The sequence below is a fragment of the Crinia signifera genome, chromosome 2 (assembly GCF_055691185.1).
Source record: "Crinia signifera chromosome 2, ASM5569118v1, whole genome shotgun sequence".
In the NCBI taxonomy this organism is placed as follows: Eukaryota; Metazoa; Chordata; class Amphibia; order Anura; family Myobatrachidae; genus Crinia; species Crinia signifera.
Window position 1 is genome coordinate 355,129,707 of NC_139218.1, and position 107,367 is coordinate 355,237,073.

The 107,367-nt window shown below is 43.6% G+C and overlaps 1 protein-coding gene across 2 annotated transcripts; it reads left to right on the plus strand.

The window, feature by feature from the left end:
- The first annotated feature begins 1,726 nt into the window (after positions 1 to 1,726).
- PDS5B (PDS5 cohesin associated factor B) lies at positions 1,727 to 105,189 on the plus strand. Of its 2 annotated transcripts, none has more exons than XM_083169811.1 (34): positions 1,727 to 1,962; positions 35,416 to 35,544; positions 36,385 to 36,588; positions 37,513 to 37,599; positions 37,689 to 37,786; positions 39,377 to 39,503; positions 39,690 to 39,770; positions 41,453 to 41,593; positions 45,009 to 45,124; positions 52,012 to 52,106; positions 54,038 to 54,183; positions 61,843 to 61,994; positions 64,414 to 64,527; positions 64,619 to 64,700; positions 66,017 to 66,065; positions 69,150 to 69,289; positions 71,796 to 71,911; positions 72,727 to 72,832; positions 75,361 to 75,521; positions 76,689 to 76,812; positions 79,057 to 79,215; positions 80,110 to 80,178; positions 83,962 to 84,098; positions 87,725 to 87,848; positions 88,247 to 88,451; positions 89,629 to 89,743; positions 90,917 to 91,049; positions 91,137 to 91,256; positions 91,873 to 91,935; positions 92,734 to 92,879; positions 95,049 to 95,603; positions 95,697 to 95,795; positions 98,386 to 98,491; positions 103,492 to 105,189. In XM_083169811.1, exons 2-34 carry the CDS (start codon positions 35,437 to 35,439, stop codon positions 103,519 to 103,521), a joined length of 4,308 nt encoding a protein of 1,435 aa, XP_083025937.1. In that variant the 5' UTR covers positions 1,727 to 1,962; positions 35,416 to 35,436; the 3' UTR covers positions 103,522 to 105,189. The 2 variants fall into 2 exon arrangements, with proteins under 2 accessions (XP_083025937.1, XP_083025938.1); XM_083169812.1 differs by having other exon boundaries at positions 1,727 to 1,952.
- The last annotated feature ends 2,178 nt before the right edge of the window (positions 105,190 to 107,367 follow it).

Below are 107,367 nucleotides of genomic sequence, written 5' to 3' on the forward strand. Positions count from 1 at the left end.
AAATAAACCAGGGAGCTGCCAGGTGGTGAGGATCAGGGGGTGGGGGGGGGGGCGGGCACCGGCACCGGCGGTAGTGGGGGCTGGCAGCAGCATCTCTGGGTGCCGCGGGGGATGCCTGTGACAGTGGGGCGGGCGGCGTTGATAATCACCATGCTCTCACTGTGCAGCTTGCTGGCAGCAGCGTCTCTGGGTGCAGCGGGGGATGCCTGTGACAGTGGGGCAGGCGGCGTTGATAATCACCGTGCTCTGACTGTGCAGCTTGCTGGCAGCAGCATCTCTGGGTGCCGCGGGGGATGCCTGTGACAGTGGGGCAGGCGGCGTTGATAATCACCGTGCTCTCACTGTGCAGCTTGCTGGCAGCAGCGTCTCTGGGTGCAGCGGGGGATGCCGGTGACAGTGGGGCGGGCAGCAGTGATAATCCTCATGCTGTCACTCAGCAGGCGGGCAGCGGCGGCTATTACATCTTTAAAATAACATGTCAAATGACTATCCGCCTTCTGATTGGCTGAGATAGCGCACTCTCAGCCAATCAGCTGCACAGTGAGAGCACGATTATCACCGCCGCCCGCCCCACTGTCACCGGCATCCCCCGCTGGGCACTCATTCCCCCCCCCCCCCCCCAGCCCACTGCAGGAGGTCGGACGTGATCGTACCTGCTGAACGTCCGACCTCCTGATCCGGTCCGATGCGCACGGGACCGCGCATCGGATCGGATGTCAAACACATGCGATTTTGGGACGATTTCATGCAATTTATCAGCCCAAGTGCCGAAATCGCATGGAATCGGACCAAAATCGCATAGTGTATGGGGGCCTTAAGGGGCCATTAAGACCCTTAAACTGGGAGACTTATAGATGGAATAACAAGCCCGGGACGCTCACCAGTCTAGATGGTCATAGGATCAACTCAAGGTCTGAATATGAGTGGTAACAACACCGCACCGACGCGTTTCGACCCTGTAGGTCTTTTTCAAGGTGGTCTTTTATTTAATGTGAGGTACAGTCAGAATTAAGAAGATTAAAGAAACTGCTATGAGAATGCGTGGGTGAACTAATAAGTAAGTCTGGCGCCTTAACGGTGCTTATTGGATCACCTACAATCAACATTCATTGAAAGCGCTGAGTTTATATAATATTTAGTCAAAAGTTCATCGTAGTCGCCTCGGGTCAAGTTGAGCGGGACGTGGACCCAGGGTGGTGCGGGTTACTTCAATAGCGTAAGCGGTGGCCGCAAAAAAATAAGGAAATGATCGATGTCAAATGGTTTTTGCTATTGATGGGAGAGAAACAGATGGTTTCCCTCCATCGATGGAACTGAATAAATTAATGTTTTTTAATTCTTACTTTCAAGGTGCTGGGACACTGCACATAGCTCTCCCCTCAATAACCCCCTCCCACCCCAAAACCAAAGATCAGGGATGACCACCGATGTACGATGGGTGAAACCATTAATGGTCTCCCATAGCAGAGTCAATGACCATCGATAAACACTCATCGTTTTTACATCAATAACAACCATCGTATGTGAGGCCAGCCCTATGCCGTACAGGAGGTAGCGTACTAAAGTCAGCGGCAGCAGTCACACCCCCAGCAGCAGCCGCCGCCGCCACCGCGATTTTCCGACCGACTACCGTAGGTACCACCCGTCCCCATTGTCTCCTCCCTCCCTAGCCAGCCCGGAGGCTGGTCTCAAGCCGGAAGACCGGATACATCACGTAGAGGCGTGGCCTGGCCGGTTCCGCGCTCGGCCGCTGGGTGGCGCTGCTCTCCCGCTGAGTGCTGCCGCTGCCGGCCGCGCTCTTCCCACTGCCGCCGCTTCCATTGGAGCCGCTGGAGAGAAATTGGCGCCATTTTGAAGCTCGGGGAAGGCGACACGGTGCGGGTGATACGAACGGTAGAGAGGACGGAGAGGAGTCGGCGGGGGAGGCTGAGAACCAGTACAGGCGGCTGCAGGCAAGTGGAGGTGAGCGTAATGGCCGCTGGGCCGCAAAGAGAGAGAGAGAGAGACAGAGAGAGACGGCCGCCGGTGCAGGGAACCCGGGGCGCAGATGTAGGGATGCGGGGAGACCCAGGGAGCGGCCCCGTTGCCAGCGGTGTCTTTCCCGGTCTGGTGATCGGGGGGGCTGTAATGCCTAGGCCTGCACCTGGTGTGCTGCAATGGAGGGGGCACATCACAACCCAAGTGTGTAGGAGAGATGTGTGTACTTGTATGTCTGCATGCATGCCCACTCTCCCCTGCATGCCTGTACTGTGAGCTGGCACAGCATGCCCCTGGTGGGGAGGGCAGATGCCCCTGGAGGCGGTGGTGGGTGATGTGTGTACAGTGACTGTGCCCTGCCATGTGCTGATTCCCGTGTGTATGCCCGTACACTGTATGGTGGGCATAGTGCCCTCCCCTATGGCATGCATACTTGCTGTGTATATATGCTTTTACTGCATTATTTAATGATCTAATTACTATGGAGATGACCCCTCTTCCCCCGGTGTATTGCTCTCCTCATCCCTAGCAATGCATCCTCTGAGTTATTGTGGGAGCAGGCTTATTGCTGTGTAATGCTATGAATTGGGCATCCATGTATATATGTATTGTAGCCCAGCTCTGTCATTCTGCCACCTCTCTCTGGGGTGGGATGTCATGCCCGGCTGTCTGTGCATGGTAGCATAGTGGTTGTATAGTCCCCCCTTCTTATTGGCCAGGGGACTGTAAACATGAAAGGTTCATGTCATAGCAGAGCATTGCTGATCTCTGGCTGCCTGCTGCTCTGATCTCTCAATCATTATGACTGCTATGAGGATACATGGCATTAATACGTTTTGCACAGCTGCAAGGGCATATTTTGCATAAAAAGCTATGATTGCAGGTCCTTTTTTGTTACTTTCTTTTAGTTGGCCTTTTAATAAGTGGTCTGATTAAAAAATAAATAAAACTTGTGTTAAAACAAATGCCAATCTATTATTAACACACCATTGTATTTTTTTATCGCTGCAAGTGCTATATCACATTTTTTTCTTCTTTGTATTAATAAATGTTAACATGTGCATTTCTGGAAGGATTGTAAAACTGGTATGCTTTATTGTGGGATATAAATTGTCATTAAAATTTAGATTACTTTTCCAGCTATATGTTCATAACTGTTCAAATTTGCACAAAAAATGATTTTTAATGTGTGTGGTTTTTTTTTAGTCCCAGAGAGCCAGTGCTACATTCACTTGTCCTTTAGGAGGATATGCTACATAGCTCTCTCCTCCAGTGTTTTTGTTGCTCAAATCGGTTTAATGAGGGAGGAGTTCTAAGTAGTAAATTTTAATGGATTGTGCCTGGTTGCTATGGTGACAGTCTTGTATTATTTTACTTCATGCGTTCAAGACCTAATGAGTGAAATAGTGAATCCTTGTATAGATTGTTATTGTAAGAACTTTAGTTTCCTGAGGTTGGTGCATTATTCTTGGCCTTACTGCATCTAGTGCTGAGCAGCATGTCCCATTTCTCCACACACAGCCCTGCTCTTCTATCTCTGTCATCTCTAAAGAAAATATAGGTTTGGTCGTATTTACCGGAAAATCACATAATGAAGCTTTGAGAAAGTGAAGATCTCTGAAAAGGGTCCTGTGTATCCAAGAACAGTTAAATGACCACTAAATGCTTTTTTAATTTTATTTTTCCTTAAGGAAATGATGAAATGTGAGGGGGCACTTTCATTCATTTCTGTATTATGTTGTTTATTTCCTGTGCCTTGTCAGCGACATCCAGTCCGTCAGCTCTTCATGCAGATCCAACGGGCACCATTGCCAAATGAAGTAGCATGGTACCCATTATAACTATCCCCCCCCCCCCCTACTGCCCTTTACCCAGGGGCAGTGCCATCTACAATTACGGCACTGGTAGCCATACTGTACATCCCCGAACAGAGCAATATTGGAATAGCTCCACCTCTAGTGGCTGCTTGTGGAAAATATTTAGAATCCGCCCCTTAAAATGCCCATCCTGTCTGGCTAATCTTCTTGCACACTCCCACCTGCCCACTTTGCTCTACAAGTGAATGCCACCTCGCCTCTCAACTGATTACATCCTCCACCCCCTACCATCAAGATTCTGAACATGCTGCTCCCTCCCTACTTTTCATAAAGGTACTTGAGGTCGATCTGTTGCTTCATAGTACTGAAGACATGGGTTTGATTCTTACCATGGCCCCAACTGTGCAGAGTTTGTATATTCTCCCTGTGCTTCTGTAGGTTTACTCTGGGTACTAAGGTTTCCTCCCACACTCTAAAAATATACAGGTAGGTTAATTGGCTCCCAACAGAATTAACCCTATAATTTATTTTTGTGTCTATGGGGTAGATTGATTAAGCTTGATGAAGTGTCTGGTTTTTATCACCAGCCAATCAGCTCCTACCTGTAATTTTTCAAATCAAGCCTGTAACTTCACAGTTAGGAGCTGATTGGCCGGTGTTAAAAATCAGACACTTTATCACTTCACCGAGTTTAATAAATCTGCCCCATAGATTGTAAGCACCACTGGGGCAGGAACTAATGTGAATGTTCAACTATTCTCTGTAAAGTGCTGCAGAATTTGGGGGGTATTCAATGCGAATGTCACGGCGGTCGAGCTTGCTCGACCGCCGTGACCCAGTCCTGTTCTCGGTCAGCTTGACCGAGAACATGCAGGCAGGATACAATGTCCCGCCTGCAGCGGGACAAGAAGGGGGCGTGGCTGCGAGTTGCGGCCGGGAAGAGGCGAGCTGCAGCCGGCAGCTCATCACTTCCCGGCAGAACGAGCCTGACCAGCTTGTGATGTCGGGCTCATTCTGCCAAGATACCCTGCTCAATGCTGTCGGGGAAGACAGCATTGAATAGGGCCCGGCGGGCATCTCCCCGACGGGAGATGATCGCCGGCGATTGAATAGTGTGCACTATATAAATAACTGGTAGTAATAATAATCTGTTATATAACCATCAGTACATGTAACGTAATGCACCAGGCGCTTTTGTGGATTTTTTATTCTGAGACTGCATATTATTGAGACATTGACTGTATAATTAGTGGCTTTAAGAAACGTATATGAAAGCTCAATAATTGAACTAATCTGAATACAGTTTAACAATATTGTAGCTCAGAACTTTTCAAACTAGAAATCGTAGCTCTCATGAAATACCTTTGCAACAGCAATTCGTTATCACCTTTTCAGTCTTCCACTTCTGTAGTGTGTGGATAAAATAAGTAGCCTGCATGTGGCTGCGTGTGGAGTAAGATGGTTTGGAAGTTGACATGTTGCAGTGGAAGCTTTGGAAGGCTGACCTGTCCTATAGTTTCACATGTCAGGCCCAGAAATTCCATGGGTGTGGATCTGGTAGGTGGCATTAAATGTACCCATAATGCAAGTGAAGTAAAAGAAGCTGATGGGGGGGGGGGGGGGTGAATCAGCACTGGAAGAAAGGGCAAGCACATCCTATTCTACTAGGCAGGTAAAGAAGTAATCATAGTTACATCCAGAATGGTGTCAAAAGAAATAATCATTTGAATATGATCATAAAAATGAAGAAGGCAAAAGAGTTCTGCTCTTAAGCTTTAATATGGACTCGATGGCATGTCCTTACACTCTCTGATGTCCCTACATTTTTTTTTCCCCCTTACATGACTGGAGCCTCAATTGAATTTTTTTGTGATTACAGTTCGCATGTTGCTACAGGACCGGATAAAAAGGAAGGCATGCAGAAGATGGCCTTTCTGGGTGGGCAAAAAGACCTAGTTCCTGTATGCACAATGTACGTGATGTGCCCCTCTTAAGTGGCAAACGGGGGGGGGGGGATTCAGTAATTTTGGAGAGCTTATCTACTGCTCAATGGACAGGGAGCTTATTCAGTTGTTTAGTCCCGAGGCTGATCACTGATTTCGGTACTTGTTTCCTAGCACGGCCACAACGATCATGATCGTGGGCATCGTGAGGAAAAATCGGGGGCATCGCGGCCATCGCATGCACTAAAAAATCGGGTGCGATGGTACCGACGCGATGCCCGCGATTTCCCCATAGAGAACAATGTTAAATGCATCAATTTACCCGCGATGCCCCCGATTTCCCATAGGAATCAATGTTAAATGGCTAAATTAACCCAAATCATCATAGGGAACACTGGTAAATGGGCCAGAAACCCAAAAAAACACCACTGAACAGTAAAATGTCCCCCCAAAAGTAGTTGACGCCACCCCACGATCAACGCGAACCCGAAGCGTGGCGAGCGCAGCGGTACGCGTCCTCCGACCTTTTCATACCCCCACTATCCACGTCGGCGTGGAGTTGAGAATAGAATAGTGTGGCGAACGCACCGAGCCCGAAGCGTGGCGAGCGGACGCGGATACCTGTGAAGCCCGCGAAGGGACGCGTTTACCTGTGAAGGTATCCGCGTCCCCTCGCGGGGCTCGCTGCGCTCACCACGCTTCGGGCTCGGTGGCTCGCTGCGCTTGCCACACTATTCTATTCTCAACTCCACGCCGACGTGGATAGTGGGGGTATGAAAAGGTCGGAGGACGCGTACCGCAGCCCCTCGCGGGCTCGCTGCGCTCGCCACGCTTCGGGTTCGCGTTGATCGTGGGGTGGAGTCAACTACTTTTGGGGGGACATTTCACTGTTCAGGGGTGTTTTTGGGGTTTTCTGGCCCATTTACCATTTTTCCCTATGATGATTTGGGTCAATTGAGCCATTTAACATTGATTCCTATGGGAAATCGGGTGCATCACGAGTAAATTGAGGCATTTTACATTGTTCCCTATGGGGAAATCAGGGGCATCGCGTCTGGACCATTTAAGCATTTTTTAGCCGCATACGACGCGACCGACGCGATATTGACTTTTTTCAATGCATTTCAATGGGAAAATCGGGGGCATCGCGTCGGTCGTACACCACTAAAAATGACACCCGATGCCCACGATTGTGGCCGTGCTAGGAAACAAGTACCCTGATTTCTGCTTACACGCTATTGAGTAGGACTTTGGGGTGCGTAACTGCAGCGCTTGTGGCACTTGGCACAGGAGAAGCCGCTTAACTCCGGTAATCCCCGGTGAGAATGCAGCCATCCCGACTAATGACGGGCTAGACTTCGCTACTGGGAACATTAGGCGGGAGCTAATTTTCTCAAATTAATAAATTGTCACCATGGTGTCCATCAGCATCTAAAGCCTTGCAGTGCAAAGGAAAACGATACTTGTTTCCTAGCACGGCGCCCCCTATTTTGATCGTAGTACATCTTATACAATCGCATCGCATGCAATATAGCGGCATGTGATTCGATTCAATTTTTTTTATTGTACAAGCACCCTGATGGGTGCTTACAATGTTAAATGCACCCTCATTGTGAACGCCACCCCCACAATCAACGCCAACCCGAAGCGTGGCCAGCGCAGCGAGCCCGCGAGGGGCGGCAGTAAGCGTCCTCCGACCCTTTTTTATAACCCCACTATCCACGTCGGCGTGGAGTTTATTTTATATAGTGTGGCGAGCCACCGATCCCGAAGCGTGGCGAGCGGACATGGATTACTTTACATGTATTCCAAGTCCCCTTGCAGGGCTCGCTGTGCTCGCCACGCTTCGGGCTTGTATTCCGCGTCCCCTCGTGGGGCTCGCCACACTATCTAAAATAAACTCCACGCTGACGTGGATAGTGGGGGTATGAAAAGGTCGGAGGACGCGAATACACTGCGCTCGCCACGCTTCAGGTTGGCGTTGATAGTGGGGTTGGCGTTGACAATGGGGGTGCATTTAACATTGTAAGCACCCTGATGGGTGCTTGTACAATTAAAAATCGCATGCCATTTGCTGGCATGCAATGCTATTCAATATTTCATTGTACAAGCACTTTGTAATATCGCATCGTACACCACTAAGTACGGTATGCGATGGGCGCCGTACTAGGAAACAAGTACCGGGGAAAACAAGCAATTTATAGCCTAAAAGGTCCATTGCATTGAATTGGCTCCATAATTACGAGTGTGGTTCAAGAAGTAAGGTAATGGGGGGGAGGGGGGGTGTTCTGGTTCGATTGGAAAGGCACAATCCCTCTCTAAAGCTGTGTACCCACGGGGGCGATAGGGGCTGAAATCGCTGGAAATATGCCAGTGATGGGAGTGTGCCCCGGCGATAAATCGCCGGCTGCACGCTCCCGTTTTCAGCCCCATTCTAATCAAGCTCCTGCGACCAGCTGATAACTCTGCGGCACCGCCGGCAGAGGTTCCCTTTCATCAGCGACCATCTCTGGTCGCTGATGAAAAGGAGAAACTGTGCAATATAATGCTCAGCCATATATTGCTAGAAATATATGGCTGAGCAATATATCTCCCCCGTGTGTATGTGGCTTAATGGACAAAACCATATGCACTGCAGGTGGGGCTGACGTAACATGAGCAGCGAGAATTAGATTTGGGTGTTTTATTATTTCTCTGCAGGGTAAATACTGCCTGCGTTATTTTTATACTGCAATATAGATATCCGTTTGAAGTACACCCCCCACCCAAAACGAACTCTCTCTGCTCATGTTACATCAGCTTCACCTGCAGTGCACATTGTTTTGTCCATTACAGAGTGATTGTGCCTATCCGAGTGAATCAGAATAACCCTCAAGATCTCTTGTCTGTAATGTTCTCAATTGTATTGTAATTTACCTCCACAACAGAGCAGGTACACGATTGCTTTCACTCACGGCCATTTAATCTATTCCTCATATCAGTCTCTTAGCAATTTTGGCTTAATATCTCTCAGCAATATATTGCTCCACCATATTGCTCAGTGTACTGTATTCATCAGTGACCAGCGATTTTGGCTGAGAATTGCAAGCAATTTTTTTTTTTTTTTTAATTATTTTTAATTGTATTGTTTTTTAAACTCTATTCTATTTTGATTTTAAGCCATAATCGAAGGAGCATGCTCCTGTGACTATTAAGCAGCGCGCTCCTAGCGATTTATTGCCCACAACACACAAAAAACACAGGCGATATGATCGCTCAGTGACCATTTAGCCAGTGATACTGGCTAAAATCTCCCCTGTGTACAGAGCTTCACTGTTCCAACATCAGTTGTAAGATGGCAGGACTGGTGCAAGCATGGTCGCACACTGACGTGGGTAGTGTGATCAGATTTGTTGCTTCTAAAGGGCTCATCAGCATCTGAGATTCATCATCAACTTTGCAAATTGTATGGTGAAATGCTGTGGTGGACGTGCTTAGCTGGCTGTATTTTTTTCTTATCATAAGCGTGTCCTGCTGTTATTAATGTCCAAGCAACAAATCTGTCTTCTTGGTATGGTGTTATTATAACACACCTCAAGTCGGGGAAGAATTTCAGCTTCTGATGTTCCCTTTAGTTTTAGAAATCTGATCATGCTACATGCGCCATTGTGTGATCATGTTTACACTAGTCCTTCCATCTTACACATGATTTTGGGACATGACTGACAGGTTCTGGCAGGTGACAGGATCACCATTGTTGACCACTCATTTTGGGCCATCTTCAACCGCTGTCAAATAAAATATGAAGACTTTAAACTGCAGACACCTCCTCCTATTGGACAGGTGACTAGGTCATAAACTACCTTTATATTTTATGCAGGTCATGGTTTAACACAAACAGTGCATGTTTTTCTAAATAATAAAGCCTAATGCTGGCCATACATTAGACCAACATTCATTGGTCCAACTTGGAACTGCATGGAAGCAAATAACAATCAATCAACAATTCGCTCTCAAACCCTGGAAAATGGTCAAAAACATTCAGTCAAACTGTTTAAATCAAACAATCAACTACACAGTATCCTGTCTGAGCAACAGGTTTTCTCCAGTTCCAGATTTTGGGAGCAAACTGTGAGGTTTGGCAATGTGAGTACTAGAGAAATAATTGAGGCGGCAGTGAGGGGCTGCAGATGAAGAGAACACTAATCAGCTGCCGGGAATGGCTCTTTACTGTTTTTAACCCATCTGGCTGTGGAGCTTCACTACACAAAAAATATAGATCTAGCCTAGACACAAATTTTCATTGAGGAACGACTCATGACTGAGCCTGACCTAAGTTCTTTGTCTTGGTCCATCTACAACAGGGGTGGGCGATATGTGTCACTCCGGATGTTGATCTACACATCCCATTATGCCCTGCAGCCGTTTTAGCGTGGCTAAATCGCATAACTGACAGGGCATGCTGGGATATGTAATTCTACAACACCTGCTTTGATTTGGGTGTGTATTTACTGAAAATGTATAATTCCCAGAGGCATGTCCAGGGCTAATGCCTAACTTAACTGTTTTATTTATTTTTTGTGTTCTTAAAAAGTGATTTTTACCTTTTCCACTGGTATTTTATTATAACTAATAGGTAGGATTAACTTGATGTTCTTATTTTCATTGCCATATGATTAGTGTTGTTGTTGTTGTTGTTGTTGTTGTTGTCTACATGTATTCAGATGTAAAACAAAATAAGCCAGTGCTCGACATACCCCGGTCGCCACGGCGACCAGATTCTGCTTCCTGGCGACAAGATTTTTGGTGGGATGAAGCATAATCTGGTCAAGACCGGGTGCATGGCAGAGCAGGTCTGCCGTGGCTATATGTCAGCTAGAGCCGCCATCGCGGTACTTCAGCCGCAGCAGCCCGGCCTCCCCAGCATGCAGAAGCTGCGGCTGTTTCAGCCATGTACCCGGCAGCCAGCGCTGAGTCCGGTCTCCCCCCGCACACAGAAGTAGCAGCAGCAGCTCTGGCTCATCTTTCGACTGGTTCACCCATGTATCCAGCTGCCGGCGCTGTCAGAGCCCAGTCTCCCCGCACACAGAAGCAGCTCCAGCTCCACCTCCGGGTGGATATGCACCATATGTACCCAGCTGCCGCTGTCTGAGCTCGGCCTCCCCCGGACACAGCAGCAGCTCTGGGTGTAACTGGCCACCACCGCTGCCACTAACCCCCAGCTGCTGTCAGACTATAGCATGGCTATGAGCAGGTTAACCCCTGGGAGACCATGGTAACCCCATAGCAACAAGCATATTAACCCCTGGCAGACCATGGTAACCCCATAGCAACAAGCATATTGAACCCTGGCAGAGCATCTTAACCCCATTGGAAATGAGCATGTTAACCCCTGGCGTCAAGCATGAAACCAATAGCAACAAGCATGTAGGTATAAGCGGAACTTATGTGGCATAATATGTAATTACGGCATGTGGTATTATATGTAATGAGCATTACAATGTTTGGTGTAATGGTCATTACAGCCCGTGGTATAAATTACATATTTTTTGGGGGCGCGCACTTTCCCTATTAGTTTAAGTGGCTTCTACATTTTCATCCTGGCACCTAGATTTTAAAGAAATTTGTCAAGCCCTAGAATAAGCTGTAAAAATTGTTTCTGATGAAAGATTTGAAACAAATGAAAGCTTAATAACATAAACATGGTAGATTGAGGTTTATTCAGCTGATGCCCCTTTCCCACTGCAGCTAAAAAACGGTAAATTGCCGATTTTCAGCGCAATTTACCGTTTTAAGGCTGCAGTGGGAAAGTGACAGAGTTGAAATACCGTTTAAAGCTAAATGGTATTTCAACACGTTTTTAAAGCAGAGTCCTACATGTTAAAATAACGTTTAAGAGGCATTGGGAATGCCTCTTAAACGTTATTTAGCCTCCAGGCAGTCCCAGTGCCTGATGAGACCTAGTAGTTCTCACTTTGTGCATGTGTAATGTGTGCACGTGCATAATAATGAGCCGCTAATTACATATGCGCATATGTAATGAGTGGCTCATTAGTATGCACGTGCACTCATTACATATGCGCAAAGTGAGAACTACTAGGTCTCATCAGGCACTGGGACTGCCTGTATCCTGCATGGACCCCCGCTGCCTCCCCACTGCCCACAGGTAAGTACAAGGGGAGGTGGGGGCACAGGGCAGGTAGGGGGGGGGTTAGGCACTCTTTACAGGGGGGGGATTAGGCACTCTTTACACTGGGGGAAGGGGGGGGTTAGGCACTCTTTACACTGGGGGGGGGGGGGGGGTTGGCACTCTTTACACTGGGGGAAGGGGGGGGGGGGTTAGGCACTCTACATTTTACACGGTTCACTGCAATGGGAATGGTACTTTAATGGTATTTAAAACGGTAATCTGCTGCAGTGGGAATGCTAATACCGTTTTAAATACCATTTAAGATTACCAGTACTTTAAACTGGTCTGCAGTGGGAAAGCAGCATCAGTGAGCTGGGAATGTTTTCAGTTGCTTTGTTTGAAGACCTTTTACAGGGTTAGGGAAAATAAATAAATAAAATATATATTGGTACTTGTTTCCTAGCACGGCCACACCGATTCTAATCGGGGGCATCGCAGGTAAAAAATCTCATCGGTCGCATCGCATGCGTGCTAAAAAATCGCATGCGATGGTCCCGACGCGATGCCCCCGATTTCCCATAGGGAACAATGTTAAATGCCTCAATTTACACAAATGAACAGGGAACAATGTGAAATGGTCCAGAAACCCCCCAGAACAGTGAAATGGCCCCCCAAAATTAATTAACTACGAGCCCGAAGCGTGGCGAGCGGACGCGGATACCTTCACAGTTATACGCGTCCCCTCGCGGGCTTCACAGGTGTCCGTGGCGACGCGGAAACCTGTGAAGCCCGCGAGGGGACGCGTTTACTTGTAAAGGTATCCGCGTCCCCTCGCTGCGCTCTCCACGCTTCGGGCTCGGTGGCTCGCTGCGCTCGCCACACTATTCTATTCTCAACTCCACGCCGACGTGGATAGTGGGGGTATGAAAAGGTCGGAGGACGCGTACCGCCGCCCCTCGCGGGCTCGCTGCGCTCGCCGCGCTTCGGGTTCACGTTGATCGTGGGGTGGCGTTAACGAATTTTGGGGGGACATTTCACTGTACTGGGGTGTTTTGGGGGGTTTCTGGACCATTTCACATTGTTCCCTGTTGATTTGGGTAAATTGAGACATTTAACATTGTTCCCTATGGGAAATCGGGGCCATCGCGTCGGGACCATTTAATGCTTATTTAGCCGCATGCGACCCGACCAACGCGATTTTTTAACTTTTCAATGCATTTCAATGGGAATTCGGGTCCATCGCGTTGGGGGCCATCGCATACCACTATTAAGGGCACAAGATCAATGCGATTGTGGCCGTGCTAGGAAACAAGTACCTATATATTATTTAGAAAATAAAATATGAGTGCCAACAACTCTGTGTGGGATGTGCAAGATATCCGCTCAAAATACCAGCGTCACTCACATTTGTTACGTAAATTACAAAAAATGTTCTGTAACATAAAAGATAATATTTCCTGTAAAAGGAAAACCTTACAGGCCATTATGATAATAAAAATGTTTGCTTGGGCAATTTTTTCACCAATTTTGACAAATTCACTTGGCACTCAAAGGTTTAACCTATTTTTGTTTTCCTTTTGCGTTACATTTTTAAAAAAAAAATGTAATTCCCTTTTGTTATAATAATACTGTGAATCATTACTATGTATAGAAACCTTTATCAACCATGTTTTAACTTTAAGGGGAAAAATTTACGAATACTCCCTTTCTACACCAAAACGCCAGATCACACCCGGATGTGACCCAGCATTTAACCCCTTTTTACTTGGTGTCCCCACCTGACAATCAGCAGTGTTTGAAAAATGTCAGGAGATGATTGGCTGATTTTATCTCTTTACCAGGCTTAATGCATGTGCCTCTATGCCAGTGGTTTCCAAACTGTGTGCCTAGGCACCCTGGGGTGCCTCAGGACACTTGCAGGGGTGCCTTGGGTTGGTGGACCAGGATCAATTCAAATTATTTATGGTCAATGTACCAGGCAAAACCAGTGTTTGTGGCTGCCAATCATAATATATGTGGACAAACAGAAGCAAATCCTGCCCCACACCAGATAACTGTGACATATACACACAATGCACTTCATTTAATATTCTTTTTCTGAATTTATCGATAAGAAGTATTTGGCCTAAGGGTGCCTTGAAAATATTTTGATGCTCTAGGGTGCCGTGATTCAAAAAAGTGTGGGAACCACTGCTCTATGCACAGGAAAACCTCTACCTTTCCTGGATCTATCCTAATATACAATATCCGGATCTTCTGATGGATCTACAGTTTTCCTTCATGGTCTTAAGGTGCCCATACACGGTACAATTATTGTATACACTATGGACTAGATCGCATTGCATAGGTTTTGCAATGCGATGAGATCTAGTACAAATAGTATGTGCAGCACATACTTTTTGAGCTGTGTGATGGGAGGGTGCAGCTCATCGCAACCAGTAATTGTACCGTGTATGGGTACCTTTAAATGTTTATCATACACTCCACAAAACATCCTATCTTCTTATTTCACCTGATACTTCATTATAAACTTTATCTTCCAACAATTCTTATGATGAAGCTGCACCTTCATAATTCAATCCAGCCTGGGATATAGACCTTTTATAGCCCTGTAGGTCCATAGAGTCCTCTTTAGATACAAATTATATCTTAATCCTTTCCATTAATTGATGTAATTGAATAAATTGGTTAGTTGCAACTGCTGGTTGTTCCACACAGAAAGTCTTATCCTGACACCCAGAACTTTATCACAAGCTGTGTCACTATCAAACTAGGGGGAAAAAAAATGATGCTTTTTCAAAAAGGAACTTCCGGAATTAGTGGCGTTTTCAGGCTTATGGGGGAAGGCTGCTTGTCCATAAGCAGTATGCTCCGTACAGCGGACAGAACACTCCTGATAGGCCAATTGCGCATGCATGACACCCCCGCACATCCTTCTGGGTAGCACAAGACCCGATGTGCAGTTTGGGCATGTTGTGTCTACTGGAAGTTCTGGGGATCGTGTCTCCATGCTCCCGGTAAGACTGGTGGCAGCATGAATTGAGCAGGAATCTTAAGCGGCCACACTATAAGATAAGTGCTGCAGGAATTCAGATACAGTGGTATCTATGTATTTATCATTTATTAAGTTTCTTCTATAGCGCACAAATATTCTGCAGCGCTTTAAAGAGATAATTTGAACATTCACATCAGTCCCTGCCCCAGTGGAGCTTACAATCTATATTCTCTACCACATGTACATGCACACACACATTCTAGGGTTAGTTTTGTTCAGAGCCAATTAGCCTACCAGTATATATTTGGATTGTGGGAGGAAACCGGAGTACCTGGAGAAAAAACCACGCAAGTAAGGGGAGAATATACAAACGCAGCACAGTTAGAGCCATGGTGGGAATCAAAGCCATGACCTCAGTGCTTCTAGCACAGGTCTGGTCTGCATATTAGTGCTGAAATACAGACCAGTCTGTGCTAGAAGCAGCACACCCCAGACAGGAAAGAGGAACTACACAGATTTGAAAAGATACTGGGTGCTAGAATGAATACTATACCTGGAAACAAGCTGTGTCCTATTTTATTTTTTAATCTTGTGTTTTGATAATTAAGTAGGGTAAGGTTCTGTTCTAATCAAAGCTGTACATGTGTATGTATAGATAGATGGATATCTAGATATAGAAATGCACTGATCTCAATGAAATATTTTTATTAAATACATTGTTCTATACATGTGCTGAATGTGCTGACAACAAAATCATACACAAATGATCAATGGAAAGCAAATTTATTAACCCATGGAGGTCTGGATTTGGAGTCACACTCAAAATTAAAGTGGAAAAACACACTACAGGCTGATCAACTTTGATGTAATGTCCTTAAAACAAGTCAAAATGAGGCTCAGTAGTGTGTGTGGCCTCCACGTGTCTGTATGACCTCCCTACAACGCCTGGGTATGCTCCTGATGAGGTGGTGGATGGTCTCCTGAGGGATCTCCTCCCAGACCTGGATTTAAAGCATCTGCCAACTCCTGGACAGTCTGTGGTGCAACGAAGCATTGGTGGATGGAGCGAGACATGATGTCCCAGATGTGCTCAATTGGATTCAGGTCTGGGGAACGGGTGGGCCAGTCCATAGCATCAATGCCTTCATCTTGCAGGAACTGCTGACCCACTCCAGCCACATGAGGTCTAGCATTGTCTTGCATTAGGAGGAACCCAGGGCCAACCGCACCAGCATATGGTCTCACAAAGGGTATGAGGATCTCCTCTCTGTCGGCGGTCCGGCTACCTCTGGCAAGCACATGGAGGGCTATGTGGCTCTACAAAGAAATGCCACCCCACACCATTACTGACCCACTGCCAAACCGGTCATGCTGGAGGATGTTGCAGGCAGCAGAATGTTCTCCTTGGCGTCCTGTCACATCTGTTACATGTGCTCAGTGTGAACCTGCTTTTATCACACATATTTAGAGCACAGGGCGCCAGTGGCGAATTTGCCAATTATTGTTCTCTGGCAAATGCCAAACGTCCTTCACAGGGTGTTGGGCTGTAAGCACAACCCCCACCTGTGGATGTTGGACCCTCATAGAGTCTGTTTCTGACCGTTTGAGTAGACCCATGCACATTTGTTGCCTGCTGGAGGTCATTTTGCAGGGCTCTGGCAGTGCTCCTCCTGTTCCTCCTTGCACAAAGGTGGAGGTAGCGGTCCTGCTGCTGGGTTGATGCCCTCCTACGGTCTCCTGATGTACTGGCCTGTCTCCTAGCGCCTCCATGTTCTGGACACTACGCTGACAGACACGTCAAAACACTTTGCCACCGCACGCATTGATGTTCCATCCTGGATGATCTGCCCTACCTGAGCCACTTGTGTGGGTTGTAGACTCCTTCTCATGCACCACTAGAGTGAAAGCACCGACCGCTTTCAAAAATGGTCAAAACATCAGCCAGAAAGCATAGGAGCTGACAAGTGGTCTGTGGTCACCACCTGCAGAACTCCTCCTTTATCGGGGGTGTCTTGCTAATTGGCTATAATTTCCATTTGTAGTCTATTCCATTTGCACAACAGCATGCAAAACTAATTGTCAATCAGTGTTGCTTCCTAAGCGGACAGTCTGATTTCACAGAAGTGTGATTGACTTGGAGTTACACTGTGTTGTTTAAGTGTTCCCTTTATTTTAAGCAGTGTATATCGATATATTTAGAGATATAGATAGATATATAATATTTTTCTAGCGTCTGTGAGACTCCGAAAAATCTGCCTGCTGAGAGTGAAACTACATCACAAACATAGAAGGTAGCAGACTAGGTTTTGACGCTTTAGCTTTGAGCAGGCTTGCTAGTCATATATAAAGTTACATTGGCAGTACTATTGTAACCATCGGTCTGTAGGCTGCCGCAAGGGGCTTCATTGCGCTCCCCCTGCTGTGCAGTCGGGATTCCGACGTCTGACTAATGACTGTCGGAATCCCGACCGTCGGGGATTTATACCACACCCCAGAACACAGCCTGGCTATCCCATATTGGTAGCAGTCTAATGGTGTGTACACACAGCAGGATATGCCGTGAGATGCGAGTCCTGATGCGATCCGATTGCATCGGGACACTCATCACACGGCATGCATGCAGAGGGACAATTTAGACTATATAGTGCAGATCTGCACTATATAGTCTTGACTGCCCTCTCTATTTCACTGCTGATTTGCGCTCACACGGGAGCGTGCATCGGCAGTGCATCGGGCTCGGAAGCCCTAAAAAAGCATTTGTTCGGCATGCGATATGGCTTCCGATGTTCACTATATCGGCAACATCGGAAGCCATATCTTACCGTCTGTACACAGTATAACATATTTATGCAAATTAGAGTGGTTTGGGTTATGTCAGATTATTAGCGAGAAATGGTTTTTGACCTTTTGCCTCTTCCCAGCAGTAATTCTTGTACACAGAGGTCATTCAATGTTAACCTACAGTATGAAGTGAATGCAAAGGTTATTGCAAATTGTGACTGGACTTCTTGATACGTTTTATAGGCTTGGACACATATGTGAAGTGACTAACTGTACCTAGGTAGCAGCTGTGATTTCCTCATACATGGAATGCTTTTTTAATAGAAGCAGCATGAATAAACCTATTGGAGGAAATTAAATCGTCTGCGCGATTTCAGTGTTTCCCGTGTGGTTGTGGCAATTTCTACAGCAAAACCAACCTGGCTTTTTAATTGATGCCTGCATCTCAGAGACTTCTTCATTTCGGTCTATGTGCCCCCTCCAGACCCCAACCTAGTCTTGTTATAGATGTACCCAAAAAAGGTGAGCATCGTGATAAGCTGAAATCGCCCCATAAGACTTACATACATACACATGGGGCAATTTTAAGTCCTGTTTCTAAGTGATTTGTGTAGATCTCTTAGAAATGAAGCACCGATCTCTTCGTATGTACATCCTATATGGCCGTGTGTCACCATCGCTCGCAAAGCTAAACCATGCATGCACTGTCTATCCTGCTTAAATCGCCTATCCGCATAGGCAAAACCCGCGCAGCACACATCGCAGGTGCATTGTGTTTGTGCAGTGATGTGAGCAACCTGTGCTCAAGCACCTCGCTCAGCACGGCACTCAAGTCGCCCCACTCAAGGTAAGGTAAGCTTGTTGGCAATGTGACAGTCAAAGGCAGTGATTCGCAAATAACCTCATGCCACTGGGATTAGTTTGAGGCGGCTTGCTTGGCATCAATATGGAAGCGCAATAGTTAAAGGTCATGGGAAATCTGCTTTAGCCTGATTCAGACCTGCTCTCGGGCCTGCGAGTTTCCAGAATCCATAGATCAGGTAGGCGCCGCCCTGCGGAATGCACGCCACCCCGTGCTTTCCCTCCCCTGTGCGCGGCTGTGAGCATGTACGCAGCCATGCTCCTGGGGAAAATCGTTCAACATCTAATAATTTTCCCCTGCTCGCAGTGCTGAGCGAGCCAGGACTCACTCGGTGCTGCAAAGGCCGTGGGGAGAGGGAGGCTGCTGATGACAACGGCGGCCCTCCCGACTGCTAGGGAACGCATGCCCCTAAACTTTGGCAGGGTGTCAACCACCCTGCAAGCAGCAAACAAAGCTTCATGCGCACTGTGTACCATGTGCATGCGCTCGATAAACGGATGGGCTGCGAATTACCGAGTCTGAATCGGGTTCCATGGTTTTCTTTCAGGGTCCGTTCTGCAGACATGCCTGGACCACTTTTTTTTTTTTTAAACCTGTTTTATTGAGGAAAACAGAGAAAAAAAATCCTGTGAGAGAGACATAACATAACAGCTTAACAAACTGTCAAAAATTGTATAATGCGTGTAACACCTCCTTGCGTTAAATGACCTATGAGGCGAACTGTGGGAGTTTCCATATCGCTTTCCCGCCATCGATAAAAGCTTTATATGGGCATGCTGCAGGGAGTTGGTGTCATTTTAGATGTGGTTATGTCGTTAAGCTGTTGTCTCCCTGAAATCTCAGAGATAGGAGAGATGAATCATGGGTAAAAAAAAATCACATGATGCTCCTTAAATAAAATAAATTGCTTTAAAAAAAAAAAAAAAAAAAAAAAAAAAAAAAAAAAATATATATATATATATATATATATATATATATATATATATATTAACTGTTACAGATATAATAAAGAATTTAATTTATTAGGGGGATAAAAACAAATGGTACTTGTTTCCTAGCACGGCCACACCGATCATGATCGTGGGCATCGTTAGTAAAAATCGGGGGCATCGCGATTTCCCATAGGGAACAATGTTAAATGCCTCAATTTACCCGCGATGCCCCCGATTTCCCATAGGAAACAATGTTAAATGCCTCAATTTACCCAAATCATCATAGGGAACAATGATAAATGGGCCAGAAACACCCCTGAACAGGGAAATGTCCCCCCAAAAGTAGTTTACGCCACCCCACGATCAACATGAATCCGAAGCGTGGCGAGCGCAGCGGTACGCGTCCTCCGACCTTTTTATACCCCCACTATCCACGTCGGCGTGGAGTTGAGAATAGAATAGTGTGGCGAGCGCAGCGAGCCACCGAGCCCGAAGCGTGGCGAGCGCACGCGAATACCTGTGAAGCCCACGAAGGGACACGTTTACCTGTGAAGGTATTCGCGTCCCCTCGCGGGGCTCGCTGCGCTCGCCACACTATTCTCAACTCCACGCCGACGTGGATAGTGGGGTCCTCTGGCACAGGGAAAGGGCACAGAAATCAGCAGAAAGGCACCCGTAGGGTAGAGCTCTCCCCCAAAGATCTCCACCTCGCTAGGTGACCACCCCACCCCCATTTCTTTTAATCAACACAAGACCATTTTTCCCATGATTTTTTTTTCTCTTATAGTGTCCTTTTTAATCTTGCACTTTTTAGCTGCTAAATTACTTTTATCACTGTTACAAAAGGTTTATTGAGTTTCTGCAGCTAGTGCTCATACATCTGAAGAGTTCACTTCATTATTCTACCTTCTTTTTATTTTTTTTATTTAGTCTTTTCTTTCGTGTAATTATCAGATTACAGACTTGTTCACACGTGTGCTCTTGGCAAATGTGTAAAAATAGGAGTTGATATGTAGGCATGCTTTAATGCAGGGGTAGGCAAGTAGTCCAGAAGTTTGAAATGATTTTGGTCGAGGTCCAAAAAATGCTGGCAATGCAGGCACAATGCTGGCCATGCGGGCACAATGCTGGCCATTTGGGGGCAATGCTGGCCATGCGGGGGCAATGCTGGCAATACACTGTATTGGCAGCATTGTCCCCGCATGGCCAGCATTGTCCCCGCATGGCCAGCATTGACAGGGACAATGAAGACACATTCTGCTCACCTTTTTAAAAATGAACTCTGCATACTTTTAAAAGGGGACGGGCAGGCCGCAACCCGCAGATGCACTTAAAAGTGCCTCCCGGCTCCGCTGCCTGCACCTCTCTCTGGATTCTCTCTCCAGCAGTGGACGGGGATCCCTGTGACATCCCCTGCTCAGGCGTGGGCTGGGGTGCAGCGTCAGCTCCTTTACTCGGCAGGCGGGTATGGCACGTGCGGCGTCTCCCCCTGATCACGCTGGACGCGTCTTCAGCCCCCGCCCACGTGAGGCGCCGCGATAGCACGGCACATTTACACAATAACTGTGCAGTCCGGAGATCTGGCTTCTGCGGTCCGCCAGTTGCCAGTCCCTGCTTTAAGGCATGCTATATTTATTTATTTATTAACTATTTCTTATATAGCGCACACATTCCGCAGCGCTTTACAGAGAATATTTGACCATTCACATCAATCAGCCCCAGTGGAGCTTACAATCTATATTCCCTACCACATGTACATGCACACACAGACATTCTAGGGTTAATTTTTTGCGGGGAGCCAATTAACCTACCAGTATATTTTTGGATTGTGGGAGGAAACCGGAGTACCCAGAGGAAACCCACACAAGTACGGGGAGAATATACAAACTCCACACAGTTAGGGCCATGGTGGGAATTGAACCCATGACCTCAGTGCTGTGAGGCAGTAATGCTAACCATTACACCATCCGTACTGCCCCATATAATACATACCGTGTCCGATGCTCTGAAAACAATGGTGCGGACAGCGTCTACTATTTTATTTTTATGTGGTTAAAGTCTAATATTTTTAACTAGTATATTCTTTCTAGATAAATATTTAACTGCTTGTTATGTAGCACAGCAAATTCCAATGTGCTTTAAGTATATCAATTTACATTATTACATGAGATTATAGATTAATAGTGTGTTAGTGGAGAGTCCTAATGGAATGCATGTGCAAATACTTTTGATAAAAATATCAAACTGGGTTAATGGTGGGTCGAGCAGTGTCAACAGATACCGCAGAATGGTTTAATGTATACATATAATAACCGTAAGGTGTGTGTGTGTGTGTACATATGCCGTTTTTTTTTTTTTTTTGGTGAAATATACCTAGTATTCACTCTAGCACCCTGCAACTGTCAATTCCCCTCCCCCGTGAAGTTCCTCTTCCCTGCCTGGGGTGTCGCTCTATGCTGTGGTGCTTCTAGCACAGGTCTTGAGCACCACAGCAGGGAACAGGAACTGCACGGGTTTTAAAAGATGCAGGATGCTAGAATGAATACTACCTAGGGACTGATTATGAACTGTGGAGTCATCAGGGAGAGCATTAGTAAAGTTACAATTTAAGTTAAGATGCTTTTTACTGGCAGTGTGTTAAACCGGGTATGCACTAGACCAGGACTCGACAAATACCGGGCGCCAGGTCACCACGGCGACCAGATTCTGCTTCCTGGCGACCAGATTTTTTGCAGGGAGGGAGAAAGCAGAATCTGGTCGTCGGCAGCCCGATCACACGTCTCCCCCTCCTTTCAGGCCAGCGGCAGCGTGGTCCCCGCCCCCCCCCCCCCCGCCCAGCCTGTCAGGCACAGGCAGGTATAGGAAATGCGCTCTCCCTGCTGCCTGTGTATGGGACAAGCATGCTGCTGTTTCCTTTTTCTAAATTAAATGAAGGGAGGTCCTGCTTACTGCCAGCAGCTTCCTCCCTGCCTCTGCCCGGCTGCAGGAGATCTGTGACCGCCCCCTCTGCCCGGCTGCAGGAGTTCCGTCCCCCTTCCGACCAGCTACAGGAGGTCCATGGACACCCCCTGCTGCTGAAGCTCCATCCCCCTTCCACGTGGAAGCAGCCTGCAGGAGCTCTGTGACAACCCCGTCCTCCACCCGGCCATGTGAGCTCCGCGACATGACCTCACTCCCCTCCGCCCAGCCACGGGAGCTCAGTCCCCCCTTTGCCCAGCCACTACAGGAGGCATTATGGTTGTGTCACTACTTGGGGGAATTTTGGATGTGGCAATGTGGAGGGGCATTACCTGGGGCATGTGTGTGGCAAGGAAAGGTAAGGGTGCTTAGTGTCTTATTAGGAGGAGGGAGAGTTTGGCTGTAAATGAGTTTTCACCAGCTGTACCTGCTTGTTATCCCTGGGATTCGCATGGCAGTAAACTCCACAGTTGCATACAGCGGCCAGCACATCCAGCAGCCTTGGTGGCTTCTGTGTCTACACTCACTGAGGGGGTGATTCAATTGTTTTTTTTCACAATTAAAATGTTTTTATCTGATTGCATCCAAACAGACTAGTTTTAGTGGCGTTAAACAACTACACCAGTCTAACGTGCTGGGCAAAATGCAAGAAATGTTGGGGCATCGATCACTTTTGTGTGCCAGCAAGCAAAAATGCTAGTGCTTGGGTCTGTTCTTACCCAGAACAATTCAATTGTTGCTCTGTATGGGTGGGATCTAGCGGCAGCCTGAGCGAAATACCTCCCCGGTGAGGCTACATGGCCCTGCGCAAAACTAGAAATTTTGTTTGACTTACCCCTATTTAGTGGGTGCTATGGTATACTGCATGGTGTGTGTAATGGGCATTACAGTGTGGCTTAATGTGTAATGGGCATGCCGGTGTTTGGTAGAATGTGTAATGGGCATTACGGTGTGTTGCATAACGTGTAATGGGCATTATGGCATGTGGAATAACATGTAATGGGTGTGTGACATGTCGAATAGGCCTTGCATTGTAAATTTTTTCCACACCTTCGGCGTGCACTGTCCCTATTTTTAGTTTGTCTGGCTCCTACACATTAATCCTGGCTCCCAGATTTTAAAAACATTTGTCAAGCCCTGCACTAGACAATATTTTCTATGAAGAATAATGTCAGTGACTTTCCTCTGAACTCCTGGAGCAGTGGCATAACTATAGCAGGGGGGGGGGGGGGGGCTGCAGTGCTATAGTTACGCCCCGCCGGCATCCCCCGCAGTCTTTACCTGTCTTCAGTACGCGGCGCTGGTCCCGGCTCCCTTCTTCTGCTATGAGGACCACCACAAAATGTCCGCCCCCATTTAGCAGACCGTTCTCTGAAACTGTCTGCTGTATGGGGGCGGACATTTTGTGGTAGTCCTCATAGCAGAAGAAGGGGGCCGGGACCAGCGCCACGTACTGAACGTAGGTACTGTGGGGAATGGTGGGGTTGGTGCGGCGGGGTGAGCGGGCACCCTCCCTTTAACGGCGGGGGGCGCCCAAAATGTAGTTACGCCCCTGTCCCGGAGGAACAATTTCGTTCAGCGATGTCACCAGACCCCTACTCCGTACATAGTCGCTGACTATCTAGTCAAATTAAGCTCCATGTACAGACAAAGGAATACATTGTTAATGACCCTTGGCAGCGCGCATCGTTAACTATATTGAGCATGCACACTAGCCAATATTACAGACGATATCCGATACCAAAATGAGCGATTTCGTATGTAATATTGCTTAGTGTATATTGGGCTTTAGTTCTGCTCAGCAGTAACAGACATCCACGCAAGCAAAGCCACAAGCAAATGCTAGTATAGAGTAAGAAGTCCTGTAATTGTTAAATAAGCATCAGCGAATTGATGCTGTAGTTGATTGGTGAATATTTGACAAAAGATTATCGAAAATGTCTATCACTCAAATTATAGCTCCACACCACACACACCTGCAAAAGTTCTGCTGCTAGGCAACAGGAGCCGCTTGCAGATTAAATCTTAAAGCTTAATAATGTGTATTCATCTATTAGCACTGGACAGGGACTGCAGGCCAGAACATATGTCCTGTTGGCACTAATCATTTTTTTTTGAGTGAATGAGTAAAGTAGCCGAGAAAGGAGGGGCCCATAGATCTAGCTTAACTAGACATTTAGTAAGGCTTTTGACACTGTCCCACATCGCAGACTGCTAATTAAACTCGACAGCAGGGTATTGGAGATGGTTGAACGGATAAGGTTGGTTGCAGGATAGGAAAAAGATGGTTTTATTAAATGGAGTGCATTTACATGAGGGCGATGTTACCAGTGGAGTACCACAAAGATCTGTACTTGGACCGGTGCTTTTTAATATGTTTATTGGTGACCTTGCAAATAGTACTGATGGGCAAGTATACATTTTTTTACCACTGACACAAAGGTTTGCAACAGTGTAGACCTACCAGGAGGGGTAAAACAATTGATCTAGGTAGACTAGAGGAATGGACAGGAAGCATGACAACTACAGTTTAATGCCAAAAAAATTAAAATCATGCATGAAATCTAAAGGCTCAATTTTGTATTAATGACACTATGTTGAAAACTACTAAGGAAGCAGCAGGAAGAAAGGAAAAATGCCACTGTATAGGTCATTGCTACGACTTCATCTAGAATACTGTGTCCAGTTCTGGAGGCCATATCTCCTAAAGCAGGGATGGGGGATCCTTTGGCCCTCCAGCAGTTGCTGAACTACACATTCCGGCATGCCCTGCTACAGTTTTGCTCTTTGTCCATGCTAAAATGGTTGCAGGGCATGCTGGGATGTGTAGTTTGACAACAGCTGGAGGGCCAAAGGTTTCCCATCCCTGACCTAAAGGATAAAAATACATTAGAGACCGTACAAGAGGGGCAACTAAGGGTTGTGACCTACATCACAGAACTTATCCGGAAAGTCTAAAAATCTGTATAATTTGGAGCAGAGAAGGGAAAGTGGGGTCATGATAACTTTAAAATGTATCAAGGGTTTTAACAAGTTCCAGGAGGGAAAACTTCAAATGAAGAGAAGTATTAGAACAGAGGACATGCATTGAAATTGGAGGGAGGAAGATTCAAGGGAAATCTCAGGAAAAATTACTTCACAGAAAGGGGAGTGGACAAGTGGAATAGCCTCCCATTAGAGGTGGTAGAGACTAAATACAGTTGAGCAATTTAAAACAGCATGTGGTAGACATTTCTTTGAAACAATATCCTTTTATAAGGATCAATTTGGGTTTGAGGTAGCAATATGGTTAAAGGATCAGACTAGATGGGCCAAAGGTTATTATCTGCTGTCAAATGCTCTGCTTGGTTCCTAGTTACTGCTGCCATTTACTGGCAAGTCCTTTGATGGCAAGTAACATTGGGTTTATAATACACTATAAGGAGGCGCGGGTGCAGAGTATGTTGTAGTTTATGGCGGGCGCTGCATCTGGGCGACGTGTGTGCCCTGTAAATAGAGCACACTGTATGGAGGTGCAGTGCGTATAAGGGGAACGTCTATATGTTGGGGGTGCTGTGTAAATAAGGGGGTTTGTTTCACGGTTCAAAACAGAGTTCTGTAGGGTGGCCACCAGTGCCCAGCTGCGGGTATGGTCTTAGTCTTGTGACAGTGTTAATCCTTATATATAGAGGTGGATAAATAGAATTAGATCCCGAATGCAGTCCAATGCATCTATTTGCAAATGTTTCTCTGGTATGATTCTTCGATTCTGCTTCAAGTATATGTGAGTAACTTAATTTCAAATGCAGCGACTCCTGAAAAGATCTGGGATTTAAATAAGGTATCCGCTTCCCAATCATAGCGGCTATTTTTATTCGATGGTCCTTATTTGCCTATTTGCTATTATAGAAATGCTGTTTTCTCTTATGGAATGGTTTTGTAAGATTAAGGATTTTCTTATGTTTTAAGTATTTGGTTTGTCAGTGTTTTTCTTTTAAATCTAATGCTGCACGTTCTCATTCTGCCATTATGCATTTTATAAAGAATAAAAAATGTCCCATTGTTTACCAGGGAGTTTGTTCTTAGTGTGGAGTTTTATAGATTGTGGAACATGCCTGCAGGGATTTACATCATTCAGCCACAATAGCATTGGTGAGCACTGATTTGTATGATGGGGCCTGGCTCGCAGTTTGAATTCTAATTGTATGCTTGCAACACGAGTTATCCTTGTTCTGGAACAAAGGGGTTCAAGTCAAACCAAGGAAAATAGCCATAGAACATTGGAAGTGCGCATTGTGGCATGGATTACCCTCCTGGCACCTGACAAATATAACATGACTTTTCCACTGCTTCAGTGGTAAATTGCAGGAGGCTTTTTCATTGCTTCAAATGATGTGTGGCACGGTGGTTAGAGGCTTGTATTCCACTGCTCTGCCATGGAAACCCAGTTTCTGACACTTCCTTCAAACTGTTCTTATGCTGATGCTTCTAGAGCAAATATTCTCTACTACTTGCTCTGGGACCCAGTTACACAATACAAATGATTACAGGTACTGCAGAATGGTTATGAGAGGGAAGAACCTTGTGTTTTTTAGGACTGCAGAATGGTTGCCACATAGTTATGTTTGGGATATGGTCATTAGGTCTACAACAACTGGGTCAACATGGGCTTGGTCGACAGTCAAAAGGTTGACATGGGGTTTTTCACAGTTTTTTGAGCTGACGTTCTGACAGGCGGTATTCCTTGCCCTACCTTCCACTAGGGCTTGGTGGGAGAATAAAATAGTGTGCCGAGCGTAGCGAGGGGGATGCGCTGCACTTCAAACTGTGTCTGTGTCGACATTCGGGTACAATTCAGTTTAGTTTTATAACCCTTTGAGTGCCAAAATTGCTTTGAGAGATGTGCAAATTATCCACTAAAATTATTGCTGGCAAATGATCTGAAGTCCATTAATAAAAGTTTTGTTAAACATTGCAGCAAAAAAAGAGGTCGCTGTGAGCGACTCTGGCATTTTTAGTGGTAATTTTGCACGTCTCTTACAGCAACGTTTGCACTCAAGGTTAATGGCACCAAGAAGAAAGTCCTGGAGCTATTCAATTGTCAGCATTGCTCCCAGCACTCAGGATATGCTAGTTTTAGCACATTAAACAGGGGGTATAGACCTGGTAATCCACATTCAATCAAGTGCCTGCCATAATGCTGTTTGTGTGAAACTAAATACTGAAAACCGCATTGTGGCACTAGTTTAGTTCGATGTTTGCTTGCATTGCCATAGGAATGCAAAAAGGAATCTTCTGGTTGGGGTTAACATTGCGGTCAATTGAATAGCACTAGGACGTACTTCCTGGCGCTGTTAACATCACTCTTAAGCAGCCCAACACGTTGCGATCCTGGCGGGTCCGATGTGTGCTTTGAGGTGCGCGCTCCCGCGGCACCTCATCGCACAGTACAAAAAGTATGTGCTGCACATACTTTTTGTACTTGATATTCATCACATCACATCGCATTGCATGCACAAGGCATGCAATGCGATGTGATGGATGCTATTGTAGCCCAGAATGCACGCCGGGATCACAGCGTGTATGGGCAGCATTAACTGAAGAGGTCAATGAGTTACAGGATAACAATTAGTATAACACTGATATTGCTATAAAGGTATTGATTTACTGATATGGTGCACCTTTAAAGAAATTTCCACATAGGTAAACAAGAAGTTGAGATGAAGTCACCAATTTGTACTACTTTTTGTAGAGTTATTGTACCAAAGATATAAGGAATTTGGTACTCACCGATAATTCCCTTTCTCCAAGGCAGCAGGGGACACTGCAGTCTTCACGTATGGGATAGAGTTGGTGTACTGGAGGAGTCGGCACTTTAAGAAAGTTTAATTGTGGCTGGCTCCTCCCCCCTCTATCCCCACCAGACCTCAGTCTTAGAAAAACTGTGACCGTGAGGACGAGGTAATAGGGCAGAAAGACCGATAGGAGGAGGAGAATGCTAAAAGCTATAGACAGGTAACACAAGTTAGCCATCAAACAGACAAAGAAACAAAAACAATATTAATATAGATATACAATTCAAACACACTATTATTGTGTATAACTGGCATGACCCAAAACCTTACATGCCTTAATATGATAACGTTAAGTGAAAACTAACGTAAAGTGTAACATGGCAGGAAGACTAGTGCTGGGAGGGCGTGCAGTGTCCCCTGCTGCCTTGGAGAAAGGGAATTATCGGTGAGTACCAAATTCCTTATTTCTCCCTCGGCCAGCAGGGGACACTGCAGTCTTCACGTATGGGAATAATACCAAAGCACTACTCCCGGGTGGGAGAGCGCTGGGATTCCTGCAGAACTGCTCTGCCAAAGGACGCCTCTGACCTGGCAAAGGTGTCAAATTTATAGAATCGGGCAAAGGTAGGCTGCTTTAATGGTCAGACAAATCCAGCGCGCCAAAGTCTGCTTGGACGCAGGCCACCCCTTGCGATCAGCAGCATAGAGGATGAAAAGACTGTCTGTTTTCCTAAAAGGCGCAGTCTTGGCTAGGTAAATACGTAAAGCCCTCACTGCATCCAAAGATGCAGAGTCTTCTTTGAAAACAGGGATAACAATAGGCTGGTTTAGATGAAAGGTGGAAACCACCTTGGGGAGAAAAGACCGATTGGTCCTCAATTCAGCTCTGTCGTTATGAATGATAAGAAAAGGGGAACAACAGGATAAGGCCCCTAATTCTGAAACCCTTCGAGCAGAGGCCAATGCTAGAAGCATAAGTGTTTTCCATGTGATGTGTTTTAGATCTACTGAATCCAGAGGTTCAAAAACGTCTGACTGCAGAAAACTGAGAACCAAAGACAAGTCCCAAGGTTCAGTGGGCGATACAAAAGGAGGTTGAAGTCTCAACACCCCTTTTAGGAAGGTTTGTACTTCCGGTATGACAGCTAACCGGCGGTGGAAGAAAACCGATAGTGCTGATAATTGTACCTTTAGCGAGGCCAAACGCAATCCTTTTTCCAGACCTACTTGGAGGAATTCTAACAATCTGGACAACTTAAAAACTGCTTTAGGAAAACTGTTTTTCGCACCAGCATATGTAACTCTTCAAAATTCTGTGTTAATGGGCTGCAGTTACACTTTTCTGAGCATGGAGCATCGTTGGTATAACCTTTGAAGGAATGCCCCTCTTTAGCAATTCGGCTTCAACAGCCAAGCCGTTAAATGTAGATGACGTAAGCTTGGGTAGACGAATGGTCCCTGCTGGAGTAGGTCTGGTCGTTGTAGTAGAGGCCAAGGGGGTTCTACCAGCAGGCGCCTGAGGTCGGAGTACCACGACCTCCTTGGCCAGTCCGGGGCTATTAAGATTACATATGTGTTTTCCCTCTTTATCTTTTTTAGAACTCGTGGAAGAAGCGGGAATGGTGGAAATACGTACACCAGGCTGTAGTTCCACGGTATCGACATGGCGTCTACTGCCACTGCTGCTGGGTCCAGGGACCTGGCACAGTAAATCAGAATCTGATGATTCAGTCTGGAGGCCATTAAGTCTATTTGGGGACTCCCCCATCGCAGGGTCAGCTGGTGGAAGACCTCCGGATGGAGAGCCCACTCCCCCGGGTGAAAGTCTTGGCGACTGAGGTAGTCTGCTTGCCAGTTTTCTACCCCCGGTATGAAGATTGCCGAGAAGTTTGAGGCATGAGCTTCCGCCCATTCCAGAATTGGGCGGACCTCCCGCATGGCAGCTCTGCTCCTGGTGCCTCCCTGGTGATTTATATAAGCGACTGCTGTCGCATTGTCCGACTGAATCCTGATTTGACGCCCCCGCAGAATGCTGTGGGCCTGTAACAGAGCCAGTCTGATGGCCCTCAATTCTAAGATGTTGATGGGGAGCCTCGCCTCTTGCGGCGACCACCTTCCCTGGAAGGTGTGGTCTAAAGTTAACGCCCCCCAGCCCCGGAGACTGGCATCTGTTGCACAAAGACTGAAGCTGCGCCCTTGAAGTAGATGAGGTGTGTGGAGCCACCACAGAAGAGACGAGCGAGCCTTCTGAGAGAGAGTAATTCTCTAGTGAATGTGAAGGTGTGATCCCGACCACTGTAATAACAGATTCTCTTGAAAAGTTCGAGAGTGGAATCGGCCGTAGGGCAGAGCTTCGAACGAAGCCACCATTAGTCTTAACAGCCGGGTACACAGGTGGGCCGAGACCCTCCTGGCCTGTAAGACCTGTCTCACTCTTGTTTGTAACGTCCTTATTTTATCCATTGGTAAAAAGACTCTTTCCTCGACTGTGTCTAGGATAAGACCGAGAAATTGCAGCCTCTGTGACGGATTGAGTTGTGAATTTTTGAAGTTCACTATCCACCCATTTTTACCAGAAAACTGCAAGTTTGGATAGCGTCCGCTACCAACTGTTCTTGACTTTGCGATTTCAGGAGAAGATCGTCCAGGTATGGGATGATGGTTATACCCTGGAGACGAAGAGCTGTTATCATGCATGCCATTACTTTTGTAAACACCCGAGGGGTGGAAGAAAGGCCGAAGGGGAGTCCTCTGAATTGGAAATGGCGGTCTTGTATCGCGAATCTGAGGAACCTCTGATGTGGTTCCCAAATTGGGATATGAAGGTACGCGTCCTTTATGTCTAAGGAAAGGAGAAATTCTCCTTTTTCCAAAGACGCCACTACGAAACGGATTGACTCCATTTTGAATTTGTGGTAATACACAAATTTGTTTAAGTGTTTTAAGTTTAGGATTGGGCGGACAGAACCATCCGGTTTTGGCACTACAAAAATGCTTGAGTAATACCCCATGCCTTGCTGTTGAGGTGGAACAGGGATTATTACTCCTGACGAGTGAAGGGTCTGGATGGCTCCGCATAGAGCCAAGCTTGCCTCTGCGGAAGATGGGAGTCCTATTGGGAAGAATGTTTTTGCAGGCGGAGTGGTAAACTCCAGCTTGTAACCCTGCGAGACTATCTGAAGTACCCATGCATCCTTGCAATGTGTTTTCCACGTCTCTGCAAAAAGTAACAGTCTGGCGCCCACCTTGGGATCCCCCAAGTGAGCGGGAAGCCAGTCATGCCACTGACTTGTCAGTGGGCTTGGGGTCTCTATGAGAGGTGGTGGCAGTGGCCTGTGCAGGTCTGCCTCGACCTCTGCGGCCCCTGAAGGAGGAGAAACCACCTCTTGAACGGCCCCTGAATCCTGAACTACCTTGAAAGGAACGAAAAGTAGGGTTAACAAACTGCCTTTTTGGCGCAGGAGCCGAGGAGGGGAGGAATGCAGATTTCCCCCCAGTGGCCTGAGAAATAAGCTTGTCAAGTTCCGGGCCAAACAGGGTATCTCCCAAGTATGGGAGCGCCTCTACAGCTTTTTTGATCTCGGGCTCCGCCTGCCAAGATCTAAGTCAAACAGTGCGTCTGGCCAGGACGGCTGACGCTGAGGCCTTTGCCGCTAGGATAGACACATCAGATGCTGCTTCACCTACATACGTGGAAGCGTCTCTGATGCACTCTGCTAAAACTAATAGCTCATCTCTAGGTGTATTTTGCTCCAGACCCCTAATTAGATCGCCCAATTTTCCATCACTCTGGCCACCCAAGCGGAGGCGAGGGCTGGGCGCAAAATCGCCCCTACTGTAGTGTAAATGTTCTTTAAAGAACCGTCCAGGCGCCTGTCTGGCGCTTCTTTCAGAGATACAGCCCCCGGAATGGGAAAAGTAGTCTTCTTTGAGAGGCGGGACAAAGATACATCAGGGGTGGGAGGAGTCTCCCATTTTGCCCTGGATTCCGCCGAAAAGGGGTATAAAGAGTTGAATCTTTTTGACATCTGAAATTTTTTGGCAGGGGTTTTCCAGACTTTAAAAAGAGGATTGTCCAATTCCTCTGAGTCTGGAAAAGTTATAGTTTGCCTCTGCACCCGTCCAAAAATAGATACTTGTGAGGGTACCGATGTATCGGCTATGTTAAGGGTAGAACGAATCTCCCTTATAAGCCCCTCCACGCCCTGATCATCTGCTACAGGGTCCTGATAAGGATCGTCAGCATTAACATCAATATCATCTAAATGTGCCTGTGCATCGTCATCAGAGACAAATAAAACAGAGGCAACCTTTCTTTTTACCGGTCCCGGTGAAGAGGGCCTTGCCTGTGTGTAGGGTAATATAGCCTGCTGTATAGAATCAACAGTAGAAGAGAGTTGTGTCAATTGAGATTGAAAAACCTCTCTTTCCCTCTTAGATGCTGCTAATTCAGCTGTGAGGTTAGTTAGAACAGTCTGCCTTGTATCAGGTATCTGATTTGGAGACTGAGGCACAGGTGGCTGTATGAGCACAGGGGGCTGAGACCCAGGTGATTGTATGAGCACAGGCACCTGTGTAACAGCGTAGCATGTCTCACAAAGGGATACTCCCTTTTTGTGTTGAGTATACAGATCCCTGCAGTTTTTGCAGGTGTATACCCTTAGAGCTGCCTTGGAAGAGGTAGCCTTTCCTGCCATAGTACACTGTAGTATTAAACAGACAGTAATGCAGATATAGACACACAAACACACCTGGCAGACAAACTATCACCCACAGGACAGGATGAAGAAGTCTGAGGCCTGGCTTCAACAGGGAGAGAGGAGCCACTACCCTCAATTGATATTTCAGATAACTGAAATAACAAACAGTAATAACCCCCTTATGACTCACAGTACCCCTGTGATCTCCGGGGAGAGCGCTGAGCTGTGCAAGCAGGGACTGGTGAACCAGGTCTGCAGGCGTAGTATTGGAGAGATGCTGGAGCTGAGTAGCGGTGTGAGCAATGGCGCCCACCGTGAGGAGAGAGATAAGCTCTGCCCCCCACACGCGCGTGTTTTTTCGCGCCGCTCCCGGGCGTACATTTGAAAAGCCTCAGCCCTCCTTGTCAGCGCTGCGAGCACTGCGTGCTGCAGCCTGACACACTCTCTCTCGGCCAGCACGCTCCGACTGGCCGCCCCCTTGAATGGCGCACAGCGCCGCTTACCCAAAGGTAGCCTTCCTGGAGTGCGGGGGGAGAGCCCTGGACCCGTAACGCTAAGCCGCGTGCAGCTGCGGCGGGTCCCCTGAGCGGCTGCTCAGGTGGCTTGGGTACCGGAGGAAGCACTGCGTGCAGTGTCGACCGGACCCCTCCAGGATCCCACGTAGCAGGCATTCGTGCCTGTGTCGTTTTCTAGTAAAAAGAAATAAATAAAAAATTAATAATAAAAAAGTAAACTTGGGTCTCCCTAGGGAGACCCTGCCCAGGAGACCGACTCCTCCGGGCACTTTTTCTAAGACTGAGGTCTGGTGGGGATAGAGGGGGGAGGAGCCAGCCACAATTAAACTTTCTTAAAGTGCCGACTCCTCCAGTACACCAACTCTATCCCATACGTGAAGACTGCAGTGTCCCCTGCTGGCCGAGGGAGAAATTATATTGCCAATCGTCCTTTATTGAGTATGCATGTGAGATCTGATTATTAACCCCAATGTCTCAAACTGCTTTAATTGAATACATTCTGCACACCAGAAAGCAAATAGATAATGGTCTATAATCCCATACACCTACAGTATTAATAGCGATCCTCTTCAAACGTTTCGGCATGTAACAGTATTTTATAGGATACATGGGCAGTGGCACGATATAATACTACGCCCTCTGCACCTGCTGCCGCTGTGGCCTTTCACATGCATCTTTTTACCTGTCAAGGCTCCCATACACTAATGCAAAATATGGAATGTGAATTGTGAGGAAGACACATAATTGCTAAGCTTAAATGTGCAGAAAGTGAGCCGCTTAGCCCAAAGCAGCACTTTTATGGTTGTCCAGCCCTTTGGCTGGGCTTAGCTATTTTATGCTGCTAAACCTAACCTGTCTTGGCGTAATAAGCGTGATGTGAATAAACTAATATAATAATATTGTCGCCCCCATCTCCTGTCAGTCTAGATTGCAGATCAGACATGATAAACGATTTACTCGAGCCTACTGTGCTCTTCATTGCAACCTATGAAGTTAGAAAAATCAGCCACATTCACTGTTAACAAGTCGAGTCTGCAGTTATTGAAACACCAGTTTGAAAGTTGGACAAGCATAATTGAAGTCTGCTTTGTAATTTATGTGTATATAGTCTCCCTCGCCCATAATACACCTTATTTTCCATTTAGCTATGTATAGTAATTGTGGGGGGAATTCAGTTGTTTCTGCTCCATTAACCAGAAGTTGGCGCCCAACGGAGCTATTCTATTGTTGCTCTGTTTAAGCATAATCAGCTGGCGGCACCTGCACTTCAGCTTGTACCCTGCAGGGATTAGCTGAAGTGAGGGAAAGGGGACACATTTGAGCACTTTATGTGGCTGAACCTGAGCCTAATAAGTGATATAAAATGCATCAATTGAATATATTCCTGCAATCTACCGTCACCGTAGAGCGAGTTCCAATAGGGGATTCCCTCTTACCATCAGAAACCATTTGTTATTGACTCTACCCTCTGTGCAGGTATAATGCTGCCTCCACCAGACTCCTACCAAGTGGTGTCTGGAACCACGGTTATTGGTCAGGCTGCTACCGACGGCACCTGAATACAGCTTTCTGCTGTGTATATGTCAACATGCTTCTGACACACCTTACTGGTATTGCCCGGTTACTTATTGGTCACTGACCACAGACCAGGCCTTTGCAAGAGTAGACGGAGTCTCTGGTATTTGAAAAAAAGTTCTAATATCAGACTTGTTTACTTGCGCATCTCTAGCAAATGTGCAGGAGTCTTATGATGTCTGCATATGTAGAAGAGCATGTTTAAAAAGGATATTTTTTTTGTTTGTTTGTTATATTTAACACCCCAGACCTGAAATGTGTTTTTATTTTTTTGTCTACTTAGATATTTGTACTGCTGTCTCTTGCTTGCATTTCTCTGTGGAGTGTATAATGTATTCCGTTCTCTCACCACTCTGATAGAGTAAGAAAAAGAAACTGACTCTCCTTGTAATCTTCTCCTGTCTAGTTTCTGAGAAATATATTTTAACATTGTGACAATTTGTATCTAATACTTTCTGTATTTGTTTCATGTTTTAGCAATAAGAACGCTCTGCCACCATGGCTCATACAAAGTCAAAAGTCAATGATGGGAAAATTACATATCCACCGGGAGTCAAAGAAATCTCTGACAAAATTTCTAAAGAGGAAATGGTCAGACGGCTAAAGGTGAGATTGTTCCTATTCACACCTAACCATTTATGTTCCCAAACATTCTACGTATTCTTGGGAACAATTCAATTGTTTTATCGGGCCCCATCTCTCCTCTAAAGTTATGGGAGATTTTTTAAATACACCTTGCTCCCAATCTGCCTGGGTTCAGTCGCATAACGTGATAAAAATATGCGTGGTGCTAAAAGGGCCATTTGGGTGCCCATACAGGTCACTGCGCACATTTCAGTTTACCTCCCCTGGTGGTAAGCTGAAATGGGTTTCCCTGCTGACCTGAGCAAAAATGTAATTGCGCCATCTATTGGTGGCTACTTACATGTAATACTGAATTCATTCAGGAATCGTTTTGTGAGCACCTATATCACGTGTTTTTTTTTTTTCCATTTACCTTAACTCATAAGTAATAATAGTGTAGATGAGGTCAGAGTTACAGTAAGATGATCTTCCAATCACTGTGCAAGGTGTGCAGCAGGAAACCTTTACTAAATGCCACTTGGCTGCAGCAGTAGGTTAGACCAGTGAAAGGCATCTTGGTACGCTGTGTGCACTATGCTGCCCTTCAATCATTAGAAGGGTGGCACATGACCCTTATTCTCGGTATGTTAAATGAGGGCATTCAGTCATTAAGCGACACTTCTATCAGAAGGCCTTTTTATAACATCATGCTAGGAAAGAGCCGGGGGCTGAATGTGGCCTATAGGAGCTACCTGTTGCTCTACATTGAGTTCAATTGTTAAAGATTCTGAAGTACAGGTGACTGGGAAATCAATTTATATCATGCTGTACTGTTTTATTTGACGTGCTTTTATATCGACTTCTTTGTCTTTCCTTTTTAAGATGGTTGTAAAAACCTTCATGGATATGGACCAAGACTCCGAGGAAGAGAAGGAGCACTATTTAAACCTCGCTCTCCATCTAGCATCTGACTTTTTTCTAAAGCACCCAGATAAGGATGTCCGATTGCTTGTAGCGTGTTGCCTTGCAGATATTTTTAGGATTTATGCCCCCGAAGCTCCTTACACCTCTCCAGACAAACTGAAGGTAATTTACATACTTCACCAGATACCCTGGTTGGAAGTTGGAAATAAAGATCATATAGTTTGGTATGCAGTCATTAGGTCTACAGTGTCTACGTCCACATTCAACAGGATGATCACTATTGGCTGACACTTCGAAGTTTTTTTATTTATTTTTTAGACCTACGTCTTTATACTTTACAATCCACATGGGCATAAAATTAGATTCTAATAGTGTGCCGAGCGCACACTTCTAAGGTGACCTATGTCGACATAGACCCCAAAAGAACATGAAAACTCATGTCTTCATGTTGACCTTTTTGCCCTAGGCAACCTTTTTGTCCATGATGACCTTCTGACTGGCCACCAATAGTGGTGGACCTTTTGACAGTTGATCCTGATACTGCAGAAATAGGCAGGTATTCAATGCTGTTTGCGAGTGGTGACAGCGAGCAGGGCTTCCTGCTCGCTGTCACCACTCACCCTGACAGCATTCAACACAGCCTCCGCATCCGCCAATTCCCCCTCGCTCCGTTTTTTGAGCGAGGGGGAATTGGCGGATGCGGCTCCAGAAGCAGCGAGACCCGCGGCTAAAAACTGCGGGTCTCGCTGTTTTGGGGAATTCTCGCTGTGACGGCGAGGATTTCCCCAGAACGTTGAATAGAGCGAGCGGCCGGCGCGGGGGTTAAACAGCGAGGATCGCTGGTTTTCAGCAATCCTCGCTTTTTAACCCCCTCGCCGGCCGCTCGCTGCGGCATTGAATACCCCCCATAGTATACCGTAACCATATCATTTCTTAAATGGTTCTTAGCCTTTCTTACTGTATTGTCCAGCAATAAAAGTTCTGACAAGTTCAATAAAGGAAAATCTAAGCTTTTAGCTTCAGCCATAGATCTTTAATTTTCTCCTTGTGCTCATGGAATGATGCTAACATCTTGTATTTCCATAGGATATATTTATGTTCATAACCCGACAGCTGAAGGGGCTGGAAGATACCAAGAGCCCTCAGTTTAATAGATACTTCTATTTACTAGAGGTAAGTATGTCATGGTGTATGATCAACTTGTAGTTAAGGGGTTTACTGCCTAAATAGATGTCCGGTTTTAATGATTCTTTCTTTAACAGAATATTGCCTGGGTGAAATCTTACAATATATGTTTTGAGCTGGAGGACAGCAATGAAATATTCACACAACTGTATCGGACACTATTTTCGGTCATCAAGTAAGTGCAGATATTTTGGGGCTTACTTAATTATTCCAAAGTGTTTTTGTTGATATGTCATCTGTGTGCAAAGCAAACCAAGTAAGCAGTCGCTAGTCACAATTTGAATATATTCATGTAAATGACACAATCAAGAATAAAGAATAATAAAAAAGCATATGAAAATTTAATGTAGCTGCACTAGATCATCCTGCTAATAATTAAAGAAATCTGGAGCATTCGATCCTATAAATGCCCCTTAGCAGTCCAAAACCGTATAAGCATAAGCTGGTATGATGGATGGGAGATGGCGTTACCAAACCTTGGTGTAATGAATGGTGAATTGGTCTGAAGATTTCCTCAAGACTTTCTTTCTATTTGATTTTCACTACACAGGAGCGCGTGTTGGGGTCGAATCTGCATTGAATGATTTTGATTAGATTTTGCTTCCATAAGCAAAATGAAATAGAAAAATAGAGCATATCTCATTGTGTGTACCTTCTATTAGTTTGAGAAAGGATGTGGTTTTTTTTTTTGGGGCCTATTAATGTAAGCAGTCCTTATACTTTTTTCATCAGGGGTGTTTGTTTCTGTTTCGCCAGATAGAAATAAAGGGAATTCTGTTAACTTTTTTGGAGGGCAAGAAGGCATAGAGATTTTTCTGGCCCGTCATCAACTTGATGTGTCGCCACCTGAGGATGTAGACATTGAAGTTGGGTTATATGCATATACACTGGACATTTTTGCCCAGCGTGTATGAACAGCTATGACTGGGAAAATGGCTGGGCTGAAAACCGCTAGAAGATGGCTGCTAGAAGAGTTGTTTGACTTTAAAATGATGAGGTAGAGAATGGGATTCAACCCCCTTTTTTGATGTTGCTCAGATGTTCTCCGATGCACACTTTAAGGGCTATTTCACACACTCCGGCTCCTGCCGGACGGCCAGGAAGCCGTGCCGCACACAGTAGTTTACAATGGAGGGGATGGCCACAGCCTGGCAGCCGTCACTTCCAGTGGTGGGACCCGGCTGTGGCCGGGCTGTGGCCATCCCGTGTGATTGGACACAATTGTGTTCATTATTAACTACAGTGTGCAGCACGGCTTTTCGCTGTCCGGCAGGAGCCGAAGCTTCGGAAATAGCCCTAAGGGGTCTTGAACTACGTCCTTTGTAGAACTAATGACAGGAGCATTCGATAAGCATAAATAACGTTTATGCTATTGCAGGTGATAAACTGGTCAATAGCAAAATTGGGGAACATCTGCTATGGAAAGTTGTCCACCCCTTAGAAAAGTGGAGTGATTTTTCAGTCCAGTGATTTCTTCATGTACGCTGAGCAAAATCGCCTTTAGTCCTTTAGTCTTTGCGAGCATTATGGCATACAAAGTTATAGCTGTTCCACCCTTCAAGATGTCACAGAAGATTACCGTGACCAGGGCTCAGAGGCCCCATTTTATCTCACGCTGACATTACTTCTTTTTACAGCTTTCTATATAGAGCGGTAGTTTTATATACTAGTATTTGGACGTATCAAATGTGAAAGTGTCATGCGTACTTTGGGTTCCCGTTTAAGTGACCCTTTACATTTCTTTTTGGTGATTTGTTTACTGCAGCAATGGCCATAATCAGAAGGTTCATATGCATATGGTGGATTTAATGAGCTCAATCATATGTGAAGGAGACACGGTATCGCAGGAACTGCTGGATACTGTCCTGGTGAATCTGGTTCCAGCACACAAGGTATTTTTGTTTCTGTGTGTGTGTTTTGTCTCCCACTATGCCTTTGTATAATGTAATTACCAAGTGTAGAGCATTCTGCGTCAGTTTCCACATATTGATTTTAATGATTTTTGTTTGTTACAGCCACCTACACATTCAGCACATTTATCGTTCTGTCTTGTGATTTTTTTTATTTTTGCATTTTAGAATTTAAACAAACAGGCTTATGACTTGGCCAAAGCTCTGCTGAAGAGAACTGCTCAAGCTATAGAACCATACATTACAAATGTAAGTAGAAAGTTTCTTCTAGCCCAAATGTGCTCAAGATTTTTTTTGTTTTGTACTACAGTGGAAGGAGGAGAGGAGGCGATTGTGCATATTGAAATCGAAATGCTTTTCTCTGATATTTAGTTACGATTTTTACCATGTAAATTGGTTTGAGTGGCGCTACTGACCTGCCCACGTGCCAACCAATCAAACAATTCCTCCTATGCTACCAAAGGATTTGCTGTAGAATATTTATAGCAGGCCTAGAACAGTAACCTTGAGAGAATTTTGAGCATAACAAAATCTCTGCTGGATTAAGGGAAGCATAACTGAAAAAATACATATTTGACCCGATAGGGGAATTTTTTTCCCCCTCATTTTAATTAGAATTATAATTATATAAGTATTGAGGTTTAAATTTATGGACATCTCGAATGCTGGGGACATACAATGCATACAGACAAACTATGTCTCATAAGTACAGCGCATGCATGTATACCTGATATTTATATGGATGACATCCTTTGCACACACATCCCGTCGACCCTGCGGCACAGCCATTGAAAATTATACTTATCATTTTTCTATGAATTATATTTTTTAATAGATGTGTCGGTACTTGTGTAGTTTCACGGCGCCCGATATAACGGATGCGATATTGGTGTGATGACTGTGCTTACCACACACTATATACAATCAACTCCATGCGTAGTGAATAGTGAGGTTATGAACAGGTCAAAAATAGTTTTGGATCGCATCGATATATCGGCCGATATCGCATCCGATATATCGGATGCCGTGAAACTAAACAAGTACCGATGGGTCTACTGTCAACTATGTAGTTGCTGTTTTCCACTGAACGATGTTCACTTTGCCGTATCTGTAGGCATCTAGATGACTGACAGACAATGTCTAGGTCGATATGCAAAAAGTTGACACATGAAAAGGTCGACGTGAGTTTTGGGATATTTTTTTTTACGTTTTTCATACTTTAGCTGATCGCTTTTCATGTGGATAGGAAAGTAGGCTTGGCAGATGATGCGGTGCACCAGTTAGGGGTCCATGTGCTCAGGTGCCATCATTGATACAAAAATAAAAAGCAAAACGAATATCGACCTTTTCCATGTAGACTTTTTTTTTTTTGTGTATGCCTTTTCTGTCCATGTCAATCTTTTGCTGTGGAACTAGACATTGTCTATGAGTTATACCACACCCTGAACTGCATACATGTGTTCCTGAAATATTCAGACAGGAGCGCTGGTTTTTATTTGGTGTGTTCAATGGCTGTTGGGGAACAGGCTGCTGGACCCAGGCAAGTAGCAGGATTTCAAACCCACATACTGCATTCCACCAACTACTTTTAGGGATACAGATTAATATTTTCCCTCCAGTTTTTAGGCCACAAAAAAAAGGGAATTGTAGCAATTTATCAAATCATGTGTTTTGGGGCTGTGAGCCATAACCCATGCAAACACACTGGGAGCACATCTAATAGTTCTTAGAACATATGTACAAATATTTTGACGCCAGTATATGTCTGTGTCATATACAGTGTTTTTTTGGCTTTACTGGAGTAATACACAGAGCGAACCCACCTACTGCCTTCCGTATACTCTAAGCAGGCCTAACATTTGTAGGAGATGCTGATTACTTTGCAATATATGTTCACACTTTCCTATTCCCCTTCTACATTTGTTTTGCAGTTCTTTAACCAGGTCCTCATGCTTGGCAAAACCTCCATCAGTGACTTGTCTGAGCACGTCTTCGATCTGATCCTGGAGTTGTATAATATTGATGGCCACTTGCTCCTTTCTGTCTTACCTCAGCTGGAGTTCAAGCTCAAGGTAAATTCAAATCCACTTGTTTTTGTTTGCTTTGTTCGCTAAATATGGAAAGGCTTGTAAACATTTTATTTCGCCATTTTAAAAAAATATATTTTTTCTTTGTATAGAAACATTGTAAAGTATGGATTTGTATGAAATTAGTGCTAACATTGTCATTTGAAGAACAGTTGACAAATAGGAGGTAGTAAAAAACAACATGGAACAAACTTGTACAATATTGTTGCTTTTTTTTTTTTTTACATTTCTAAATACTCATCAAATACGATACGAGTCAATCTTTGATTTCAACCTTTAATGGTAGAGCTAAAGTACAGTTAAATATTGAGCTTCATAATACAAACTAGTTATTAATGTCGAATAGAATGTGACACTGAAACAATCACGCAAAAAGCATGTGAGCAGCGCTACTGTAAATTAATACCACAGGTGTTAAATTATATATAAACTTTACTCGGTGTCACATGAAATACACAATAAATGCATACAATAATAATAAAAGCAATAGAACCATAAAATTGATAAAGATCACTTGCTCACCTCAGAGGGTGGGGAAGAGAATGCGGATAATTAGCTTTTTGTAAGCCCTTGTGGAACGGAGTCATAGGTAAGTGCACTTTACCAGATGGTGTTTGTCGCCATAGACGGTAAGCTCCAGCATCCGTAATATCACAAGTTTAAAAATCGGGCATAAAATAATTCAAATTTAAAATAATCGCTTCAAACCACAATGCCTATGGAAGCAGCCAGGTACCAGGAAGGGTTAGGTGCTTTATGTGCTGCACTTGTATTACACTAGAGGTCATAGGTCACTGTGCACATTTACATAGAGCCATTCTTCATTTAATAAAGACACATTTTTTATTTATTTAATGAAACTTATGCCTTCTGTCAACACTAGTGTCTTCTAGTATTAATGTAATGGTGTGTACACACTGGCAGATATGGCTTCCGATGTTGACATCGGAAGCCATATCGCATGCTTTTTTAGGGCTTGCGAGCCCGATGCGCTGCCGATGCGCGCTCCTGTGTGAGCGCAAATCGGCAGCTAAATAGAGAGGGCAGCCAAGACTATATAGTGCAGATCTGCACTATATAGTCTAAATTGTGCCACTGCATGCCGTGCGATGTGAGTCCCGATGCGATCTGATCACATCTGGACTCGTAAAGCACGGCATATCGCCCCCGTGTGTACACACCATAACTCTATTTGAATTGTTTTTGTATTGACGAGAAGCCATGTGTAGGGGATGTAATTTTATATCTGGCTGGTTCCCTGTTTAGCAGCAGCTGACTGTTCCACAATGTATATACTGCACCAATTTGCAAGTATACCGATTTTGGGTACTTGTTTCCTAGAACGGCCACACCGATTTACATCGGGGTGGTCGTGTCGGAAAAATCGGGTCGATCGCATCGCATGCGATTTGGTCGCATGCGATGCGATCGACGCGACCGACCGATTTTGGACCAGATTTTTTTTTTAATGAAATGTAAATCGGGTCCCTGGGACCCGATTTTACATTGAATTCAATGTAAAATATTGCCAACCCCCCCAAATTTAACGTCGTACACCCCACCCCACGATAGACGCCAACCCGAAGCGTGGCGAGCGCAGCGAGCCCGCGAGGGGCGGCGGTGCGCGTCCTCCGACCTTTTCATTCCCCTACTATCCACTAGGGCGTGGAGTGAGAATAGAATAGTGTGGCGAGCGCAGCGAGCCACCGAGCCCGAAGCGTGGCGAGCGGACGCGGATACCTTCACAGGTAAACGCGTCCCTTCGCGGACTTCACAGGTGTCCTCGTCGCCACGGACACCTGTGAAGCCCGCGAGGGGACGCGTATAACTGTGAAGGTATCCGCGTCCCCTCGCGGGGCTCGCCACGCTTCGGGCTCGCTGCGCTCGCCACACTATTCTATTCTCACTCCACGCCCTAGTGGATAGTAGGGGAATGAAAAGGTCGGAGGACGCGCACCGCCGCCCCTCGTGGGCTCGCTGCGCTCGCCACGCTTCGGGTTGGCGTCTATCGTGGGGTGACGACGGGGACATCTATAATGTGAAATGGGTCATATTGGCCCATTTCACATTTTTCACATTTTTTCACTATTTCAATGTAAAAAAATATTTTAACATTGAACCCGATGGAAAAATCGGGGGCATCGCGTCGTGACCATTGTTAATGGTCCCGACCGACACGATGCCCCCGATATTTTACCTTTCCCGACACGATTTCAATGTTAAAATATTTTTTAACATTGAAGCCTATGGGGAAATCGCGGGCATCGCGTCGGTCGCGTCGGGACCATTGTTAACGGTCCCGACCGACGCGATGCCCCCGATATTTTATCCTAGCCGGCCAAATGGACCTGATTTCAAAGGAAATCGGGTCCATCGGGGGTAATCGTGTACCTTAAGTTAAGGTACACGATTACTCCCGATTGTGGCCGTGCTAGGAAACAAGTACCCGATTTTGTAATAAGACACCACATTATTTATGCTGGCTTGTACATGGTACATCTATGTTGCATCATCTATCTAGAGAACAAAGCTATGCTGCACATATTAACATACAAATAGCTGTTGCTTTTTTACTCCTGTACGGCGTTCTAAACTCATGCTGTGAGGTGTTCTGGGATGGAGCCTATAATATCGCGAACGACAACTTGTGTTGACTTGCTGTTACATCCATATGTAAGAAAAAGGAGACCAAAATATGCTTGTGCCTTAGATGCCTCATTTGTCTATTCCTGTGCTTGAATTCCAGACGGAGGCATTGTATGTACTGAATGCCTGAGTATCCTATATTCGTCTTCATGCCATTTTATGTATTCCTCTCCTCGCATACAGAATTACTTTTCAGGGATGCAATTTATGCCCTGTAAAGGCTATAAAATATGTTCCTCAGTTTAAACGCTCAGCGATATGGTTGTCACCATATGATGATGTCACCGGGACCCTGCCAAACATGCATATATCATCAGATTTGACTGCATGCTCGTTAACATTCCAAGGGAGCGTGCATCGTTAACGATATAGTGGGTACACACTGAATGGTATGGAATATTATATTGATATCGCTGTTGTGCATACATTCTTGGCAATCTATACAATTATTTTATCTGTACAAGATGAGCTTGGTCTCAAGAATGCATTCCATACATACTCCCTCCCAATGTCCTTCTATTATGAGGGAAAGAATACGTAACTTTGCTGTTTTTAACGGGTTTGTTTCTGTTAAAGAAGAAAGTGTTTTTTTTTTTTTTTTTTTTTACATAGTGGTATTTAGTAAAATTATGCTGTGAATATGTATGTTCATCTATTTGCATAAAGATGTTTTCGGCCTGTAAATCTGCAGGATTTCTCTATTGGCTGTTTTTAATTTGCATGTATCAAATATTTCTGTTTCTTAACAATATAGAGTAATGACAATGAGGAACGACTGCAGGTGGTAAAGCTTCTTGCAAAAATGTTTGGAGCAAAAGATTCAGAGCTCGCTTCTCAAAACAAGCCGCTTTGGCAGTGCTACTTGGGACGGTGAGTTTATTGCTACACTCCATTATTATCATTATAGGATCTTGCTTTATATGGCGTTAGCGGTTGTGTGTCTTTTTTAATACAGTACCTGTAAAGAGAATTTATTTAGGCACCGAATAAGAACAAGAATGGACAAACTCACGCAGGGGATGACCATAAATTTTATACAATTTTTTTTTTCTAATAGTTTTATTTGAATAGACAGGAAATACAGCAAAATAGTAAAAAGCAGATTTAACATAAAAATGAGTTAAAAAAATCTGAACTCAATAATTATGATAAGACGTATGTAAGAGGTAATAAAACAAGGGGTGATTAGCAGTGTGTTAGCATGTAAAAAATTTCTACACAAGGGTTAGCAGTGGTGTTATGTCAGTAAGGGCAAGCCGGGGCTGTCAGGGAGGGGTAGAAAAATTTTATACAAATTTATAGAAAATATTTGTAAATGGGTATATTAACCCCTTCCCGACATTTGACGTATATATAAGTCATGGCCGGGATGTACTTCCCGACACATGACGTATATATACGTCATGACTTTAAACTGTCACCGCGTCTATAGACGCGGTGACAGTTTAAACATGTCTGCTGTCCCTGACAGCAGACATGTCCCAGCATGCCCAGGGGGGGCGGCGATGCCTCCCCCCGTAGGCGATCGCTGCGATTGGCTGTTCAATGTGAACAGCCAATCGCAGCGTTTTCCTGTGTTACCGGCGAATCAGACGCTCGGTAACACAGGGATCAATCACCGCCGGGTGTGAGGGGGTCACCGGTGGTCACCGGTGATGACCACACCTCACCCCACCTGCCCCCAAGGCTGTGATTGGTCCGACGGATCAATCACAGCCATGGCGCATGATTTAAACTAACGGTGACTGCGCTGCAGACGCCATTCCGGTCTGGAATTGCGTGCAGAGCGGTCACCGTGCCAATCTGTCGTGATATACTGACCTGATCCTTGCCTGATACTTACCTGATCACCGCTGGTAGCGTGCTGCCAGCAGCTGGATGCTTCCTGGATCTTGTGACTTCCTGTGTGCTGCTGCTGCAGTGTCATAGTGACAGATAGTGACAGAGAGTGCTATATTTTGTGTCTGCTGCCCCCCCTTTTGTGCTGATCAGTATAACTGTGCTGATCAGCAACTTTTTGGGGGTGCAGGTTTTTTTTTTTAATATATATATACCTGTCAGTTGCACCAAAGGTTGTGCTGCCTGTGCAACTGACTGCTGCCCCCCCTTTTGTGCTGATCAGTATAAATTAACTGATCAGCAACTTTTTGGGGGTGCAGGGTTTTTTTTTTTATATATATACCTGTCAGTTGCACCAAAGGTTGTGCACCTGCTGCCCCTCACAGGTAATCAGTGTCGCATCACTGATCACCTTTTTTTTTTTTTTTTTTTTTTGAGGGTGCTGTGGGGTCTTTTTTTTTTTTTTTTTTTTACACACACTGTGATTTTGTGGGTGTCCTGTGGCCACTGTGCGCTGATCAGTGACGTACATCACTGATCAGCATTTTCGGCACAGGGTTGATCTATTTTTTTTTTTTTGGATCAAATTCCTGTTGCCTTTGAGCGCTGTTCAGTGACGGACGTTACTGACCAACATCTGTGCTCAATTTTTGGCGCAGGACCTTTTTTTTTTTTTTTTAACCCCTTCAAGGTTGTACCAAAAGCTGCCTTGAAGTTGCTGAGTGACGTACATCACAGATCAGCATTTTTGCCACAGGGTTGATCTAATTTTTTTTTTTTTTTTATTGGGATCAAATTCCTGTATAAAGTATTTTTTTTCTGCACTACATACACACTACACACTACATACCCCCCGTGTTGAAATAAAGTTTGTACCCCCCCTACACTATACACATGTTGAAACATTACACTTACAGAAACACAAAAATAAAAATGTCATCCCAAATGTCATCCCAGTCATCCAAAAGAATGTATTCAGCGGAGGAGGCATATGCCATGCTTGCCTCTGACTCTGACACAGCCAGTGATGCAAGCGGGGAATTTGAAGGATTCGTCTTAAGCTCCTCTTCCTCCTCTGGTGATGAGGGACCCCCTCAAAGACGCCCCCGTAGAGCAGCTGAGACCCCCCCCCAAATGATTGATCCCGTATGGACCCCACCACCAGACAATTTTGAGCCCCAGGTTCCTGAGTTTTTGGCCATCCCAGGAATCCAATTTGATTCAACAGGTCTCAGAGAAATTGACTTTTTTTCAAATTATTTTTCTTTGATGATTTTATAAATTTAATGGTGGACCAAAGTAATTTATATGCCCAGCAGTTTATTGCTCAAAACCCCACGTCATCATTTGCTAGGTGGACCCCTGTAGATGCAGTAGAGATGATGACGTTTTGAGGTCTGGTGTTACATATGGGCATAGTAAAAAAGCCAGAAATTAGGCAATATTGGAGTACAGATGTTCTGTACAGCACCCCACTTTACCGTATGGCCATGACTCGGACTCGTTTTGAGACAATCCTTAAATTTTTACATTACACCGATAATGCACAGTGCCCACCCAGAGATGATCCCACCTTTGACCGGCTATTCAAAGTCAGGCCGGTCATTGATCATTTCAGTGCCAAATTTGCAGAGATGTACATCCCTGAAAAATGTATTTGTATCGACGAGTCCCTTATACATTTTAAAGGAAGGTTTAAATTCCGCCAGTACCTTCCCAGTAAGAGGGCAAGGTATGGCATAAAAATGTATAAACTGTGTGAAAGCACCTCAGGGTACACCCACAGGTTTAGGGTATATGAAGGGAAGGATTCAAGAATTGAACCGCCAGAATGCCCCCCCTCCCTCGTAGGTGTTAGTGGAAAAATTGTCTGGGATTTAGTGCACCCCTTCCTGGATAAAGGTTATCACCTCTATGTGGATAACTTTTACACTATCATCCCCCTGTTTAAGGCCCTTGGTTCAAGAGGTACAGCAGCTTGCGGTACTGTGCGCAAGAACCAAAGAGGCCTCCCAAAAACGCACATTGCCCAAGTACTGAGAAGGGGTGAAAGCAGGGCACAATCCACCGAAAATATGTTGTTGGTCAAATATAAGGACAAGAGGGATGTCCTTATACTGACAACAATTCATGGAGACAGTACCACCTCCGTCCCTGTACGAGGTACCAGTACCCACACCTCAAAACCTAATTGTATCCTAGATTACAATAAGTACATGGGCGGAGTGGATCTTTCAGCTCAGGTACTGAAGACGTACAGTGCCCTGCGGAAAACAAAAATCTGGTACAAGAAGCTGGCCGTGTATATCATCCAGATGGCACTGTATAACGCTTACGTGCTATTCCGTTCTACCAGCCAGAGGGGGACATTTATGCACTTTCAAGAGGAAGTCATAAAGGGCCTAATATTTGGGAACCAGCAGGCAGAGGGCCCCAGTACTTCTAGTACTGGCCCCCGTATTGTACCAGGGCAGCATTTTCCTAACGAAATCCCCTCCACTGCAAAAAAGGGCAGGACACAAAAAAGGTGCAAAGTTTGATATAAAAAGGGAATAAGAAAGGATACTATTTTCCACTGTGAAACTTGCCCCGACAAACCCGGCCTATGTATAAAGGAGTGTTTTAAAATATACCACACATCTATGGATTATTAGGTTCATCATTTCACCGTGCTTCGGGGGTCTTGCTAATGCCACATAGCACCCACCATTCATTCCACCAGAATCTGAGCTGCAAAATCCAAAAATCACTCCTTCCCTTCTGAGTCCTGCCATGCACCCAACTGGTATTTTTTGGTCACATGTGAGGCATTGCCATACTCGGGAGAAATTGGGGCACAGATTTTGGGGTGCTTTTTCTCCTTCATACCTTATGAAAATGAAAAATTGAGCCAGAACTGCATTTTTGTGTAAAAAAATGTAATTTTTCATTTGCACAGCCCAGTTGTATCAAAATTGGTGAAACCCCTGGGGGTTTGAAATGTACACTATACCCCTAGATGAATTCCCTGAGGGGTGTAGTTTGCAAAATGGGGTCAATTGTGGGGGGGTTCCACTGTATTGGTGCTTTGGGGGTCTTGCAAATGCGACATAGCACCCACCATTCATTCCACAGAATCTGTGTTTCAAAATCCAAATATCACTCCTTCCCTTCTGAGTCCTGCCATGCACCCAACTGGTATTTTTTGGTCACATATGAGGCATTGCCATACTCGGGAGAAATTGGGGCACAGATTTTGGGGTGCTTTTTCTCCTTCATTCCTTATGAAAATGAAAAATTTTGAGCCAGAACTGCATTTTTGTGTAAAAAATGTAATTTTTCATTTGCACAGCCCAGTTGTATCAAAATTGGTGAAACCCTTGGGGGTTTGAAATGTACACTATACCCCTAGATGAATTCCCTGAAGGGTGTAGTTTGCAAAATGGGGTCACTTGTGGGGGAGGTTCCTAACTTTTAGCATCTTATGCTGCCTAGAACCCTACATGGTGCCTAAAAATTAATCTCATAAAAAGGAGGCTCCAAAATCAAGTAGGTGCTCCTTCTATTATGAAGCCTGTGGTTTGGTCAACGTGCACACTAGGGCCACATATAGGATATTTATGAAAACAAAAGAATTGGGGGAATCAATTTTTAGTCACATTTCTCTAGTAAAATCTTCTGTGTTCCTTAGAAAAATCTATTAAAATTGGAAATCTGCAAAAAAAATTAAATTTTGAAATTTCACCTACACTTTGTTTTAATTCCTGTGAAACACCTAAAGGGTTAACAAACTTCCAAAATGCTGTTTTGAATACTGTGAGGGGTGCAGTTTTTGAAATTGCATCATTTATGGGGGTGTCTCACATACAAGTCCCTCAAAGTCACATCAGGACTGAACTGGTCCCTAAAAAAATCAGTGTTTGAAATTTTCTTGAAAATTTGAGAATTTGCTATTCATATTTTCAGCCTCCCAGTGTCCAAAAAAATGAAAAGGAGGTTGAAATAATGATGGCAACATAAAGTAGACATATGGTCTTTGTTAGTTATTAACTATTTTGAGTGGTAGGATTATTTGTCTCACAAGCAGAAAATTGAACATTTTGCAAATCGCAAAATTTTCCATTTTTTTTACGACATTTTGGTATTTTTCACAAATAAACACAGACTGTATCGACCATAATTTACCACTAACTTAAAGTACAATGTGTCACGAGAAAACAATCTCAAAATCACTGGGATAAGTAAAAGCAATAAAAAGTTATCCCCACATAAAGTGATACATGTCAGATTTGAAAAAAAGGGCTCTGTCAGGAAGGCAAAAACAGGCTGCGGCGGTAAGGGGTTAAGGGAGAAGAGGGAATAGAAGAAAACCTATCTGGTGGGTACTGGTCACATTATATATGTTGGGTGAATTAATATCTTGCAGATTCAGAAATAAGAATTTTTTTTTTAATGGAAGAGCAGAGACCCCAATAGGGTGGTCCATATGTTCTAATAATAACCTCTTGGAATATTGTTTAATGCCCTCCATCATATGCTGCCATTTTGCTAATAATGTATATTGTATGTGATCCCATTCACTGCCCCAGGTGTACCCTTGTGGTGCCCTGACTATGGATGTGCACAGGACTGCGTATCAAATTGGAAGTAAATGACATACGATATTGCTCTTTTCACATGACTTATAGTCCCAATGGGTCGGACTGTATGAAGGCCAGATCATACTGCTGTATGAAGGCCTTTGGACTGCAGCTGGGGATAGTTAGGGTTGTATTTTGGGCTTAAAGTCAGCCATTTTCACTTTGATCTTTTTACCTGTCGATCATTCATCTCTACCTTTTTATCTGCCTTCTACCTCCTTCATGTTGAATATGTGGTGTCATCCTAGTCATGGTCTACCAAGACCTTGGGGGAGATTCTCTAAGAATCTTCGCCGCCCATCGCATTTATAATTATCACATATGCGATAATTATAGCAAAGGACAGCTCTTGCGTTAAGAGCTGTCCTTTGCGGTGAGAGTCGCCGGGTCCCAGCAGGTCCCGGCGGCTCCCCCTCCCTCACACACCCGGCGCTGCTGCTGCTGCTGCGCCGGGCTCTCCTCCTCCCTGCACCCGGAAGAGGATCAGTGCAGGGAGGAGGTCACAGGTCCGGGCAGCACAGCTCTGCTGCCCGGACACAGGTGAGAGGGGAGGGGGCGATGCGGGGGGGGGGGGGGGGGGGTCGTTGCGGGGCGCCGGTGGGATGCGGTAGAAGCCCATTGGCTTCTATGGGGCATCGCCAGATTTTTCTGGCAATGCCCCCCCCCCCCCCCCCCCCCCCCGCGTTAACCCGGCGGGGGATCCAAAAATGCGGTAAAACCCCCGATAACGGGTTTTTTACCGCATTTCTTGCTTAGAGAATCTCCCCCCTTGTCTATTACTCCACACTGCACAGGGAGGAAATCAAGAGGATTTTTTTGTGGAGCAAAGTCTGTTATTTTAGTGACATTTTAACTCCATTTGTAAGCGTTCTTGATGCCATCAAAGATGAATTATTTAGAGGTCCCAGGTCATATATATGACTGGGCCTTCGCATTTAAAGACTTGCACCCAACATTCATCATGTAGATGTTCTAGTACTATTTGCACAAAGGTCCACACTGCCAGCCTGAGATTATCCATCTTCACAAAACCTAATGCTAGAATGTAAAATTGTCCCATAAGCTAAACCAAGTGGGACAATGTCATTATTATTATTTTTTTTTTTTGTGCTGCAACATTGTTTTAGAATTCAAATTAATTAGTATTTGTTAATCTGTGTTAATCCAAAATATACTCAAGTGTACTCATACACCACTGCTTTTTTATTTGTTTTATAAGTATGTGGGGAACAGTTTCATGATTCTGTGTCTTGTATTCAGAAACCATGCATAAATGCTTTATTTTTTATTTTTTGACAGATTTAATGACATACATGTACCTATTCGATTGGAATGTGTGAAGTTTGCAAGCCACTGCCTAATGAATCATCCTGACTTGGCAAAGGACCTTACAGGTATTTGGGGGTGGGGGTATATTCACCTGCTTTGGGCTCCTATTAGATTCACTGTGTTTTTACAACAGTGTTTCTTCCCTAAATTGTATGACGGCACCAGTGTTCGCAAAAACCACCCAAAAAAGTGGGTCCCGGGGACCCTTCACTTCTAAAAATTGGGGTCCTACCGGACCTTTTCTGGGTCCCAACGGAATAAAGCCTCCTCTCCCCTTCCCCCCAGCATGGCTCATGTGGGGGGGGGGGGGGGGGGGGGGGGGGGAAGTATCATTTGGCACACTCGCATAAAGATACATATATACTGGAAACGATATAAACATGAAAACAGGGACACTGCGCGCCGTAGGTGCGAGCTAAAATTTTAGGGCATGTTTTTTGGGGGGAAGTGGTGTTGTCACATAGTAGTACACATTACAGCACATACAGTAATGTCCAGTACACTTTACAGCACACACCGTAATGCCCAGTACACATTATAGCACACAACGTTATGCCCAGTACACATTATAGCACACACCGTTATGCCCAGTACACATTACAGCACACATCGTAATGCCCAGTACACTTTACAGCACACACCGTAATGCCCAGTACACATTATAGCACACACCGTTATGCCCAGTACACATTACAGTACACACCGTAATGCCCAGTACACATTACAGCACACACCGTAATGCCCAGTACACATTACAGCACACACCGATATGCCCAGTACACATTACAGCACACACCGTTATGCCCAGTACACATTACAGCACACACCGTTATGCCCAGTACACATTACAGCGCACACCGTTATGCCCAGTACACATAGCACACACCGTTATGCCCAGTACACATTATAGCACACACTGTTATGCCCAGTACACATTACAGCACTCACCGTTATGCCCAGTACACATTATAGCGCACACAGTTATGCCCAGTACACATTACAGCGCACACCGTTATGCCCAGTACACATTATAGCGCACACCGTTATGCCCAGTACACATTATAGCACACACCGTTATGCCCAGTACACATTATAGCGCACACCGTTATGCCCAGTACACATTATTGCACACACCGTTATGCCCAGTATACATTATAGTACACATCGTAATGCCCAGTACACATTATAGTACAGTGATTTTTATTTACAGTATTTATTATAGCACATAAGTGCTGCTTACCTACATGCTTGTTGCTAGGCGTTATATGCTCCTTGCAGGGGTTATATGCTGGTTACCACAGGGGAGGGGGCGTTTTATGCTGATTGCCCCATGAGGTGGGGAGGCATTTTAGGTTCGTTGCCACAGTGGAGGGGGGGGGGGGGGGGGGGGGGGCGGCGGCGGCATTTTTTGCTTGTTGGGGAGGGGGTTGTCGTTTCCCAAAGGCTGGAAAACATGTCGACATGCTGCTCAGCAGAGTTGGTGAGCGGGCTATCAGCGCAGCGGGGGACTGGATGTGGCTGGAATAGCTGACACCCTGCTCTGAGTTGCTTTAGCCACATCCAGTCCCCCACCACCCTGACAACCCGCTCATCTACTCTGCTGAGAGCGGCTGTTACATCTGCATCCCATCCTGTCCCCCCCCTCTCAGCAGTGTAATGAACTTACATGGCGGGAGGGGGACGCACAGTGACTCGGTAACCTGCTCTCAAAATGCAGGGCGCGCGGCTTTAGGGTGCACAGCAAAACCTACAGTGATTGGCTGTCGGGTGGCCTCTATTCAATGATTGGGTCCCGGCGGCCGCTGCTGTGATTGGCTCGCAGTGGCTCACATGTTTAGTACAGCGCGTCCTCGGGGACCCCTTTAGTTTTAAAATCTGAGTCCCCGGGGACCGTTTTCGGGTAAAATACGCGATATACGCGTTTTTGCGAACCCTGCGGCACTTAATATTTTTCTCACTGGATGGACCGTTGTTAACTTCATTACTTTTGTTTCAGAATATCTTAAAGTGAGATCCCATGACCCAGAAGAAGCCATTAGACACGATGTGATTGTGTCTATAGTAACTGCAGCTAAGAAAGATCTTCTGCTGGTCAATGACCATCTTCTTAATTTTGTCCGTGAAAGAACTCTGGACAAGCGGGTAAGTGTGAATCATGGATGTTTGGACTGTTCTGCTAATATATTACTAGCATTTATGTTGTTTTTATTAAAGTGCATGTAGGGAAAAATAGCTCTAAATTGCACACCCTCAGTAATGAAAGGTGCCATCTGCTGAGAATGAAATGGTTTATACACAGAGAGAGAGAGGGTGCAAATGCGCTATGCGATCATTACATTACAATATATTATATAATAAGAGGTTGTTAGTATATCATTGGCCAGTGATGTTGGCCTGCCCACCAATCGTCCAGGTCACCTCTTGTTGAGCAGGTCCCTAACACTATGGGGTCTAGCATTTATGTTGTGTTTATTAAAGTGCATGTAGCCAACTTAAATGACACACAGTATTAAAGTGAGTTCTGCATGTGAAGGCAATTGGTGCATCCACAATAGGTTATATTAAAGTTCCAATCCACAACCATTCATCAGAATTGTGCATTGTCAGTGGCCTGAAGAAGTTTGTAGTTCACTTTATTTTTTGTTATAGTTTAGTCTTTGTTTATATTTTTAAGAAACTCCTGTGCTGCTCTTTTATGCTAAGAGTAAGTACAATGATGTTACTGGAAATACACAGCTGGTAATGATGATCAGCATGGGAAATGCGGATGTTAGAGCTCATTTAGGGGCATGCCAGCGAGATAGAGATATATCTGTATATTTACACTACCGTTCAAAAGTTTGGGGTCAGCCAGACAATTTCGTGTTTTACATGGAAACTGACTTATTTATCAAATGAGTTGCAAAATGAATAGAGCATAGTCAAGACATTGGCAAGGTTAGACTAAGGAATTTTTTTTGTTATAAGTAATCATATTCTTCAAACTTTGCTTTCGGCAAAGAATCCCCCTTTTTCAGCAATTACAGCATAGCAGACCTTAGGTGTTCTAGCTGTGAATTTGTTGAGGTAATATGAAGAAATTTCACCAGACGCTTCCTGAAGCATCTCCTACAAGATTAAATTGGCTTGGTGGGCACTTTTTGCATACCATACGGTCAAGCTGTTCCAACAACCGCTCAATGGGGTTGAGATCTAGTAACTGCACTGGCCACTCCATTACAGACCATACCAGCTGCCTGCTTCTTCCCTAAATAGTTTCTGCATAAGTTGGAGGTGTGCTTTGGCTCATTGTTCTGTTGAAGGTGGAAAGTTGCTCCAATCAAGAGCTGTTCACCGGGTATGGCGTGGCATTGCAAAATGTTATAGCCTTCCTTATTTAAAATCCCTTTTACCTTGTACAAAACTCCCAATTTTACCAGCACCAAAGCACCATCACATTACCTCCACCATGCTTGACAGATGGCATCATGCACTCCTCCAGCATCCTTTCACTTGTTCAGCGTCTAAGAAATGTTCTTCTGTGTTATCCAAACACCTCAAACTTTGATTTGTCTGTCCATAACCCTTTTTTTGCAATCTTTCTTTGTCCAATATCTGTTCTTTTGCCCATATTAACCCCTTCCTGACAGAGCCAGTTTTTGCGTTCCTGACAGAGCCCTTTTTTTCAAATCTGACATGTATCACTTAAGTGGGTATAACTTTTTTTTGCTTTTACTTATCCCAGTGATTTTGAGATTGTTTTCTCGTGACACATTGTACTTCAAGTTAGTGGTAAATTTTGGTCGATACAGTCTGTGGTTTTTTGTGAAAAATACCAAAATGTCGTAAAAAAATGGAAAATTTTGCGATTTGCTAAATGTTAAATTTTCTGCTTGTGAGACAAATAATCTTACCACTCAAAATAGTTAATAACTAACATAGACCATATGTATACTTTATGTTGCCATCATTATTTCAACCTCATTTTCATTTTTTTGGACACTAGGAGGCTTAAAATATGAATAGCAAATTCTGAAATTTTCAAGAAAATTTCAAACACTGATTTTTTTAGGGACCAGTTCAGTTCTGATGTGACTTTGAGGGACTTGTATGTGAGACACCCCCATAAATGATGCCATTTCAAAAACTGCACCCCTCACAGTATTCAAAACAGCATTTTGGAAGTTTGTTAACCCTTTAGGTGTTTCACAGGAATTAAAACAAAGTGTAGGTGAAATTTCAAAATTTCATTTTTTTTGCAGATTTTCATACATTTTTCTAAGGAACACAGCAGATTTTACTAGAGAAATGTGACTAAAAATTGATTCCCCCAATTCTTTGGTTTTCATAAATATCCTATATGTGGCCCTAGTGTGCACGGTGACCAAACCACAGGCTTCATAATAGAAGGAGCACCTACTTGATTTTGGAGCCTCCTTTTTATGAGATTATTTTTTAGGCACCATGTAGGTTTCTAGGCACCATAAGATGCTAAAAGTTAGGAACCCCCCCACAAGTGACCCCATTTTGCAAACTACACCCTTCAGGGAATTCATCTAGGGGTATAGTGTACATTTCAAACCCCCAGGGGTTTCACCAATTGTGGTACAACTGGGCAGTGAAAATGAAAAAAATTAATTTTTCATTTTCACAGCTCAGTTGTATCAAAATTGGTGAAACCCCTGGGGGTTTGAAATGTACACTATACCCCTTGATGAATTCCCTGAAGGGTGTAGTTTGCAAAATGGGGTCACTTGTGGGGGGGTTCCACTGTATGGGTGTTTCGGGGGTCATTCAACCAGAATCTGTGCTGCAAAATCCAAATATCACTCCTTCCCTTCTGAGTCCTGCCATGCACCCAACTGGTATTTTTTGGTCACATGTGAGGCATTGCCGTACTCGGGAGAAATTGGGGCACAGATTTTGGGGTGCTTTGTCTCCTTCATTCCTTGTGAAAATGAAAAATTTTGAGCCAGATCTGCATTTTTGTGTAAAAAAAATGTAATTTTTTACAGAAAAATGCAGTTCTGGCTCAAAATTTTTCATTTTCACAAGGAATGAAGGAGACAAAGCACCCCAAAATCTGTGCCCCAATTTCTCCCGAGTACGGCAATGCCTCACATGTGACCAAAAAATACCAGTTGGGTGCATGGCAGGACTCAGAAGGGAAGGAGTGATATTTGGTGGTGGAATGAATGGTGGGTGCTATGTCGCATTAGCAAGACCCCCGAAGCACCAATACAGTGGAACCCCCCCACAAGTGACCCCATTTTGGTCACCAGCTTTGGGAGGGGGGCTGGCGCTGCGGGGGGGGGGGGGGGTGGGAGGGGTACGTGTACTCTCTGGACTCCAGAGAGTACACATCCGGTGATCCTGACCCATATGGGCGATTTTTTATTGTGGAATTAAACCCTTTATTCTGACCGTATCAGTTTTGGGCAGAGTCTCATCCCCGCCAACCGGGTCCGACCGTATAGGTCTGTGCTATTAAATTTCTGAATAGTATATATGTACTTTAACGGTACACATCCAGAGAGTATACATCCTGTTGTCCTGTTTTATATGGGCAAATATTGTTGCGGAGCCTAAATCTTTTATTGAGATCTTATTCGGGTCTGGGGCAGTTCCTTATCCCCACTGATCTGGTCGGATCATTTCCACCTATGTAAATTTATATGTATTGTAATGGTATGCACTACTGAAGTACCTCAGAGAACCTGTAAAACTCTTTTAGCCTACATAAAGTGCCATTTGGTTGTTAAAGTTCTCTGCTTATAAGCCCCTGATGAAGTCACTTTTCTGACGAAACGCGTTGGGCCTGCTTCACCAAAAGAACAACACAAATAACTGAGAACTAATCATTATATGCTGTAAAAAGTGCTTTTGTTTTATATGTCGCCTTGAATTAGGCACCTTTTATTAAATTGTATGTAATTTACAAATTGTCTATTAATTTCTGATAGCGCACTCTGAACCTCTTTTCCTTATCTCTAAACTAACCGGGGTCCTGTCTAACAGGGGACCCTCAGAGTTTCTGCTACACTATTACTGGGCGCGGTTTGGGTATTCTGTATTTCTATATATATATATATATATATATATATATATATATATATATATATATATATATATATATATATATATATATATATATATATATATATATATAATTTCAGTACATTTTTTTTTTTAACCCATTGCTGCTGCGGCTTGCGGGGGGGTGGGGTGGGAGGGGGGATGCGCTGCGTGCTCTGAGGCTGCCTACTGCTGCTGCTGCCGGGTGAGTGCCGGGTGGGTGGGAGGGGGGTGCTGCTCATCGGTGGTGATCGGTGCTGTACTTAACAGCACCGATCACCACCGATCCCTGTGTTACCGAGCGGCTTAGCCGCCGGTAACACAGGAAACGCTGTGAATGGCTGTTCAGATTTGAACAGCCAATCACAGCGATCGCCGACCGGGGGGGGGGGGGCACCCCTGCCCCCCCTGGGCGGCGAGGGGGGATGTCTGCTGTCAGGGACAGCAGACATCTCCTAACTGTCACCGCGTCTATAGACGCAGTGACAGTTAGAAGCCATGACGTACATGTACGTCAAATGTCGGGAAGTACTTCCCGACCATGACGTACATGTACGTCAAATGTCGGGAAGGGGTTAATCTTTTCCTTTTATTGGACAGTCTCGGCTATGGCTTTTACCTTGCCACCCTGCCTAGAAGGCCAGTATCCCGAAGTCGCCTCTTCAGTTTAAATGTTGGTACTGGTGTTTTGAGGGTACCATTTAATTAAGCTACCATTTGAGGACCTGAGAGGTGTCTATTTTTCAAACTAATGACTCTAATGTACTTGTAGTCTTGCTCACTTGTACACTGTGGTCTCCCACCTCTTTCTACTCTGGTTAGAGCCTGTTTGTGCTGTGCTCAGCATGGAGTCGTACACACTCGCATGGAATTGCTTTCATTTCGAAGAACAAGAATAGACTGTCAAGTTTCACATGCAAATTTTCTTATTCTATCTGTTATGAGAGTATAATCAAACCCACAAATGTGATCCAGATACCCAACAAGCTCAAAGTAAAGCCAGTTTTATAGCTTCTCTAATGTGCAAACCTGTTTTCAGCTGTGCTAACATAATTGCACAAGGGTTTTTTTAATCATCCATTAGTCTTCTAACACTATTAGCAAATACAATGTACCATTTGAACACTGGAGTAATAGTTTCTGGAAATGGGCCTCTATATACCTATGTAAAATAAGGACATTTGAAGTGATCCCAACTTTTGAACAGTAGTATAATTCTTTAAATCTATTTTATTATATTACTGCAGTTATTGCACTCTTCTGTAAGCTATGATCCATATTAGAATACAGAAAATATCTATTTTAAAATCTGTCCACTCCAGGTGCCAGAATAAAATAAAATGGTAATGATCAAAGGAATAGGCTGTAATTCTGGAGATTGCAATAAACATATGTTTAGTTGCAGAAAGTACATTTTAAGTGTTCTCCTTTCTGATCCAAATATCCTATTAGGGGGCTCCTGTCTGGATACTCCATATCGGGATGTAACCTTTAAGCTGTAATAACATTTAGTAGGAAAAAATAATGAAGAAACATCTTTTGGGTACGGCACTGCTCACTCCCCCAATGTGTTATGCCGACTGTGTCTGCACTGGTAGTTAGTCAAGTCTTGTGTTATCTTGCCCGCTGACAGAGCATTGTCTTTTTGGGCAAGCAGCATACACACATCTGACAAAGGGAGCAACTGCACCACTCACTTGTGATCCCTGAGACAGACTACAGGCCGCCATGTTAATAACCATATGCAACACGTGGCTTAGAATTTGTGACCTGGCAGAGTTTATTGGAGTTGCTATTCTTAATGGGCCTTCTTTTTATATTGCACTTTGTTGGTGGGATAGTAGTAGCTATTATCTGATTGTAAGTAGTTTATACATGTAAAAAGTAATAACCACATACCTGACTATTTTTCTTCAAAATTGCGCAAATTGTGTTTTTTTATTTTTTTATTTAATGATTTCTGCACCTCATCCCATATGTCCATAAGCCCCCATTATATGATCAACTCCCTAACACACCCCTCTCCGCTCTTGGCCCGTGTAACATTTTTATTTTATTTTGTCCCACCCTTCCTCTCCCATAGGGCTTAGCTCCTTCCCCCAAATGTAGATCGCAGTGAGTGGTTTGTGTATCAAGGGACACTGATGATCAGTTCCTCATGCTTCCTTGGTGCATGCTGCAATCTTCAACCGCCCGGTGTCTACACAGGGGAACCTGGCACCGTCAGTTCTCTGCAGCAGCCGTATTTGGACATGCCCGTCTGTCTGCTGCCAAATAAGAGCAGCTGCCGTGGGTACCTGATCATTGCCGGCCACAATTATCAGGACACATTGGGGACGAGCCGTGTGTGCAGAAGGTCCATTTGATTTTGGTGGCAGTATCTGTCTGGTCGAATCCCATACAACAATGTCTAGTTATGGCCTTCCTGGCAATTGGTTAAGGGAGATGTTTTACATTGCTAAAGGCCCTAGGCAAAGCAATGCATCTACCCACCCGTTCACATGAATATATTAGATAAGAAAAAAAAACGTATCCCTCCTGTGGTACTGGATTGTCTCTCCATATGACTCGATACAGTGCACAGTTTTCAGCACTCTGATTGCTGGATAGCTCCAACCTTCCACCAATAAGCAAGCTGACAGCAAGTTGCTGGTTGGAGGTAGGTGGAGAATGCTGCACTCTAGTGGATGGCTGAAACTGTCCACTAATCAACAAACTGACAGCCATTCAGTGTCTAGATTGCAGCCTGTGCGCCAGGTAGAGAATGCGATCTGTCCACTTTTTGTTATTTACAATCCGAACAGCCCTTCCTCGCAGCTATCCATAGCAAAGCCTTTTACCAAGCGGTTCTCCGTCTAACAATATTCTGGTGTCAGATGAATAGGTCCTGAAAGAATACAATGGAAGTATTTTCTCTTTTTTAAATGTCTTGGAACGATACAATTACACAGTTTGCAATGGAGATGATACATATTCTGGTGTTTATGCTGTTCACATTTCTTAATAAAGATTGTAGAGCATTATCCCTTCAAGTCTGAGCCTGCTAGAACTACCAAATGTATTTTCTACAGAGTAGACTACATGCTGATGTATAGATCTCAGGGATGCACATTGGTTTGTTCCTATGCAGCCCATAACTACAACCTCAAGGCATTTTGTATTTCTGGAATGAAAACCAGTTTGGATATGCCCTTAACAATATTAATGACCACAAAGGAGTCACTGTGCCCATGTGTTGTTGCACTTAAGGTGGAAGTCTTTACTCGGGTGTTTGGGATGCTTATTCGGAAGTATCATTACTTATCATTATGTATTATTATCATACATATATTATCATTATAAATACTTATTAAGTATTCATTCACAAAATAATGTGTAAATGGGCCTTAGGGTGGGACTTAAGAATCTGATCACTGGTTTGCGGGGCGGAGCTGCATAGATCTCTTAGCCAGTTATCCAAGTAGTCTAAAATATACCCTTTATTCACACAACTTGCATCACTGGCTCAGAAATCTGAGTAGTCATCCGATTTCATGCGACCATGCTTAGATGGGCACGACCCACTTTACGGTCCCAACTGCATTTGAGGATCTGTTTAGCAAAAAATTAGGATGCTCATAAATGCATGATAACAATTAATTTTGGTATGGTATAATAAAACAAATATTTATATATTGATTAGCGTTCTAAAATCATGCTGTGAAATGGGTTTGATATTTCCTTCCTGTGTTTTTTTCTTCTCTACAGTGGAGAGTCAGAAAGGAAGCTATGATGGGTCTTGCTCAGATCTATAAAAAGTACGCCTTGCAGGCAGAGGCTGGAAAAGAGTCTTCCAAACAGATTTCCTGGATAAAAGATAAGCTACTGCATATATATTACCAGAACAGTATTGATGATCGGTAAGTGGCTTGTCTCTGTGTTCTTGTTTTGTTTTTCTTTTAAGTCTATGTGAACACTAACTATGGGGTATGATGACTTCTTAGACCCAGGGAACCAAAGAGTTGCAATTTCTTGAGAGCGTAGCAGCGGCTCCCCTCTGTACCTTACCTACTCAGAGCGGGCCAGTTTATTTTTTGGTGCCAAACAAGGAAGGGTACTTTTTAGTAGGCAATCTTTTTTTTTTTTCTATATTGAACAGTCAGAGCGGTCTTCTGACAAGCGGTCGAGGAGCAGCAATGTGATAGTGGTTTTCCCTATATCACATCTGATGACAAAGGGCTACATATCGCATCATCCTGCTGATTTTTATGTCCTCTGTGTGCTTAGGCTATGTGTGTACAGCCGACAGTACTGTTATATTCAACAATTTTGTGATGCTGGTTACTAGTTTTTCCCTGATGATGTTTAATCCGGTCACTTCAGAGCGGTTTGCCTTCTGTAGTTGTGAACAGAAAGGACACCGGTATTAGGGCTAATGGGCTAGACCTTGTAAACCTATTAGCAGCATTTAAGGTACCGCTGCTAACAGTATATCCCGCAATGAGTTCTAAAACTGATAGTGACGTACCGGTGCCTCATGTGAGCATGTGCCATTGTCTGCAGCACTCCACACAGCTTTCCCACTGCAGAAACTGGTAAAGACCCGGTATTGTTAAATTGGACTTTAAAACGGGTCTGAGCCTGAAACTCCTTTCCGACTGCATGTTGTAAATGGTATATTACTGGTTAATTACCGTTTTTGTACCTTTCACATTGAACCCGTTTTGAAAGGTACAAAAACGGTAATATACTACCTGTCCCCTGGTACCTGGACAAACCCCCCCACCCCTGGTACCTGGCAGTGCAGTAGGCAGCGGGGTGCCAGGGCTCCTAGTCGTCAGGTCCCCCACTGATGCATGAAAGCATCATGCACGAGTTTGATGCAGGAGGAGGCTGCAGCTGGTGCACAGACAGCGGGGGCACATGGGATCCAGGCAGGTCTGTGCTCAGGAGGAGGAAGCAGAGAAAACTGGTCCATTAGGAGATTGTAATTTCATCGGCGGTGATCCCTGCCGCGAATGGGAACTAGCGGGCCTGATCATTACATATGCACATATGTAACTAGCCGCTAATTAAATATGCACATATTTGATAAGCGGCTCAGCTACTTCCCATTCACGGCAGGGACCCCTGCAGATGCAATGACAATCTCCTAATGGAACCGCTTCCTCCTACTGAGCACGCACCTGCCTGGATCCCCAGGGTTGACGGGGGTACCAGCTGCAAGGTACGAGGGGGGGGGGGGGTGGGGGCGGCGGGGGTACCAGGGGAGGGGGGTGGAACGGGGGTACCAGCTGCAAGGGGGGGGGGGTTTACCAGCTGCTGGGTCCCGGGGCGGCAGGACAGATACCAGGGGGAGGGGGAAGACTATTGTGGGATCTTAAATACCGTTAAAGACCCTTTCACACTGCCAAAAAAATGGGTCCTAAACGTGTAGGACACTGCTTTTTACCCGTTTAACAAATACCGGTATTTGTTAAACGGGTAAAGCACCCTGGAGCTTTCCCACTGCAGCTCTACCCGTTTAAAAAGGCTAAAAAAACGTCAATTTACCATTTAAGAGCTGCAGTGGGAAATGGGTATTACTAAAGCAACATACACACAGGGCGATGCACAGATCGCTCAGCATACAGTACATTGCCTCATACACACATAGGGATGTGTGCTGAGCTATCTGTTCTAACCCAGTGTTTAATAATGCACATGCAGGCGATTTAACTAGATCTTGACTGCATGTGCTTAATATCTGCAATGGCGATGCATGCAATGGGCCATCTCTATGGGTCATACACACAGAGATCTGTGCTTCATTTCTAAGCGATCTAGACGGCTTAGTTATTATTGCTACGTGTATATGACTCCCCTAAGAATCACGATTCCTTATTTACAAGGCTTCATGCAACTTTGCAGTATCAGTTGGTTTAACACAAGAAGGAATACACAAACAAGTCCTATTTGGAAACCAAAGAAGGAAATTATAAGGCTGGAGTGTGAAGAAATCTGTGCAACTGCTATGTACAAGGAAACACTGAACTGTATAAGAGCCACTGATCTAGAGCAGGGATAGCCAACTCCAGTCCTTGAGAGCTACCAACAGTTAACGTTTTCCATGTCTCCTCACAGAATCACAAGTGAAGACATTAGCTCTACCTGTGGATCATTTATAATGTGTCAGTGAGTAATGAACACACCTGTGCCCCAGCTAGGTGATCTAGAAAACGTGATCGGTTGGTAGCTCTCGAGGACTGGAGTTGGCTACCACTGATCTAGAGGATAAGAATTATGGATCGCTCATTTCAGCAGTTTAAAATGAAATATTAAAATATACTTATTTTTCAGGTTGCTGGTAGAACGAATCTTTGCTCAGTACATGGTTCCTCACAACTTAGGAACTACAGAACGAATGAAGTGTTTATATTATCTGTATGCAACATTGGACCAAAATGCTGTGAAGTAGGTATTTCAGGTCGCTATGACTACCTTTTTTTTTTTTACTCCTGTGATTTTGGCAATAAACATTGGCAACATTTTCTCACTTTGGCAGAGCATTGAATGAGATGTGGAAATGTCAGAACATGCTGAGACATCATGTAAAGGATTTGTTGGACTTGATCAAACAGCCAAAAGTAAGTGATTCTCCTCTAGATATGCAAGTATGAGGCAACGGTAGAGATTTTATTTTTAGCCTATATATAAACATTGCGGCAACTACTACGATTTATTTTTAAGTCTAACTGTGGCATTTATATTTAGACTTTCATTCAAATATTCTTTGGCAAGCAGTGATCTGTCAGACCGGTAATTTCTTCGTATTGCCTACATAAATCCACCAGACAAGGTTGTCCAGGTCTGCCCTTCGAATATCAGGGACTAAGGATTATGAAAATAGGTCCCAAGTTCCTCCTACCAAATTAAGACCCTTTTCATCGCAGAGAGTTCCAGTAATAATTCTTCTGAGGCAAAAGGTCCCCCTTTTTCCATCCACAGCCGCTTTTGTCAAGTTTTGTCTGATACCCCCAAAGTGGAAAGGCACTGGTTCCTAAATTGGGTTGGTAGACTTCAGGGGGTGCTACACGGTTGGTGGTCCATTGTCCATATTTTATATACTGAGCAATATTGTTCACCAGCATGTAGGTCTTTAACAATGCCTGTACAGATGGGGGACTGGATTTTAATCAGGGCCATCCTCACCCCCACCTACAGTACATAACTGACGTTGGCAAGTGTAAATGCACTTGCCAATGCTATGTCACCGTGGCTGCCGATATCAGCAGCTACAGGGACAGCAGTGTGTGTAAGCACCTTTTTAAAAGGATGAAGAGTACATCGGTATACTTGTTTATTTCCTTGCTCAGAAATACAGTTCTGAATTCAGTGACGGGTTAGCATTTATGCGAGTCATTGGCTTCTTGTCTTTATCTGGGAAGGAATTCCTCCTAGGTTTAGACTTTTATTAGCAATGGCATGTCTGGGCTAGTATTCGAAGCTAAGCGTAAGCAGAGTCACGTGTTGGCGTAATTTGGTTTGGGATTGCTTTACAATAACTGCAAATTAATTTTCATGGCTATACTTCCCCATCCTGAATTCTGTTGGTTTTATTAATTAGCTGAGTTTTTTTTTTTTAATTATTGGTTAGATTGTGGGAAGAGAACCATCTCTCCCCTGAATAGATTTGTGACTGAATCCTACACGTCTCTATTTATTTATTTATTTATTTATTTATTTATTTATTTATAGCTTTCTTTTTTTGTTCCTTTTTGTTTTTTGCCATGTGTATCAACTTTAATTAAAATAGTGTTCACATTTGACAGACAGGCCTTGTAGGAAATGAGGTGAAAATCAAATGTTTGTCCTAGGTTTTTTTTTCAGCCCTGAATTGTTGGTTTTATGTTTTTATTCTTCATTATAAATTTAAAGTCTCATACTAATATTTATTTTTCAGTCAGAATCTGGGAGTAAAGCAATATTTTCAAAAATGATGGTTATTACACGTAAGTCCTAGTTTTTTTTTTAACTTTTATATGAAAATAGTTTTCTGCCAAACTGTTCTGACAGTCATCTTAAGTCATACCTACTCCAGGAGGGGAGACTCTCAGCTGCACTTCAGGGGAGGGGGCAGAGCTTGATGGTTTCAAGCCCCCCCCCCCCCCTCCCCCCCCATTACAGGAAATTCAGTGATTTGCAGGGCCTACGCAGAGGAGGCGAGGCTGAAATTACGATTTGCACTATTTTAGCCCCACCCCCGAAGAGCCGCGAATGACCGTAATTGACTATCGGAGAAGGAAGCTTCTGGTTGTGTGGGCGCATGCGCAAAGTTTGCCCATACTTCTGGGGTTTTCTGAAGCCTCCCTGCCATTCCAGGATTGGAGGCAAGTGTTCATTAATTTGCGTCTCAAAGTGCATGTATTTAGTGATAGTATGAAGTAGGATACAACCAATGCTTTTTACTTTGCTTCCTTCTCCACTTTGCAGACTGCTCTTCAGTTAGGTTCTCTGCAACAAACAGCCATCATACTCAGCCTAGAGCAGTGGTTCCCTAACTGTGCCTAGGCAGCCTGGGGTACATCAGAGCACTTGCATGGGTGCTCCGAGTTGGCAGTCCCGGGCTAATTTAACATTATTTATGGTAATAGGCAAAACCTGTGCTTGTGGATTCCATTCATAAAATATGTGGACAAACAGAAGTAAATCCTATCCCTCGATACATAATGGAACCTAATTGTGACATCTAAACACAATTCACTTAATTTTTATATGCTTTTATGAATTTGAAACTAATTTTGGACTAGGATTGCTGTGAAAAATATTCTGATACTGCATCGTGATTTAAAAAAAAAGTTTGCAACCACTGCTGTAGAGCCATGTAGATGTGGAGGCGGAAGCATTGTTGCTGCTATAGTAACAAAGCTGGTTTCCCTCTCACCCTACTGCTACGATTTGTTAGAGGGGCGAGAATGTGAAAGCAGCCTCGATCCAAGTGCTGATTACAATGACAGATTGAAGATGCAAGTTGAAGTGGCTGTGATTTTAATTTGCAGCTTCAGAGGTGTTTAATTGAGGGATTGTGAGAAGCCTAACGGAATAAACAAATGTGAGAGAGGGTGAACATGAAATAAATGGTTAGAAATAAAAGATAACTGGAAGAGCGATGTCATGGGCTGAGAAAAAGAAAGACTGGGGATGGTGTAACTCCACCCAAAGGTTTGAGAGTAATGTGCATGTACTTCAGTGTGCTTATATTACTTTTCCTATGGATGGTAAGATTGGGAGTAGTCTTCCGGTTAATGCTACAGCTTTAGTTTCATTACTTCGCTGGTCTTCAGTTCTATGAATATACAGCATTCTCTGCGGTATTTCTTTCATCAATAGGGGACACTGGTGAGTCAATACAGTTGGGTATAGGCAGATATTCAATGGAGCCTTGCTTTAAATTTTAAATGTGTGAGCTGCTCCTCCCCCACTATACCTCCTCCTCAGACCAGTTTTAAAAAATGTGCCCGGGAGAGCCGATCACTTTGGAGTTCCAGAGTTCTTTTAACTTTTATTTATTTAACCATTTTTGAAGACCGTACAGACAGACCGTTTGCTCTGAATTTGCATTTTCCTGAATCCTGTGTTAAAATTAAATATGAAATCGCCAAACAAGGCGGAACACTAAACAGAGCAGCCATGCTAGAGGTCACTGATCCTTCTCTGGGCCTGAAAACACAATTATTGAAGCTGCTGAGATCTGCATCCGGGAGAATGGACTCTCCATCCTCAAGTGTTCAGGCAACTGATTGATCAACCATTCACTGGTTGATATCATGGTATCTCAACACAACAAACAGCTCCCTTTGTACTACTCCACGACATGGGATCCAGGTGCAATGGCAGTAGATGCTCTCACAGCTCTATGGCTGCCCGAGTGGTATTTCTGTTCCTGCAGTTCCCTCTTTACCACAGATTCTCAAAAGTATCAGACTGGAGAACACCTTGGTCCTTTTCGTCAAACTAGATTGGCATTGCAGTATGTGATACACAGATCTCCTCCAGTTCCTACTGGTGGACGACCTGTGGCAGATTCCTCTCCAGAGGGATCTCTTACAACAAGGTCCATTTTTGTCTATCCAGACTTATGATGGCTTTGATGGCATAGCTATTGAGAGGTTGCTGTTGCGGAAACAAGGGATCCCGAGCATGGTGATTCCAACTATGATTTGTGCCCAGACTAATATGTCTGGGAAGGGCAATTCTGCGGTTTTCAACTTGTGCTGTGGAGGCTCTGCAGTGCCTGCGAAGGACCAGCTTGGGTAGCAATTCTGACTGGGGCTCGGTTTGAGTTGTCACAACAGCAGTTGTATGCTGATGGGACCTTAAAGAGGTCTATCTTTTAGAGGTTGTCTGACAGTCCATCCGCTTTCAGCTTTCTCAGTCTGAGCGAGCCAAACCCTCACCTCCAGGTAACTCGGCCTTCTCTTGGCGGAGGGTTTGAAGTTGATCGCGGCAGAAAGTATTTATGCCCATCTGGGCAATCTTCAACGTATTGTCAGACATTTCAACTGCGCATCTAAAGGAGCGTCCGGAGAAGGTCCAGTCGGACAATGCAACTGCTGTAGTCGACATCCATCACTTTGGCCGTTATGGAAAACTGATGAGATTCTGCTAACCTAAGAATGTGTGCAGCCATAGCAGTCTTGTTCATTCCCGGGGTCCAAATATTGAAGCAGATTACATCTGTCTTCGGTATTGATTTTGGGGGAGGTACATAGTTTTACACAGGAGCGCTGATTTTCAATATTGGTGGTGGATTTCTATTGAGCCAGTGTAGCCAAGGTTCCAATGTCCCTATACAGACTTGAACAAAATAATAAAAACTCCTTTTAACATTATTTATATCTAATGATTATCTCTAGAAGGTACATGTGCCATTTCTCCTTATGTTTTAAACCTCGATTCATATTGTTCAATACCAATACCGGTATAGAGGCGGTCAATACAACTCCGATTCTATTTGATGTAACAGTTCAGTGTAAGTTTTTGGTTTTATCACGAGTTGATCTGTATAGTAGTTGAATTTTAGATGTCGTTCTCAGGAAACTTGCCAGATCCTGGCAAAGGTCAAGACTTTTTGAAGAAATTTACACAAGTTTTAGAAGAAGATGAGAAAATAAGAGGCCAGCTGGAGAAACTTGTAAGCCCAACCTGTTCATGCAAGCAGGCGGAAGTGTGCGTGGTAAGCATTTTACAACACATTTATTACAGCGCCCCCTAAAATTCATTACCTCTAGCAAGAAAAACTGTTAATGGAAAGGGTTTTTCCGGTGATCCCTGCAGTTTGCACTTTTTGTCGTTTTTGAAATGTCCTCAGATCTGTGAGCAATACATAATAAAATTGTATGATTAGGTTACATTCCAACACTAGTGCGGTCACTTATAAAGACATGTAATTAATGAGGTTCCCTATAAAATATTTGTCCTTTTTGTAAATATTTTGGAATTAGTTGATCTGTGTACAGATGGGCATTTAACTGTTGGGATGGGTTGAGCCAGTGGCTGTCATATCAGCTTCCAGCAGCTGCAGTCGAGCTTCTGACAGTCGCATGAAATGTAATCCTGTGGAAAGTTTAATGTGGCATTGCATGTTGTATCTAATTAGTTGTTTTTGTTTTTTTCTTAATATTGCTATAATTAGGCCTGGATTACACTGTCCTTTCCTTGATCCAGTCTTCATAGATGTCTCCCTATTATCTCTTGGCTGCAGTGCTATTGTTATTGCTGCCTCTTTACCTCTCATTGGTTTTCACTATCTAGTTTACACAGAAATGGATCATTCTTTTCATTTGTTGTTGTTACTTTTTAATACAAAATGGAATGTGAGAACATTAATTAAAGTATCTAAGCATTAAATGTTTTTTTTTTCTCTTTAAATGAACCAGATTTATTTTGCTATCTTTTTTGGAATAATGCGAATATCAAACACTGAGATGAGAACTAAATTAATTTTAGTAAAAGCAAAATACATGCCATTGTAAAAACTAACGAATCTCAAACTGCTGGGATGACTTTGTTGTTAAGTGACTGAATACAAAGGGCAGCATTCAATGACAATATTCACGGTGTGCAGCAAATCCTGTTTAGGATTCGCTGCACAGTCGCCGTGTTCCGGAGCCTCGCGGTCCCCGGTATTCAATGAGGCAGGGGCTCGCTGCCCCTGACCGCGAATTTGAACTCCTGCGGCGGACGCCGCAGGGAGCATGAGGACTGTGGCAGGCATGAGGATGTAAGTCTCCCTGCCTGCTCCAGAACGTATGTGGGGGGTAGGTGGGCTCCCCGGGAGCCAGGCAGCACAGGCTGCCCCCCTGGAGAGCCAGCAGTGGACCAGGTATTCACTGCACCTGATCGTGCATATGTAATGATCGGGTGCAGTGAATATATGAATATCTAATGAGCGGCTCTCCGCCCCTTGCTGGCTGCTATGTGTAAAAAAATATATCTATATATTTTTTTTAATTAAATATATATTCATGTGCTGTAAGCACATGAATAAAAATAGCATGCCCCTTCTCAGAATAAAATTCCTGATTTTTTTTTTTTTTTTACACCAAATGTAAAAAAAAAACAAAAAACTTTAATTTAAAAGTTCACATTCCACTTCACCATAAAAAGATAGCGATTGCTACACAGTGAAGCATGGCGATAATAACTCAAAAAATCGCCTTACAGCACGGAAATAGCACAAAATCGCCGTAGAACATGGCAAATCAGCCTCATTGAATACTGCCCAAAGCTGAAGCGCCACTGTAATCCCTGTGTTAAAGCTCGCAGCAGGGTATCTTAGTGAAGTTTGTGTAGAAGCACCCGGTTCATCAGTGGTGTGTATCCAACAAGTAATGCCCCATTACTTTTAGGAGATGCACCACTGATGAACCTGGGTGCTTCTACACAAACTCCACCAAGATACCCTACTGCGAGCTACATACATAGCTATTTTAGCCATTTTATAAGCAATCTGACTAGATTCCATCGACAATAACCCTACATCGCTGTGTGTGTGTGTGGGCCATAGCGATACACGTCGATATCGCCGGCAGAATGAGCAGGGCCCATAAATCGCATCACCGCCAGTGTTCTCTCAACAGAGAACACTGGTGCTGGCAGCTCGCTCAGCACACAGTGCTACACATTCCTGTGTGTGTGTGTGCGCGCTGAGCAGCACTGTGTACTGAGCAATCTGCATGATTTAGCATCGGTCAGATCACTCTGCAAACTCGCTATGTGTGTAGGCCCCATGTGGTTTGCAGCCTGAATCCCTGGCCATTTTATCCCTGCACACATCACAAATCTTATTAATTTGTTTTTTTGGCTGATGTATTTGTAGAAAATGAAAAGAATACTGGATATCTAAATCGGAACATGGTCATTTCATATGTGAAGCTTAGAGGTGAAATAAAACCATAGATTTTTTCGTAGACACACTGCAAAAAGCATATTGCTTAATAAGGGAGACTGATTAGGTGCAGACAGCTTGATGGTAATCCTTGCAATGAGAAGAGACGGCAGCCTGACCATATATAGATAAATATGAACTCTAGTTTTCTTTTGGCCGGATTATGTAACAATTGTATTTAACGTTCTAAGAGGGAGTTCATCGCTGTACATCTGATCTAATGGATTGTTGTGAAAGACTTAATAGTAAATCTTTTTTTTTTTTTTTTTCTCCCATTATCACAACAATAAAGCGTGATATTACAAAGAAATTGGGCAATCCGAAGCAGCCAACAAACCCTTTCCTTGAGATGATGAAATTTCTGCTTGAGCGAATAGCACCTGTGCACATAGACACAGAGTCCATAAGGTAAGAATCTTTCTATTTGTATTGGTAGCAAGGCTAGACTAAGGGGTCGATCCTATTAAATGCAACGAGTGCGAGGTGCTGTTGCCAGTGTTTAAATGCTGCGTCAACCAATCTCACCCCCTTTTTAGGCTTACAACTTATCTCTACCCTATGTGGCACTTTTGTGTGAATTCCGACCGCCGTAAAGCCGCGATAATTTGCATCCGCAAATTAATAGTCTAATTAGATCAACCCCAAAGATTTATGTAGTGGTTTAGAGTTGCAGTAAGTAGAGAACAGAGTGTGGTTATCTATGGTAGTGTTGTACAAGGATATCCATGAGGAGCGCAGTAATTAGGTTGAAGCTGATACTCCGCTCCCCTCTAACTCCTTCCAACTGCATTTTTTTTCTTTAGTGCCTGCAGGAGAGGCACATAGAACTTCATATTTAATTTTATAGCTGCCTAAATTCCCTTATGGGATAAGGCTCTGATAAAGCAGGTGTTAGGATAGCATACTAAAGTGCCAAAGGTCATGGGATAGGTGCCTATTGTATTGCAGCAATAAGACGAGACCTCCATTCCACAAGTGGACCTACTGTATAGTATTTTACCCAGTGTAAGCAACCGTGTCCCCTAGATTAATTAAGAGAAAAAAGGATTTTTTGGTAAGTACAAAAAAAACAAAAACCTGCTTCAGATTTTTAATGAAACCTTTATCATTTTATGTGGAACATGTTTGGCATATTGCTAGTTTGTTTCCCACTTTAAACTGATTATTGTATTTGGTTCAATTTAAGGTGCACTATTAAACTTTTTTTTTTTTTTACTTTTAAGTTCCCTAATAAAGTTGGTGAACAAATCAATAGATGGCACAGCAGATGATGAAGATGAAGGTGTACCCACAGATCAAGCCATCCGAGCAGGCCTGGAATTGCTCAAGGTAAAAATTTCAAACGGGCAAAATTGAGTTGAATTACAATTAATAAAAAACTACACACGTGATCTGAGCACAGCATACGATGGGCATAGCCTTCGCTAGTGGCAGCATTTGTAATTCTATTGGTCTATAGCAGTGGTAGCCAACTCGGTAGTTATGTATTATCTGGGCTCCCATGTTAAATGCACCCCATTTTTTCATACCCCTACTATCCAACTACGCATGGAGTTGATTTTATATAGTGTGGCGAGCGCAGCGAGCCACCGTGCCCGAAGCGTGGCGAGCGCACGCGGTCTCATAAGAAAAACGGAGCCCAGATATTAAATAAGTACCGCCAACTCCAGTCCTCGAGAGCTACCAACAGTTCACATTTTCCAGACAACCTAGCTTCTGCACGGATGCACTTATTACTCACTAACACATTTTAAAAGATCCACAGGTGGAGCTAATTACTTCACTTGTAATTCTGTGAGGAGAGCTGGAAAACATTAACTGTTGGTAGCTCTCGAGGACTGGTCTTGGCTACCCCAGGTCTATAGTGTCCCTCCAGACAGATGAAGGAGAAGATCAGATTTTTGGTGGGGTCCATCTGGGGACAGTATGTGCTATTCCTTTTTTGATTGGGAGAAGGATGTAATTCCGTCATTATTTTTATTCAACCGATTTATGTACAAAATGAAGAAGGGGTTGGCTTGGAGGAACTTGTATACGACAAAAATGTTAACCAATTAAGTGTTTGCTTTTTCAACCCTTCACTTTTCAATTCAAATTTTTAAGAGTGTCTCACAGATGGCGAATTAAGGATTTTTTTATTTATTTTATTGAAGCAATAGCACTGAATTGTACACATACAAAGTATACATCAAAAGAGATGAGCATTTCAATAGTTACATGTGATATCAATAAAGTATTGCTAAATAAAACTGGTCACAATAACATGTCTTATCATCTCTTATTTACCAATTTGAATATGTCAATGATACATGAGTATATAGAATGTACACATTATATGTAAGCATTAGTATACAGAAATTACGGTTCTTGTGTAGTTTCACGGCGCCGTGCTACTTCCGGGTTCTACGCTCGCCACAACTATCTAAAATAAAGTAACTTAACTCCATGCCAACGTGGATAGTTCATACCCCCACTATCCACATTGGCATGGAGTTGGCATGCTGGTGCCGTGAAACTACACAAGTACCGAAATTACAATGAGGGGTAGAACAATAACCGTGTATATTTGTCGCTCACCCACCAGGCAGCTCAATAGGGGGATCACCCATTAAAATGCGGTTCTCATACCATTGAGTTAGGCGCATGGTATTATGGATCTGGGATTGTGTTGAATTAGGTAGGTTAGCAATAAAGCTTTCCCAGCTAATAAAGGAATTTATAATAAAAAAAACAAAAAAAAACCCTCTCATCTAAACTCCACTCTGTCTATATCCCCTAGCCAAGACTGCAGGACACTAGTTATTTATAAAAAAAATAAAAAGCAAAGCATGAGAGAGTAAAGGGGTATAAACGGAGTGATTTCAGCCTCATTTCTAAGCAATCTGACTAGATCGCTTAGAAATGAAGCAGGGATCGCTCAGTGTGTGTGTGCCCCCCAGAGGAACAGCGCACTCCGCCTGCAGGGAAAGACAGTGCTTGTGCTATCTTTCCTGCTAAGTTTGCAGGGTTTTGCCTATAAGCATAGGCAAAACCCAGCTCAGCGCAGATTGCTCAGCAAACATACTGGGTGCGCCACATGTGTGCTGAGCAATCCTTCTAAAGCACCTATGGCTCCCGTCGCCCCATGTGTACGCGGCTTAACAGAGAGGAAGACACTATCCCCCCAGCACAGACCACATAAGGATAGACTATTTCTCCAGTAGATTAGTAGAAAATCATATAGGGCAGATCACTGTCAATAATAATTTAGATTTAGGCAAGCACACTGCAAAGAAAATTGCAAAGGCAATATCACATTGTTTTTTTAAAAGCCGTTTTCCAGAATTTTACTTTCGTTAATTCTGCCTAGTGCTTTTATCTCTATAGTTTTTTTGTTGTTACTGTCATTTTGTAGAGGCTTTATAATAAAATATTAAGCATTTGCGACAGTTATATTTTTTTCACATTGTATATAGCATTTCCTTTTCAAATCTGACCTTCCTTCCTTTGTGTAAAATCAGCATGGCTGTGTACTTGACAACTGAGCACAACTCATCGGCATCAAATGCGGCTGAAAACCGTTCAAATTCAATTTTAACTGTAGTCCGAATCGAATCAAAAGTGACCCTGAATCTCCATGTGTACGGGGCATTAGTGTAGCTCTGATGTGAGAGCCTATTTATTTGGAACATTTTTATACTTATAATATCCATCAATTATGCTTAAATACTGGCGTGGCATCACTGCACCAAATAGCAGGATCTGTGCATTTACTGCATAATGTGACTGCAGATCCTCCATGAAATAAGCACGCTTAGTTGCTTTTCCATTGATGTTTGTATTCCAGCTGGCCTCACGGACTGATTTTATTTTCCTAGGTGCTGTCATTCACACATCCCATCTCCTTTCATTCAGCTGAAACCTTTGAATCGCTTTTGGCGTGTCTAAAGATGGATGATGAAAAAGTGGCTGAGGCTGCACTGCAAATTTTCAAAAATACCGGAAACAAAATTGAAGATGATTTCCCAAACATTAGATCGTAAGTGTATCAGTTTTGTTTTATATTTAATTGTGACTTACAATATGGGTGAAATGTAATAGGGTGAGAGTATCAGAAGTAAAAGATTTGGGAAGAAATCTCCAGGTTTTTTTTTTTTAAAGTGGCAATCATTTTTAACTGCAAAATCATTGCAGTGTAAATGATTGCCGCTTTAAAAAAAAAAAAACCTGTAGCTTTTTTACTAAATCTCTTTTGGATTCTCTCACCCTATATTTCTGTCAAGATACAGTATTTGTGAATGTACATACATAGTAATGTGTCTTTGTTGAGATGACAATCTATTCTTTGAACACACAGTGGGGTGAATTCAATTGGTTGTGAGGTTTAGACTGCAAAAAAGACCTCGTGGCTCATGCTTTAATTTTGGATAACCAAAGATGTGCATGCATGCAATACAAGTAGTATCCAATTTAAAAGTGGGGGAGGGGGGGAGAGACCTATGGGGAGTGAAAGATGTGAGAGATGGAAATTGGGAGCAGAGGTGCAGGTGTGAGATGGAAATTGGGAGCAGGTATGAGAGGTGGAAGCAAAGTGCAGGTGTGAGAGATGGAAGGTGGGTGCAGGTGTGAGAGATGGAAGGTGGGAGCAGGGGTGCAGGTGTGAGAGATGGAAGCTGGGAGCAGAGGTGCAGGTGTGAGATGGAAGCTGGGAGCAGAGGTGCAGGTGTGAGATGGAAGCTGGGAGCAGAGGTGCAGGTGGGAGCGAGGTGGCCTTCTGGCTTTGTTGAAGTTTTAAATGTGGCACACACTGTCTTAAAGGTTGAAGACCCCTGTTATAGATACTTAAAATAAATTAATTGTATTTTGTCAGTAGCATATACAGCTGTGCCATCTGTCATTTATACTGCCACTTGCGAATGCATTGTGGGTGCGACTATATACGCACATGAGAAACCACTGTGCACAGTGGATTTGGAACTTTGGCTTCCGGGTCCATATGGTATGAAGCGCTATGGCATGCAGTGGACACCCTAATCTCAACAAACGACCAAATAAATGCTGCCTCGGGTATGACAAAGGATGCATCTGTAGGTTTTGTAGATGTGTTGCATTTAGTGTGAGCGATGTAGTACATTCTGTAGTCCTCTAATAGGTGCGTGGGTCTAATGCATATTCTAATCACATGATTGCTTGTGTTTTATTTAAGGGCTTTACTTCCTGTTCTACAGCAGAAGGCTAAAAAGGGTCCCCTCCGCCAAGCAAAGTATGCTATCCACTGTATACACTCCATATTTTCTAGCAAAGAGACACAGTTTGCCCAAATATTTGAGGTAAGAATGTTGCCTAGACTGAAATGTGTTCTCTTGGATTTTTCCGTTTTTATTCCACCTGCCTGCAAATTTCCGCCTCTATTGTGGGATATGTATGTGCATAGTCTTCTACATAGTGTGAACGATATCCAGTTTACCTGTTCACACTGCAGAAAGGTGCAGCCTTGGCGGAATGCCAGGTTGCTGTACCCAGTAAATTTAAAATGGTGCTTTCATACAACACCATCAGGTGTTGGCAATAACCCAGGTCGAAGATGTGGTGTGAAAGGCTGATCACCCCTATGCTGTGGTCTGTTTCATATATGCAGTACATAATTTGGTACTTGTTTCCTAGCACGGCCACAATCTTATGGATCGTGTACCTTTAAGTTAAGGTACACGATCCACACGATGGACCCGATTTCCTTTGAAATCAGGTCCATTTTGCCGGCTAGGACACAATATCGGGGGCATCGCGTCGGTCGGGACCATTAACATTGGTCCCGACGCGACTGACGCGATGCCCCCGATTTTTCCATAGGCTTCAATGTGAAAAAATATTTTAACATTGAAATCGTGTCGGGAAAGGTAAAATATCGGGGGCATCGCGTCGGTCGGGACCATTAACATTGGTCCCGACGCGATGCCCCCGATTTTTCCATAGGCTTCAATGTTAAAATATTTTTTAACATTGAAATCGTGAGAAAATGTGAAATGGGCCAATATGACCCATTTCACATTATAGATGTCCCCGTCGTCACCCCACGATAGACGCCAACCCGAAGCGTGGCGAGCGCAGCGAGCCCGCGAGGGGCGGCGGTGCGCGTCCTCCGACCTTTTCATTCCCCTACTATCCACGTCGGCGTGGAGTTGAGAATAGAATAGTGTGGCGAGCGCAGCGAGCCACCGAGCCCGAAGCGTGGCGAGCGCAGTGCGCCCCGCGAGGGGACGCGTATACCTGTGAAGTTAAGGTCGGAGGACGCGCACCGCCGCCCCTCGCGGGCTCGCTGCGCTCGCCACGCTTCGGGTTGGCGTCTATCGTGGGGTGGGGTTTACGCCGTTAAATTTGGGGGGGTTGGGAATATTTTACATTGAATCCAAAGTAAAATCGGGTCCCAGGGACCAGATTTACATTTCATTCAATCAAAAAATCGGGTCGAAAATCGGTCAGTCGCGTCGATCGCATCGCATGCGACCAAATCGCATGCGATGCGATCGACCCGATTTTTCCGACACGACCACCCCGATGTAAATCGGTGTGGCCGTGCTAGGAAACAAGTACCCATAATTTTATTTTCCCCATGGTTTGTGGTTCTCTGTGAGGATTCCTCTGACAAAGTAGATGCAGAACATAATAAGCAACCATTACAGCGATGCAAAGGAAATCTAGACAAATCATGCAACTTATAGTGTTTGTTAATTCTTATAACAAGTATGTTTAGAGCACAGTTAGGACTGTTTAGTGTTAATTCCCGTACACACGTGGCGATGCGGGCCTCCATGCTGTGCAACAGGCTTAATTGCGCAGCACTAGCGATGCACCCCATGATGCTGTGTGCTGAGTGGGGTCTTGCCTATTATTTATATGCCAGCCCCGCAATCTAGCAGGGAAGACCGTGCAGACACTATGCAAAAACACTGTTATCTGTAAATACTAATATTGGCTATTGGGGGGTTGCTCACCTAGCATAACTTCTTGTATACACATCCGGGTTTATATTGTGAATGTACCTGATTGTCACTTATGCTTGGGCTTATTGTCTTCAATTTTGATTTGTTTATCATTACATTGTATAAAAAAAATTGTTGAATACTTTTGAAACATTTAAAACTTGAACACTGTTCCACTGCTTGACGATATATAGAATATTTCTCTCATTTACTTCAATAATTCAGTGTCTCAATTCTTTTATATCATTGTCCTATCCAATTAGGGACAATTATTGATATTTGTCATAATTTTTAGACAAATACTGACATTTCTGAGAATTTTGCAGGCCAATAACATGCACTTGTTCTTTTGTGTGATATATCTCAGCGATATTATATTTTTTATTTTTGTGTGTGGTGTATTTGGATAATTTACCTTTTTATTAGCAATCATATTAAACGTTAAGTCATGCCCCCAACAATAGAGAGTAATTTTCTTCTATAACTGCCTGTGTAACCTGGTTATCTTGAGAAAATTGTGGCTGATTTTTTTCCCCTTCAGACTCGCCAGCTCTGTATAATGGATTTCTGACTTCATTTTTTTTTTCCATTTAGCCTCTACACAAAAGTCTGGATCCCAGTAACCCTGAGCAGCTCATTGTATCCCTCATCTCCATTGGGCACATAGCACAACTGGCACCTGATCAGTTTGCTTCTCCTTTAAAGTCGATGGTGGCAACTTTTGTAGTTAAGGATTTGCTAATGACTGATAGAGTAAGTTCTGTTCATTAGATAAAACAGTAGAATATTTGTATTCATTGATAGACGTAGTTTTCACTCTAGGATTTCTTTAAGGCAGGGTGCTGACCACCGAGCAGGGCACATTTTTCAATCAGCAGGGCACATTTTACATTAAAAATTTACATTAGAAACAAAATAAAAGATGTATATAAAGCCTAGATGTAGGCTGACTACATTTACCACAATCCATTGGGATTCGGACTATCTGGACCTTGAATGACTGGTTTCATGCCCAACCTGTTAATGATTTGATTTTACAATGCAGCACAACCTATTGATCATACATGAACGTGCATGTAGAGTTTCTACTAATTATTCAGCAGGGGTACAGGTCTTGTAGACAAGCCGTAAGTGGACTCGTAAACACACTGTGAGGTCATCCGAATACTTAAAAGCATTTCACACACGCTTGCAGCACCACTGGTACCTGTTTACAATTGTACTGCCAGTATGTGTGAAAGATTCTCCACCGTTGGCCTAATTTCAAAGCCCACGAAACATATAAATTTTATAATGACAGTTATGTAAAGTAAGGGACCTGTACACAAGTGTTTGTGTTACTTGTGATACTGCCTACAGCATTCAGAAGTGTTATTGTTCTGTAATGTAAATGGCTTCTGTGAAAAGCTCATTAAGTGCACTACTCTGCAGTGAAGCTGAGACTGCGTAAGCAGTACTTTATTACGGTGCACACAATGTATGGTAGGTCTGATATGTAAATATGGCAAGCTTGGAGACTTTCTATTCCTTTATGTATAGATTTAGTATTCTGTCCATGGTTTAATGGATATGTTTATGCAAAGTCTTAACTTATATTTTGTTGCAGATTTAATTTGTTCTTTTTAATCAAGGGTGTATTTGTTTTAGTGTCCAGGAAGAAAGACCACCAAACTATGGGTACCTGATGATGAAGTTTCACAAGAAACATTAGTTAAGGTAAGTAAGAATCAATTGCGTTTTCCAGGAAATTATATTTAGTGTTTTATAGCATAGACCCAGAGGTTCCCATGCGCTGTCCTACTGTGTTTTGGGAAACTCTGGTATAGTCAATTCCTACTAAGTAGAAATAAAAATACTGTACGGAATTTATATGTACTTGCGTTTCTTTGCTTTGGTTTCATCCAGGTTCTCTGCTGATCTCCCACGCTCTTATTGCTTGGTTAATTGGATTCTGACCTTGCTGACCTAAAATTAACTGAGTGTGTGTTTTGTGTCGGGGACCAATGTGAATAACTAATAACCCTTTCAGACATACGGCAAAATCCCAGGATTTTTTCAAGTGGAAGTGCACAATCCCGGGACTAGGGTATGTCTGAAAGGCTCTACCCGGGATTTTAGTCCTCTAAAATCCCCGGTCCTGCGCACCTACAATGAACCCGGGATTTTTAAAAATGAACCGGGTCTAAAATCCCGTGTAGTATGTCTGAAAGGGGTACAAATATCCTCTGTAGGGTGCTCTATGGATGCTACTTTTATACACTGCCATGGCCAAACGGTTTGAGTGGCACAACTATTGGTTTTCGCAAACTTTGCTGCTTCTGTGTTTTTAGACCTTTTTGTCAGATGTTACGATGGTATACGGAAGTAAAATTTAAAAGCATTTTAAAATAGTTCAGGCTTTTATTGACTTTTGCACTGCGTTTATTCAGAGTGTCAATATTTGCAGTGTTGACCCTTCTTTTTCAAGACCTCTGCAATTCGCCCTGGCATGCGGTCAATGAACTTCTGGGCCACATACTGACTGATGGCCGCCCATTCTTGCCTAATCGATGCATGGAGTTTGTCAGGATTTTTGTTTGTTCACCCTCCTGTTGAGGATGGACCACAAGTTCTCAATGGGATTAAAGTCTGGGGATTTTTGTGGCCATTGACCCCAAATTTTGTTCCCTGAGCCACTTAGTTATCACTTTTGCCTTACGGCAAGGTTCTCCATCATGCTGGAAAACACATTGTTTTTCACCAAACTGTTCATGGGTGGTTGGGTGAATTTGCTCTTGGAGGATATTTTGTTACCATTCTTTATTCATGGCTGTGTTCTAAGGCAAAATTGTAAGTTAGTCCACTCCCATGTCTTTGAATCAACCACACACATTAATGGTCTTAGGGTGCTTTACTGGGGGGAGGGGGGGTTGCTAGGCACAGGGAAGATGTCATCCCTCCGTGCTAGATCCTTAGGAGGAGTGGTTAACCCTATCCAACATCTCTTCCTTGGCAGGATTCCCTCTCTGTTCCAATCTGGCTGAATAATACATCAGCTTGTTTTCCTCTTATCTTCATCTGCACTGAAGTAGTTGGTGAGCAGTTTGGGGTCTGGGAGAATCTTTGCTTCACATATGGGAGACACTATTATTCTTTCCCTTTGGCCTCCTGACCAACATCTTATTTGCCATCCACTGCATCAGCCATGAAGCCAGCTAGGAATTAATGCCTTAAAGAGTTGGAGTAGTCCCTATAGCATTGTTCATGGAAAAGTTCGTGGAATCCACCCCTACTTCTTGATCAAGGAAATGCAAGATATCTGCTTTTTACTGGTTTTCAAATATTCCTACTGAGAGGAAGGTGGGAGGATAATTTGCCTAAAGTTGGTAATGCTTTTACTTGAAAAATGAGATGATAGTAAGTTGCAGGTCTCTTCCTAGTGTGGCCATAGATTAAACTGGAATTTTCCCAAAGCACACCAGTCCAGTTCAACACTTTTTCAGTTCAGAATGCTGACTTTGTTATAGCATATCCATGGGGTGTCCAATGTCTGGGTTACGGTTTTTGAAGAAAAGGTTATTTAACTTGGTAGTCTTTGCTTTAGGTCTGGAAGGCAAATGCATAATTTAACAGGTCTATTTTGTTCGCTAACTTTTTCTGGGCTGTGTTATTCGTCCTTGGCCACAAAATTCATCCTTGGCCTTGTAAATAAGCGCAAGACCACCTAAGTACAGGCTACTTCACCTTGTGCAGTCCAGCATTAAGGAAAGCGGGCATGGTCAGCTAAGCATCCAGCTCAAAAACCTTTAGAAATACAGTTTTCATGACATGCAGGTCACCTACTTGTGAATTCACCTTAATCAAGTCTGTTTGATTGCGTTGATTATCTATTGTGATGTGAGAGACACCAGACGATCTGAAGTGTAGCACCAGACCAGTCAAAAGGAGCCTCACAAAAAAGGAAATGGAATCTATTTGATATATTGCGGCGACCTAGAAAATGCCTACAAAAGACTTTAGAAGACCCCAGGAGCGTTTTAGCTCCTGTAGTTTGGTTTTGATAGAAAACCAGTAAGGGTCCCTGGGGGTGGATGGGCATAGAGGGCGGGCCCCATCCACAAAGGCCAGTCCAGGTCTTGTGGGTTCTGCAGCCAGGATGGCTGAGGAATTGTGCACCTAAAGGTTTCACAGGAGCAGCACCTCTGATGCAGACTAGCAGCCAGAAGCTAGGGCCTGGAAGGAGAGCTAAGGGCTAGGGTCAGGGATCTGGAAGACTGTGTATCCCAAAGGGAATTCTGTATCAGTGGTTCCTGGAAGGACACATTCCCACTGAAGCGGACCCTGCACGCACTGGTGACTATAACCCAAGACACTGAATTGCGATGGTTTATTTGTAGTACTGTTGGCCCCAAAGGGAAAAACATTACACTGCTTGATTCATTGTATGTAGACTGTATGCTTTGTCTGTAACCACCTGACGCCTGTGTGATGACCAGCCAGGGAGTTTGTTGTTACTCCAAGTTGTGGTGTGAACAACATTGGTCTTTATGTGGAAAAGAACCTGTGATTTAGTAAAACTGTTTTGCTTTCACGATATACCTTGGTGTCTGTATTGTTGTTTTATGATGATCCCAACAATAGTCTAACACTACATAAACAATCTGTTCCATGCTGGCTTCCAAGTTGGCTGCAGCCACATTTATTTACAGTATCTTATATAGCACAGCATGGGGGATGCAAACTTCTCAGTTTTGTAATATGGAAAATTCCAACCTGGACCCTTTTGTGTCACCTATCATCAGACTGTTCTCATCTCCCTCCTGTCCCTCCTGCAACCGAATGTCATGTATGGTCCTGGTACACCAGACAGGCAAAGAAAGTTGTTGTTGTTGTTCCACTGATGTGTTCCGTGACAGAGGCGCAATTGTGTTTCCCTCTAAAAGTAGATCTGCTAAGTCTGGTTCCTTTCCTTCACCAATGTCCAATTTTGCTGCTTTTATGTTGTGGCTTATGAAACCTTGGTCATTTAGAGCAAAGTATAAGCGAAGTACCGCCTTTTACAAATACGATTTGATTGACAAGATAATTGTACAAGTACGTACGCAGGAGCGTTGGCCAGTAAACTCCTGCAAATGATCAGATGCTTTGAAATGAATCTGCCTGATTCTCACCCCACCATAAAAAAAATTCGGTAAAAAGATGCTAGCATGAAATCGGGGGATTTGTTCCTCTTTAACGTCATGCAGGTAGATTAGACAGAAAATTGTGATTTTCTGAAAGGCCTGTTTTCCTACCTATGTTGACCTGTTGAAGTGTGTATTGGGAGGGAGTTTCCGTAGATAAATACATAAATTCTTCTGTTCACCCTGGGTAGTTTTCTCTTATTCATTTTATACTATTTCAGTGTCTGTTTTTTGTGAATTTCTATAACAAAGCATTTTTTTTGTTGCTGCTTGTAATAAGTGTATTTGATATTCTTTGAAGAACATTTATCATGTAATCCTCTTTGTGTTCATTTAGATTCAAGCTATCAAAATGATGGTGCGTTGGTTAGTAGGTATGAAGAATAACCATAGTAAATCTGGAAATTCTACATTACGGCTCTTAACAGCAATATTACATGCTGATGGAGACTTAACAGAGCATGGAAAGTTAAGGTAAATATGTGCAAGGTAGTGCATACCCCCCTTTTCTTCCTAAAACTAATTGTAATGCAAGGTTGTGTAACAATCTCTACACCTGAGGATTTCCTCAGGTGTAGAAAGAAGAAAGTAATAATGCCTCTGTATTGATCATTGGTACGACCTCACCTAGAGTACTGTGCTCAGTTCTGGAGGCCATATCTCCAGAAGGATATAAATACATTAGAGACTGTACAAAGAAGAGCAACTAAAATGGTGCATGGCCTACATCACAAAACGTACCAGGAAAGACTAAAAGATCTTAATATGTATACTTTAGAGCAGAGAAGGGAAAGGGGGGGACATGATAGAAACTTTCAAATATATCAAGGGTTTTAACAAGGTACAGGTGGGAGACATTCTTCACAGGAAGAGGAACAACAGAACACGAGGACATGCACTGACACTAGAGGGAGGGAGGTGCAGGTGGGAGACATTCTTCACAGGAAGAGGAGCAACAGAACACGAGGACATGCACTGAAACTAGAGGGAGGAAGATTCAGGGGAAATGTGAGGAAGAATTACTTCACAGAAAGAGTAGTAGATAAGTGGAATAGCCTCCCATCAGAGGTGGTAGAGGCAAATACAGTAGTACAATGTAAACATGCTTGGGATAGGCATATTGATATCCTTACAAAAAAATAAGGATCAAATATGGTTTGAGGTAACATGTTTAAAAAAGGGACAGACTAGATGGGCCAAGTGGTTCTTATCTGCTTTCACATTCTATGTTTCTATGATTGGGAAAGTGGAGTTTTTTTGTGACATTTTTTATTTGTTTACCGATTTTGATATTACATCCGTGGAGGGAACACAGCACTTGGGGATATAGGGCCCTGTTCAGTCCTACTCTTTGGGCTGTGTGTGTTCGGAGCCCAGCGAGCAGGTACTAAGTCAATGTAATGTCACTGCAAACATTAAAAATGCATCAGAAGTGAGTCCATTATGAGTCTCTTAGGAAATCCATGAATACGAATATATTACAGGTAAACTAAAAACCAGAGCAGTTATAATATAGCTAGCCTAGGAAAATCACTTTACTAAAAGCCTTACTTTAAAATCCTTCATATATGTGTGTGCCTGCTGTATGTCCTGGCACAGAGCTTTATCATAGTGGGTTACATACAGAGGACAGTCGGTCAGGATGCTGCCGTTCAGACTATAGACTCCTGCATCCCCCACCCCATAGCCTGAACCTAACGCTCCCCACTAGTGCCTTACCTGACCCCCTCAGCCTGCCACCCAATCCTAACCATAACCTACCAACCCCTGCAGCCTTCCCCTCGACACAGCCTAATACTAACTTACACCCCCTTTCCCAGCATTACCCTAATTTGGCTTGCATACACACAGATTGGAGGGGTGGATATTGGTATACCAGCATCTGCTTGCTGATCCTTTACCGAGATCCAGCACTGGTCTTTTGAAGGAAGTCTGATGCTGAACTTGGTACACTGTATGCCGGCATTCTGACTGCTGACTGCATCCCCTTGGAGCCTACCTCCTGTACGTCATGGCACAAAAAGCTCAGCTGAGACCTCTGTTGAACAACCACCGTGGTTCTTGGAGAATAACATTCATTTTATCTTCTTTTTTTTCTTTTTCACTTTCATTTTGTTTATGTACAACAATGCTAATTTTGGGCAGAAGCCATATTGGCATAATGGACTATAACCCAGGAACTGCTGCTCTCTATAGGATGAAGGAGAAATCATGCGTTTTGGTTAGGATTTTAGCTTTAGGTTCATTGATACGATTGGGAAACATTGCGCTACCACATTTACTTAACTATGGGACATATAGGTTCTCCACCTTTTTGTTCCTCTTGTGTTCCTTGGGGCTTGATTAGAAAGAGTTATGGCATTCCCTTCAGGTTGAGGCAATAGGAAAGAAAAGCCATTCAAGCACGTTGTTAGATTGATTGCTAACCTCCTTAATGAAACTCTAAGGATGATTGTCCCACCAGAGGAAAGAAAATATTCACTAGGAATAATCAGGCGCTCAACAGTGAGCTGTTTCTGCAGTTTAAGCAGCTGCTTTAGTGTGAGGGCAGTCACTCCCCACTTGAAGAAACAAAAAAAAGAACTCGCACAAGGCGAGTTGAGCAGCGCTTGTAACAATGAATGAGACTCAATGGTATAAAAAAGTAACAAATTTTACTAAAAATGGTATACACAGTAAAGCATTACATATATAATAAAACAATAAAGAAACACAATAATGGAAAAGGTGGGTAATAAAAGTAAATTGGAATTAATGAGATAAAATGGTGAATGTCCCCGCCTCAATGGACAAATCTGGAAGGATTAATTTTAATCCCTTGTTTAGAAGTGTAGGTAAGTGCACATTACCGATGGAAGACTCTAGATCCTTTTGGTGAACCCAGGTGTACTTTTCCCCACCTCTGGTCATTGCTGCTACACACTATCGATTGTGGACATTTTCACTTTTTCACCTTCCCTTGTTTGGACACGACTCGCTGGCGGACACCGTGCTCTAGATACCGCTGGTAAACAACATCTACACCAGTGTGGTTCTTCTCTGGGCACGGAAGCCATAATAGATCCTTGCTGGTACTTCCATCTGGGCGCATCATCGCAGAATTACCTCCGGTGTTCGAGACCACCCACATCAGCTCTCACACCCCAAAAAGAGGACTGGAATACATTGAGCGACCCTCTACACCTCCAGCGGTAATCATCCACACACCGCATACATTGTGAGGATTTCCCAGCTCCACACTTCTTCCAAAAGGATCTAGAGTCTTCCATCGGTAATGTGCACTTACCTACCCTTCAAAACAAGGGATTAAAATTAATCCTTCCAGATTTGTCCATTGAGGCGGGGACATTCACCATTTTATCTCATTAATTCCAATTTACTTTTATTACCCACCTTTTCCATTATTGTGTTTCTTTATTGTTTTATTATATATGTAATGCTTTACTGTGTATACCATTTTTAGTAAATTTGTTACTTTTTTATACCATTGAGTCTCATTCATTGTTACAAGCGCTGCTCAACTCGCCTTGTGCGAGTTCTTTTTTTTTGATTGTCCCACCAATGGGTTCCGTGAAAGGATTTACATTGTGTATAATTGTAAAATATATAGATTTAACAAATTGCTGTACAGGTTGAGTATCCCGTATCCAAAATGCTCGGGACCAGGAGAATTTTGGATAACGGATTATTCCGTATTTCGGAATATTTTAATATTTCAATGATGTATTTTGAAGTATCTTGCATTTATGCTGTTTAAACACATAATATACACACAAATATATTTTATTACCACATAAAATACACACAAACATATTTTAATTGTTCAAAAAACAAGGTTTCAAAACGTGAAACAAAATGTGTGTACTATCTCAGCACTGAATTTGAATGCCAAGCAATCATTGTCTTGCACATATATAGTGCCAGTTACATATCATGTCCCCAGTGATGCTGTTACATATGTCCCCAGTGAGTTTTTAGCAAAAAAAATTTTTTTTTTCACTTTCTGGAATGTCCGTATTTCGGAATAATTCGGATAACGGATATTCGGATACGGGATACTCGACCTGTATTAATATATTTTGATTTTCTGTTCTGTTCAGTAAACCAGACATGTCTCGGCTTCGGCTGGCGGCCGGCTCTGCAATTGTAAAGTTGGCGCAGGAGCCATGTTACCATGAAATCATTACCTTGGAGCAGTACCAGCTATGTGCATTAGTAGTCAACGTAAGTACAATGTAGCACTGTATTCATGTATCTTCCTATGCTTTGCATTGTACATTTTATTCAGTGTATTATATTTTGTATAAAATTAAAGGCCTATCTAATTAGTTTTTTTTTTTTTTTTTTTATCTTGTTATAATCCTGTTTGGATTTTTTATGCTAATAATGGAATCCATGGTTCCCCTGAGCTAGGATATTGAAGATGGCAAAAGCCAAAGCCACCTTTTTTTAATTTCATTGTGTAGAATTGAGAGGTGACATCAGATGTTGGTGAAGCCTTCAGCATACCCCTATGCTGAATTTTAGGTTATTGATCTGCAGGTATTTGTGGAAATCCGATTTCATTTCATGAGTGTGCTTGGATAGCTACGAGTATTACATGTGTTTTCTGTTTGCAATAGGATGAGTGTTACCAGGTCAGACAGTTGTTTGCACAAAAACTACACAAAGGCCTTGCTCGATTACGGCTTCCTCTGGAATACATGGCCATCTGTGCCCTCTGCGCAAAAGACCCTGTGAAGGAGAGGCGGGCACATGCCAGGCAATGTCTGGTGAAAAATATCAATGTTAGAAGAGAGTATCTGAAGCAGCACGCTGCAGTAAGTGGTAAGTAGGAATACGAATTCAGAGGTTTGGGTCACATCTGCTGCGTGAGGGTCTGATACAGAACGGCATACAAGTTTATGTTGCGAAGGATCTTTGCACATGGGAGATTCGGTCTGCTGCTGCAGGGGAACGGGGCTGGATGGAGCACATGGGAGATGCTGCACTTTTTTAACCGCTATGTGTGCTTGAGCAGTGAAGATAACTTTTTGAAAAAATATTTTACAAAATAAATCAACCATTTTTCAATGCTAACTTGTCATGTCTTTTAATTTTTATTTTAAATCAGCGAGGGAAGGTTGGCTGGTAGTTTATCAGTCCTAAAATGGACATTTTTAATGTCATCCATAGGGAAAAGCAGGGCTGACCCGGGTTCAGTGTAAACTGCGCAGACCCGGGTCACAGTGCTGTGTAAATGGGGTATGATCCTCCCATGTTGAAACAAGCTAGTCTCCACATAGAGCTGTCTGGATAGATTATCTGTAAAAAAATTAAGAAACATGTATTTATCAGGATAAAGGAAAATAGACTGAGGATACATAAAAATCATCTTGGTATATAGGGAGGGGTACACAAAGCATTTTCGTCTTAAGTGGCTTCATCCAAGGGGTAGGCACTTGTGAATCCAGGTCTTGTATTTATACCTGTGGGGTATTAAAGCAATGAACTACCTCACTTCTTGTTGCAGAGCAGTGTGCTGGTAGAGGCATAAAGAAGACCAGTGTGTTTTTAGTGGTGAGTGAAAGAACATAATGGGCAGGCAGAATGGGTGTTATACAAAGTAAAAAAAAAAAAAAACTAAAATCAATGGAATTGTATTAAAACATAAAAACAAGCATCATATGCAGACTTCTGGTATCGGCGGGTGGGGAGTGTCAGTTCCGCCTCCTTTCCGCTGTCCAGAGTGGCTGTTTGCGCATGCGTGGACTTCTTGAGTGCCGCATACGGTAGGGGAGAGCCACACTTATCACTTCCCATGCCGCTCTCCCCTACTATATGCGGCACTCAGGAAGTCCATGCGTGCTTGTTCTTACGTTTTGATACAATGTCATTGATTCTTTATGTAATTTTTAGCTTTGCGTAGCCAGATATGTAGATATTTAAGTAATATTGCCTAGTGTGTATGGGGCTTTATTGTGTGATGACTATCTTACTAATGTATCTGTTCATTTCATTGCAGAAAAGCTGCTTTCTCTCCTACCAGAGTATGTTGTTCCATACACCATTCATCTGCTCGCACATGATCCAGACTATGTGAAGATCCAAGATATAGAACAACTGAAGGATATTAAAGAGTATGTCTTTTCTTTCTACTATGTAAAGTGGTTTCTTCCAATCGGACCTTCTATCAATCTTGTCATTGCTCTAGCACATGCAACAGTGTTGGTATATACAGGTGCAGCTGCGCTTATTCAACTTCCCGGCATGTTAGTGTCTTCGGTCTCGGCGCGCCGTAAGCTTAAAATAGAACAAGCATGCAGGTCCCTATTGCTATATCTAGGTCCCGGTGCCGCACCCCCAATAAATCAGCGTGAGTCAGAAAGCTCAGAGCAGCACACCAGTAAAAAAACGAAAGAAACTAGAACTATGTAAAAAAAAAAAAAAAGTGATTGTTGTAATTAAGATATTAAAGGAATAGTTTTAATGATATTATTCGTAAAAGAAAAGTTTTAGATGTAATTGTGTGGGGTGTGGTACAGGGGTCCGACAGTCGGGATCCCGACAGTCATTAGCCCGACGTCAGGGTCCTGACTGGCCGGACCCAAACAGCATGGTGAGGGCAACTAAGCCCCTTGCGTGGACCCCCACGAGGGAAAATAGCAGGTGGCCGTCGGGAGCCCGGCTGTCAGTGTTTTGACAGACGGGATCCCGACGTAGGGTAAATGCCTGTCGGGATCCCGACTGTCAGGATCCCGTCCGGCACCCATTGTGTGCCATCTCCGAGCCACCCAGCCGTACCAATCCAGGGTCACCGCACCCCAAACCCATGTTATCCCCAATCTGGTTCTTATATTTAACTAGTATGTGGTGATGGCTCTTACTTAAATATTCCTAAACTAAGAGCAGCTTACCTAGAGCAACCCCATAGTGCTCCATATGGAATGTCAGGACCAGCACCAACTCTATCTGTTAGATTTAATCTCGGAAATTGTACCATTTGTTTGTCAACCTATCCGGTCTCCTCAAATAACAATTTGAATGGCTCCGCATTATGCTTGTATTTTCTGCTTAGTGCCGTGTATATTATAGAGCTGAGTAGCAATCCGTTATTGAGAACATGAAACACATACAGTGGAAACGTCTTAAGCTATTGTACGTATAACCATTAACCACGTTTTAGAAACTCCTTCAGTTTTCTGGTCTAGCTGGCCTTTTCTGTTACTGCATGTGAGCACCTTACATCAATATCTGATATATTTTTGGAACGTTCATATTCAGACAAACAATCAGTGTATCTCTTCCCACAGGTGTTTGTGGTTTATCCTGGAGATTTTAATGTCAAAAAATGAAAATAACAGCCATGCATTTATCAGAAAAATGGTAGAAAATATTAAGCAGACTAAAGATGCTCAATCTCCGGATGACCCCAAAATGAACGAGGTACGTGTTGTGCTAGGACCCCAGTCGGGTTTTGAGATGGATATAAAATGTGATAACTTGTGATCTGTTGGTTTTATTTTTCTGCAGAAATTATACACAGTTTGCGATGTGGCAATGAATATAATTATTTCAAAGAGTACAACCTATAGTTTAGAGTCTCCGAAAGATCCAGTATTACCGGCACGTTACTTCACACAGCCTGACAAGGTATGTTCTGGAAAGTGCTTCGTTTTGTCTAGCTTATTATTGAGCATTCCAGTCACGTGCGCTTAATAGTGGCAGCCATTTTGGTTTCAGCATATCTGGTCTATAGACTATGGCTATACCATTTTATTTTTCCCACTGACCTCTGTAACTTGCTGTTTCTATTTACAATTAATATAGACTCTTGATGAAACCTGAAATAATGCCCGGAATAGGTTGTTACCTTCTTGGACCTTGAAGACATAATTTGGCCATAACAAACTTTACATTTATTACAGGGTAATTGAAATGCTAAATTGTGGCTGTCCCTTAAATATTGACAACAGTGCCTCATGTCTCAGTGATGTCACTTATTTCTACTAATTTTGATTAACTAACTTTAGTAATTTGTCCTGCAAAATGGCTGCTCCCACACAGTAGATGACTGGTACATCTACAGTAGTTCAGTTTGTGTCTCTGGCAGTCTGCCATTATTACCACCAAGCTCATATACTGTTAACTCTGCAAGAGAGATGTATATTGAATTAGCAGGATTATTACGTATGTTTTAAGTTTGCGGGTGTGATACTCTCTATACTGGGATCTTCTCATGACTTGTGCATCCTTCTTTGCTTCACAGAATTTTAGCAACGTCAAAAATTATCTACCTGCTGACATGAAATCTTTTTTCACTCCAGGAAAGGTGAGCGAAGGGAAAAATAAGATCAGGTTTTTCTCATGTATCTCCTGTAAAATGTTTTTTTCTGTGTGAAGAGTTAATAAATACTGATGGATTTCAATGCACAACTCCAGCAGTATGTATGAAAGCCAGGGTGCTAATGTTCTTTGTAAACAATTCAATAAAATAGGTTATTGTGCACAGTGTCAGGCTGAAGGTTTATCCAATAAAGAGATTTTCTTTTTCATGTTGTTATTGAGGCTGCATCTTTATTTCCTCTGCCTTCCATGTCCACACCTTGTTTAGAGAATAATGGCGTCTACACGGTCAACACCCGTGCTATTCGATGGGATCGAATCGCACGGGAAGCCATGAGGCATGCATGCAAGTTTGACTATATAGTACAGATCTGTACTATATAGTCAATGCAGCCCTGGCTGATTTCAGTCTGCAAAAGTATGGACGATCTTGGCCTTTACCTGAATGGATGTTTCAGGCTAAAGTCCTGTTAAAGGCTGTTTATCCATTGCTTAGAGGAGATACACAACGGCCCTATAGGAGAATTTTATTTGTAAGGCCGACACTATTCCCAGGCGATACGTAGATCTATATACAAATACCTGTGGGCAACCTCTTTTGCTTCCCATTGAAGATGGTGGTTAAGCATTGAAGTATGATGTTATTGGGGTGGGTACATATTTCTGGAACGTGTAGTTTTTATACAGTTTTGTCGCATATTCTACGGACTTTTGTAAATCACTATGGAACATGCTAGCGCTATATAAGTGAATGCTAATAAATGTTGCTGTTTTCGCATTTCAGCCTAAATCTACCAATGTTCTCGGAGCAGTGAACAAGCCGCTGTCCACAGCTGGGAAACAGATGCAGTCAAAAACATCCAGAATGGAGACTGTAAGCAATGCCAGTAGCGGGTCTAACCCAAGCTCTCCGGGGAGGATTAAGGGAAGGTAGGAAATCTATCTGCTCCCTTGTTAAATACGTTACTTATAACCACCAGACTTACATGAGTACATGTATACATCAGTCTAGTGATGGAGTCACGCAGAGCATATAGTTATGGGAAAAGTATTAAGTCTTTTCTCTCTCAACTTTAATGGTGTGTGTACAGGGTTGGCTAGGCTTGCTATACGATCCCGATGTAATGAGATCTCGTCAGGGTCGAATCGCATGGCAAGCCACCTGACATGCATGCGATTTTGACTATATAGGTGCAGATCTGTACATTAACATAAATCTCATATTATTAAGCTGGCAGCTTTTTAGTAAACGTGCCCTGCTCCTGAGATGTATCCTGCAAAGTCATTCAGACTCTGCATGCTTGTGCCAGTATGGGAAGTGCGTGTTCAGTGTAATGTTTGGGGATTTCTAGATGTATCTAGTGTACACATATACAGCAAAACAAAATTCTTCAAGATAAGCGCCTATAGTGTTAAATTAATAACAAGCTGCTGGAGGAGAATCCTCAGAGACCATCCACCTCTGAAAGCATAGAATACTAGACACACAAAGATTTTGGATAATCCCAGCGCTTAAATAGATTTTGATTGCAGGTGATCTGATAAGCTGCACCCTTAAGGAGCCGATCTTACTTATTAGTTCACCCACGCGTGAACATAACCGTTTCTTTATATCCACTTAAAATGACCTTGGACCCCTCATAGGGACTTACTTAAAAATTCTAACCCGCATACATGAAAAGGTATCTTTTATTGTAGAATCACTCAATCGACATGGTAAATCAGGGAAGATTAAAAGTTACTTTAATTTTCTCACCCGCATGCATGTAATGGGATCTTTAAAAGGTCCACTCCGGTATGGATAAAACCAGGTTTAATAGGACATCCACGGATAAAAACACAATGTGAAAAGAGGATAGCCGCGTTCCAGTTTCAAAGTCTATGTGACGGTGGTGCGAGATGCGCTGCAGATGCACCAAGCGGGCAGTTCACAATCTGCCGTGATTGCACGCCCGTTCATTCGGTCAGTGTTCGGGAACAGGAGAGGAGACCAGCATCACACACCATCGCCGGCTTTGTGAACTGCCAGCTTGGTGCGTCTGCAGCGCATCTCGCACCGCCGTCACATAGACTTTGAAACTGGAACGCTGCTATCCTCTTTTCATTTGTTTCACATTGATGTCCTATTAAACCTGGTTTTATCCATACCGGAGTGGACCTTTTAAAGATCCCATTACATGCATGCGGGTGAGAAATGTAAAGTAAGTTTTAATCTTCCCTGATTTACCATGTCGATTGAGTGATTCTACAATAAAAGATACCTTTTCATGAATGCGGGTCAGAATTTTTAAGTAAGTCCCTATGAGGGGTCCAAGGTCATTTTATGTGGATATAAAGAAACGGTTATGTGCACGCGTGGGTGAACTAAGTAAGTTCGGCTCCTTAAGGGTGCAGCTTATCAGATCACCTGCAATCAATATCTATTTAAGCGCTGGGATTATCCAAAATCTTTTTGTGTCTAGTGTACACATGTTTGTCCAGTTACTGTTTAATTCAATGGTTCCCAAACTGTGTGCCTGTGCACCCTTGCATGGGTGCCTCGAGTTGGTGGTTCAGGACCAATGCAAATTAGTTATGGTCATTGTGATCGGCAAAACCAATGCGGGTGGCTGCCAATCATAAACTATGTGAACAAACAGAAGTAAGTCACCACATAACTGAACCTACAGTATAAAACACAATTTACTTAATTGGAAAAAAAAATACTACATTTCCCAATAATTAATTTTTATACCAGGGGTGCCGTGATTCAAAAAGTTTGGTAACCACTGGGTTAAATTATAGGTTACAGATGTACTCCAAAGCTTCAGGATGGCCAGGAACTATTTACAATGCATTCTTATATTTTCCAGTTCTAATCCTATCGGAGAAATTGCAGTACTAATGGAGTCTCCTATACAAATGGGGATCTGTATTGTTCACTTGCCTCTGTGCAGGCTGAGGCCTTCTATATGCTGTAGTGCAATACTTGTAGTTGCTTTATTTTATGCTCAACTTGGTTACTAGATGCCATAAACCATGTATGTACTGTCAACTATAATTTAATATTTTATGGTAATTTAGTGTGTTTTGATCTTTCTCTACCCTTACCATGGGAAGAATTGACAGCACGGAACTAGATCATAGTGAGAATGAGGACTATTCTATGATGTCATCTCCGCTGTCTGGGAAAAAGGGGGATAAAAGAGATGACTCGGACATAGAAAAGCCAAGAGGCCGAAAAAAACAGTCTCTTCTAGACCAAGACGATTCTTTGAGCATGGAAGATTTGTCCAGATCTGTACCAGAACCAAAACCCACCAGTGGCCTGCGTGGCAGGAAAAGAGCAGCGGCTGCTTCAGAGTCAGAGGAGCAGTCATGGCCAGAGAAGAGGTTAAAGGAAGACTTGCTGGAGTTTGAGGATGAACAGAATAGTCCTCCTAAAAAGGCCAGACGAGGAAGACCGCCCAAGGCAGCCAAGGCGGCTGCAGCAGCAAAAGAAGAGCCAGCAGTGAAGACCCCTAGGAGAGGCAGAAAAAAGGCAGTCGCAGTAGAAATTCCCCAAGAGGAAGAAGCGGAGTCACTAGATATTAATGAAGAACAAGATTCTGAGAACGTAGAACAGAAAAGAGGGAGAGGCAGGGGCTCAAGGACTCCCAGAAAGACAGCACAAAAGTAAGCTGGGTTTGTTTTGACAGTGATGGTAATTTTGTCTTTATTCAAGAAAATATCTAGATTAGCTATTGTTAATTATAATTGTTTTAACAGGTCTGACCAGTCAGAATCCGTTTTAGAGTCTCCACCAGTTGTACCACAGAAAAGAAGAGGAAGGCCTCCGAAAACACCCCAAGTACAGGAAAAGAAAAGGTACCATTGAAAACATACAATAATCTCAGACCATTACATTTTACTTCTACGTTCCAGCGTTAGATAATTTTGAAAATCTTTGAGCTGTTACACATTACGGTTCCTAATTGGACTCCACGTGGATGGTATAGTGTGCCGATCTCAGCGGTAGTGGAGCGCGGCATATTGAGTGATGTGATATGCTAATTGGTCCGGTATCGACAATTGCCAGCAATTTACCTGAAAAACTCATGTCAAACTTTTCCCTGTCTATCTTTGCTTGTGTTGACTTTTTCCAGTGTCGATCTTGTACATGTCCCCCTTTTGGTGTAAGCCTATTATACAACACCCGACCTAATGCTGCTCTACCTGTTACATTATTAGACCATGTGCATTAATCTACTTTCCCCCCCTGATCATATATGTAGGTCATATGTTGATAACTTCTACTGATAGCACAGGTCACACCAGTCTAGATAGATTTCCTTGACATATGTGCACATAATATCCTAGAGCCCACCAACTAGTTTACTTTAATGTGTACTAGTCAATAAATTTTATTTGCATTAGGGAAAATGACATATGCTCGGTGGATATTTAAACTTATATATAACCTGCACATGTAAAGCAAAGGAACAAGTTTCTGAATGTGACCCCTTTTTCTCGCACAGTATTCAAAGCAGGACTGTTGATAAATAAAATGGAGGAATTGGGACTAGGGGTAAAAATTTTTAGATGGGTAGGAAACTGGCTGTGGGATTGAGAACAGGGAGTGGTTGTGAACGGTGCAGTCTCTGGTTGGATACCAGTACTGTGTGTAGTGCCTCAGGGTTCAATGCTAGGGACTCTTTTATTTAACATATTAAATAACGATATAGGGGTGGGATATCTAGATCACATCTAGAATATGGAGTACAAATCTGGGCCCCGCACTATAATAACGACATCTGTAAGACGCCCATGCACAGTGCGATGGGGCGGTGCGATGCACGCTACCGCACACATCGCACAGCACATAAAGTATGTGCTGCCCGTGCTTTTTGAACTAGATTGCATCGCATCTTGTTCACAGTGCTTTAACCCATCGCATGTGTATGGAACTAGATGCGATGCACAGGAGAAAGGTGGACATAACCTAATAAAAGGGTTGGAGAACTTCAGCTATGAAGATAAATTGGGATTGTTTACTCTGGAAAAGGGACGTTTAATGAGAGACATGGTTATCAACATGTACATATTTATCAAGAACCGGTATAAGGAACGGTCAAGCACCTTTTTTGATTTGAGGAAGGGGTACTTATGTAGTATCTGGGCTGCCGATTTCTAAATCGGGTCGGATCGGGCACATCGCATCGCATGCGACAATCGGATGCGATGACCCGGTTTTTCCATAGGAATCAATGTTAAAATGGACTGAGTCCATTTTAACATGGAATTCAATGGGAAAAATGGGTCCTTTTCATACCCCTACTATCCAAGTGGGCATGGAGTTGGATATAAACCTGTGGCGAGCGTAGCGAGCCACCGAGCCCGAAGCGTGGCGAGCGGACACAGAATACTGTCCCCTCGCGGGGCTCGCTTCGCTCGCCGCGCTTCGGGCTCGGTGGCTCGCTACGCTCGCCACAGGTTTGTATCCAACTCCATGCCCACTTGGATAGTAGGGGTATGAAAAGGACCCCTTTTTCCCATTGAATTCCATGTTAAAATGGACTCAGTCCATTTTAACATTGATTCCTATGGAAAAATCGGGTCATCGCATCCGATGGTCGCATGCGATGCGATATCGCATCGCATCTGATTGTATGCCTTAACTTAAGGCATACAATCAAAAAATCGGCAGCCCAGATACTACATAAGTACCGAGGAAGGTTTCTAGGACATTTCGTCATGCATTTAGACGAGTGAAAATTTTGTACCCTTAGAAGGAAAAACCCTTTTTCCAGCCATGGCAGTTAAATTGTGGAACTCTGTTCCTGGAGAGGTGCTGTCGGCAGTCACAATTAATACATTTAAAATAAAATGAGTTTGGACAATCATCTATTGGATAAAAACATCTAGGGGTACAACCAACCATCATAATTTGTCTAAAATTAAATCAGAATCCACAATTTATATAAAGGGATGTAGCAAATAGAGCTTACACTCTAACCAAAGGCTGAACTTGATGGACATCCTTTATTCAGCCTGAACTACTATGTAACTGTGCACAACTGCGGTGTGTTGCTGGGTATACCACACAGTTTCCTGTGTGGTTGGTGCACGTGCTCCCTAGCTGTGCGCACCTATCTCGCATCTCCACTGTGCTTGAAAGGGTATAACTGGATGTTAGCGGCTATAGAGGTAATAGAGGGCTGGGATTTGTGTACACAGAGATCCGCCGAATTTCAGTGGATTATGCAATTGCACGCTAATGATGGCATCTATGAAACCAATGTATAGATGGGAGTGCCAGTCATACAAAATGCTGCTTTCTAGATTAGTCTCTGTGTAAGCAGTGTGGGTGTAATTACTGCTGGCATGCGTGTATGAATACATCCCATTCTGTGATGCTGTTTCAAATAAACTTTTAAAAATAACCTGTTGCTGACACAATACTGTGCTCTGTGTTTAGTAATGTAGGGCGGCCAAGGAAGGTAGTCAGTAAAGAACCTGAATCTGAGGAAGAGATGAACAGCCTGGCTCTTAGTGAAGAAGAGGAAGAAGTTGCTCCTTTACCTGTAAGTTCTCCCATGTGGAACATTTCCTTGTCATGCGTTTGCAGTTGGTTCTGTACAAACTTGGGGCCTTATTCAGATCTGAGCTCAGTACAAATTTGTTTGGAAAATGGGCAAAACCATGTGCACTGCAGGTGGGGCAGATGTAACATGTATAGAGAGAGTTTGATTTGTGTGAGTTATTTTGTTTCTGTGCAGGGTAAATACTGGCTGCATTATTTTTACACCGCAATTTCGGTTTCAAGACACCCCACCCATATTTATCTCTCTCTATACATGTTACACCTGTCCCACCTGCAGTGTACATGGATTTGCCCATTTGCCAAACAAATTTGTACTGAGCTCAGATCTGAATAAGGCCCTTAGTTAATGGCTTTCCCTTTTTTTTATGTTTTAGGCTTAACCTCGCTATTTTACCTTTTGCTTTAATGATCTTTTTAGCGTGTGTTTAGGCTGTATGTATGAATGGTTCTTTGCTGAGTTTTGAAACCTTTTTTTATGAAAGTGTAGCAAGCTCGTTATTTCATGACTATAGCATCCTGCCTATCCCATAAAGTACTTGGGAGCAAATGGAAGTAAGATGGTCACAATTTGCTCACACCTTCACCCATTTGCTTGGTTAATGTAATTGAAGTGGTACTGAAATGCTGCACACAACACAAATGGAGACAGCTTTTACATTGAATAGTTATATTGATGTTCTTCGGAAATGATCAAGTGGTAAAAGTAAAACTTGATGTAAAGTTTTAATTTAATTTTTCTTTCATCCAGCAGGGGACACTGGAGATCAACTACACTTTCTATAGCAGTGTGGCTGGTGGGATCTGTCATTACTTACATTTAGAAGTGTAAACCTACTCCCGCTCTACTACCCATCAGCCCCAGTTAGAGAAATGTGCCCTAGAGAGATGGTAATACTGGACCTAGTTCCATCCTTTTAGTAATTTGTTTATTTTATTCCGACATTCTTTTACCAAAAGTAGCAGTCCAGGTTAATAGCACCACTGAGCTACAGGTAAATGCCTGGACTTCTGTGGGGTTCTCTGCAGCCTCTTATCAAGGGGGTTGTCATACCTATTTTACAGAGGAGCCTGTCTTTGTGGTGAGCAACCGCTTGCTCTCCCCCACCTGATCTCTCTCTTCCTCTAATTCACTTCTGATGCCCAGTATGCAGAATAGGGAGAAGTGGCTCCTTAGCGGATGCGTACAGCTGCTTGCTCTGAGCTTCAACAAGGGAGCGCGGCTAGCTGGAGCTCCAGCCCCTTTCTCTTGGCCAAAGAAGCTCTCTCTTTTACTGTGGCATTTTATTTAGTCCGGAGCTTGAAAATTGCATTGCTCAAGCCCCCGGGGGGTTTGGGGAGGGGGGTGTTGTAAATATTATTGCCATAGGCAGCTCCACCAGCAAGACTACACCATACAGGAACTTACTTTTGCTCATTTTGCAATCGGCAGTCTTTTTGTGGTAGAGGCAATGGAGGTATTGCTCAAAGCAGAGGAGGATAATGATTCCCACAGATCCCAGCATGCCATCAAGAGACTAAGCCACCTCAGTAACTGGTGGCAAGGTGTCCCGTCCCACCTGGGAGCTCCGCAGGTAGGTGGCCGCCTGCCGGACTTCCATCAACACCGATTCCTCCGTCACAAACCCATGTATCCTCTTGTTACAAGATAGAATTTGAAAAATGGCCGCCCATTTGGTTTTCCAGCAGAGAGGGCATTCGTGGTTTATTCAAATTAATTCCATTCACTCTGTAATTGCATCACTTGAACGCGAAAAATACATGCTATCCATGGATATCAAGGACGCGTATCTACAAATTCCTATTTGGGATCCTAATAAGGCATACCTGCGCTTTGCATTTCGTCAGGATCATTTGCAGTGTCTTGCACTCCCATTTGGGTCAACTTCAGCTCCCAGATTTTTCACTAAAGTGCTGTTGGTGGTGCGTGCTCTCTGGAGAGCTAAATGGGTCACCAAAGTTCCTTACTTGCATGACCTCATCATCAAGGAGTCTTCCAGTCTTCGCTCCTGCATCGGTTTCTCATGTACCCAATTACTGATCCAACATGGCTGGATAGTAATTTTGGAAAAATTCACTCAATTTCCAACACATGGCATTCAGTTTCTGATTCTAGACACACGACTAATGCTGGCCACACATCAGACCAACTTTCCTCCAACCATCCAACTATTTGCTTGGATGGAATAAAAATATGGTACTGGATGGGAGCAAATGTAATATTTACTTCAGAAATTTGCTTCCAAAATCTGGAAAAGGACAAAAACTGTTGCTCAGACACGGTGCTGTAGTTGAACCTTTTTGATTTAAACAATTTGACTGAATGTTTTTTTCCATTTTCCCTGGATTTGTCAGCACATTTCTGATTATCCTTTGCTCCCATACAGTACCATATTTTTATTCCATCCAAGCAACTATTTGGATGGTTAGAGGAAAGTTGGTCTGATATGTGGCCAGCATAAGGAGAGAGACAAGGTGAAGACATTTGCAGACTAGTCCAGCAGGTCCTCAAAAAGGCTCCATCGGTAGCTGCGCATGACAGACCTCCAGGGGGTTTCCAGGTCTGACAATGCAACGGCGTTCACATACATACATAAACAAATAGGGTGGCACCTGCGGTCGACAAGCGATGTGAGGAGTCTCTCAGAATTTTCAGTGGACTGAGCAGCAGAGCATTGTCCTCTCGGCAGTGTTCATCCTTGGGGAGGACAATTGAGAGGCAGACTTTGATCTTCATCTGGGAGAATGGGCTCTACACCCAGATGGGTTTCAGGCGCTTATGAAAAGGGTTGGTGTCCTCGGAGGATTTAATGGCGTCAAGAGAAATTCATTAACTGCCTTTTGTATCTGTCACGAACGAGAGATCCAGCAGAAGTAGAGCCCTTATTATAATGATACCATGGCCGCACAGAAGGGTGTATCAGTTTCCTCCGCTTCCCCTGCTAAGCCAGTGCATAACATGAGAAAGTCACAGTGATTCTGGTGGCTCCAGATTGGCCAAGGAGAAGTTTGTCCTCTGACCTGACGCTATTGATTACTGACGTTCCTTGACCGCTTCCTCTCAGTCCCGACCTACGCCAATAGTGTTCCTTCGTGCATCCAAATTTACAGCAGCTTAGTTTGACAAGGTGGTTGTTGAGACATTTTGAAGCGCAAAAGGTATTCCTTATTCCTTATTCTGTCATACCCACCATGTTACGAGCTAGGATGATGGTTTTGGTGGCTCATTATCGAATTTGGAGGTCCTATGAGACTTGGTGTTCTACACATGGCCGATTTTCTTGAAGTTTTAATTTCTCACCTTTTACTACTTTTCTTTCTTTTTAGAGGCTTAGATATGGGACTTCTCCTGGGATTTTTTGAGGCTCCTATTTCGGCCATATCTGTGTTTTTCCAGCAAAGGTTGGCCTTTTAGCCTGAGGTGCAGACCTTTTTGCAAGGTATAGCTACAGTACAGCCTCCATTCTTTCCTCCTACTGCTCTGTGGGATCTCAACCTGGTTTAATTGTTCTTATAGTCACAAACCTTTGGAAGAGGTTGATTTGAAATTCCTTACCTTGACATCGGCAGGAGCCCTATCCTATAAACCTCTGTACTCAAGCTTTGTTTCTTCCTAAGGTGATCTCTGCATTTCACATTAATAAACCTATTGCGGTCCCTTCTTTTAGGAACTCTGGTGTACCTTCTACTCTATATGTGGTAATTGCTTTGAGAATTTGTGTCCCGGACTGCATCGTTCTGTAAGACAGTCTGTTGCAGCTGCCCGGTTTCCAAGCAGACATTGGTTCGGTGTATCTGTCTTACCATTCAGCAGGCATATGTTTGCGCTTATCGCCAGCCACTATACTCCATTTCCACCCATTCCACGAAATCAGTGTGGACTTTATGGGCGGTGTTCCCAGGTGCATCCACTTTGCAGATTTGGCATGCAGCAACCTGGTCGTCTGTTCAGACCTTTATTCATTTTTATAAATAAGATTGTTTTGCTTTGTCTGTAACTTGATTTAGTCATCTGGTTTTGCAGGCTTCTCTGAGCTCTTGCTCCCAAAGATACAACTTTGGAACCTCCCCAGTGAAACTGATCTCCAGGGTCCCCTGCTGGATGAAAGAGAAAGCATTTTTTTTTTTTTACCTACCGGTAATTCGGTTTCTCTGAATCCACAGGGGACACTGGGCGCAATGTTCCCTCTAATTTTACGAAGGCTGTGTGCGGCAAAAGATTTTGGCTGTTCAACTTTAGAAGGAAATTTTAATTTTTGTGCGTCACTTATATATAACTGGAAAATGACGTTCAGCATTTGTGTTAACTTTACTTCAAAATGATATTAAACATTCAAAACACAGCACACAATGTAGTTAATGGGTGAAATACACATTAATTGAGTCCACAACTGCAAAAAGGGGACAAATGCTGCTTTGTGCGCCCTGATGTAATGTCTGTGCGCATGCTCGTCAAGTTGTGTGTGTGCGCACAGCTTAGAGGGAACACTGACTGGGCGCGCTCCCTGCTATGTCACCTGCCGGGTTACTGTTCGTTATGTATTTTGTCTTTATTGTTCCTATAATTTGAATCTCCTCTAGGTCTACATTTTCCTAACTGGGGGCTGATGGGTATTAGAGGGGGAGTAGTCTTGCACATCTAAATTTTAGTAGTGCCATATCCCACTAGCCACACCTATACCCAATGTAATGGATCGCCAGTGGCCCCTGCTGATTCAGAGAAATAGATTAACCAGTAGGTAGCAAAATCCTGATTATAGCTCCATGGTTTCACCCTTTTAGGCAGCTCTGTAAGAAGATTTACAGCCTTTGATTTGTTTAGAGCAAATGCTATTACTGCCAGTGTCCATTTATTTAATTAGTTACAAAATTATTATTCATACTTTTTCATGGAACATGGTATGTGGTTGTTCAATGGTGCGGAGAAGGAGCATTGAGTTTGAAAAAAACCCAGCAAACTATTAAAGCTCAATCTATTTCCAGGCACGGCGCTGGTCGGCAAAAAAACGATGAAAAATCATTCAGCAATTACCTGACGAGGAGGAAAATGTCTCTGGTACAGCGGCCTAGGACTGAGGCTGTGCAGAGAAGGGGTCATGCACTGACAACAAGAATGGACTCATACCCCCGCAACTGCAGCCACAATTGTTTATCATTAGCTGTGGGTATATGTGTGGTTTGTAATGTGCGCTGGACACGTAGACCTAAATAATGTAAATAGCTTTTTTTTTTTTTTTTTTTAATGCGTCATACAGTGCTTTGTATAGCTTTTATTTTGCAGCTTTAAAACTGACATTAAGCAGATGGCCATCAGATTTTCCAATATGACAGATAAAAATTAAGCAATATTTGCCATTGTGTGTGCTGTAATATTGGCATTTTACTGTGAAAAAGAAAACATTTTAAACACTCATAAATGGTCTTTACACTTTCAATAATGTAATGTTTTGTAGACAGAGCATCTTTTGGTCGTCGTGGTGCTCTCCTTACTTTGCATTATTTTATTTTTTTTATCGTGTTCTTGTTTTTGTCTTTTTTTTTTTTCTGCCCCCCGAGTATCCGATGTCCAGCAGGATAAGAGTGTGGCCCTCTGGGAATGCTGTCCTGTTTTAACCATTGTTGTTGCCAGACCTGGCTGGCTGTCTTGTGGCATTGCAAAATTGTAAGAAAGACGATTTAAAAATGTTTTATAATTTTTTTTTTTACGTGTTTGCGCTATGAAAATAATGAATTAAAGACGCTGCCTATCTTATCTTTTCTAGTTTCATATAATTCACTTTAACACAATAAATCTAAAGGATTTTGTTTAGTCCCCCACTTCCAAATTGCATTTAGAGATTTGTTCCCAACTGTAGTCGGTGCTCTTGGACTTGGCCGTACTTTGGGTAAAGTGCAGGATTTAATCAATTTATCAAAAGTGAGGAGGAGGTGGCAAATAAAAAATGTGTGTTATTAAACAGTGTTAGGGCAATATCAGAGTTATAAGTAGCATTTTTGTGCAAGAATATCAGGCCGTTGCCTTTTTAATAGGGATTGCATGTCTGCGATTGAGTTGGGAATCTGACGTAGATTTTATAAATCATTGCTACTACAAGGCTGCCTCTCGTGTTTTCTGAGCCACCTGGGAAATCTACAGTATGAACGGTAAAGACTTGTCGCTCAGGAAACAGCAAAATTATTACATTATCCTCCAAAAGATTCTTACGTATATTTCATTTACTCACCAGTATTGGACTGTAATCCCGATATACAGTATATGTATATGTGTACATCTATGCATCTGGTTAATTTACCTCCAGGTTTTGTTCAAAATATATTCCAGATTATTCTCTAAGCAAACGTTGCGTTACACAATAACACTGTAGCGGCAAATGCTGAACAATGTTGTATTTTTACTTCTAGGTATCCATTGTGTTTATATATTGTGTATAATTCAACATTTTTTTTTTTTTAATGAAATGGCTGTATAATATCTGTTGTGTGAGAACAATGTTCATTTCTAGGACTTTAATGATAATTGTATTTTATATTTCAAATACATCTTTAATCATAAGCAAATGTTTATATAGCACTTAGAAGCCTGCTCGCACTATCAACTGACCTGTTTCCAGGTATGTTGCTGGAAAACAGACATGGCTGCTGTGAACAGAATTCTGGATGGTGATTAAAACATTACAGCTGCCTGGCTATATTTTAATGATTTTGTTTCCCTAAATACATTGGTCTTTTAATGTATATTTGTCATTTCAGACTGCATGGTCTTTACTCTCCCTCCTTCCCTTCTATTTGTGTACAATTTCCAGTGGTTGGGTGTGTATTGTTTATGGTCATACGCTCTAATGCAGTGGTCTCCAACCTTTTTTGTGGCGTGAGCTACTCGCGGCCAAATAAACCACCCGAAGAGCTACTAAAAAATAATAATAAAAAAAGAAATCTGCCTAATAACAAAATTTATTACACATATTACCCTTTACACATTATGCCACATACCATAATGCCCCTAACACCATATGCCACACAGCCCATTGCCCCTAACACCATATGCCACACAGCCCATTGCCCCTGACACCATATGCCACACCACATTGCCCGACACCATATTCCACACAACACAATGCCCCTGACACCATATGCTACACAGCCCATTGCCCCTGACACCATATGCCACACACCGCATTTACCCTGACACCATATGCCACACACCGCATTTCCCCTGACACCATATGCCACACACCGCAATGCCCCTGACACCATATGCCACACACCGCATTGCCCCTGACACCATATGCCACACAGCCCATTGCCCCTGGCACCATATTCACACACCACATTGCCCCTGACACCATATTCACACACCACATTGCCCCTCACACCATATGCCACACAGCCCATTGCCCCTAACACCATATGCCACACAGCCCATTGCACCTGACACCATATGCCACACTGCATTGCCCGACACCATTTTCCACACAACACAATGCCCCTGACACCATATGCCACACAGCCCATTGCCCCTGGCACCATATTCACACACCACATTGCCCCTGACACCATATTCACACACCATATTGCCCCTGACACCATTTTCACACACCGCAATTCCCCTGACACCATATGCCACACAGCACAATGCCCCTTACACCATATGCCACACACCGCAATGCTTTGCCAGGGGGTTACATGGTATAAGATGCAGCTTACACATGTTACCCCCTGTAGTGAATGCCTCCTGCAGTTCCGCTTCAAATGAATAATGTGCCCCATAGTGCCACTTCATAATGCCCCCTTATAGGTTAACTCAGTAAAACTTACAGAGGGGGAATAAGGAAAACCTGTCCTGCGGTGGAATGAGCGCCGGGATGTGGAGACAATGGCGGCTTGTGCTGATTTGCAGATAGAAAGGCAGCTATAAGTGGCTGCCGGCCGCGAGGCGAGCTGCGGGGAACCAGGTGATATTCACATCTCACTGTAGTGTAGTCTCTCAGTAATTATCCTCCACCGCTGCCGCTGGCTGGAGGAGAGCAGAGTGCTGGAGAAAAGCTAAGCGCACGCTTCTCTTACACCCCCCGGCAGGCCATTTAAAATATGGCGCCGCTGGCACCGGAGAAGCCTGCGCTCCTTCGCATAGTAGCCCGGAGGGGAGGGGGCAGTGCAAGCATGGTGAGTGTGCGGAGAATGGCTTCTAGGGATGGTCAGGCAGAGGAGCTGTACGGGCAGGTGTGCAGAGCAGTGGTCGAGCTACCCAGATGGTCACCGCGAGCTACCAGTAACTCGCGAGCGACGGGTTGGCGACCACTGCTCTAATGTATCACCAGATCTTTGTTCGAACCAGACAGATTGGACATATAAAACTTTAGGTGTGTATACACATCTTTAGAGGGGGAATTCAGCCTCAAGTTCTCACTTGGTAAATTACCCTGTTAATGAGCGTAATTGTATGGAATTTATTATAAGTTCATGGCCTTATGTGTTAACATTTTTAACCCCTTTCCTGTTGTCTTGCAGCAAAAGGGGTCCCCCTCATTTTATGCAGCTTTTTTTTTCAATTTTTTTTTTTTTTTTTTAAATGGTTGCATTGTTGGTTTACCATACTTTTCTTCCACAGTCTTATGGGTTATCCAATCAGTAGTGCTACTTTTCAGGCCAAAAAAAAAAAAAAAAAAGGATTATTATCTAAATAACCGCGGATGCATATGTTATTGCTAAAAAAACAAATAGGTCCCTAAGGGCTGGTTATCTGGGAAACTACTTTCCTGAGGAAGGCAAAACACATGAGCTCTGGTAATTGCATAGCCCTTGGGGATCCATTAGCCACGGTAATTGAAATGGCAATTGAAAAGAAACTGTCCACTTTTA

Excerpts from the sequence above, each read along its gene's own strand:
- PDS5B (XM_083169811.1), top strand. The coding sequence starts at position 35,437 with ATGGCTCATACAAAGTCAAAAGTCAATGATGGGAAAATTACATATCCA. Across the intron at positions 69,290-71,795 it reads AGCAGGCGGAAGTGTGCGTG|CGTGATATTACAAAGAAATT; the intron begins GTAAGCATTTTA and ends ACAACAATAAAG. Across the intron at positions 91,257-91,872 it reads ACTTCACACAGCCTGACAAG|AATTTTAGCAACGTCAAAAA; the intron begins GTATGTTCTGGA and ends TTTGCTTCACAG.